This window comes from Haliotis asinina, chromosome 1 (genome assembly GCF_037392515.1).
Source record: "Haliotis asinina isolate JCU_RB_2024 chromosome 1, JCU_Hal_asi_v2, whole genome shotgun sequence".
Classification (NCBI taxonomy): Eukaryota; Metazoa; Mollusca; class Gastropoda; order Lepetellida; family Haliotidae; genus Haliotis; species Haliotis asinina.
In genome coordinates, this window is record NC_090280.1 from 89,929,070 (window position 1) to 90,053,179 (window position 124,110).

Genomic DNA, 124,110 nt, shown 5'->3' on the forward strand with positions numbered 1-124,110 from the left:
CTTTGATGTGTTTGGATTGACCAGGAAGGAAAATATTGACCGGCCTAGTTCCAGCATGAAAGGACTGAACAATCACCCAAAAAACACGTGAGAAAACACAAACGTACAGGCCATAACAACGATTATAGCTAAAATGGATAGAAGAAATCACCGATCCACTGTACCTTGATAACACCCGCAAAATGCTTGACGACGGGTCATTATCAAGCCCGTTGTTAGGTGACGTCATAAGTAGCTCAGCTGTTGAAGTTCAATCACCTACGGCTCGAATGAACTTGGGTTCATTATTGACCATATATCTGGCTCACATTCGTCACATGTGCCTGTGCCATTATGACTATCCTGTCTGTGCCAACTATAACAGTTGTACCATAAATGACAACATACAGCAATGAAAATATCAACTTGAAGTCTAACGTTGTTGATGACTGAAAACAATGGCGGCTGGTAGTATGAGCAAAGGTCAAGGTCGAATGTCGTCACCGTCAATAGTGACGTCATCTGTGTTGTTCTATGACGTGTCTATATTTGCAAAATGTGTGTCAGTGACCCCCGTCGTTTTGTTGTTGGCAGTAAATGCCTCTAAATCGATGCCGCTGTTTTTATTCTTACTGTATTAAAAATTCTATTCATTTTAGCTATAATAACAGTAACGCTATTTTTCAGGGCATTATCATTTGTAGAAGCCCGAGGTCTTTCATTAACTGCCCGACAAAGGAGGGCAGTTGAAAAGACCGAGGGCTTCTACAAATGATAATGCCCTGAAAAATAGCGTTACCCTTTTAGCAGAGCTTGTTATCGTATAACCGAGATTCGTCGAGCTCTCAAACACGTCAGTATTCGACAATTTTGCAAGGCGGTTAGCTTCAAAACGCGGTATATTTGTAACAAGTTCAAATTACACAATTTGTAAAAGTGTTCTGGAAAAATAAACTATTTTAACATGTCTTGTCTTATTTATCTGTCTGGGATCAATTTATAACACCTTAAATAATAAAACAATTGTCAGTGAAAAGGTTTACGTGTTCACTAGTCCATGATGTATTCAAAGTCACCAATGGGGCATGGGCTGAAAGTAGTTCCTATGCAAATTAGCCAAAGTTTAATGAGGTCAAGCCTGCTGTCTTTTCCTTGGTTTCCATTGGCTGGAGATGTGCAGCATCTTGACTGGATGTTGAATTTAGCTGCATTTGGAAAGTGTGAAGTTTGTTCACTTGCTGTCTTTCTCCCAGCTGGGCAAGGTGGTTTGAAAGTCATGGGAAGAGGGTATTGACTTTGGTGGATTTCAGATTAGCTACATTTGAGTTTGCATAGAAGGAATAAACTACAAAAATATATTCACTTGTTGAAAGGTTCATTCAGTATATTTCTTGTTACTGAATTTATGTATTTGGTGGAGGTATATTTTGACTCAGGGTTAGAAATTGTAGGTGTCAATAATTTCACTTACAATTGATTCAGATTAATGTTTGATCCCACACAGACTGTACGTTTCTTTCACTGGTGAGAATTAGCATTTCCATGCTAATTAAGACATACATATTTTAGGTCCTTGGATGGTGTATAGATCTGGTGCCTCACATGTGGTCAGTTTGATGTAAGTTGTCCCATCGATATTAAGACAACCTGATATATCATTGTGTTTGGTAGATGCCAAAAGTGTTCCATAATTGCACTTCAAGGAGTCTCATTATGAAACAGAACCGTTAATTTTGTGTTCTTTTTATATGTTCAGTGGTAGTAGAGCAATTGTTATCTGAACAATGTGCAATGACTTGAATGTGATAAAGAAGTTAATTTGATTGGAATTTATATATGTATATAGACTCAACAAAAATAAAAACTTTACACTCGTTTCAAAGTCAATAATGTGAACATTTTGGAAAATGGGTCTGAAATAACGATTGTATTCAATTTTCTTGTCATTAAAGATGCTATAGCATACAGATCATGTTTGTCATGGAATCAGTTCAACCGGAAATGCGACTACAATGTCCATGATCAAAAACTGTGAGTCACACCTTAATGAAATTATGTCAATATCGGATGTGTTCTCCATGGGCGTTCACAAATGCGATACAACGTCTTCTCGTGGATTGGATGATGCGTCTGAACTCTGCTTGGGGAATACGCCGCCATATTTGTACCCACATGGCACCAAGATGCTGCAAATTTTGTGGAGGGTTCCGTACTTGACCGAGCCGCCTGCCTAACACATCCCACACATGCTCTATGGGGTTGAGGTCGGGAGATCTTGAGGGCCACTCCATGATATTGATGCCAGCGTTCCTGAGGTAATTCGTTCTTAAATTGACCGTATGAGGTCTGGCGTTATTCTGTTGGAAAGTCAGACCTGGGCCATGAGCTGCCATGAATGGCAAAAGCTCTGGAACGAGCACCTGATCCCTGTATGCTGCCGCATTACGTTTCCCTGGATGACAATGAGTCGGGATCGACCATGACCATCGATAGCACCCAAACCATAACGCTACCTCCCCCAAATCGATTCACTCTCTGTACGCAACACTGGGCATTGCGTTCTCCTCGTCTTCTCCAAACTCTATCCCTTCCATAAGCAAAGGTTAATGTGAACCTTAATCCATCACTAAACACAACCCTATTCCAATTTCGCTGGGCCCATCTCAGGTGCCGTCGTGTCCAGAGAAGACGTTGGCGTCGATGGAAACGGGTTACAGTTGGTCAAAGATATGGTCGCCGTGCATGAAGACAAGCAGAGCGCAGGCAATTTCGAATGGTTTGGGGAGTCATTCGACCTCCAAACAATACATTCCCAGTGGATGTGGCAGTGACAAACCGATTACGCAAATGACGTAAGACAATCTGTCGGTCTTCTGCGTGTGACGTCACACGTGGTCGACCGGGACGGGGGCGGTCAGCTGTTGTGCCAGTTTGATGGACACGTGTCTGGAGATTATCGATGGTCTGTCGACTGCATCCCATAACCCTCGCAACATCAGTGACGGACGTTCCCGTATTAGGCATGCCAATGGCACGTTCACGCTGAAAGACGAATAACCATAAAACCGTGCTTTTCTGAGATGACTCTCTACTCTGCTACCGTGAGATCAACTGCACGTGTATCAATAGGTCACGTGACTTGTGGCACGTGGAAACGTGATTTTAGCGGGCAGCGCTCTCCCCCTTGCTACGTACAGTCCGTTTGATTCCATTTGAGACCGATGAATTGCTCACTAACACAAAATCTACTAATTGCAACAAAACCAAATTTTGCACAGCCACATGAAATCGACAGACTAACTCTGATGATGTGTCTCATAATTTGGGACACCCGAATAAAAAAGTTGTTTAACAAACGATAATCATCATTTTTTTGTCATCTTTCGCCATTTTGTGGGAATCGGTGCCGCTGTCGTCAGAGACTACCCTGATGACGACTGGCTTGATGGTGGCATGGTCCAGTCCACTTTTTTCCCAGTAATGTATTTCTATTTCATTCTCAAATTTCTCAACGCACTTTTGCCATGTTTCCTGCGTGACTGGTGAACAATCGTCTGTACATTCCGAAGTTTGAATGTTTCATTTTGCCTGCCAACATCCGATTTCATGATACCCCAAATGAGTTCTATTAGGTTTAAATTGCAATGATACTGTGGCAATCGCAAAACTGAAATACCATGTTCTGTAAGGTACTCTTCAACCTTAAAGACAGGTGTGGTTTTATTTGACTTTATGTCATACAGAATAGGTTTGGTTGCTTTTTCTGGATACGATATTGCTTTGTTTTGCAACTGTTCTATCACGTCCCCCTTCATACTGTTAGATGTTGGGGCCTTTGTATTAGGTACTTGAACGCCATGATATCCATTGTTAAGGTTAAGAATTTACCGTGACAAATTATGTAAGAAATCCCCCGTGAACCAGCAAAACAGAACAAAGACAAGTCATAAACGTTCAGATTATGTATTATTATGCAACGAGAGCAAGGTATACAAAGTCACAAGTCAATAGTCACAATGCTGATTACAAATTCAGTACAAGTAAGACAAAATCTAAGGCAATGGGTCACAAGATATAATATAGCAAACTCACCAAAGTCTCAGTACGAGAGATAATCAACTATGAGGAATGTAAACACAGCGATCGGTGTGACAGCAGATAATGTAGATTCAGGCGTTGACGGTTTTGATGATCAAGCGATGACAGTGATGTATATCCTCCAGTTATGTGAATGTGTGTCACCCTCAACACGACAACCAGCCTTTTTATATATACTAAGTCATTTCCCGAAAGTTCGGACACTTACGAACATCGTCAACGCTGCAGAATGCCCTCAAATAAGTCTCCCAGAAGTAAACACATAGACAACTAGGAGCAGATAAATTCCGAAAAACCAGAATACTAAAAGTGCTGACCATCTACTAAACGAAATGTGACCCATCATAATTATTATTCGAAACACTAGAGGTTGTGACCCAAAAATAATTATCACTTAATCAATAGTGAGTGAGCTTAGTTTTACGCCGCACTTGAAAACGTATATGACACAACCTGGAAATAAGGATTTTTAATAGATTTAAATGTGTGAGTGAGTTTAGCAATATTCCAGCTATATGGCGGCGGTCTGTAAATAATCAAGTCTGGACCAGACAATCCAGTGATCAACAACATGAGCATCGATCTGCGCAATTAGGAACCGATGACATATGTCAACCAAATCAGCGAGTCTGACCACCCGATCCCGTTAGTCGCCTCTTGCGACAAGCATATTCACCTTTTATGGCAAGCATGGGTTGCTTAAGGCCTATTCTACCCCGGGACCTTCACGGGTCCACTTAATTAATAACCAAAATATACAGAAAATACACACTCGTAACACCATGGCAATCAGACTTTTGGGGGGCAGTGCTGGTACCAGTCTATTTTGTACCCATTCTACCAAACCATCCGTGTTCATTTCGATATGATAGTCTCGGTTGTCTTTAGAAGACTAGGGAGCAGCCAGGTAGAAATCCCCGACTCTTGCAACCAGCATTGAGCACTTTTTCAAAAAAGTCAAATACTTTGCAAATGATCGCCTTAGCGTCGCGTGACGATGTCATTGTTTCAGGTACTGCACAATGACGAATGTCTGGTTTACCGAGCAAATCACACCTGTCAATTTTCATGTGGCTGTGTAAAATTTGGATTTGTTGCAATTATTAGATTTTGTATTAGTGAACAATTCATTGGTCACAATTGGAATCAAACGGACTGTAGGCCTGACCAGTAAAATGAATGTGTGACGTAATGCCCCTGACAATGCGTTTAACCATAATCACAACAAGAACTCTTTCAAGAGCCATCTCCGTTACATATTCAACATGTAAGTCGAATCACAGAATCACTGCTTCTTTGTCTTGATGTCTGGTCTTTTCAAAATTGACAACAGTTAAGTTGTTATAAATAACTACTATAGGAAAGCGCTGACACGGATCCATGACAGCCACTTTTCGCAGAGGTACATCAAAACAGAGGTCAAACCTGACGAATCTAGTTTTGAATTTAGAGGGGTGTTCCCTATTACTTAACTCATTCCGTTGAACTTGTCCATTTGAAATAGATTGCCAGTACAGATACTGCAATGTATTTGAAGAAAACTTCGTTGTGGGCAAGAAAGGAAACTGATTAAGATATTTGATACCATGTAACTTAGTTCCTTTACCTGTTTCACCATAGTATGGGCGAAACCATTTAGAAAGCTATATCTGCAGTATTGTGAAAACACTACGCAAGGGTAATGGGTGCATATTTAAAACGCGTTTTACTCATGGTCCATATGTCATGGTAGAATGGAGATAATCCTATTGTGTTAACATTTTGGAAGTGATTATAGTTGGTTGAACGCTGCTAAACGTCACTTAAACCCGAACGCGCTAAATGCCATATAACAGCATTCAACCAACTATAATCACTTCCAAAATGTAAACACAATAGGAATATCTCCTGTCTCATATTCCCTGTCCTATATTGCATTATGCACGAAAACACTACCGTCAGTACCATACAGTCTTACGACAGTTTGTCCAAGAAACCATTTAAATGTCTACGTACAAAAGGAAAATGAGTACAATGTGAGGATAAGAGAATAAATATTTACACCGACTTGTAGATGGAAGACAATTTCGTTTCCGTTACAAATGACATGAAAAGAATCTTGTTGCGCATGGGCATCGTTTGTGCACATGGGTGTTGGCACATACTTTCTTATTACTAATTCAGAAAGCGGCTTTGTGTCAAGCATTTCATATTCTACTTTTAGGACCTGAGACTGGTTTGTATGTGTCTAACTGAGTACGAACAAATACAAAGTCAAACGTTGCCGTCCTTTCTGAACTGTCTCATGCATATTCTAGTGAGACGCACGCACACTTCCCTGCTTCATTGGGACGAACAAACAAGCATTCAGTCAATAATCAATTAAACGAATATGTGTCCCTGCCGTAGATATGATTTTGTGTTATGCCGAATAGGGCATCCCCATTTTTGCCCATGTTTGCTCCTAAGAGTGTGGTTTTATGTTACACAAGATGTGTAAATTGTGTGTAAAATTTATTCCGTTCATTGAAAACTGCATTTACCCTGTTATAACCATGTGTTTCAACCCAGATTAAGATTTAAACATTTTAACAACAGATGTCCATCTATGAAGTCTATTGCAATATTTCTTATATATTATATTGAATTATCTGTTCATCCACAAAGTATTGTTTTGAATGTTGTACTTTTGGCCATGTGGCCTAAAATACTGAATTAAATTTATCCTTCTTCATCCATACGGGTTTAGTACATAAAACAGTGTTTCAACAATGAAAGACTGAGAAGGTCCTACTTTGAACTGATCTTCAGTAAGCCATACTTGTCGTAAGTGACTAACGGCATCGGGTGGTCCGACTCGTTGACTTGGTTGACACATGTCATCGATTCGCAGTTTCGCTGCTCATGCTATTGTTCACTGGGTTGTCTGGTCCAGACTCGATTTTTACACACACAACATTTTTGTACACGCCATATAGCTGGAATATTGCTGACTGCTGCGTAAAACTAAACTCACACACTCACTACAATGGATGCCCTTTTTACTTCAGTCCATAACTATAAGATGATAACACGCCATTCATTCGACTGAATAAAACTCCAAACCAAATAAAATGACAAATTCGTCTGTACCTGGAACAGTACCACAACCAGAGTAAACATGAAAAAAGTCACAATGAAATAGCAAAGTACACAATGGATTACATATCTCTTGAAACAGCTGGTGTCCCCCCCCCCCCCCCACCCCATTGCTTTGTCACGACAACGAACAAAAAACCCAATGAGACAGCTTCGATCATGTGCGAGCACTTATCACTCCTTACCAGTTTCTTGTCTGAACAGGGACAAGTTTCGGTCAGGGATGTGTTTATTCTACCCGTACACGTACTGGGAGAAATGTGGACGGACGTATAATACACCAGACCTCTGTCACAGTAGGTTAGAGGATTTTCCTCTAATTTTTCTTCAAGTCACGTTTCAGGTCACCAATAATGTAGACACTTAGAGTTCAATACTATCATATCCTGTTCATAAAATGATTGCTTAAATATGAAAAAGACCATTTCTTTTGTGATCTGTAATTTTCATTCTTTACTGGGATTGCAATAGGTCGAATCAGCGTAAACAAACGTACATTCAAAGGTCCATTTGGAAAGCGAGGGAGTGGGTGTAGATTTAGTGTCACTTCGACAATATTTAAGCCATATCGTGACACCAACGATAAATACGTAGATAATTAATAAAGTTACAGATAATTTGTCAACAAAGGACATTGTATGCGTGTGGTGTATGCGTTATCCATTGCAATTTGATGTAAATGTGCTTGATAACGATTGTAAATCGCCAAAACGCAATCTGTTGTCCCGTCTCTCAGAAACACGAATCACTTGCAAACCATATTGCTCGGATTTGACCTGTGAAGATCCGTACAGATTGTGTCTTCAGCAATCCATGCCTGCCACACAAGGTGACCATGCTTGTCATAAGACGTCATTAGCGGGAACGGGTGGCCAGACTCACTCACTTGATTAATACACGTTCTCAGTTCCCAGTTGACCAGATCGATGATCATATTGTTGATCACCGGATTGTATGGTCCATACTCGATTATTTACAGACCGCTGCCAGACACCTGGGCCCCGTTTCACAAAACTCTCGTAAGCCTAAGATCTCGTAACTTTTCTCGTAGCACTTGCACCTCCTATGTTACAGTATGCCAGGTACAAGAGCTACGAGAAAAGTTACGAGATCTTAGGCTTGCGAGAGTTTTGTGAAACGGGCCCCTGAAATGTTGCTGAGTGCAGCTTAAGACTAAGCTCACTCACTCATTAATCGGATTTCATTAAATCATCGTGCGGAATATCATGATAAATTGGCTTGTCGAACACTGCAATATCAATACACGTAGAATCACACAAAGCCAAGATTAATCTAGGAAGAAACAGAATGAGCAGTAGGGATGATCCAGATGGGTGCAACGCACCTCCACACACCATGGACTTCTCCAGACAACGAAGTGGAAGACCACAGGTAATGACGCCACAGAGGAAGACTTCTGTATTCGGACGATTGATCTTAGAAACCGGTAGAAATGTTATAGATATCTTCAGAAAAGGTGGGCATTGAGGCGTGCTTTGAAAGAGGTGGGGTTCGGCGATGACTTCAAGTGAATACAAAGGGAATTCTATTGAAATGCTGGAGGAAAAGAAAATGATCTTGCACCCGATGATTTCAAAATGTATTTGGAAATAAAATTATGAGAAAATGTTTGAGAGGAGTGTAGAGTTTTTACTGGAACATAATGGGATAAAAGATCCTGTAGATATGAAAGTCATGTGTTAAGAAAAGATTGTTCAGCCAGCCAGAGTATCTTGAAATCGATCCCTTCATTTATTATCAGCCAGCCAGAGTATCTTGAAATCGATCCCTTCATTTATTATCAGCCAGGGTAAAGAGTCCTGAAGCAGAGATATGTGGGAGCAGAGGCTGGTAAACAGGATGGATCTTGCAACTTTGTTCTGGAGTTTCTGAAGCCTGTACAGTTGAGATGAACTGATGCTGCTACAATCGTCTAGACAAGATAGAATGAGAGTCCGAACAAGACTTGTAGGTGTATGAAAAGGAGTTTGCGAACACTGCCTATATTTTTTCAGATGAAAATAATATCTCTGTATCAGCTGATTGAATGAGAAAACAAGGAAACACCAAATTTTTTTTCAGAAAAGGTGAGAAGGGAATAGTTGACTGTCTTCTAGTTGTATCTGAGATGGTGATTTCATGCTCTCTGAAAGTGGTGGAGATGACCATGGCTTCGGTTTTCTCAACATTCAATTTCAACTTATTTTCTGACATTCAAGATTGCGTACTGACCAGACATGCCTCTAGATTGCTCTTGACTTTCGAATGATGATGGAAAACTGTCAGTGAGTCGCCAGCATTGAAGTATTGAGATGAGTTTTCCAAGGGGCAATGAGAAGAGGATGTGCCACATTACTGACCCCTGATTATCTCCACATGTATGAGTCCGACTTGATGACACCAATGGCCCTATCAGAACTGACTGAGTTCTGCCTGAGAGATGTGATGTTATCCAGTCAATAACAGTATCTTTCAAGCCATATTCCTAGCTTAGTTTTACATCGCAAAAAATAGAGATTGCATGTTGTTCATCGAGTATAGCGTTACATGACAATGACGGATATGGATTTGCAACTTCTTTAATATTTACATTACAGTGTTACAGTGGAGACCACTTTTTGTCAGGTAACACGGATATTATGAGGGAGATAATAAACCATTACTATGAATATATATAAGAAGGCTTCATTTATTATTTAATCTAAACGCTAAATCAGCCTTTCGGAAGTAAATGGATGTTATTGTTCTGATTTCGATCCTTATCAAACATAGGATTTCATTCGCACTTGTGTATATGTTTAGAAAATGCGTTAGAAATCAACCATTTGGCATTATTATTCCTGCTTGGCCAAATTATTTTGAAACTGTACTTTCAAATACATAATTTCATGTATGTTTTGACCTAGAGTCGTATGCTCAGAAGGCGGTGGCTCATGGGCCAATCTAGTGGAATCATTAAATTTATATTTTTTCTCCTGGAGTGTATCATCTGGGTAGCCTTGGTTCGGCAAGCTGGAGATCCGCTTGTTTTCAGAATTGTCTTTGACACTCCATGGTGGGTGGGGAGCTCGGATGAGAAATTAATACTAACTTGCCATGGAATACCAAACCCCAAACTAAAAAAACGAAACGTCCACTTGCCAGTGAGTATGACGAACAGCGACCTGTAAAATAAGTTGATTATCGGCCTTGTTTTTGAATTCTTGAGATGCTTGATCAGGCTCCCCTAAAGCTCAGTCCATTTGCAATATCAAAAGGTGTCCACGGATTAGCAAAAGAAAATAAAGGTGTGAAACGCCTGCGATCAGGATCTCTGTTGCACGAATATAACAGAAAACAGCAAGCAACCAACCTGCTGTCCTTTGAAATGTTTGTTGGAGTTCCTATCAAGGTCTCTGCACATAGAACTCTGAACATCAGTAAAGGTATTGTAAGAGATCGAGACTGTCTACTTAAGGAGTTTGACATAGTATCAGAACTTAAGGGTCAAGGAGTGATATATGTAAAACGATTTTCAAGCAAGAAAAACAATGAGGGTGTTTCAGCTAACACGTATCTGTTTTTGTTTTCCGTACCGAATCAGGGCAGGTTATTGCAATGTTAACGTTGATTTGTACATCTTCAAACCTTGCGGAGTTTTGAATGCCAAAACTATGGTCATGGTGTGAACACTTGCACATCGTCTGTTACATGTGCTGAGAATACACATGTAACAGAGGATTGTGAAAGTAGCTAAAAACAAATGTGCCAACTGCCATGAAAATCACTCAGCCTTTTCAAAGGATTGTCCCATTTGGAAAAAGCAGTCAGTTTTGCAGAAGCCAAAAAGTGAACACAGGCAACTGATCCTGAAACCAAAGCCTCCATCACCAGAAATGTGACCCATCATAATTATTATTCGAAACACTAGAGGTTGTGACCCAAAAATAATTATCACTTAATCAATAGTGAGTGAGCTTAGTTTTATGCCGCACTTGAAAACGTATATGACACAACCTGGAAATAAGGATTTTTAATAGATTTAAATGTGTGAGTGAGTTTAGCAATATTCCAGCTATATGGCGGCGGTCTGTAAATAATCAAGTCTGGACCAGACAATCCAGTGATCAACAACATGAGCATCGATCTGCGCAATTGGGAACCGATGACATATGTCAACCAAATCAGCGAGTCTGACCACCCGATCCCGTTAGTCGCCTCTTGCGACAAGCACATTCACCTTTTATGGCAAGCATGGGTTGCTTAAGGCCTATTCTACCCCGGGACCTTCACGGGTCCACTTAATTAATAACCAAAATATACAGAAAATACACACTCGTAACACCATGGCAATCAGACTTTTGGGGGGCAGTGCTGGTACCAGTCTATTTTGTACCCATTCTACCAAACCATCCGTGTTCATTTCGATATGATAGTCTCGGTTGTCTTTAGAAGACTAGGGAGCAGCCAGGTAGAAATCCCCGACTCTTGCAACCAGCATTGAGCACTTTTTCAAAAAAGTCAAATACTTTGCAAATGATCGCCTTAGCGTCGCGTGACGATGTCATTGTTTCAGGTACTGCACAATGACGAATGTCTGGTTTACCGAGCAAATCACACCTGTCAATTTTCATGTGGCTGTGTAAAATTTGGATTTGTTGCAATTATTAGATTTTGTATTAGTGAACAATTCATTGGTCACAATTGGAATCAAACGGACTGTAGGCCTGACCAGTAAAATGAATGTGTGACGTAATGCCCCTGACAATGCGTTTAACCATAATCACAACAAGAACTCTTTCAAGAGCCATCTCCGTTACATATTCAACATGTAAGTCGAATCACAGAATCACTGCTTCTTTGTCTTGATGTCTGGTCTTTTCAAAATTGACAACAGTTAAGTTGTTATAAATAACTACTAAGGAAAGCGCTGACACGGATCCATGACAGCCACTTTTCGCAGAGGTACATCAAAACAGAGGTCAAACCTGACGAATCTAGTTTTGAATTTAGAGGGGTGTTCCCTATTACTTAACTCATTCCGTTGAACTTGTCCATTTGAAATAGATTGCCAGTACAGATACTGCAATGTATTTGAAGAAAACTTCGTTGTGGGCAAGAAAGGAAACTGATTAAGATATTTGATATCATGTAACTTAGTTCCTTTACCTGTTTCACCATAGTATGGGCGAAACCATTTAGAAAGCTATATCTGCAGTATTGTGAAAACACTACGCAAGGGTAATGGGTGCATATTTAAAACGCGTTTTACTCATGGTCCATATGTCATGGTAGAATGGAGATAATCCTATTGTGTTAACATTTTGGAAGTGATTATAGTTGGTTGAACGCTGCTAAACGTCACTTAAACCCGAACGCGCTAAATGCCATATAACAGCATTCAACCAACTATAATCACTTCCAAAATGTAAACACAATAGGAATATCTCCTGTCTCATATTCCCTGTCCTATATTGCATTATGCACGAAAACACTACCGTCAGTACCATACAGTCTTACGACAGTTTGTCCAAGAAACCATTTAAATGTCTACGTACAAAAGGAAAATGAGTACAATGTGAGGATAAGAGAATAAATATTTACACCGACTTGTAGATGGAAGACAATTTCGTTTCCGTTACAAATGACATGAAAAGAATCTTGTTGCGCATGGGCATCGTTTGTGCACATGGGTGTTGGCACATACTTTCTGATTACTAATTCAGAAAGCGGCTTTGTGTCAAGCATTTCATATTCTACTTTTAGGACCTGAGACTGGTTTGTATGTGTCTAACTGAGTACGAACAAATACAAAGTCAAACGTTGCCGTCCTTTCTGAACTGTCTCATGCATATTCTAGTGAGACGCACGCACACTTCCCTGCTTCATTGGGACGAACAAACAAGCATTCAGTCAATAATCAATTAAACGAATATGTGTCCCTGCCGTAGATATGATTTTGTGTTATGCCGAATAGGGCATCCCCATTTTTGCCCATGTTTGCTCCTAAGAGTGTGGTTTTATGTTACACAAGATGTGTAAATTGTGTGTAAAATTTATTCCGTTCATTGAAAACTGCATTTACCCTGTTATAACCATGTGTTTCAACCCAGATTAAGATTTAAACATTTTAACAACAGATGTCCATCTATGAAGTCTATTGCAATATTTCTTATATATTATATTGAATTATCTGTTCATCCACAAAGTATTGTTTTGAATGTTGTACTTTTGGCCATGTGGCCTAAAATACTGAATTAAATTTATCCTTCTTCATCCATACAGGTTTAGTACATAAAACAGTGTTTCAACAATGAAAGACTGAGAAGGTCCCACTTTGAACTGATCTTCAGTAAGCCATACTTGTCGTAAGTGACTAACGGCATCGGGTGGTCCGACTCGTTGACTTGGTTGACACATGTCATCGATTCGCAGTTTCGCTGCTCATGCTATTGTTCACTGGGTTGTCTGGTCCAGACTCGATTTTTACACACACAACATTTTTGTACACGCCATATAGCTGGAATATTGCTGACTGCTGCGTAAAACTAAACTCACACACTCACTACAATGGATGCCCTTTTTACCTCAGTCCATAACTATAAGATGATAACACGCCATTCATTCGGCTGAATAAAACTCCAAACCAAATAAAATGACAAATTCGTCTGTACCTGGAACAGTACCACAACCAGAGTAAACATGAAAAAAGTCACAATGAAATAGCAAAGTACACAATGGATTACATGTCTCTTGAAACAGCTGGTGTCCCCCCCCCCCCCCCCCCCACCCCATTGCTTTGTCACGACAACGAACAAAAAACCCAATGAGACAGCTTCGATCATGTGCGAGCACTTATCACTCCTTACCAGTTTCTTGTCTGAACAGGGACAAGTTTCGGTCAGGGATGTGTTTATTCTACCCGTACACGTACTGGGAGAAATGTGGACGGACGTATAATACACCAGACCTCTGTCACAGTAGGTTAGAGGATTTTCCTCTAATTTTTCTTCAAGTCACGTTTCAGGTCACCAATAATGTAGACACTTAGAGTTCAATACTATCATATCCTGTTCATAAAATGATTGCTTAAATATGAAAAAGACCATTTCTTTTGTGATCTGTAATTTTCATTCTTTACTGGGATTGCAATAGGTCGAATCAGCGTAAACAAACGTACATTCAAAGGTCCATTTGGAAAGCGAGGGAGTGGGTGTAGATTTAGTGTCACTTCGACAATATTTAAGCCATATCGTGACACCAACGATAAATACGTAGATAATTAATAAAGTTACAGATAATTTGTCAACAAAGGACATTGTATGCGTGTGGTGTATGCGTTATCCATTGCAATTTGATGTAAATGTGCTTGATAACGATTGTAAATCGCCAAAACGCAATCTGTTGTCCCGTCTCTCAGAAACACGAATCACTTGCAAACCATATTGCTCGGATTTGACCTGTGAAGATCCGTACAGATTGTGTCTTCAGCAATCCATGCCTGCCACACAAGGTGACCATGCTTGTCATAAGACGTCATTAGCGGGAACGGGTGGCCAGACTCACTCACTTGGTTAATACACGTTCTCAGTTCCCAGTTGACCAGATCGATGATCATATTGTTGATCACCGGATTGTATGGTCCATACTCGATTATTTACAGACCGCTGCCAGACACCTGAAATGTTGCTGAGTGCAGCTTAAGACTAAGCTCACTCACTCATTAATCGGATTTCATTAAATCATCGTGCGGAATATCATGATAAACTGGCTTGTCGAACACTGCAATATCAATACACGTAGAATCACACAAAGCCAAGATTAATCTAGGAAGAAACAGAATGAGCAGTAGGGATGATCCAGATGGGTGCAACGCACCTCCACACACCATGGACTTCTCCAGACAACGAAGTGGAAGACCACAGGTAATGACGCCACAGAGGAAGACTTCTGTATTCGGACGATTGATCTTAGAAACCGGTAGAAATGTTATAGATATCTTCAGAAAAGGTGGGCATTGAGGCGTGCTTTGAAAGAGGTGGGGTTCGGCGATGACTTCAAGTGAATACAAAGGGAATTCTATTGAAATGCTGGAGGAAAAGAAAATGATCTTGCACCCGATGATTTCAAAATGTATTTGGAAATAAAATTATGAGAAAATGTTTGAGAGGAGTGTAGAGTTTTTACTGGAACATAATGGGATAAAAGATCCTGTAGATATGAAAGTCATGTGTTAAGAAAAGATTGTTCAGCCAGCCAGAGTATCTTGAAATCGATCCCTTCATTTATTATCAGCCAGGGTAAAGAGTCCTGAATCAGAGATATGTGGGAGCAGAGGCTGGTAAACAGGATGAATCTTGCAACTTTGTTCTGGAGTTTCTGAAGCCTGTACAGTTGAGATGAACTGATGCTGCTACAATCGTCTAGACAAGATAGAATGAGAGTCCGAACAAGACTTGTAGGTGTATGAAAAGGAGTTTGCGAACACTGCCTATATTTTTTCAGATGAAAATAATATCTCTGTATCAGCTGATTGAATGAGAAAACAAGGAAACACCAAATTTTTTTCAGAAAAGGTGAGAAGGGAATAGTTGACTGTCTTCTAGTTGTATCTGAGATGGTGATTTCATGCTCTCTGAAAGTGGTGGAGATGACCATGGCTTCGGTTTTCTCAACATTCAATTTCAACTTATTTACTGACATTCAAGATTGCGTACTGACCAGACATGCCTCTAGATTGCTCTTGACTTTCGAATGATGATTGAAAACTGTCAGTGAGTCGCCAGCATTGAAGTATTGAGATGAGTTTTCCAAGGGGCAATGAGAAGAGGATGTGCCACATTACTGACCCCTGATTATCTCCACATGTATGAGTCCGACTTGATGACACCAATGGCCCTATCAGAACTGACTGAGTTCTGCCTGAGAGATGTGATGTTATCCAGTCAATAACAGTATCTTTCAAGCCATATTCCTAGCTTAGTTTTACATCGCAAAAAATAGAGATTGCATGTTGTTCATCGAGTATAGCGTTACATGACAATGACGGATATGGATTTGCAACTTCTTTAATATTTACATTACAGTGTTACAGTGGAGACCACTTTTTGTCAGGTAACACGGATATTATGAGGGAGATAATAAACCATTACTATGAATATATATAAGAAGGCTTCATTTATTATTTAATCTAAACGCTAAATCAGCCTTTCGGAAGTAAATGGATGTTATTGTTCTGATTTCGATCCTTATCAAACATAGGATTTCATTCGCACTTGTGTATATGTTTAGAAAATGCGTTAGAAATCAACCATTTGGCATTATTATTCCTGCTTGGCCAAATTATTTTGAAACTGTACTTTCAAATACATAATTTCATGTATGTTTTGACCTAGAGTCGTATTCTCAGAAGGCGGTGGCTCATGGGCCAATCTAGTGGAATCATTAAATTTTTAATTTTTCTCCTGGAGTGTATCATCTGGGTAGCCTTGGTTCGGCAAGCTGGAGATCCGCTTGTTTTCAGAATTGTCTTTGACATTCCATGGTGGGTGGGGAGCTCGGATGAGAAATTAATACTAACTTGCCATGGAATACCAAACCCCAAACTAAAAAAACGAAACGTCCACTTGCCAGTGAGTATGACGAACAGCGACCTGTAAAATAAGTTGATTATCGGCCTTGTTTTTGAATTCTTGAGATGCTTGATCAGGCTCCCCTAAAGCTCAGTCCATTTGCAATATCAAAAGGTGTCCACGGATTAGCAAAAGAAAATAAAGGTGTGAAACGCCTGCGATCAGGATCTCTGTTGCACGAATATAACAGAAAACAGCAAGCAACCAACCTGCTGTCCTTTGAAATGTTTGTTGGAGTTCCTATCAAGGTCTCTGCACATAGAACTCTGAACATCAGTAAAGGTATTGTAAGAGATCGAGACTGTCTACTTAAGGAGTTTGACATAGTATCAGAACTTAAGGGTCAAGGAGTGATATATGTAAAACGATTTTCAAGCAAGAAAAACAATGAGGGTGTTTCAGCTAACACGTATCTGTTTTTGTTTTCCGTACCGAATCAGGGCAGGTTATTGCAATGTTAACGTTGATTTGTACATCTTCAAACCTTGCGGAGTTTTGAATGCCAAAACTATGGTCATGGTGTGAACACTTGCACATCGTCTGTTACATGTGCTGAGAATACACATGTAACAGAGGATTGTGAAAGTAGCTAAAAACAAATGTGCCAACTGCCATGAAAATCACTCAGCCTTTTCAAAGGATTGTCCCATTTGGAAAAAGCAGTCAGTTTTGCAGAAGCCAAAAAGTGAACACAGGCAACTGATCCTGAAACCCAAGCCTCCATCACCAGAAAACCATCAGAAGCAAACTTGTCACATGCCTGTCAAACAGTCTTCACAAACACAGACACTCCTCCGCTATCAAAATGAGTTCCCAAAGGTTCAGATAGGATCAAACTGTTTAATAAGTTCGGGTCACTGACAGCTATGGCTGTATCTGATAACATCCATCCTCGGGCATGTAGCTTGTCGCCCTCCAAAAAGGTGCGGGGTAGATACCCAATCAACCCACCTGAATAAATCGTACAGTAGAACTGTGGAGGATTACGAACCAGTTATAATGAGTTTCAACTATTAGTCCAAGATTATGCACCTTCAGCTTTCTGTCTGCAGGGAACCTATTTGAAGCAGGCAGACACTTTCATTTTTCGTCAGTGCATATAATTACTTCTCACCTCTGGGTGACAGAACCACTGGAGGATCTTCAATCCCTAGCTGGATTTACATCATCCCTTCAGCTGCTGGCGAGTGTATAAAATGCTAGCCAAAATTAAAACACCAAGAATACAACGATTAAAATCCTGGTAGTTCTAAATTTACATCGAATGTTTTGGGACTTACGTACCCTCTCAGGAGGACAATAATTTTACCCTTTGAGGGTACAGCCACTAACAATTCTAGTTACTAATATAAACTACCAATCATTTAAATACATCTATTTACGGCACATACTAATCATAATTAGTATTACAAAATAATCAAGAAATCAATTTCCTTTAAAAAAACAATGATTAAATGAGGATTAACAGTGTTAAAAAGATCCTTGACAGTTTTGACATTCAAATATTTATCCCTTGTGATGGAGAATTCAACACAGTCAAGCAGGATATGCTGTGACGCTGTCATCACAAGGGATACAAAACGGAGGACCCTCACCTTTTAACAAGTATGCATGAGCATATCTTGTATGGCCAAAACGACATCGTCTTAAAATAACCTCTTCAAATCTGAACTTACAGCCCAAGTAGGTGTAACCAATATACGGTTTTATTTCATGTAATTTATTTATACCTGCTTGGGTGTCCCACTTCTTCTGCATCAGATCACGGATGTAGGTTCTAATGCTAATCAGAATATGGAATAAGAAGTGGTGTCACAGATTTGTTGAGTGCTGCCTTGGCAGCAAGATCGGCCATTGTGTTACCAGAAATGCCTACGTGGCTTCGTAACCAACAGAAGACGATGTCGTATTGGCCAGTAGCACGATCATAATACAATTCAATAACTTCAGTTAAAAGTGGATGTTTACATGATAAATTTTTAATCGCCTGAAGACAAGAAAGAGAATCTGAATAGATTATATATTGTTTACGTTTAGGGTGTCTGTCAATATATTTAAGAGCTGTTAATATGGCGTTAGCTTCAGCCACTGCAACTGCCACTGCGCCACCATCCTTGGGTCCATCTGTAAATAAGGATTTATAATTGCTATATTTATGTTTTAGTTGATTATATTCTTGTTTATATTGTGATTGATTGGTTTCTGATTTTTTAAATGTGGTCAATGTGAGGTCTACTTGGGGCCTGAACAACTGCCAAGGAGGAGAAGAAAGAAGACGGGAAGGAGCTATGTTTTCCAGCTCAATGCCGGCAGCAGAAAGAAAGGGTTTAATTCTATGTCCTACAGGCGGAGCAAGAGAAGACTTTTTGGTGTATAAATCCTCATAAAGTGGATTGAAAACACAGTTATATGCAGGGTTAGATTCATTAGAGTATAATTTAGTAATGTACAGTAAAGCTAACTTTATACGGCGCTGCTCAAGAGATGGTTCACCAGCCTCAACATAGAGGCTGTCAGTAGGGGAGGTTCTAAAAGACCCATGACAAAGTCCTTGATGATGGACAGAATCTAACAGTTTTAAGTTGCTTTAGCAGGCTCCACCAAAGACGATGGAGCTATAATCAAGTTTAGAACGCACGAGTGATCGATAGAGATGGAGAAGGGTAGCTTGATCCCCTCCCCATTTAGAATTCGAAACCACTTTCAACAAGTTAAGTGCTTTCAGGCATTTAGTTTTAAGGGATTTAATATGCAGTAAAAACGTTAAGTGTGAATAAAAGATTAGACCCAAGAACTTAGCTTCCTTAACAACTTTTATTGGCGTGTCATCTAGAGACAGTTCAGGGTCTTTATGGGGTTTGTATATTCGACAAAAATGTATGCAGTTAGTTTTCGATTTAGAAAATTTAAAGCCATTTTCAAGACACCATTTATTAATCTTGTTTAAACACAACTGCAGTTGCCGTTCAGTGGTATGCATATTTTTACAAGAAATATTAAAATCATCCACAAATAACGATCCATCCATTGAATCGTTTAAAACTGTGTATGCATTGTTTATCTTTCTACTAAAAAGTGTGACAGACAAAATACTGCCTTGTGGAACACCTTGATCCTGATTGTAATGATCAGACAGGGTAGAACACACGCGGACTTGAAATTGTCTGTTATTTACGAATTTGGCTGTGAATTCAGGCAAACGACCTCGCAAACTGAAATCATGTAAATCTCTCAGAGTGCCATATTTCCAGGTTGTGTCATATGCCTTCTCCAGATCAAAAAAGACAGACACAGCATGTTGTTTATTGGTTAGCGTGTTTTTCACAAATGATTCTAAACGCACTAAGTGATCGACAGTACTTCTGTTTTTGTTTCAAAGTACCAAACAAGTCGATTATTTATCATGCGTTCCATGGTCTTGCAAACACAGCTATTCAGAGCGTCTCTAAACAGGATTCTGGTAAGTTTTTCTGGAGTTGATAATGTATGTTATCAGCTCCTGTAGCAGTGTCATGAGCTTGATCAAAAGCAGTATGGAGTTCATGAATAGAAAACGTTTCATTATAATCTTCCCCATTATCAGAATTGAAATTAATAGTTTTCTTTTCTTGCTGTTTTTGATATTGCTGAAATTTAGGTATATAATTAGAAGAGGAAGAATGTTCAGTGAGAGTTTCGCCCAGTTTCGCAATATCTGATTTATCAGTAAGTAATTGATCTCCATGTTTAAGATGATGGACAGTAGATTTAGTACCTTTACCTTTGATTTTCTGGACCATATGCATGTTCCATACCTTGGACAGGGGTGTCCGAGAACTTATTTTTGCATCCATAATTTTGCCAAGATTGGCGTTTTTTCTGTTTAAAAGAATTTAAAGTTTTAAATTTCATCGCTGAACCATGGTTTTCGAATATGTGGAACTGCAGAGGACTTTGGTATACAATCATCAGCTATGGATTTCAGCTCATCACAAAAACATTTAATAGCATCAGGAACGTCAATAAAACGTTCAGGTTTAAGTTTTTCCGCTCAGAGTGTTTCATATAAAGCCCAGTTATCCTTTTTAAAATTCCGTCTTGATGATGGAGGAACATCAGATGGAGTTGGAAAATGGTCACTTCCACAGAGGTAACCGTGGACTGACCATTCATATTCATTTAGTGATTTTTTGCGTGACAAGTCAAGAGCAGAATAGGTCCCTCTATCAGGGTGTAAATATGTGTTGGAACCATCATTATAAATACATAAATCATTGTCAGAACAAAAGTCCTCCAACAACTTACCTTTAGTGTTTGTAGTTACACTACCCAAGAGTGGGTTGTGCCCATTTAAATCTCCCATTATAATACAAGGCTTCGGGAGTTGGTCATATAGAGCTTGAAGATCAGTTTTGGCAAACGTCGAAGATGGCGATATATAAAGAGAGCATAGCGTAAACGCTACATGTAAAGTAATTCTCATTGCAACAGCCTGCATATTAGTATTAAGTGAAACAGGGCTTTGAATAACGTTTTGTCTGACTAGAATGGATGATTCGCCAGTGGCCCTATCACCCGGAGGTGAAAAACAATGATATGCATTAAATTGACGAAGGTCAAATGTATCTGTTTGTTTTAAATATGTCTCTTGGAGACATATCGCTGAAGGTGTAAAAGCTTGGACTAATAGCTGTAATTCTTGTAAATTAGTCCTCAATCCTCTGCAGTTCCACTGTACACTATTATTGGAATAAACTATCTTGGGGGGTGGGGGGGGGGGGGGTATTGGGGATCTACCCCGCACTCTTTTGGAGGGCGACAAGCTATGTGCCCTAGAATGGACGTTTTCAGAAACGTCCAAACAATTGAATTATGTTCTGTGACCCTTTAGGAGCTCTGCAACTTTGTTATTTTGAAGCATCAGGCTTTGGCTTCGGTTTACTTTTCACCGTTTGTTGATTGTCAGCTGTCGATTGAGACTTTGAGTGTGACTGAGATGATGATTTGTGATCAGAAGAAGGCTTTGAGATACTATGAAGTGATTCCTCAGTCTGTGATGATATAGCAGGGTACAAAAGTTGTGGAGAATCGCAATTTACCTAAATCAAGGTAGTTTGGCAGTCTGTGGTTGATGTTGTTTTAGAGCTAGACCCCGATGTTTTTGCTACTGTAGCATAGCTTTCTGGAAGATTAGATCTCTTTACCATTTTGTTTTGCCTCAGAAAAAGACATATTATGAGTAAATTTTATTTCATTGATCTCCATATGCTCTTTCCAAATAGGACACTGTTTAGAAAATGAAGAATGGTCGCCTGAGCAATTGGTGCATTGTTTATAATCACTGTCACAATCTTCTGTTGTGTGTGTCTTCTCACCACAGTGAGCACACACAACAGACAATATGCAAGTATTTACACCGTGTCCACAATTCTGGCATTTAAAACTCATGAGCGGGTTGGGGATGTAGGTGTCAACTTGTATGTTACATTAGCCTGCCTTCACTGATTTAGGAGCATTTGGACATGAGAAAGTAAACAGATATTTATTTGTTTGGAATGTTTCATTGTTCTTTCGGGTTGAAAAGCGTTTGACATACAGCACACCTTGGTTTTTCATTTCTGATGCTATGTCAATTTCGGACATATCAGCAAACAATCGATCACGATCTCTGATGATATCTTTACTAGTGTTTAAGGTCTTGTGGGCAGAGACCGTGACCGGAATGCCCACGAAAGATTTCATGTTCATCAAGTTGGATGCTTGCTGCTTTTTCCCGCACTCAACCAGCAGGGCACCCGAACGTAAACGTCTTATGTTCTTCACATCCCCAGCAATACCTTGATACCCTTGGATACAGCAAAGGAGTTCAACTTTAACGGTGTCTTGTCAGGAGTCTCAATCACAACGAAACGCGGCCACTACTCAATCGAAGCAGACGGTCTGTGGTCAGTATCAACAGGGTCAATATCAAGTGGTCGTTTTGGGTTTTTTGGTTGGGGTTTCATAAGCCATAGTTAGTGTAATATGGTTCGTCATCCGAGCTCCCCACCCACCACGGAGTATCACAAGAACAATGCTAAAGCACGCGGGCCTCCAGCTTGCAGCACCAAGGATACCCGCATGATATACTCCAGTAGAAGAATTGTAAAGAATTAATCCACCAGATTGGCCCATGAGCCACCGCCTTCTGGGCATAAGACTCTATGCAAAATTCAGAACTTAAAAATACATTCCAAAAAACCAGAAAAGTCGATGAATAATTCAGACAAGACCGAAATAAAAAGGCCCAATAAAATTTGTGCAATGACATATATAATCCATGCACAGGGCTCGGCATGACCAGCCGATTGGTTGAATCGGGCCCATTCAACCACCCGTCTAGGTGAAGTAAAGGCCGAAGTGGTGTGTTAGGCAAATGGAACACAGTTAAAAGCCCATCTGCCCTCAACAACGAGGATCCTGTCTTCCACCGACACGGGCCGCAACCCACGGTAAACAGGTTGCCCAATTTAGTCGCCTCGTACGACAAGCAATGGGGTGCTATGGACAAATTCTGTCCCGGGCCCACAAGGGAGAAGAGCACTTAGCGTTACCCAGGACCCACCACGAGGAGCTGGGTCTTCATGGGTGCCAGAAGCAAGAGGGAAAAAACCCCAAAACAACTTAATTTTGAATCAAATAATGAAGATTATATTGAAGTCTTTTCATTACATGAATTATATAAAGATCTCGAGCAAGGTCATGACACTGCAGCGAGTGATGATAATATTCATTATCAGCTACTGAAACACTTGCCTAAACCATGTCTGGTCACACTTTTAGGTATATCATATAAACTACTGTCGTCTGGAAAGTTTCCTGCTTCATGGCGTAATGCCATTCTAGTCCCAATACCAAAACCGGGCAGCAGTCATACAGAACCTTCGAATTACAGAGCAATATCTCTAACTAACTGTGTCTGTTAAACCATGGAACGTATGGTGAATAATAGGTTAGTTTGGTATCTTGAAACCAACAACCTGATCACAAATATTCAATGTGGTATTAGACAAAACTCGAAGTACCACAGATCATTTTGTACGTTTGGAATCCTTTATAAAAATGCTATAGGAAATAAACAACATGCTGTATCGAGTGTCTTTGATCTCGAGAAAGGTTATGATACGACCTAGAGGCATGGCATTTTGCTGGATTTACATGACTTTGGGTTGAAAGGCCGTTTGTCTGTCTTTATGTCAGAGTTTTTAAGAGACAGGCAATTTCAAGTCCGAGTGAGATCATCCCTCTCTGATCATTACAATCAGGATCATGGTATTTTGTCTGTCACACTTTTTAGCATCACGATCAATAGTTCATCCAAGGTTTTAAATGATTCAGTTGACGGATCATTATTTGTGGATGATTTTAACATTTCCAGTCGTGGAAAAAATATGCATACTAGAAAATGGCTTTAATTTGTCTAAATCCAAAACGAATTGTATACGTTTTTGTAGAAAATATAAGCTTCATAAGGACCCAGAATTATCTTCAAATGGCACTCAAAGTTGTAAGGGAGGTCAGGTTCTTGGGTTTAATTTTCGATTCTCATTTAACCTTCTTATCTCACATTAAATCCCGTACTGTTACGAGTATGTATTTTCCGTATATTTTGTTATTAATTCAGTAATAATTATTATTGGGTCACAATGTTTAGTGTTTTGAATATTAAATATGATGGGTCACATTTCGTTTTAATGGCTGGTCAACACTTTTGGCATTCTGGTTTTTCCGGAATTTGTCTGCTCCTAGTTTTCGATGTTTACTTCCGGAAGACTTATTCTAGGGCATTCTACTGTGTGACGATGTTCGTTTGTGCCCGAACTTTCGGAAAATGACTTTAGTAAATACGAGGGGATGTCAATACGTTTTGAGCCTTGCATAGAAAAACACGAAATATTGGTATGAACCACATTTAACCACATCTATTTTTCAACATCGTCCCCTTGTGAGTCAAGACACTTGTGCCAGGCGTTGATGCCATCTCTGTAGAAGATGCCATATTGGTCCTCAAATCAAGCCTCAGTAGCAGCAATAAGCTCATTATCATCCTGAAATCTACGACCATGCAAGTGTTTCTTGAGATTTAGGGACAGATGGTAATCACTTGGTGCCAGGTCTGGAGAGTAGGGGGAATGCGGCAAGATTTCGTACCCGCATTCCTGGACAGCAGCGGCTGCAACGCGAGAGGTGTGTACTGGAGCACTGACTTGATGTAGGAGAATACCACGTCTGATCCTTGATTGACTGTCGCACTTGCCTCAACAATTTAGCGTAATATTCCCCATTCAGTGTTCTTCCTTTTGGTAAGTAATCTATGTGGATGACGCCTTTGCTATCAGAGAAGACTGTCGCCATTACCTTCTCCACTGATCTGGAGGCTGTGAACTTGTTGGTCCTGGGAGAAGTGACATGTTTCATTCCATGGATTCTTGTTTGCTCTCAGGATCATAGTGGTGGATCCAGGTTTCATCACAGGTTACTAACCTAAAGTGAAAATCTTCTGGATTCTTGTTGTATCTGGTTAGCATGGAGTTACTTGTGGTGACCCTTGTTTGCTTCATTTCATCTGTAAGCATTCTTGGCACCCATCTTGCGCACACCTTAGACATGACGAGATGTTCATGAAGAACTGTCTCGATGGATCCGTGTGAAATGCCCGTGGTCTCATCTAACTCGTGGAGTGTGATTCGACGATTTTCCAGCACAAGTCTATGCACTCTGTCAATGTTTTCCTGACTAGTGCTTGTTGTTGGGCGATTTGGACGGGGGTCATCTTCAAGACTCTCTCTAACATGCTTAAAAATTCATTGACCCATCGTTTGATGGTAGCAGATGAAGGGGAAGACTTCCCATATATTGCTGAAAGCCTTTCTTCAATGTTCTTCGCCGAGTTTCCTTCAAGAACTAAAAACTAATTACTGCTCTATACTCAATTTTATTCATTTTCACTACCATGAGGGGGGTCTCTTTCTGTCAATGTGAGCTTTTCAATAACTTCTGAGAGTAGGATACCAAAACTTATATATCACATCAGCTACACCCCAAGGTTCAATGTCATACCATAGACACCTGGGTATGAAAAATGCTCAAGGCTCAAAACGTATTGACATCCCCTCGTATATATAAAGGCTGGTTGCCGTACAGAGTGGGACGCTCACACTCATTTACATCACTGCGACGCTTGATAATCGAAACCCGTCAACGCCAGACTTACATTATCTGCTGTCGCATCGATCGCTGTGTTGACATTCTGCCATAGTTGATTCTCTCTCACACAAAGACTTTGGTGAGTTTGCTATCTTGTATTTTGTGACCCATTGACTTAGATTTTGTCTCTCTTGAATTGTATTTGTAATCAGCATTGTTATATGGACTTTTGACTTTATATACCTTGCTTTCGTTGTATAACAATACAGAATTTGAACGTAAACGACTTGTCATTGTTCTGTTTTGCTGGTTCGCAGGGCATTTCTTACATTGTTGTCACGGTAAATTCTTAACCGTAACAAAATTGGGGGCTCGTCCGGATGATTAGGTTATACCTAACATTGGTTATACCTACTTGGGCTGTCAGTCCAGACTTGAAGAGGTCATCATGAGACGGTGTGATATTGGCCATCTATGACGTACCCATGAATACCTATTGTAGGGTGATGATCTGTTTTGTATCCCTTGTGATGAAAGAATCACGATGTAGCATGTCTTGCTTGATGAATATTTTAAATATTTAAGAACTATTAAGGATTTTTAGTAACGTACGTGTTCCTGTAATTTTTGCATTTTTAAAAGAGTTAGATCTGTCAACTGACGACCTGTAAACAAGTAAATATTTATTATTGGTAGTTTAGATTAGTAACTGAGATTGTTAGTGGCTGTACTCTCAAAGGTGGTGGGAGTATTATAAGATCATTGTCCTCCTGAGGGGGTATGTAAAAGGCTCCTGTTTGGGCTATACGATAGTCCGATTGATGCTAGATTGTCAAGAAGACTTACATCTGGCCATTTGTATAATCTGCATAGATGACGTGATCATTTTTGCTGACGGTTATGAGGAACCGTAGTCTGACCACAATACTGCAGCAATTGAGAGAATCCAATCTAAAACTAGCCCCAGAAAAATATACTTACATTGGACATGTTGTATCCAAGAATGGTGTTGAACCAGATCCTTCCAAAATTGAAACCATTAGATACTGGCCATGACCATCCAACCCAGGGGACGTCACAAAGTTTCTAGACTCCGCAGAAGTTTTCTCACAACATTTCACAGATATCCAAACCATTGTCTATTGTAATGCCAAAGCCAGCTGACAAGAAAGGTGAATAAAAATTGATTGGATTTGGGGAGACGTTCAGGAACAAGCATTCATGAAACTTAAGGACAGACTCTCGAGATCTGAAGATAATTCACTTGCATTCAAAGTGCATACGGATGCAAGTCAAAGTGGGGCAGGTGCCGTCTTTTATTAAACACAAGATGGCGTTATAGCTTATTGCCAGTAAAGGATCATCAAAGTCATAACAAAACTCTTCGACCCACAAGCTTTAATTATGGTGATACATAGCTAAGATATGAAAGGATTCATGAGTTGCACCTTTTGCTCAGGGCTTGTAGATCTTGATCTTGATCTTGGACCGGGGTCGTCTGTGTGAAAGCGGCACACACTTGGCTAGTGTTTATGTGTGTGAGCTAGTGTTGTGTTCTGGGCGATGTTTGGATTTAATAAAATCATACGTGTGCGAACTGTGGATGGAGCTATCTAAAGCAAATGACACTGCTATCGAGCGTGCTAAAAGATTCTGTCTGCAAATTGCTCTGTGATCAGTGACGCCCTTGCCGGTTGAAACTCCACCGAGTCACGAATTGATGCAAGGACGCTGTGGAGCAACTTAGGACAGCTGAGTAATTTTAAACCAGACTTTATCTCAAGTGAGTGAGTGAGTGAGAGGTTATTTTTACGCCGCATTGAGCAACATTTCAGCCATATGGCGGCGGTCTGAAAATAATCGAGTTTGGACCAGACAATCCAGTGATCAACAATAAGAGCGTCGATCTGCCCAATTGGGAACCGATGACATGTGTCAACCTAGTCTGCGAACTTGACTACCCGATCCCGTTAGTCGCCTCTTACGACAAGCATAGTCGCCTTTTATGGCAACCATGGGTTCCTGAAAGCCTATTCTACCCAAGGACCTTCACGGGTACTTTCTCTCAAGGAAGATGTACGTAACCAAGTTCATGTTGTGTGAAGTGTCCGACATATGCACTGCATTATATAAACACGACTTATTCAAATACTCTTTCCTGAATGTCAAGACATTCCCAAGTCAATCGAAGTGAAAAACGGTATCGTCAAAACCACAGTGAACTAACTGCGTAGATCGAAGCTCATGATGTTGATCACTGGATTTTCTGGTCCAGACATGATTATAGACAGACTGCTGTCATAGAGCTGGAATATTGTTGAGTGTGGCTTTAAGTGAGTGAGTGAGTTAATATTTAACGTCACATCGGCAATATCTCAGCCATATCGTGACGAGAACATTCAACAATGAAAAAGAGCATAAATACATGATAAAAACCTGTCAACGAAGGACAGTAAAACAACTAGAATATCACAATTTCAATCAAAACTAGCACGGAAAGTTAAAATTAATATCACTATTTAGACAATACAATATAAAACAGACTATAGAAGGTAGAGTGTGGCTTTAAACAAGTAACTAACCAACCGAATCTGTATGAGCAACCATATTAATTAAACCCTCATCCTCTAGAGGTAATTACTGAAAAGTACAAAAGACGGACTGGTTATGTGTCTGTAAATAATTTGTAAACAAATATATTTAACGACAAGAAAAAAATGAAAAACACCTCCACTATGATATATTTGGTAACTGGGACAACATTAGTGTGTGTTAGGTTATCCCTAGTTAGTCTGTTCATTGGTCTGGCGTTGGAGACTGATATAGAGCTTGTATTGTATTGGTATTGCATGTTGTAATGATCTTTGTGTTGACTTAGGTCCTTTATCATTTGAAATGGTTAGTGTTTAGATTCAAATTGTGATAACTTGCTAAAGTCTTACTATCCTTAGAGACAGAAACCAAACCAAATGTTTCTCGTTGCGGTATGACCTTAAAATTACCGATGTGACGATACAATTTAACTCACTGTGTCCATTAAAATTAATGATGATTCACTTGTATGGTAGAACAATGGCCATGCACTGCAAGTTTAACTTTATAGACGATATAGGGGTATGCTCATAAACAACAATTTCTACGATCATGTCTGTAATTCAGACAGGCTCTGGGAGCACAGTAAACCTGGGGTTGATACGTGAAATCAATTACTGTTGACTGCTGGAATATTGCTAACAACTGTCCAAAACCATGCTCATCAATGCATTTTCTACAACTAAAAGAGTGTGAGCAACATATACTATTATGCTTGATATAGAGTACTACATTACTGTTAAAAAGCCAAAGAACACCTCAGTCGTTGAACAACGTCTTTCTGTCATTGTCACGTAGTTCATGTATCTGTGTATAGTAATACATTCTCATGCCATCACATACAATAGTCAGTTAAGTCGTTTTCAAACGGTGCATCAGGAAACGTTCAACGCCTAACGTGATAAAGGCTAACGCAATGCCCGATAAGCACATCAGCCAGGCACTCCTCAAGTTGCTCAGGTCAACCTTCGTTATTGCAGGTACCTGTTCCTTTCTTCTTGTGCCATACCATTTGGTCCCCCATGCATCCAGCAAGCCGTTGTCGTACAGACGAATGAGTCTGAAAACAAAACACGTAGATTAATTATGCCATAGCTGATGATTTGACTTCAGTGTTTCTTCCACTTTTATTTATGTTTGAGTGAGTACGTGTGTGAGTTGATATTGTTCGTCACATCGGCAGAATCTCAGCCATATCGTGACAGAAGCAATGAATTATTATTTCACAGATAAATAAAATTAGAAATGAAAAAGCTTAAGAAAAGTATACCTCCGAGAGTTTCACAGATATTAAGTTAAAACTAGCATGTGATCACAAAAACAATATTATTAAGGACGATACACCGTCTACAGATTGCCAGCAACTGAAGGTAGATTGCCATTAACGTATCATTACATATTATTAAGGGCAACGATGCAATATGAAAACAGGAGACAGTGGGGACTTAAAGTACCTTTGCATGGACCCTAACACGATTTACATCATCCCTTCAGCTGTTAGCAATTTAGACAAATCTAGTAATACATTAAAACTGATTATTTGCGTGCCATCGGTTTCTTACCTTTATGTCTCCGTAAATCATTTAACCATGAACAAACACGTAGTAACAACGCATATTCCACTGGGTAATATTAATTTCACTCGGCTTATTATTCAAATATGAAACATGTTAGTACTTACGCGTCTGAAAATAACTCTGCAAGTGGTGAATTGAGAGGAAAAGGCAGGCTGAGATAGTTCAGACCAGTGTTGCATTTTATTCTTCGCAGATTGTTGACAGTTTTTTCCATACTATCAATGGTGATTGAAGTCGTAATGAATGCGAAATAGCCAGACTGTACCAGCATCTTGTACTGAAGAGCCTCGTCCAGAGAGTCTTGGATGTTTGATCGGGTGTCCAACACCTTTGTCCAGATTTTCTTACTCACACTATCGTTATTGTCCTGAATAGCGTTCAGAAATAAAATTTGTTAATGACCAGTTATGGCCTTGGGGACGCTGGGAGTAGTTAACTTAGTAATACTCGAAACGAGTTGCTTTTCCATCACGTAAAAAAATATGCTAAAAGCCATTAAAAACGCAATCAGATTTTCAGAACATCTGTATTTACGTCAATGTAAATAAATGTAACCGAACATGTCAGTTATGCTTAAGTGACCATTTGTAGATCATTGTATATGAAAATGTCCACTCAACAACCACAAAAAAGTGACGTCACGCTGTCATGAAAGTAAGGAACTATGAGTCAATAGCGCGTGTGGCCACCTTGTGCTGCAACACATGCTCGCAATCCCCGAGGCATGGAACGACACAAATTTCTAATGAACACCTGCGGGATAGTTTACCAGTGATGTTGGAGGGCCTGTGACAATTCTGCAACCGTTCCTCGTGATATATGTTGATTTCGGACCCTCCTTCCATCCCACAGGTATTCAATCGAGTTCATGTCGGGGGACATTGCAGGTCAGTTCATCACTTGAACGTTCTCACGATTTAGGAAGTCCACTGTTACCAGGCTACAAATGTAGAGGACGAGCGTTGTCATGTTGGAAACGATAACGTGGACGACCGCCATTGTGGTCCACCAGGGTGAGCAGAGCAGGACGAAGCATGTTGTCCACATACCGACGAGCAGTAAGATTATGGTCTACAAACACCATTGGGGATCGGAAGTTGACGTTGATGGTATCTCAAACCATGACATTACCACTTCCAAACCGATCGCACTCTAGGTCACAGTTTGACGCTACACGTTCGCTCCGTCGTCGACAAAACTGTGAGACGTCCATCTGCAAAAGGGCAGGTTGAACCTGGACTCATCTGAGAAAATGACATCTCGCCATGGTCTATTGCCAAGATAAGTCCTGTTTGCTGTCTAACGTTGCCTGGCTAGTCTGTGGCGATGCAACAGGATCGGACCACGGCACCGGATGTTGAATGCAGCAAGGCGCCTCCGGACTGTGTGTGCGCTGATATGGCGTTGCCTGCCCGAACTGTCCTCCTTGCCGTATCTGAAGCTGCTTGGACCCGGTTGCGCAAGTGTGACAGACGAATATTGGGGTTTTGTCGAGGTGTGGTTACAGGTGGTGCACCAGGTCGTGGACGATCAGCAACTGTCCCGGTGGCATGAAAACGACGTCGCAGTCGACCTACGGTTGATGGATGGACATAAAAATGTCTGTCAATGACAACATCTGAAACGCCTTGGCAGACCATCCCAGAGGCCTGATTCCCTTGATCATGTGTTTAAGAATCAATAAACGCAATTTTTTGGTACTCTTTTGTCCACTGCATATGAAAGACGTAACGGTTTGGTTAGTCACAAACGGAACACCATTTTTTTTACAAAAATACTTGTGGTTAATTAATACCAAGCGCTTAAAAGTTGCTAAAAAGCCGTCTGCTTCTCTCTCACCCGCAAGTGAAACCATAGACAGGTTACGTAACTGTCTCCAGAGCCCTGCAGTAACGTCATAGAAGGAACGCTTTTCAGTTATTTGTATAGAAAATGTGTAGGAAGCTCGTCATTTTGCTGATTTCTCACCAAAGACATTCTGAATTGTTGTGTTGCCGTCAATTGCTCCTTGAGGTCGGGTGATGGTGTCACTATGCACATATTTGTAGTTTGTGCTTAAATTAATTGGTTGTTTGTATGTGCAAAGCGAGCGTTGTGGAAGCCTGTGGTATAAACTAAATCGGATGGTTCGCCCCCTACCACGCTTCCAGGATAGAAAAAGGAGTTCAAGTTTCATCGAGTTTATAAAATCAAGACTGCTTACTACACATTGCTGACCAGAAGGATTTTGCATGGATATAACGCTTTCTTCCTCGGAAACGAGGTTGTGGTCTAAGTGACATTATCTAGCCTCTTGTAAGAATGTCGCGTTTTGATTGGTCCACGTGACTCTGATAAAATACTATGTACATCCATCACGATCCGCCAGCGGGAGTATACGACTTTTATACTCCCGCTGCGCAAGTCATATCCTCCCGCTACGCCTCGGTGACGACGCGAGAAGTGAGAAAAGCGTGCATCGACAAGGCTTTAGTAATGTGCGGTGCACTGAGGTCAAACGATCAGCTGGTGTCAACATGGCAGCTAGTCGATTCGATGCGTGTTGTTTTGTTTTGATTTAGTGAAAACATTCAGCTAGATAAATGCGTTATCACATCGTGTCGAGGGAAATACGGGGTTTTATCAGTCCCGAGTAAGGCATACAACCTTACGAGGGACTGATAAAACCCCGTATTTCCCTCGACACAATGTGATAACTTATAATGTTATCGTAAGTAATATTATATTGATCCCCGCCTCGCCTCCAAGAGTGAAATTGTTATGTTATAAGCAATGTCATGTAAAATCCTAATGTCAGTCAATAAAATGCATATTTTGCTACCAGGGAAAAGCAATTTTGATTTTGTAAGTCGGTGAAAACAAACTTAAATAGCATTCATCCTCAGACAGGGCGCCGCCATTTTTGAAAATCGTGAAGTCACGGGCTAAAGTCCGTTAGGCTTATTGAGATTATGGTTTGTTTTCACCAAGTTAGAAAATCGAAACTACATTTTACTAGTAGTTAAATATGTATTTGAATCGTGGCCAAAAGGATTTTGCATGACACAACTTGTAACATAACGACTTCTTCCACGGAAGCAAGGCGCGGGTCGAAGTGACATTGTTGCAAGCAATATTATATTATTGACCTCCACCTCGCTTCCAAGAGTGAAATTGTTATGTTATAAGCCATGCCATGCAAAATCCTATTTTCAACAAATAAAATACATATTTTACTACCAGTAGAAAGTAATTTTGAGTTTTTAAGTCGGTGAAAACAAAGTCACGGACTAAAGTCCATTTGAATTAATGAGATTATGGTTTGCGTTCATCAAGTTAGAAAATCAAAACTACTTTCTACTAGTAGTTAAATATGTATTTGAATCATGACCAAAAGGAGTTTGCATGACAACCTGTAACATAACATAAGCGAGGTCAAGTTCGAAGTGAAAATACTGCGCGATAAAGTTATTCACTTGCTAAATTTACTTGGTTTGTAACGTTCACTCTACAGTATGTAGACACTTGTCAATATACGTCTTTATATTTGGTCTCATAATCCTATTTACTTTATAATAATACTTGTATGCATTTTGAAAAGTAATAAAAAGGAATTATCTGCGAATGTATAACAGGAATGTAATATCTAGACATTTTACAGTTTGTTTATATGAATCATAATTCGCACGCACGCCCTAGTGTATGTCGTCCGTATCATTACACTTGACGACGAAACAATGATTCTGTTGAAAACTTAATAAAAACAAAATGCAAACATTAATATTAAAACAAATTAAGGTTATGGGAGAAATGTCAGGCTATTACTTTGTTCGAGGAATGTATCCCTCAATAGCCACAAAACGAGTGATATATAATTCATCTGCAGATTTCCCCAGTGATGTGTCTTTTAACAGTCTAATATACGAAAGCGTGATGTATCGTTTCAGGTTTTCACATTGCCCCATAGTCTCATTGGTCAGCCAATTTAGTACACCTGGTAACTAACTGCATAATGTGCGTGAGTCTTTTAAAAAAGTAATTTAGTTAGCCAATAATGAGCAATCAATCAATGTATTGGCGGTTAACCCGTTGAAAGAAGGGTGTTGTTTTGACACAGACACAGTCAAGACAGAGTGTATTCTGCATAAATTATTCAGTGTACATATATAAACACTACCTTTTGACAAATCCCCATTTAAATCCGTGTAAAAGAAACTAATCAATCAGTGTGTTATCGGTTAATCCTTTGATCGATCCAGACACAAGAAATGCCAAATGGGGACCTTTGTCGGGTAATCTAAGTGGCGTTACCACTAATTATACCTGTTATAAAATCATTAACTTAGCATCAAGTGAATGATGACAAATAACGTGTAGGTTTATACCACCTGACATGGATTACAACCTAGCGACACCAAGTGATTTTCAGAGAATCACCTATGAAAACAAGGGTTGTAACGTGGAAACTAGGCAAAGCAGGAGACTAAACTAAATGATAGTTGATTGTGAAAACTTATAGCTTTGATTTTTCACAACAACTGTCGCGATTTCAGGTTTGTACAAACCTGTAAACGAAATAGTATATCCCCTGCATTGTAGATGTATTCTGCATAGACCCTCATGTCTATGCCTACTATTACGTCACAGAGACGCGCGGCTCTCATTGGTTGAAATTTCGTTTGCGGCTGAGAATTGTGCACTGTTATCAAAAAGGTCGATTTAAGGTAATTAAAGATCGAAATGAGCAGTTTCAACGACGAGGTTTCATGTATAACGATATCAATGAGTGATTTATGCATCTGCACCTTCTAGAGTATATGTGATCTTTAAGCGTGGCATTTTTGTGAAGTGCTGAAGTTTCGAACCAACTTGTGCCTTATATGGACCAGGGTCACGGAATTCACGGGTACTAGTTGACATGTTTGCACGAGGTGTCCCCATTTTGCATTTTGTTCATGAAAACTCATTAAACAACAATGACTTTGGATTCGAACACTAAATGGGACCTAATAAGGCCTCCATCTTTTCCATATTGCAGTTTGCACCCCCCACCCCCAAGAAAAAAAAGATGAAAAAGAGCGATTACGTTTTCAATGGCTTTTAGCATTGTAAAAACGCATATTTGTATATACAGGGAACCTCACCCAAATATCTGCTGATATGAAATATGAGTTGATAAAGTAACAAATATCCGAGGTTTGCCGAGGATATTTTTACCTTTATCAAAGAGTTTTGATATAACTGATATCGGTAGACACGAGGGTCACATTTTATTTACATCTTCCAAAACCATATCTTCTTCTTTAATAGTTTTCAATGAAAAATCTCTGAAACAGTGGCTTTAGATTTGCAGTGCAACGATGTCATAGCGTTTTCGGGGCATTGTGCAAGGTCAACTGGCAACGCGATACAGTTTTGGATGATGATTTTTTTAATAGTTAACGAGCTTCCGCCGACATTATGATGCATCCATGTCTCACTTCCACAGAGAACATTACACAGGTTACATAGCAATTGTTAGTTACTGACCTTGTACATATCTTCGTAAGATGATCCTTTACGAATGATAATTTTAAAGTCCTCATTTTCTGCAAGCTCTTCCATTGTATCGAAGGGGATCTTTTCCTTTGCCACTGATATAATTGCCAACAGATTTCCCGTGTAAACCGCGATAATGGTGATGCAAAACAACCACCAGCTTGCGTAGAATATGCGGGCGGGTATGCTTTGTGGACAATGATGGGAAGCTGTGAATGCAATATAACCGATTGTTAAATTTAATATGAGAAAGAGACATTTACAGATTATATAAACAATACTGCCTCTTATAAATGTTTGAAGGGTTTGTGGCTTCTGTTGTGTGTATTCGACGCAGCAAGCGATGTCTGATACAATTCATTATTTCGACTGTATTTTTGTTCAGGTGAACAAATGACTTTCCACTTTATGTGCTTATGATGGGGAACCAGTGGGATAGGACTGGTTTGATAGTGATGAATAAGCTACATGATTTAGTATTTCACAACCTATTCGTTTTTGACGTTTTTACATTACATACACTAATCAAATGATCAAATGATAAAATGATAATACCAGCAGAAAAAATACATTTTATGCACTGATTCAGGAAGATGTAATTTTTAGCAGTACCAATCAAGTGCCTTTGTACCAAATTACGGATTATGTATGGGGCACGAAAGCATTGTATGGGGCACTAATGATAGTGTATATTCGTTGATCCAACGTTGAACGTCGACATTATCCTCAGATCTAATGTTAAGAATGAAGCAATTGAATCTACTGTATTTTCGTAATTTTCATCAGTTTGGTTTCACTGTAAAACTGTGAAAATCCTCACCGGTTTTGAAACAATAACCTTGTTTTCATGGTTATATGTCTGTATTTCTGTCGTTAAATCTTAACTCACTCACTCAAATCTGAGTGACAGTTATTACCTTGGTGTAGCGGCACACGAAGCGCTGTCATGACACTATCTGATGCTAATGGAAGCTCCTTCACCTGAACTCCACCACAGTATCGCTCCAACAATGTGTACAGTCCTATACAACATGCCATCGTCAGCAGCCCACATACATGCACTTCCCATTTAAAGACTGACACCAACAACGTCCAATGGTTGTCATTGGTAGACAGTTTCTTGTGGACTACTTCACATTCACCTTGGTACAGTATATTAGAAAATGTAAAGGTCTGGCTTCTCTTGAGGGTGATTGCGTAAGGTATGCCACAAAGGTCGACCTCCTGAAACATACAAAGTAGAAGTGACCGAATGTGTAATGTTCCAGTACGTCTGCAAACGTTTGAACTCGATATATCCTTTACTTACATTTCGTGCAACAATGCCAAGAAGGCCATTCCATGTTTCTGACAGTTCACCCCAAATCTTTTCAGCTGGTTCAATGAGTTCGTACCTGAAGAGGAATCGAAGCATCTTGGTCAGCAATAATAAATGGTAACTTTTATGTTGGAAACATTTCATAACATTTGAACTGTACGGATCGATATATTAATATGCTTAGAGATAAAAATTCAGAGTATGTACAACAGCCCAACTGATAAGCGTAGTTGTATGCTGGAAACGTTCCATAGCAGCTGAACGGAACGGTCAATATACGCATACAGATAGTCCTTTAGAGTACTTTCAGTTGCCCAAATTTCTTAGTTATTATGGTAAAGGTAAAGTTGTACTAGCTGTAGCAGTTACGAAAATATAACTGGAAATAGTGCAAAGAGTTTTTCATAACACATACGTAAAATTTAGATATCCACTAAGGCTGTCGAATAAATCCCTGCAGACTTGAGTGTGTACAATGGACCCATTTGATGGAGAAGTTGTTTTCCTGCAAAATTCTTCCCACTGCAGAATAGAATTTTATGTCATGGGAATAATTATCTTCTTGTACTAAGTGATATAAATTATCAAAACATGTGCACTTTTGTTAACAGTTGCAGCCTTGGTGGTTCTTTTCTAAGTCGTACACCTGGAACAAGTAAGGTTTCTCTGTAATGTTTACAAACTTGTAAAACATAGTAAGAAAGGAAAAAAAACACAAACAAAAAGACAACAACAATGACAACCGGCAGTTGTATGAAGATTTGTACCCGATTTTCGTTAGGCGACTCCGGACTCTTCTTGCAGAGACCCATTGAAATAGTAACTAACGGTTTGTCTGAGCAGTGCTTGTAGAGAATGATTGTCGTAGAGAGAGTCTTGATAATGGGCTATTCTTAACGTCATTTTCTGACTAAACAACTGAATAGATGACATGCACTTCCCAGTAAAATCCTTTAAATGACATACTGTAATCTCTGTCCAGCTGATGATATTCTTCCAACCAAAGTGATACAAACTAAACATTCTAGCCAATAGGGTCGAATACGGACATATGAAACGTGCCCAAAAGCGCTTGAAAACGTCTATGGGCTTACTTCAGGTTATGTTTCATAGGGTGTGTTAGGGAGAAACTGTCCGTCATGTGCATTTTGGTTTATCCCAACAATACCATGGCGGGGGACATCAGAAACAGGATTCACACATTGTGTCTATGTGGGGAATCGAACTCCGGCGTGACGAGCGAATGCTTTAATCACTAGGTTACTCCACCGCCTCTTCCGCCATGGACGTGTGAAGTAATTTCTTATATGAACATTTTACTCTTCCATTATTAAATGAACTTTATCATCATTCCTATCAACATATACAGGTTGAACCAGAAGATAGATAGGGGTGATGAACTGTGTTGCAAGTGTATACAAACACTGATATACACTATCAAAAATGCGTTTAAATGTCAGTGGCTGCAGTTATTCACCTCCAAGATGCCAATTCTCAGTTTTCTTCCATTCAACATATATGCCGTATTGGGAAAGAGAGGGCCAACGAAGGTGGCAGCGTACATCTCCCCGTTGTTTGTCATGATGCCAACTTGAGACCATTCCCTACTGCCACGCTTCCACAGGAGGGTACTGATTATCGTGGAGGAGATGCGATTTGCCTGAAACCGAATGAAAAATAACGAATGAAATTATATGCTGAGAAAGGCTTCTCCAAGCATTTGGTTTACGTTTAATATCAGTGTAACTCTTCTCTAATTACCTTAACTGCCACTGCTATGTTGTCGAGATCAGCATGTACCTCTGCTAATAATGGCGAGTCTACTGTGAGGAACAGCCACTTGGAAAAGTGACGTAGTAGCGTTCTTAGACCGTATTCCTTGTCTTTTCTGGAGGACTGAGGCAGAAAGAGAACAAATCATGAATGCATACTAGCCCCCCAAACAGGCTCATAGGAATATGTTACATTACTCTCAGTAATGTACATATTCTAGTACATTTCGGATACACAAAGTAGTTGTCCGACTTCAATTTCGTAAAAGCCATAGTTGGCTGATATGGTTAGATCGTTGACTTTGTGTGCTAGCGATTAGGTGCCTCATTCTGAAGGTCATTCCGGACCTTCGTCAAGTGGAAGACCCGGGTTCGATTTCACACATGGGTACAATGTGTGAAGCCCGTTTCCGATGTCTCCCGCAGTGATATTGCTGGAATATTACTAAAGGCTGCGTAAACGTAAGCTCACTTACTCGAAAATTGAATAAGTAAATTGGTAAACTTACAATTTCTGTGACGTGTGTCAAGCAGTTGATGATACCATCACAGAAGACGATAAAGTTGAGCAATTTGTGATATTGTCTTAATCTGTTCTTCTGGAGAGTCTTCTCCATTAAGCCGACAAGACTCTGTTCAAAGGTATGCATTTGGAAGAACATGACAGTCACACCATGCTGTGTGGTCCAGTCCTCAATAGTGTCATGCATGCCTCGCTCTGTTAGAAAAGGAAAACGACATGTAAAGCAGGACTGGAATTAGCGTGTTCGTTGAATAATCTGTTTAACACCACACAAGCAATATTCGAGCTATATAGCGGCTGTTTGTAAATAATCGAGTATGGACCGAACAAACAAGTGATCAACGACGTGAACATCCATCTTCACGATATATTGGGATACGATGACGTATCAATCAAGTCGGTGAGTCGACCAAATTCGCCTCTTAGGACAAGCATAGATTACTCAAGACCAATTCTAACTCTGGATCTTCACGAGTCTGTTAACGTGTACAATGGGCACATTGTCTTTGTGGATGGGGGGAAAATGGTATAATCTCAGGATTCACTCACCTGCACTCGAATCACCGACAAATATCAAGGATGATCCTGGATTGAGAGACATCGTGTTTAATAGATGATGTAGCTCATTTTGTCCAACTGACATTGTTGCAGGCGCTGTTTTTAACAATTCAGATACAAACATCATTCAGATTAGTACTCTGAAAGTGGAAGGGGAGGAACGTGACGGGGTACAGTTGTATGGTCCCAACCCAACTGCTTGACACTGTTCCCTAAGACTCAATGCCCAGAAGTGACATGCTTGTTGATGCAAGTAAACCTGACATAAACCTGTGTTACAGACTACCTGCATTTCTGAACATTTAAACATATAAACATTTCGTTATAAGATAGAGAGCATGCTAAATAATTTCGACGGCGTGAGCTTGTAACCTAAATGGACGATGGGCACCGTTCTGAAGCTGCATGTATACTCCCCAAGGAGTTGGGACTGATAATACCATGTCACGTTGAGACTGACATCCAGTGATCGAAGGAAACAAATAACAGCGCCTCGAGCAAGCACTAGTTTCTTGAATATGCGCTCTCTCTAACTAACTAACTAACTAACTAACTAACTAACTAACTAACTAACTAACTAACTTTACCTAATCATAAACCATTTTAATGTATTAATGTCTGACATATACTATGAAAATAAAAATGTTACACATTGACTGTACCTTCTTGTACTGATGAAATCATAGTGAGTGAGTGAGAACACGCCAAAATAAATACAGCATAAAATTAGCCTAAGATCACCAGCAGCTCAAATTGGGCCACAACAGAAGGGACCATGGGGGAATACTAGTATACTCACTGCCAAAAGAAACGCGAATAGCATGAAATGATGGTCTTGACAATGAGTGAAATTATGGCATTTTTCTACTAACTTTACTTTCACAAGAAAGGAAGCACTTAATGTGTTTATTCTCTACATGATACGACACTCGTATAAATCAATATGGAAATCACATAACGCATGATTTTAGGTATTGTCCTTTAAAGAGAAACAAACGGTAGTGTCATTAGCGGGTGAAACCTCCATTGGCATCAGCAACAGCTGCACGTCTCATCCTCATCCTTTTAATGAGACGTCGAATGAACCTCCTGGGAATGTTGCTTGACGAGTCAATACCACTCCAATGCTGCCGTTGCAAGTTAACAGGACGTACTCGCTGTTAGTTAATTTGTTTTTCCATCTCATCTCAGAGGTGTTGATGGGGTGAGTGAATGAGTGAGTTTAGTTTTACGCCGCACTCAGCAATATTCCAGCTATATGGCGGCGGTCTGTAAATAATCGAGTCTGGACCAGACAATCCAGTGATCAACAACATGAGCATCGATCTGCGCATTTGGGAACCGATGACATGTGTCAACCAAGTCAGCGAGCCTGACCACCCGATCCCGTTAGTCGCCTCTTACGACAAGCTTAGTCGCCTTTTATGGCAAGCATGGGTTGCTGAAGGCCTATTCTACCCCGGAACCTTCACGGGTCGGTGTTGATGGGATTCAAATCAGGGCTTAAAGGTGGCCAATACATGGTTTGGGTGCTGTTGTTCTGGAGGAATGTCTGTGTCAGTCTTGCTGTGTGCGCTCCCGCGTTATCATGATGAAAAACAAGATGACGTCTTCGAGGAAATATGGACGAATTACGAATTACAACACTTCGTCGGTGTAGCAATGCGCAGTAACACCCCTACCACGCCCTTGCCAATTGTTCTGAAAGATTACATGCTGAACATGACTTCCCCAGCTTATGGCACCCTAAAACATGATCTCTCTCCAAAACACATGGCTCGAAGGAACTTGACGACGCCATACTCTCACTCTCCTGTCTGCGGTATCGATACAAAAGCGACTTTCATCTGAGAAGCGATCTGTCTGCAGGAGGCCTATTTAAAACAAACGGTTACTTTTGACCTTGGTCATTACAAGGCATATCGTTGCTTTTCACCTCCAGGTTATAAGCCCACGGGAGGGTCTTCCATTCTAGTCAAACAGAACATTATCCATAGCCCTGTTTGACTTACTTCTAATCTTCCGACTGTTGCAGTGCGACTATCTTTGCACGTTGCGTTTACATTATGCTGTGTCTGTATCTCTCTGTTTCACAAAACCAATCTTCAAGCTCTGTATGACCATCTCCGGAATGGGAGATTTGAATGGACACAAACCACTCAAACTACAAACGCTAACGGTAAATTACTGGCGGACTTTTGTTCTGATAATAATTTATGTATTTGTAACGATGCTTCTAACACACATTTACACCTGGTACGTAGGAACCAAGCTCTCGACTTGTCAGTCACAAATTCAGAACTACTAAATGAATTTGAATGGTCAGTCCACGATGACCTCTGTGGAAGTGACCATTTTCCTATTATACTAAAACCTTTAACTCCATCTAATGTTCCCCCATCATCAAGGCGGAATATAATAAAAAGGCTAACTGGGCTTTATATGAAACACAGTGTGCTGAAAAACTTAAACCTGAACGTTTTATTGACGTTAAATGCTTTTCTGATGAACTGAATTCCATAGCTGATGAGTGTATACCAAAGTCCTCTGCAGTTTTACATATCCGGAAACCATGGTTCAGCGATGAATGCAAACATGCTAGGAAGGCAAGGTTTAAAGCAGAACCTAATTTCCGTCGCCATCCTATGGTGCATACTTTTAATAAAAGTTAAGATTTTAAATGCTAAAGTGCGGCGTACCTTTAAACAGGACAGACGCCAATCTTGGCAAAATTGTCTGTCTAAAATAAATTCCCGAACACCCATTGAACAGTAAATGTACTAAATCTAATGTTCATCATCTCACACATGGAGATCAATTACTTTGGGATAAATCAGATATCGCGAATAAACTGGCTGAAACTAAACACTCTACCTCTTCTCATTATGTACCTAAATTCCAACTATTAATTTCAATTCAGATAATGGGGAAGATTATAATGAAACATTTTCTATTCATGAACTCCATACTGCTCTTGGTCAAGCTCACGACACTGCTATAGGAGTTGAGAACATACATTTTCAACTCCCGAAGCACTAATCAGAATCCTGTTTAGAGGCGCAATTATATATGTTTGATGATATTTGGACTTCAGGGAAATTTCCTTCGTCAGGGCATGACGCCATAGTAGTGCCAATACCTAAACCTGGACGTGATCGTATAGATCCATCCAATTATCGTCCGATTTCATTAACTAGCTGTGTGTGCAAGACAATGGAACGCATGATCAATAATCGACTTGTTTGGTACTTGCAAACAAATAACCTTATGACAGATATACAATGTGGTTTCCGCAAAAACAGAAGTACTGTCGATCTCCTTGTGGAATCATTTGTTAAAAACGCTCTAATCAATAAACAACATTTTCTTTGACATTGAAAAGGCATATGGCTCTATGTGGAAAAATGGCATTTTCTGAGATTCTTCATTGCTTCGGATTGCGAAGCCGTTTGCCTCAATTTATAGCCAACTTTTTAACTGACACACAATTTCAGGTCCGGGTGGGTTCTACCCAGTCTGATCATTACAATCAGGATTAGGATGTTCCACAAGACAGTATTTTGTCCGTCACCTTATTTAGTATTGTTAAGAGTGTGTATTTTCTGTATGTTTTTGTTATTAATTAAGTAATTATTATTATTGGATCACAACATTTAGTGTTTTGAATGTTAAATATGATGGGTCACATTTCGTTTTAATAGCTGGTCAAAACTTCTAGCATTTTGGTTTTTCCGGAATTTATCTGCTCCTAGTTTTCGATGTGCTTACTTCCGGGAGACTTATTCTGGGGCATTCTGCAGTGCTGACGATAGTCGTGTGTGCCCAAACTTTCGGGAAATGACTTAGAATATATAAAAATGCTGGTTGCCGTGTGGAGGGCGACACACACTCATTCACATTTGCTGGAGTTACATCACTGCTGCCACGCTCGATCATCAAAACCCGTCAACGCCTGCCCTGCATTATCTGCTGTCACACCGATCGCTGTGTTGACATTCTACATAGTTGATTACCTCTCGTATTGAGACTTTGGTGAGTTTGATAGATTATATTTTGTGACCCATTGACTTAGATTTTGTCTCACTTGTATTGCTTTTGTAATCAACATTGTGAAATTGACTTGGGGCTTTGTATACCTTGCGCTCATTGCATAATAATAATGAAGAATTTGAACGTTCTGTTTTGTTGGTTCACACGGGAATTTCTTAATCGTTTGTCATGGTAAATTATCAACCGTAACAGTATTAAGATCAACAGTGTATCCAAGGTTTTAAATGATTCAATTGATGGATCACTTTTTGTGGATGATTTTAATGTTTCTTGTCGCGGTAAGAATATGCATGCCACTGAACGTTAACTGCAGCTCTATAAAATAAATAAATGCTGTCTAGAAAACGGCTTTTAAATTTTCTAAAAAAACCCAAAAAATAACTGCATACATTTCTGCCCTAAATATAAACTACTTAAGCGCCCAGAGCTGTTTTTAAATGGTACTCCCATCAACGTTGTCAAGGACGCAAAGTTCCTAGGTCTGATTTTCGACTCACGCTTAACGTGTCTTCCGCATATCAAATCCCTAAAAACTAAATGACTGAAAGCACTTAATTTATTGAAAGTCGTGTCTATTTCAAAGTGGGGAAGTTTACCCGTCTACACCTATATAGATCACTTGTCCGTTCGAAGCTTGATTATGGCTCAATTGTATGTGGTGGAGCCTGCAAAAGCAACCTAAAACTATTAGATTCTGTCCATCATCAAGTTCTAAGACTTTGTCTTAGCTCCTGTCGAACTTCACCTGTTGACAGCCTGTGCGTCGAGGCTGATGAACCATCTCTTGAGCAACGCCGTATAAAATTAGCTTTTCAATATATAACACAACTATATTCCAGTGAGTCAAACCCTGCATGTAACTGTGTTTTCAACCCTCTCTATGATGATTTATGCAATAAGAAATCTTCTCTTGTTCCGTCTCTTGGTTTAAGAATAAAACCACTTATTTGTGCTGTCGGCATTGAGCTGAATCAAATAGTTCCTTCCAGTCTTCTTCTTCTCCTCCTCGGCAGTTGGTTAGGCAGGTTGGTGGACCTGACATTGACCACATTTAATAAATCAGAAACTAATAATCTACAATATAACAAGATTTCAGTCAACTGCGTACTAATAGGCATTAATCCTTATTTACAGGATGGTGGCGCTGTAGCTTGTGCCACTGTCATTGGATCCAGAACAATATCTACCCGATTGCCCGATAACAGCTCTATATTTAACGCAGAAACAAACGCCACATTAACATTAAATATATCCAAAGACATCCTAAACATGAACAATATATATTCTATTCAGATTCTCTTTCTTCCGTTCAGACTCTAAAAATATTTCTTGCAAACATCCATTTTTAATTGAAATCACTGAATTGTATAATGATCATGCTACTGGTCAATATGACATCGTCTTTTGTTAGTTACCACACAGGGATTTCTGGTAACACGATGGCCGATCCTGCTGCCAAGGCAGCACTCAACAAATCTGTGACACCACTTTTTATTCCATACTCTGTTTACAAAGCTAGCAATAGAACTTACCTCCGTGATCTGATGCAGAAGTGGGACACCCAAGGAGGTATCAATCAATTACATGCCATAAACCCTATATTGGTTACACCTACTTGGGCTGTCAGTCCAGATTTGAAGAGGTTATTTTATGACGATGTCGTTTTGGCCATACAAGATATGCTCATGCATACCTGTTAAAGGGTGAGGGTCCTCCGTTTTGTATCCCTTGTGATGAGAGCGTCACGGTCAAGCATATCCTGCTTGACTGTTTTGAATTCTCCATCATAATGGATAAGTATGTTACTGTAAGAAACAGTAAAGGATCTTTTTAAGACAGTTAGTGCTCATTTAATTATTGGATTTTTAAAGGAAATTGATTTCATTGTTGAATTTGGAGTAATATGTTCCGTAGATAGATGTATGTTAATGATTGTAGTTTGAGATTAGTAACTAGAATTGTTAGTGGCTGTACCCTCAAATGGGGTTAAAGGATTGCAAAATTATTGTCCCCCTGAGAGGGTACATAAGCCATTCGATGTAAATTTAAGTCTACCGAGTTTTTAATGGTAGTATTCTTGTTATTTTAATTTTGACTAGGATTTCGCACACTCGCCTGCGGCTGAAGGGATGGTGTAAATCCAGCTAAGGTCCATGCAAAGGTAGTGTAAATCCCCATGGTTCCTAGTATGGTGATCTACCTTCCGTTGTTATCAACCTATAGCTATTTTTTATATTGTTATAGGTCTACGCTCAGTTGTTGGGGATCTGTAGCCCGTGTATTATTTTGTATTGTATTCTTTAAGTACGATGTTTTAGTTTTATATTTATATCTGCGATATTCTGGTATTTTAACTGTCCATCGTCGACATGCGTTTATAAGTGTACACATATTCGATTTCAGTTTTAAATATTCTCGCAATTATATGGCTGCAATATTGCCGATGTGATGTTAAATATTAACCCACTCACTCCAAAGCTGGGCATTGCAAGCTCATTTTCATAAGCATGTTTAGTTTGCTAGGGTTGAGTGAAGATCTCTGTTTAGATTTGATTCTGTTTTGGGTGCTGAAGGAGATCTCACATTTGACACTTATCAGACAGAGACGCAATGCTATTTCACAGATCTTATTGTGTTGGGGAGGAGATCACAATGTAGGGTAGTGGTTCTTCTACACACGTCTCTGCAAGTAAGACTCTTATAGGTGCCTTGCAACATTCTCTAGAACATAGGCCATTCTTTTTTTAACCAGTTTGTCTTTGTCCAGTAATGGGGGAACATCCGTTACTCTAAGTACATCAGTAAGTACATCAATGACCTCTGTAATTCTGCTTTCCCCATTGCAATTACCCAGTGCAACTATTGCTTGATAAGCCAGTTCCACGTTAAAGGAGGATGGCTCCAAGACTTCACCAAAGGTGTATCGAAGATCAGTTGTTTCGGTCATTCTTCCTTCAATGTTCTCACATAGATTATTCACATGTCTCAGATGTCATCACAGACTTCAGTTCAGATTCCTTTTTCCCACTCACAGCAGGAACACTCCCTTCCATCAGCGGTTTTACCTTACTCAACACCAGATGTTCTCTCTGTAGCTGACAACTCAACACTTTAGACTGATCATGCACATCATACATGTATGCTGTAACCAAGCTGTAACCAAACTGTAACCAATCGCAAGGATTTGGCAGCAGCATTTGATTCTCCTAACTGAGACAGAGCCACAACAACTGATGGATAGGAATAGTACCCAGCTTTCACAGCTGCACCCATACTCAGCCATCGCACTGCGTGTGGTTCTTTGATTTTTAGGTCTGGGCCATCAAGAACAGCTTGCGGTTCTAACATCTGAGCTAATGACAAATCAATAAAGGGTATTAAATCTGGATTTAAAAGTTTGTAGGAGTGTCATATCCCTTATTGAATCCACACAAGCAAGACTCAATCGTTGATCTGGACAATGACTGTGTACTACGAATGGAGAAAATTTGTTTTTTATCTGAACACCTACGCCTGTTTTCTTCACCATCATCTCAGCTGCCGCATCAGTTTCAAGACTTACTAGTTCGCCCATGTCAAGATTCAGTTCTCTCTGTGACTTTTCAACTTCTCTTGTAATAGTTTGAGCTTTTCCATCATCCACTTGAACATTTTTCAGGTATTTTGTTCTAGGTGTACCATCACCAGCAACACGAATGCCAATTATCAGCTGTTTATGCTCTGTAATATCCTGTGACTCATCTATCATAAAAATAGCAAAGTCATTTGACGTCTTCACTTCTGTCAAACGTTCTACTGAGTGAATAGTTGCAAATGTGTTTTGTATGTCACTTTGTGTGTCCCAGGACAAATTCTGATAACCTGTAATCAAGACCATTTACCTTTTGGAGATTTTCTCCTATGCCATTTCTTCTTTTGCAGCAAAGAACACAGTACGGATAATTATTCTTACAGTCACTTCGTAATCCTCGTCGTCATTACTGCCCGGTTCATGTAGTTCACAAGACCAAGTACTTGTCCGTAGTTGATGTTCGTAGTGTTCGTTCTGCTTCTTAATTACCAAAGTTTGTACATCACACGATCCAGTAGTAGCCATAAGATTATGTTTCTTTGCGTTTTAGCACTGTGAACAAAATTTCGATCACAATGCGATCGCAATTTGTTTGCGATCACCTGTTTCAGATACCACGATTTCGAGCCATGGGTAGGATGTTCGCAAATTCCTTTGCATTGTTATTTGTAATTTGGAACCACCTGTATGACTGCGACAAGACGAATGAGTGATACCAGTAAGCAGTTCGTTCATTATCTGTTCAGCAGTTTGAGTGACTGTTTACGTGTCGGGGCACAGTCTTGTTTGTGAAAGCAACTTGTATTTTGTTTCTGTGAAAGCCATGTTGACACACTCATACGCAATTGTGACCTATCAAATCTAACAGAGATGGTTCGCTGCCGTATGCGGTTTCCTTAGAACCCGTAATTCCCCATACACGAGAAGGGAAACCCCAATCTGTCTCTGTCGCGTAAATTAAAAGATTGGACACTGCTTAAAATCAGATTGTTATGTTTTAGATACATACGTCTGTAAATGATTCTTAGATCGTACGCCATTGCTGTGGTGCGTATCTGCTACGTTTCGTAAACTATTTTCTACCGTATTGTGCACGGTCTACCGTACGGTGCTCTGACGTTCGTTAGCTTTTAAACGTGGCATGTTTTCTGTCGCATGAAAACAGGAACGCAGGCGTTAAGCAGTATCCAGTCCTGACGTGGCATCGTAAGAGCAAGTACATCACGCTAAAATGCAACTCTAACCTCACGACCTGTCTCTGCACGAACAAAAGAAAAGCCACTAAGTTCACATTTTAGTGATGTGTGTCGTCACTTTGTGGTAAAGAATAGTTTTTCGTCGTGAAAAATTTTCAATTACATATTAGAAAAGTATTCAACACTGTGGACTTACGTCACAGTGGAATGAATTTGATGAATTTCGCAGTTCTTTTGGCGGTGAGTATATATGTACAATGCACCAAAAGAATGTAGCATAGCATTAGTGCCAGTATAAAGGATGAGTTACTACTAACCTGTCAAGTCCTCAAAAGGGGTACAGGAGGAACCGACGACAAGCACCAAATGACCAGTTACATAAATGCACATATGCACAACGTCCATGGCTCTATGCGTTTATATTCCATTCAACAGTGATCCCGAGAACAACTTCAAATTATCGGCTTTATACAGGAAATGAAGGGGCTGGAGATGTAGTTGTGCTTTATTACTTGAATAACTGGGTAAATATACATTCGTAAATAGTGGAACGGAGATAAGGCTTGCAAACATAGCACATTGATTGGGTTTAATACTTCATCGAGGTGTTTTGCCTAACCTGTAAAAAACGTAGCCGATTCAGATGTTAAAGGTTTGTATGATTTTCTAACTACGTCAGTCAATTCAATAGCGACGCTGAATGAAATTAGGCTAATGGGGGAACTGTTTTCAGCAGAATCGATTACAAATATTGACATACCTCTTAAGAGCGTTGACAGAAGGAATTGAGGTACATTCTTCATACAAACGTGTTGTAATGCCCATCCTTTGCGTACAAGTTAGATATCCGATAAAAATAATAAAAAAGAGAAAATCTAGGAACCTTAAATGCTTTGACCTTTAGGAATGATCAAGAGAAAAATACAGGATTCGACCTATTTCTATAATCTTTCTAACCGTATCTTTCTAACCATATTCTTGCCAACGTCAATGATCGATATTCTTTAGATATTCTTTATTTCCTCTATTGAGTGAGTGAGTGAGTTAAGATTTCAAGTCACTTTGGCAATGTTCAAGCTATATTGTGACAACAGCTAGTTCTAAATTCAGGATACGTACATAAAAATGTTTCTTAGTTTCAGTACAGATGTGGGCCAACGGCGCCTGGTACAACACCGGTTGGTCCATCACATGCACGTATTACGTACTTTACTAGAGCATGTCTCACTTACAAGGCATGGTGAATATAATCAGTTATGTTTTTATCAACAGATGTTTAGTTAAGTGACATGAGCATATTAAATTCTATCACGTACGAGTAATCGTGATGTTCTTTGGTCATATATCATTAAGATAGATTATCAAAAACTCTACAGATCAGTAAAAAGTGAGATTCTGCCTCAGTAAAAAGACGTTACAAATTCTTACATTCCTTTATACACTAAAATAACTATTCTCGCCAATAGCTAAATGCATGTAAATGCGTTACAGAGATGTTCAAGAGGTAGGGTAGTTCACTTTACAATAACATATCTGAACTGCAAGGCATAATAAAAGAGATAGGCTAACTTTCTAACATATGTTTGTTTAGAAGACGTAAGTATATCAAATCTGGTCACAATAGGATATTTGTTGTATTTCCTTTCAATGTGTCATTACCGTAGATTATCAAAACAGTACAGATCAGTATAAATGATACTCTATTACAATGAAATCACATTTACAGAGGCTTTACAAAATCTTTCTTTCCTTTGTACATTGAGATATCGGTCTTTTGTCCCTGAATTCATACATATGTATGATAAGAGTGTATATGAGGTAAGAAATAGTTTACTTTGCCATGGCATATCTGAGCAGCGAGGCATGGTAAGTAAAACAGGCTAATTTTCTAAAAAATGTTTGCTTAGAAGACATAAGTATATTAAATTTTGATACAGAAGGATATGCATAATATTTTGTGACAATATGTCGTAGACGTAGCTTGTCAAAAACTGTACAGATCAAAAGGAAATGATATTTTGTCTCAATGTAGCCACAATTACAAATTTTACAAAGTCTTTCATTCCTTGGTACATTACGATATCTACATTCCTCAATGGCTAGAGGATGTGAACTACAGTGAAATTTAGCAAATGCAATTTTTTTCAAAGTCTTTCATTCCTTGGTACATTACGATATCTACATTCCTCAATGGCTAGAGGATGTGACCTACAGTGAAATTTAGCAAATGCTAGTTGAAACGTATTGACCGTAATTGCTGAAAGCTAATATTCTGCTTCAAAAAGCTGTTTGTACAACATATACGAGGTAGATTTAGGACTACTCATCAGACATGTACGCCATTCTTGTTCATATGAACATTTCAGCCGGAAATTAAACTCTGAAAGAACAGATCTAAAACCATATTCATACAAGAGGGATCCTACTGCTGAAGTTCCGTTACACTTTCCATTAACTGACAATTGCAGCAATATATCATAGCCTTTGAGGGAAATCGGTAATCGGGCAAATAAGTAACTTTTACCAATACTGTGTACAATTTTTATAGATGGTTACATGAAGTGGGTATCTACCACGTTCTCCTCGCACAACATGGTTGGAAGTTGCAGACTTAAACACCCAAAACGCATTTACACGCAAGAACGAGGCTTAATTTGTGACAATGAACTCGTAAATTGGACACGTTTAGCTTGTATTAATACATTATCAACATGCTTTGATCAGGACAGAATTTTTTAGAAGACAACTCCTACATATTTATAGTGTGTAAGACACTACAAATTACAACCTTTATAATACCCTTCTTCATGTTTAGAGAGTAATCCACCTCTCTTGAAGAAGACGACCTTGTTTTTTTCCATATTAACAGACATGTTGTAATAGTCACAATATTTTTCAAGAAAATTAATACGTTTCTGAAGACCAAATATTGTATCCGAGGTAAGTGTCACATCATCCGCAAATAGCAGAAGGAAAACCTGAATTATATCTGGGCGGAGTTGGGTACCTGGTTCACAGCTTTGACTCGATTTCGAGAGCTAAATCATTAATAAAGGGGGTGAATAAAAGCGGGCTCATGACACATCCCTGTTTTAAGCCCAAACCACATTATCAATTTTAGCTTAGACAGATACCTTATCACAAATCGATTGTATACTACGGAACATTTTGGATGAAATACCAGAATGATTCAAAACCATCCATAGCATGGATCTACAAATAGAATCGAAAGCCTTTGAGAAATCCACAAATAAAGTGCAGATCCTTCCTCTTTTCTTGGACAATGAGGAAAGATTGTAGAGTAAAATATTGTCCTATGTGGAACAGCCATGGCGAAACCCGGCCTGTGATTCAACAATTCGTCCATATGCATCCGTCGAAAACTGAAGTCTTGCATTCAGTATTGAGATATACACCTTACTGAAAACACTTGATTTAGTAATGCCTCTATATTTACCTGTGGTGTTAATATCCCCTTCTTATGAATTGGTACAATATGTTCTACTGACCAGGAAGGTAGGAAAATAATGTGTTTCAAACATAGCATTAACCAAGACTGTAATGAATGGAACCAGTACCAAAATATGTTATCACTAGCATCAGAGAACATATTCTTAAAATACTGAAACCACTAATCCATTTTTATTAGGCCTACGTTTATACTTTTGCCCTGTTAATTTCTTAACATTCAGCCAAAACAGTTCTTAGAACTGCTATACAGTATTTCATCCTGATAATACTTTTCTTAACTCACAGTATTAACATATTTAATTTAATATAATAATAATATTTAATAATAATAATATTTAATAATACTTGTCTTATCTGACAGCATCAACATCTTTATTTCTAGCTGCAATATATGGATCTAGTGACTGTTGACATTTATCGAGTCGAAACACCTTCAAGAGTTTTGTCTTTCAGAACGTAAAGAATGTCGTTCCTTAGCAAACCGTGGCCATTTAGTGTCTGGTTGTGTGTTATTACGCTTCATCGATTCTGCAACAGTAGATAGCATGTCTGTAAATAAAGACACAGAGCCATCAACATATAATACTAGTGTATAAAACCCTGTCATAGAAGGACAGTAAAAGTACTCGATTGTCACAAAATGATTTAAAGCTAGTTAGCTTATATCTTTGAAATTAGAAAAGTGTTTTTTGGACAATACGATATAGTGAAATTATTAAAAGATCCTTGTTCGTGCTTTGAAATAGTTATCCCTGCGATATGCTCTAGTGACTGGTGATACAATGTTATATAATATATTTATATGCAGATAAGGGACAGGGTAAAAGACAACAGAAAAGAATTTTTTCCAGTTGTCAGCAGTTGTACATACATTGATCATTCATCCAAGCCATACCTTAACAAAGGATACACATTATTCTGTTGAATCTCCCCCGAGAGAGAAACACACAGTTAATTCATTATCAAAGGCTCGAAAACGAACTTACATCTATTATGTCAAAAACTGACTCGATAAAAATTACCAATCTGGATTTCACGATCTGTTGTAAGGATCAGCAGAAACCGAGGGTATTGTCTGTAGAACAACCGTCTGTTCTTGTCCAGATGGACGTAGGGTGTTCTGCTTCCAATGGTCATTTAACATCACCTCCATATTCATCGCAGTGCCGATGATGACTGGTTAGAATTATATCAACCACCGAATGTATCTTCTTAGCTCTTATCATTGAAAAAATAATCATCAGATGAACTGAATGCTATGGCTAGCGCTATCACTTCCTAGGTCCAAAGCAAATCCACACAATTTAAGAGACACGGTTCGATGGCGATTGCAAACAGACTAGAAGATAAGGAGGAAGATATGAAACTATCCAACATCCAACTATACATCTACGGAAACGTGCTAGTGCCACAGCCTGAATTTTTTATCTCCCAATTAGGACTTAAGATTTCCTAATTAGGACATAACATCTCCTAATTAGGACTTAGTATCTCCTAACTAGGACTAGGTAGAGTTTAGAATTTTATGCGGATCGGAGCAGGACTGTTGCCTTCGTTGTCTCAACATGATTGGAGCAGCGTTTATCACTGGCATTGGTTTTCGTTTCGTCATCACTGTATTGTAGGGTAAGTGTTCTAATCACAGACATTAGCACCACGTGTAGCTTTCATAGAATAAATATGTTGTATTCCATCATGAATTTGATCTAAGTAGTTATGTAATTTACCGTCAATGATAAGAAAAGTTCGAACGTTTGACTGTGAGCAGATAAGTAAATTAGAAATAAATTGAAACAAACATTCAGAGAGAAATAAGACACGAAAATATGTAAAATCACTGGAGGCTTTGAAGAGAGTAACTATTGAAGTGTAATGAAATATTTCTCCTCGCAGACGCACAGATATGGAAGACATACTAGCCTGCTAGAGGGAAAGGAATGTTCCTGAAGCATCACTTCAAACATTTAAAGATGAAAAGGTATTACCAGATGAGTGGTCACATCATGAACGAGACTGCTTTCGTTCAGGCCCCCGCCAGTGAGACCAGTCCTTTTGTCCGTCTGTCCCCCAAATTCGTATCTGTGTGGCGAACCTTTGTACATTTTGTCCGCAACCTTGCTGAACTTTCCACATGCCCATATCGAAAGTTCAATTTAATCGAGGAATATTTTTAAAGTTATAGCCCTTTACATAGAGGGCTTTACTTAAAATATTCACGTCTGAGGCCGCGAAGCAACCTATGATCTCAGAGGGATACACCGTGATTTGTTTTCAAATTGGATGCTCTCAGATGTAATTTCCAGCTGTCTGAAAATAAAATTACTCCACTTATGTAATGTCCAATTTTGTATAAAATAGTATTTTTCCCCTGCTACTTTTGACCAAATTTGTTCATGTTTCTAAACCAAATGTACCTTTATTCAAAATTATTGCATCAGTGCATAATGTTCAGAACTAAGCTTTATAAATGTGCACAACTCTATTGTTCAGTTTACGTACAGTATGTACGATTGCTGCATTATCAAATTCAGATGACAGTTTAGACACTGCAAGCCTAACTTACATCATATACACGATATCTTCACGCCTGTTCAATATTTTGCAATCCCTTTTCCAATTAAGTCTTTTGTTCGTTAATTATCATTAGGTATTTCGCAATATGCTTTCAGTTTATAGGTACCCGGTATTTCATGTCATTGCCTTGGATTCATTGATTATCCAATGTTTGTTGCAATCATATGTCAGTAGATGTGCCATTCTGGTACATCATCTGTCATTTGGGTTGCCCGCATTAATTCTGCGTACGGTCCTGTTTTTGCAAAATCAACCCCTCCCACATTTTTTACCAATTTCCGATATACATCGGTTACAGTGTATTGCGATTGGATAACAGCTCTTAATTTTCTAATTTCACAGATAGGGTTAACGTCAACATTTTTCATTGGTCAGTTATAGTCCACTCATACTTGATATTTGTATCCCTTGTCACAAGAGCATTCAAATAAGATCATATATATTTATACTGTGATCATGGCCCTGGCATAGGACGCATACTCTGAAAATGTTTATCTTGGCACTTTTGATTGGTCAACCATACGTCTTTGATACTTGATATGGCCGTTGTCTCACCAGATCATATAGAGAAGGTAATAATTTTCAAGTTGATCAAAGACCATCTCATCTTAAATGAAGATAATTTAAAGATCTGATTCTTCGTAAATTACCCTGACATATTCACAGCTTACACAGAGAGCGATTGCACACTCAATATGACACGCAACGGGGGTTGTTGTGCTCTCAGAATACTCTTGATGTGATATTTTATTCTCTAAGATTAATGATCTGATAAAACATTCTTTACTGAGAGGAATAGTGACGCCATTCCTGCTAGTAACACAGTATGTTTGATAACACAGGTTGATGCAGACACCGTGAGGGATATCGGTGATGAAACACTTTCCAAATACGTGACCAAGCCTGGTGATAGATTTGCCTTGAGAAATTTCTGTAATGACAAATTAAAAACAACAAGGTCAGACACAACTAAGCGAAGGGTAAAATTGCCAAACTTGATGCTAGTACTGAAGACAGGGAAGAGAAAAGTGTCTCCCTCAATCACACAACAGCTCACCGCAAGGCTACAATTTTACAATCAGTGCACGTTTGTAGGAATGTGAAGGATCCCCGTCTGAGGCACGACTTTGCACAGGAGGAAGTGCAGGCAGTGGCTCGTATTTTGCATATCTGGTGGAAGCAAGAGGGTTATTGACCAGTGAGTATCTCCAATACATTTATGAAGCAGTGCCTCTTCTCCAACAGCCCAATTGCATCTGAAGACATTATGGAGGATTTCTACCATTATATATCCCTACCACACAAAGAGGTCTTCCAGAAAGCAAGACTGGACTTTTGAAGTGTTGACATGGATGATATACTGGAATCACGATTGCCGAAACAAAGTGACAGGTGAACACTTTTTTTGCAACCATTCTAGAGCTTGCCCAAAATATATTGTGCAGACTCCAATGTATGTTTGTTCATGCTGGAAGGATATCCTGCAAGGCATCACTATGACACTCACAAAACTTGAAGAAGTGTATGTGTATGCCAACAAACAAAAAGGTTGTCCGTTGCTTGGATTGCTCTAACACAGAGAGTGTGCAAGAAAATGATGTTTACAGGTACCTCAAAAGGTATGTGAAAGAACTTGATGCGGGTAAACTTGGAGGTTTCTTGAGGTTCTGCACAGGCTCAGATTTAATGTCTTCGAGGCAGATTACTATTGAACTGGTTTCCTTGAAGAACTTTGAGCGACGGCCAATAGCGCATATGTGCGGATATCTTCTTCGGCTTGGAAACGACTACAACAGTTTCATGGAGTTCCGTCAGTAATGTACTAGACAGAAGGTATGGATCATGGATATTGCCTAACTTTAAACCTTAAGAGTTCATTCCAAGAAGTGGAAGTGTCCTACTGGGGTTTAGGTCTGAACCACATTCTCCTATTGTTCCAAAGAAAAAAAACGTTTGATTTATTCTGGTTTGTCAGGATACAACTAAACAGTTTTACTCTGGATCATAGAGTTCCATATTATTTGATTGGGTTAAGTTAAATAGATCTTCTAGAAAGGCGCACACACCTGATCAAGTGTTTAAGACTGATCTTCATTTATTCACCTACGCTTATAAAGATGTGTTCAGTTTTCAACTTTAGCTTAAGTTCCTTATATATTTGATATGTTTATCAAAAAAGCAAGTTTGCTGAGGTGGGCGCACACACCGGACAGTTTGATCTTCATCTATTCAATTAAACTTACAAATGTGTTCTGTTTTGTTACGAGTGTGTATTTTCTGTATATTTTTGTTATTAATTAAGGGTCACATGCAACGTAAAACACAACTTTACAGTTTCTGATACCTTTCGGTATGCACTTACCGAATCAAATCATCAAAAATGGCAATTCAACCTGAAAAGTTGAAAAAAGCCCACGAAATCGGAGTTCAAACGATTAACTAACTTTCCTCCAGCGCTGGGTAAAAAAGTGTTTTCAATGACTGTACTGCCCTGCGCCCGTAACGCATGCGCAGTGAATAGTCTTGAAACAGTAAGCATGCCCGGAGTATGAGGTCGTGAGCAGTAGTCTAACCTTGGATGTGTACACAGACAAGTAAATAATCTACTCGTTACATAAAGAAAACTTGTTGATTGTAGTAAGCAGCCCCTGTCACAGAGAAAGCTCCTCGTCTGGTTTATTGACACCTATATGTCTGCCTACCTGTCTGCTAAAGACAATATGCAATGCACAGCTTCAATCATTGACCACATGCAATGTGAACTTAACACCTATCAGGCTATACACCATAAACAAAATAAATTGATTTATGACTCGAGCACCCGAGTCCTGTCTCTATCACATCATGTAATTAGGCAGACTTACTTCCGAGAGACTTATTCCAGGGCTGTATGAACCCGAATTTTTGGGAAATGACAGAGTATATATAAAAAGGCTGGTTGCTGTGTTCAGGGACACACATTCATATAACTGGAGGATATACATAACTGCCAACTCTTCATCATCAAAATCCGTCAATGCCTGAATCTACATCATCTGTTGTCAGACCGATCGCTGTGTTTACATTCTGCATAGTTGATTATCTCTCATACTGAGACTTTGGTGAGTTTGCTATATTATATCTTGTGATCCATTGCCTTAGATTTTGTTTCATTTGTATTGAATTTGTAATCAGCATTGTGAAATTGACTTGTGTCGTTGTATAACTTGCTCTCTCATTGCTAATAATAACATTTGAACTTTATAGACTTGTCTTTATTCTGCTTTGCTGGGGGGATTTCTTACATCGTTTGTCACGGTAAATTTTTAACTGTAACAAAATTGGGGGCTCGTCCAGGATAGAATTCATTTGCCATTTGAGACCATTTGTGAAATTTGCTTCAAATTAATGCAGTATTGCAACAAATTAATTGGGGAATCAGCAAAATGGTGTTTCAACTTGACAACTTTGTATTGTTCCCTGACTCTGAGACAATTAGTCAGTTGAGGAAATCAAATTTCTTGCAAATTTCTTCAGATCTCAAACTTGATGCCAAACCTGCAATGAGGAAATTTCAGATTTTGAAAATTGTGTTGAATCATATTACATTGATGAGGGAGTTTTTGAAGATGATGTTTTGGAAATGGTGCTCAATTAGAAATAAAGAAACTTGAAATTCAGTTACAAATTCAAAAAGAAGAAAATAGAGATCAAGAAGAACTGAAAAAAAAGATGGAAATAGAAATAGAAAGAGACAGAAATAGAGAGGAATTAGAAATGAAGAAATTGACAAAGAAATTGCTCTAAAAAAACTTGAAAACCCTTCTCAGACCTCAGATTGTTCCACATTTGACATTACAAGGCATGCTATCCTTGTACCCCCTTTTATTGAGGAAGACGTAGACAAATATTTTCTACATTTTGAGAAGGTTGCAGAAAGTCTGAAGTGGGCTAGGAAGTCATGGACTATGCTATTGCAGACTGTTTTGAAGGGCAAAGCTCAGGATGCTTATTCAGCCTTGTCAGTACAGCAAAGCTCAGATTATGATCTTGTCAAGAGTACACGTTTGAAAGCGTATGAGTTAGTACCTGAGGCTTATCGTCAGAAATTCAGAAATGCTCACAAAAAGGACAGTAAGACTTTTGTAGAGTTAGGGAAAAGGAAACATTGTTTGACAGGTGGTGTGGGTCTAAGGAAGTCACAGATTTTGATGGTTTGAGACAGTTAGTGTAGATGGAAGATTTCAAGCAGAGTTTTCATATTGACCTTAAGACTTATTTGGATGAACAAAAGGTTGACGACTTACATAAGGAGCAATGTTGGCAGATGTTTATTGTTATTCTCACAAGAGTTCTTTTAAGTCAAAGTTTTCTGGCCAAAAGGGCTTTTTTCAAGTTAAGACTTCAGGACATGCAGGTTATGGTGGTGTTAGAACAGGTGCAAATTCTAGTGGCAAGCTGTCACATTATTTTCAGTCTAAGCCTTGGACTACAAGTGGTTCTGATCCTGTTCGTGCATATTGTAAGAAGCCAGGTCATTTTATTTCTGCATGTTACAAACTCCAGTTTGCTTCCCCAAATGCTTTTGTGTCCATCGCACCTAAGCCTTTCTTTCCAGGTGGTTCTGAGGAGAGTTTTGTTTGTGAGAGTAAGTCACCAGATTCTGTAGTTCTGAAGGCGCTTTTGCCCTTTGTTTATAAGGGTTTTGTTAGAGTCCGGAGAGTTCAGTTAGGACAGAAAAGTTGTAGGATGAATTTCCGGGTATTTTCCTTTCTGTGCAGTGACTCGTTCAATGTCGAAAGGCATTTCTTCCAAGGCTTCTTTGCAGAATGATACCATTTATGATTTGTCAGGTACATTCATGGATCATTCTTTGTGTGAGGTAGAGAGAGAGGACTTATCTTCAAAGAGGAGTAGCTCTTTAGGACTTCTTGATAAGTCAGATAGTTTGTCAGGTGGTGATCACATTCTTTCCAGAGAGCAGCTTATTAGTGCACAGGGTGAGGATGTAGAAGGGCAGAAGTTGGCTAGTAAGGCTGTTTCTTTTGAGGAGGTTAGCAAGGTTCCAGTTTGTTATTACTACAAGTAGGGTTTTCTGATGAGAAAAGATAGGTCGTCGGATGTTCCTGCGGAGGATGACTGGAAATTGTACCATCAAATTGTGGTACCGAAATTACTTCGAAAACATGTACTTTCATTGGCACATGAAAATCCCATGACATGTCATTTGGGTGTAAACAAAACTTGTGAGAAAATTTTAGCACATTTCTTTTGGCCCTGTGTGAGACAAGATGTAGCTGAATTTTGTAAGACCTGTCATGCATTCCAAATTGATGGAAAACCAAATCAGAAAATTCCTTCGGCTCCCTTAAAACCTATACCGGCTGTTGAGGAACCTTTCAGTAGAGTTATTATTGATTGTGTTGGTCAATTACCTAAGACTAAGTCTGGTAATCAGTATTTACTCACAATCATGTTGCTTCTACCAGATTTCCTGAAGCAATTCCGCTTCGTAGGATTGTTGCTCCAGTAACTGTCACGGCTTTGATCAAGTTTTTCACCTTAGTGGGTTTGCCAGATGTTACTCAGCCTGATCAGGGCTCACATTTTATGTCTAAGGTGGTGAAAACAACTAGCAACGCTATGCTGGGTGTGAGGCTGTTTATTTCGGCTTGGGGCCTTGTGAGTATAGTAAGCGACACCCTGTAACAATGAATACAATAATGAGTGAGTGAGTGAGTTAATATTTAACGTCACATCGGCTGTATTTCAGCCATATCGTGACGGGAACAAAACACTAAAATGGAATACATGTGTACTGTAAAAACCTACCAACAAAGGAGAGTAAAACAACTAGAATATCACAGAAAAGAATGTAAAGTTAGTAACAATATACCTAAAACAATTTATCTATAGAGGACAATACAATATAAAAATGGGCTATAGATTGCTAACAACTGAAGGTAGATCACCATACTAGGGACCATGGGGACTTACAGTACTTTTGCTACCTGCATGGACCCTAGCTGAATTTACATCATCCCCTCAGCCGTCATAAAAGGACACTTATTCTACGATTAAAAACCTGGAAATTTAGAATTTACATTGAATGTTTGTGGACTTACGTACCCTCACAGGAAGACAATAGTTTTACAGTACTTCAACCCCCTTTGAGGATACAGCAACTAACAATTCTAGTTACTACTCTAAACTACCAATTATTAAAATACATATATTTACAGAATCACAGTGCTGAAAATTCTACCATGAAATCAATTTCTTTCAAAAAACCAATGATTAAATGAGAACTAACAGTTGTAAAAAGATCCTTGATAGTTTTGACATTGAAATACTTATCCCTTGTGATGGAATTCAACACAGTCAAGCAGAATATGCTTGACCGTAACTCTCTCATCACAAGGGATACAAACAGAGATCCTCACCGTTTAACAGGTACTTATGGGTATATCTTGCATGGCCAATACGACATCGGCGCATGATAACCTCTTCAAATCTGGATTGACAACCCAAGTGGATATAACCAATATACGGTTTTATTTCATGTAGTTTATTGATACCTACTTGGGTGTCCCACTTCTGCATCACGGATGTAAGTTCTAATACTAGCTTTGTAATCAGAGTATGGAATAAGAAGTGGTGTCACAGATTTGTTGAGTGCTGCCTTGGCAGCAAGATCGGCCATCATGTTACCAGAAATACCTATTTAAGAGCCGTTAATATGGCGTCAGCTTCCGCTAGAGCTGCTATCCGGTAGTCTAGATGATATTGTTCTGGATCCAATGACCGTGGCACAAGATAGTGCGCCACCGTTCTTGGACGTTTCCAGCCCAATGCCGGCAGAACAAATAAATGGTTTAATTCTGTACCCTAGAGGCGGAACAAGAGAAGACTTTTTGTGATACAACTCCCGATAAAGCGGATTGAACACACAGTTATATGCAGGATTAGATTCATTAGAATATAATTAGTAATGTATTGTAAAGACCATTTTATACGACGTTGTGTAAGAGATGGTTCATCGGCCTCAACGTAGAGAATTTCAATGGGTGAAGTTCTGAAAGACCCAAGACGAAGACTTTAGCCTTGATGGTGGACAGAATCAAGAAGTTTAAGGTTGCTTTTGCAGGCTCCACCATATACGATTGAGCCATAGTCGAGTTTCAAACGGACCAGTGATCGATATAGGTGTAAAAAGGTAGTTTGATCCCCTTCCCACTTTGAGTTGGAAACAACTTTCAACAAATCTAGTGCCTTCAGACATTTAGCTTTAAGGGATTTAATGTGCGGTAAGAAGGTTAAATGGGAATCGAAAATTAAACCCAAGAACTTGGCCTGCTTGACAACTTTGATGGGAGAGTCATTTAATGATAGTTCAGTCCTTATGCGGCTTATAGTTTCTACAAAAGTGTATACAATTTGTTTTGGACTTAGAACATTTAAAGCCGTTTTCAAGACACCATTTGTTTAGTTTATTTAAACACAACTGTAGTTGCCGTTCAATAGTATGCATATTTTACCGCAACAAGAAATATTAAAGCCATCCACAAAAAGTGATCCGTCAATGGAATCGTTTAAAACCTTGGATAAACTGTTGATCCTAATACTAAATAATGTGACAGACAAAATGCTGCCTTGTGGAACACCCTGATCCTGATTATAATGATCAGACAGGGTTGAACCTACTCGGACTTGAAATTGCCTGTCTTTCAAAAACTCTGATATAAAAAGATGCAGACGGCTTCGCAAGCCAAAGTCATGTAGATCCTTCAAAATTCTATGCTTCCAAGTCGTATCATAAGCTTTTTCGAGATCAAAGAAAATCAATACTGCATGTTGTCTATTGAACACAGCATTTTTTACGAATTATTCTAAACGTACCAAATCATCAATGGTACTTCGATTTTTTCTGAAACCACATTGAATATTTGTGATCAGGTTATTGGTTCAAGATACCAAGTTAGTCTATTATTCACCGTACGTTCCATGGTTTTACAGACACAGCTAGTTATAGATATCGGTCTATAATTCGATGGATCTGCCAGGTTTTGGGATTGGGACTGGGACTACAATGGCATTACGCCAAGAAGGAGGAAATTCCCTCGACGTCCATATTTGATCAAATATATCTAAAAGTGCCATCCAGCATGGTTCAGGTAAGTGTTTCAGAAGCTGGTAATGGATATTATCATCACCAGTTGCAGTGTCATGAGCTTGCTCAAGAGCAGTATGTAGCTCATGTAATGAAAACACTTCATTGTAGTCTTCACCGTTATGTGATTCGAAATTAAGCTTTGTCTTTTCCTGTTGTTTCTGATATCTCTGAAACTGAGGAAGATAATTTGTCGATGATGAATTCTTGGAAAGAGTTTCGCCGATTTTATTTGCAATTTTAGACTTATCAGTAATTAAATTATCACCATCTTTGAGATGGTGCACGGCAGATTTGGAACCTTTGCCTTTAATTCTTTGAACTATATTCCATACATTGGACATTGGTGTGCGTGAAGTAAGTTTGTAGACATAATTTCTCCAAGATTGTCGTTTGGTTTGCATGAAGGTACGACGCGTCTTTGCATTACGTATCTTATATTTATTTAAATTGTGGACAGTTGGATGACGGCGAAAATAGTTTTCTGACTTTTTCCTCGCTTTTCTGGCCTGTCTACAGTCTGCATTGAACCATGGTTTTCGTACATGTGGAGTCGTAGAGGACTTTGGTATACACTCATCAGCTATTCTATTAGAAATGTCAGCAAAAGTTTTAATGGTATCAGTTATATCACAGAAATATTCAGGTCGCAGTTTTGATTCACACGTAGTTTGATATAAAGACCAGTTAGCCTTTGAAAAGTTCCATCTTGTAAACGATGGAGAATCAGATGGAGTAATATCTGAGAGGATAGTTGGGAAGTGGTCACTTCCACAAAGGTCATTATGAACAGTCCAATGAAATTCATTGAGGAGGTTAGAATCTGCAAGAGACAAATCTAGAGAGGAATAAGTGCCAGTTGCAGGATGCAGATATGTGTTTGAATCATCATTAAATATGCACAGATAATTATTTGAAATGAAATCTTCAAGTATTTTGCCTTTAGTATTAGTGTTAGTACTGCCCCAGGGTGGGCTGTGACCGTTTAGGTCACCCATAATAGCACATGGCTTCGGGAGTTGGTCATGGAGTGATTGGAGATCAGTCTGCTGAAGCGTTAAAGAAGGTGGAATATACAGAGAGCATAATGTAAATGCTACTCCCAGAGTCAGTCGCACTGCAACAGCTTGGAGATTAGTTTTAAGTGGAATAGGACTGTGAATAACATCCCGTCGTATAAGGATAGTAGAACCTCCAGTAGCCCTATCACCTGGAGGGGCAAAATAGTGATACGCTTCAAACTGACGTAAATTGAAATTATCTGTCTGTTTTAGATATGTTTCTTGCAGACAGAATGCCAATGGTGTTACATCCTGGACCAATAGCTGTAATTCATTATAATTGGTTCTGAGACCTCTACAATTCCACTGCACGATATTACTAAAACGACCTATCTTTTAGGTGGTTTGATAGGGGATCTGTCCCTCACTTTCTTCGAGGGCGACAAGCTATGTGCCCTGAGATTGATGTTTTCAGATACATCCATATCCTCGAGTGAACCATGTTTGTTAACTATCTGTATTTGATTTTCTGAACCCTTAGAGGTTCTGCCACCTTGTTTCACGTTCTCCGTCCGTGGTTTGGCTGTATTTTTTGCTACTGTCTTTGAACTTGTTTCTGAACGAGTCTTCTGAGTGGACTGTGACAATTGCACTTCACCCTGAACTTTGGCTAACATCTGACTGTTTACACATGACTCTGAAGTCTGAGTAGACTGTTCTTCTGGTATAAGAAGTTGAGGGGTATCGGGGTATTTGTAACCCATGTCAAATCTGTTTGACATTCAGTGAAACAACGGGATACTGGTAAATTTACTTTTGGCAAGCTTTCGGGGGGTGCATAGGAATCATTTCGTACTGTAGATTCAACAAGCGTTTTAGCATCAGCGAAGCTAATGTTTTGAGTAAATTTGATTTTGTTTATTTCTATTTTTTTCCAAATTGTACAGTCTGTAGAAAAGGATGAATGATTACCTGAACAGTTTGTGCATTTGTAACGGTCCTTTCACAATACTCAATTACATGTGAAGTCTCGCTACAGTGAGCACACGTTATTGGCTGTGTGCAGGTGTTGACACTGTGACCATATTTTTGGCATCTGAAACATCGCAAGGGATTTGGGATGTAAACATTGACTGAAATATTACAATAACCACCCTTGAGAGATTTAGGAAGAGCTGGCGAAGAGAATGAAAAGAGGTAAGTGTTTGTTGGAATGATGTCCTTATTTCTGCGGGTGGTAAATCTCTTTACATATGTGACACCCTGATCTTTCATTTCGGAAGCGATGTCCAGTTCTGACATTTCCACCAACAAACGATCTCTATCCCTTATAATACCTTTGCTGGTGTTCAGTGTTCTGTGCGCTTTAACTGAAACGTTGATACCAGCTAAACTTTCGGTATTCAACAGGTTGGTGACTTGTTGCTTCCTACTGCATTCGATCAACAAAGATCCTGAACGCAAGCGTTTTATGTTCTTCACTTCGCCTGCGATGCCATATATACCCTTGGATATTACAAAAGGGTTGAGCGTCAGTGGTGTCTCATCTACAGTGTCGAGAACTGGGAACCGTGGCCAGTTGTCTGTTACTTTGGACGGTGTTTATTCATTATCGTTGTCGAGCTGACGTTTGTTTGTTTTGGTGGGCGTTTGGTAGTCCATATTGAGTTTGTTCTGATTCATCATCCAGGCTCCCCACCCACCACGGAGTGTAACAAGGACAATGCTAATTGCAAGTGGGTTTCCAACTTGCAGCACCAAGGATACATGAATGATATACACGAGCAGAATAATCAAAAAGTAATTATTCCACAAGATCGGCCCATGAGCCACCGCCTTCTGGGCGCACAACTCTAGGCAAATTATGAAAGTTTATCCGTTCGTTCAAAAATCAAAGGTAACATTTAACTAAGACTTTTGACAATTTTTCTTTTACGCGTTATCAAATATGTGCAAAACAAAGTTTTCACACAGGGCTTGGCGTGACCAGCCGATTGATTGAATCTGGCCCAATCAACCACCCGTCTAGGTGAAGTCAGGGCCAAAGTGGTGTGTTAGGCAATAGGAACACGGTTCCAGGCCCCTATTGCCCTCAACCACCAGGATCCCTTCCTCCACCGACACAGGGCTGCAACCCACGGCAAACGGGTTGGTGGACCAAATATACCACCGGGTCCACAACGGGGGTGTTGGCGAGCTCTTGACGTTACCCAGCACCCACCGCGAGGAGATGGCTCACCACGGGTGCCGAATACAATAATGTAAATAATACATCACACATAATTCATACAAGGAACATATATGCACGGGTAAATATATAGGGATAAATACCAAGAATAATGCAGTAACTCAAAGTATGAATAACGTTACTTCTTACACACAAAGAACATTAGAAATATATACACAGTATATTAAATATTACATCATTACGCATATCGTAATGATAATACATACAATGCCGTGCATTTAGGGTAGATAATAATACATCATTACGCATATCGTAATGATAATACATACAATGCCGTGCATTTAGGGTAGATAATAATACATCATTACGCATATCGTAATGATAATACATACAATGCCGTGCATTTAGGGTAGATAATAATACATCATTACGCATATCGTAATGATAATACATACAATGCCGTGCATTTAGGGTAGATAATAATACATCATTACGCATTAGTCGTAATAATGACATATACATGATTCTCCATTCATTGCGTGATGATACTATATACATGTACTAACACAGATATAACATATACATGTGCACATACCCTGTGGGTGGTACAAGGGTGTTCACCAATCGGGCACAGCATCGGTATTATCGACGGGGGACTTATCTGTAATGAATAATATCAAATAATAAATCGTATACAATATAATGTGGAGTAGAGTTAGGGCCGCATTCAATAACACGAAACTACTTCCACACATGGATAATTACACTTTTGTTTATCATAATTAAAACATAGCAACATATCAAGACACATTATCTCATCTCACACATTCAGCAAAAGGATAGTAAAGATAAGAATGTATTAATGATACTTGCTTATGTTTGTAGCTTATGATTGGAAAGGTAACATAATTACATACAGCATACTTATATGTCCATGCTATTTAAATGACAGACATAAATTTATTATACTGCAAGGATTAAATGCAGTATTGGTTCAATTAAATGAATACTAACCTTAATGTCACACTGTGTCTGTCCAAGCTCTGTTTACGTGGCAAAGAGTCAGTGCAGAATGAGTGAAATTGTGCATGGAGTTAGTGTAACCAGTTAGCTGAGAAGCGTCATGACTTTGGCAATTAGCCTATATGGCCAAGCTGTAAAGGTTAACCCTGAAAGTGCCAAATAAAAACATGACTTAAAGAAGAGAATACTAGAAAGAATAAAATAATATATTCACACTAAAATCCACATGCTACACAAATATGTGATCACAGCATAATCACGGTTATCAATCACGGTCCAATTACGGTTGTGTGACAACTACCCCCCTTCTAACATAACTTTCATTATTGTGTGTATTGCTACTGTGTGTATTAATTGCAGTTGCAATATCCCTGCGACTATAGTAAGACCAGTCTCTAGTTCATCAAGTGGAAAATGTACATGTGCATTTGTAATCTTCTATAGTATGATATCAAGAGGAAGAGTACTGCGTCTATTTCTGATATTATTTTAGCGTCAATGATCGACCAGTATTTTCACTAAAGTAATACGAATGCATAATTGTGTCACACTTCATTGTGAACTTAATATTTATCATGGTGATCTCGAAATTGATCCCTATACCGGCCTTACCATTTACGCTTGTGCCAAAGTTTCCTTTTTCTTTTTCTTGTAAATAAGATACTTACATAAAAACAGCATGCCGTTTTCTACAACATATTAAATTCACAATATTTCCTTTTTATGAAGTTCAAAAATCGGAAAACTGAAACGTATATTAAAAGAACATTACTTCATAGATACGTTCAAACAAATGTAAAACCATCGTAAGCTTTGACATTGTTATTCTAGAACTCTGTCCCTGTTGTGACATCATAATATATATGTAAATGACGTCACACTGTAACTGTTAGAATCTCCCGGAAAATTGAAACATGTTTTAATTTATAATTTTGACAAAGGGAGAGACAAAGTGTGTGGGGGTGTGAGTGGAAATAACATATTGCCTATTTCGGTACCATGTATGTGATGAATCACAATGTGCGAGTTATAAAGATCACACACTTCATAAGAGGGTGTTTTCTTTACAGTATAACACGATGTTTCTGGGCTACATATTGTCACTTCTTCGGGTGATGAAAGATAGGAGCACAAAACATATTATTACATACCAGAATTTACAAGAAGCCAGAGAGTATAAATAACAAATCCCACTCACTCCACTGACTTGCGACTTGCGACATTGACTGGTCAATCTTGGCTAACAATGTACACGAATGGCCCAGACGAAATAATAGACGCAATGAACATCAGGTGATTAACCCAAGAGATTAATACAGGTCAACGTTAATACCTCTCCATGGCCTGGAACATCACAAAAACATCATTGTTTGCTTCAACTGTGTCTACTTTATCCCTATTATCATCGTTTCACCGGCCTTCTGTGATTAATTGTATATATACCCTCAAAGAAAGAAACGCATAATGAAAATTGCAATTTCATGTTGGAATGAGTAAAACCGTGATTCATTTTACAAAAGGTTTTGCTCAGTTTATGAGTCCCATGGTGTTTATGTCTTGAAACACCACAACAAAGCGCACCATCCGTAAAATACCCATAATTAACAGCATGGTTTTCAATTTCGGCGTGTGGTGTCACAGAAAACACAAATTTACATGTAATGCATGTGCAAGTTGGGGATCAGATAGTCTCATTGATGGGTATGAAAGAGTTATTGCTGTCTATCGTTTATTCACTGTATTTGGAATGCTGTTGACGAACGTAAAATGCCGCGTCTGAGTGAAGTCAGCCGTCATATTGCCATTGGTCTCCCTGCAGCTGGTCAAACTCAACGTACAGTTGTTCGACGCATGAATGTTCACCAAAGCACCATTTCACGGCTGTGGGAGAGATATCCTCGTAGTGGGCGACCACTGCGGCGCAGGATCGCTACATCCAGGTAAATCACCTGCGTTACTGAACAGCTACTACAACCAGTACTCCTCGACAAATACCCGGATTGAGGAGGCTTTCCAGACCGTCAGGAACAGATTGAGAGAGGCTGTTTTAAGTGCCAGAAGACCTTATTTGGCCCTGTGCATCGAACTGGTTGGTTGGCTCAGGTTGGGCAACACAAGATTCCGAGGCTAATTCCTTCGATGCCGAGGCGATGTCGTGCAGTTCTGGATGCCCGAGGTCTTCACACTAGGTATTGACTTCAGCGCCAGCACATGTCTCCATGTGACGCTCAAACAGACTTTCCTTCAGTTGGTGCCTGAGACGGATAAGTCTGCATTCCCAGAGTGCAATTTCACTATATTTCATTGACTCATAAACCCTACAAGATGTTTCAAAATAAACATTAAATACATGCACTTCTCTGGCTTTCTCTCTGGAGGTATGAAAAAAGCCACAAAACAAACTGGATATATATTTTTTAGTTTGCCGCTTTCCTCTATCAAGAGTGTACACAACTCGTACACTGTCTCGTCGCATGGCAGACCTTTGGATCTGGTTTCTTCCGAACAAAGTGCAATAGGTTCTTGTGCTACATCACACAAGTAATTGTGTGTACGGTACACTCCAGGGCAGTTGTACATCACGAAAGGTCCACGAAATGTCAACCAGATAGTGAAGTCGATGTTCTTGTTGATCTTACATGATGGGAGTTCCAAAGTTTGACAACTTGATCAATAATAATGATAATAAAAAGAACATTAGTTTTAACTTGTTTAGAGTCACAAGAATTGTGTCATTATAATGAGTCTGGTAAGACAATTTGCCATTTCCAGTAACTCGGTTATTACTGCCTAATTAATCTTCTCAACTCCTTTTCCGATTGATGGTTTGTTAACCACGCTTTTGCTCACGCACAAGGTTTAGTTGTTTCTCGTGATTATAAATTGCAGCTTCTGTTATGTCAGATTTCACAAGTCGCCGGATTATTTGCACGGAATATATACTCTTTTTTGCAAACCGATGACTTTGCAATTCTCAACTTTCAAAATGTTTGGACCAGGAAACTTCGGAATATCACCATTTGCAGATAGACATCTTACCTGAATTATATCTGTAAAACAGAACTAAATCAAAGATTTATCCAGAAAATCTCTGCTGAAAGAGCCAACGTCTTTCAGCATGGAAAACATATCCATCCAGTTTTGTGCGTTCATTCGCCGCAGAATTCCCCACCATTGTTCAATGCGTTGATTGTGATTGCTGGAACCAATCAGGAAATAATTGTGTCATCTTTGTGGTTTTGCCTCATGAACCTTTGCATGTCTCTCACATACGTATTTTCAGTTCCTTTATCTGCTCGAATACGCGAGGGACACCCATTCCGGTTTTGCGGTTCTATGAGCTTCCAACCACACGAAGTAGCGTGAAAATCCGTCTACTGCTCCATTGATTGGAGGTTTGAGTTCATCATAAGTGTCCATGTGCCAAAGGTAATCCATAGTTCACGTACTCTCTCCTTTGTAACCGATGACGCCGCCTTTCAGCAACACCCGAGGGATCCAAAATGTGTAGCAACATAACGCACTGTGTCCTGTGTGACAACAAGGCCTTCTTATCTACATTTTAAATGCATAGGTTTGTACCCCAGAGGTTTGCCAGAGTTTTCCAGTTCACCCACTAGAAACAATGCTACATCAAGAATGTCGCTAAAGTGTTTACGATGAAACAAGGTCATGCGTTTCATTACCCGCATCAGAGTTCGTAAGCTGATGATAATGTGATGTTGATGTGCCAAGCATTGTAGATCCCCTTGTACGGCGGCCCAAGATGGAAATATAAACCAACCAGCTCCTTCATCCTTTCCATGCAATAAAGAATGAAACCCACACATGTAACAAGTAAAGTCCTAATTTGGAGATAGTAACTCCTAATTAGGGTTTACCATCACCTAATAGGGAGATATTAAGTCCTAATTAGGAGTTTAAAAAATTCAGGCTGTTGCACTAGCACGTTTCCGTATACATCCAACTGTGCATAATCTGAAAATTGGTAAGGAAGATAAATGTCAGGCATCGAGAACCTACGTCTCCAAACTCAATTCCCTATATCAAAAGTGTTGAATTTGGACCAAATGATCAAGGTACACAAACGAGTGTTTAACACCTTTAGGAAGGAAATCAGTTTCTGGCAGATGCGTCAGATATTGCAACGACACTTGGTGAACCATTAGCTAAACATTCGTCTTCATCGATATACCTTCCCGAATTTCAGAAATATCAGAAGCTCGAGGAATAGGAAACATTAATTTCAACGGCGAATACAATACAATACAATACAACGAAACATATATTTTCACTACATGAGCTTACAGACTGCCATAGAACAATGTGAGCGATACAAGAACGGGCTGATAACAGTGAATATAGACATAGACACAGACAAGTTAATGTTCAATTATATATTGAACAAACAATAAACAAGATTACAATGAATGACAGTACATGTTTCCAATACAATACAACTGAGATACGAAAGGTAGAATATTGGGTCGCATATCTAAAAATATTAACTTAGCAAAGTATTGATTTTCCCTGGAAAAACACTGATGCACTCACTGAAGATTGTTCACAGCTCTTGAATTCAGTGTAGACGGGTGGTAGGTCTCTAGAGTGGTGAAGCGTTAGCAAACAGATGGCCGTAAATTGAAATTAGTAGTCCCGTCATGCATCTCAATAACCATCCCTTATGTACCTATCATGCACTTTCGGATATTTGTTGTAGAATCTACGTCAAATCACAATCATTTAGAAATTACCCGCAACCCACCTTCTTCCTAGGAGGCAACAACGAAGAGGAGGTAACGCTAACTCCTTAGCTCACTCTTTTTACGGCTGAAATTACGTAGCCTAAGTTTAAGATATGATATGAAATCCACACTCTTTTACTTTACGTTTTTGTGACCCATAATATAATAACCAAATGTTAACTAGTGAGATATAACCAACAAAGAGACATCCTCGCGACACCATAGCTAAGCCTGGCAAGGATCAATCAGAGGTTTCTAATTTGCGACCTATATCATTAACTAACGGTGTTTGGAAAACTATGGAATGAATGGTGAATAATTTTTAGTGCCTTATTTGGAAATCATATATCTTAGTATAGTTTCAGTTTTCTTTGATCTAGAGAAAGCATTTCGGAGGATGATTTACATGATTTTGTGGGTTTTTTTTCAGAGGTCGTTTCCCTCATTTTATCTCACAATTTTTACCAGACAATCATGTCAAGTTCGTGTGGGTTCAGTCCTGTCTGATGAGCCCTGATACAACCAGGTTTAGAGTGTTCCAAAAGAAAGTGTTGTAGAATGAATAGTCTTTCACAGATTTTGTGGATGATGGTAATATTTCTAGTCGTGCTAAATTACTCATGCAATTGAGAGGCATTTACAACTCTGGCTCAATAAAAATCAAAAGTGGTCAATTGAAAACAGGTATAAATTGTCAAAACAACATCAACAAATAATAATAATTGAATACATTTCTGCAGAAACTATTAACGCGTGAGTGAATTTCACGCCGCTTTCAGCAATATCACGGCGGGAATGCCAGAAATAGAACATCTGCTGGACGGTCGTTAACGTTTTAACCACAAGGCTACCCCACCGTCCACCGAAACTCAAAAGATTATAAAAAGATCCAGAACTATTTTAAATTGCAACCCCCTCAAAGTTGACATGGAGGCCAAGTTCTTGGAGCTGATGATCGCTAGGGTCTAAGGGAATGGTATACATATCTATCTGGAACCCACGCAGAAAGCAATGGAACTGGTGATCTTTAAGTCGTTGGTGACCTTTCTTTAGTTCTGGGTGACCAATTGCTCCATGATTGTACTGTCCACTTTAATAAAACCTTACTATATGTGATACTCTGCCAGTCTCACTATCCATCTCCGACATGTATTTATCCTTAGTTCATATTTATCTTGTCACACAATGTCTGAAGCAGTGTCGATGTGACGATAAAGTCACTCAACTAATCTTCCAAAAGAATGGCTTCTTCTCGCTACCTACATGATTTTAGGATGACGTGAACAGACAGGAAAACAGGCCTTTGGTTAGCAGGACTGTAAACGTCTTACAGTTTTGTCAATGAATGTGCAGCGCATCACATTGCTGTACAAATATGTCGAATCCAATATTGATATCTTGCTGTTTTGTAAAGGACTTAAGCACTTAAGGTTCCTAGGTTCCTTTTGCTTTTTATATTTTTATCGGATATCTAACTTGAATGCAAAGGATGAAAATTTCACCATGGTAGTATGAAGAAAGCAGCTCGATTCTTTCTGTCCACGCCCAAGGGTTGTGTCAATATTTGTAATCGATTCTGCTGAAAACAGTTCCCCCATTAGACTAGTACATTTAGAGTTGCTATTGAATTGACTGACGTAATTAGAAAATCATACAAACCATTAACAACTTAATTTGCCTTGTGTTTATTTTACTTTATTTAATTTTTGATTTGAAGATTAGGCAACCGCCACAATGAAGTAATATACTCAATCAATGTGCAATGTTTGCTTGTTGCATATCCGCTCCACTATTTACCAATGCATATTTACCCTGCTATTCAAGTATTAAAGCAAAACAACAGCCTTATTTCTGTCATTTCCTGTGGTGAGCCGATAATTGGAAGTTGGTCTCAGGATTACCGTTGAATCGAACATACACGTGTAGAGCAATGGACGTTGTAAATATGTGCATATATGTCACTGGTAATTTGTTGCTTATCGTTGGTTCATCATGTTCTTTCGAGGACTTGACAGGTTAGTAGAAACTCATTTTTTGATATTGGCACATATGTTAAATGTCACTTCGGCAATATTTCAGGCATATAGTGACGAGAAAGGTTTTCAACACATAATAAATACATGTTACAAAACGGGGTGAACAGTAGTTGTGCAGTCTATCGACGACATGATTGTCCGTTCTAAATTTATTGATTCTAATATCTGAATTATTTCCTTTAGCTTCAGTACGGTTTCCACCGTTCTCTGGGATGCTTGATAACCAAGTGAGTTTAGTTTTACGCCCAACTTTGCAGTAATGCAGCTATATTGCGACGGCCTGTAAAGTTTCTAGTCTGAACCAGACAATCCAGTATGCAACGGGATGATCATTGAACTGCGCAATAGGGAACCGATGACTTGTGTCAACCAAGTCCGCGAGTCAGACCACCCGATCCTGTTATTCACCTTTTACGACAAGCACAATCGACTTTTGTGGCAAGTATGCGTACATGAAGACCTCTTCTACCCGGATCTTCATGTCAAATTGACAAAATCATTTAGCATGTCCTCTATCTTATGACGAAATGTTCAATGATCAATGTAGCAAATGAATGTTCACGGTCTCAAAGTTCAGGACCTTTGAGTCGATAACCCAGGTTTAGGTCAGGCTCACTTACATCAGCAAGCATGTCTTTCTTGGCAGTTAATAAGTCTTAGGTAACAATGTTCAACAGCTAAGACCACAGACATGTGCCTTGTTCCGTTGCCCCTCTTTCCCTTTCAATGTACTTTCAATGGATGGGTTTTTTTATCTCAATTGTTATTTAACAGCGCCTTCCAGAATGTCAGCTGGACAAAATGAACTACATCATCTATTAAACGAGATGCCTCTCGATCCGGGATCATCCTTGATTTTTGTTGGTGATTCTTATGTAGGTAAGTGAATCTTGAGATTATATCATTTTGCTCCATCATCAGAGGCAATGTGCCTGTTGTACATCTGAATACAAACTTGAAGATCTTGGGTTAGAATTGGACTTCCGCAGGAGACGTCTGGCTTGATCAAGCTCGCTGACGTCGTTGACACGTGTCATCTATCCCAGTTGCGAAGATCGATGTTCACTTTGTTGATCACTGGATCCAGACTCAACTATTTACAAACTGCCGCTATGCTATAGTTCAAATATTGTTTGTGTGGTGTTAAATAGATCATGCAGCCAACATGTTAATAGCATTCCTGCTATTAGCTCTCGTTTTCCTTTCCTAACAGGGCGAGACATACATGACACTATTGAGGACTGGACCACAAAGCATGGTGTGACTGTCATGTTCTTCCAAATGCATACCTTTGAACAAAATCTTGCCGATTTAATGGAGAAGACTATCCAGAAGAACAGAATGAACATTTATCGCAAATTGCTCAACTTTATCGTCTTCTGTGATGGTATCAACAACTGCTTGACGCACATCACAGAAATTGTAAGTTTCCCAATTTACATATTCAACTTTCGATTACGGAGTGAGTGAGTGCGTGAGTGAATGAGCTTTCTTTCACACAACTTCGAGCAATATTCCAGCATAATCACGGCGGGGGACACCAGAAATGGGGTTCACACATTGTACACATGTGGGAATCGAACCTAGGTCTTCGACATCATGAGCGTTCCAACAGCGAGGCTACCACAGCGAACATAGTTTACAGAATAATTCAGACATCTGCATTTGCACAAAATGGATGACAGACAACTGGTAAGCAAGATCACCTACTTTGTGTAGCCAAAATGGACTAGATTCTGTACCTTACTAAGAAAGTGTATCCCCAAATGTAATATAATTTATGTTTGGTCTTCGAATGAGTCAGTTTTTGTTGCTAGAATACGTTCGTGATTTGGTCTCTTTCTGCCTCAGTCCTCCAGAAAAGACAAGGAATACGGTCTAGGAACGCTGCTACGTCATTTTTCCAAGTGGCTGTTCATCACAGTAGACCCCCCATTATTATCAGAGGTACATGCTGATTTGGACAACATAGCAATGGCAGTTAAGGTACGAATTAGACAAGAACCAAGCTGGTATGAAACGTAAACCAAATGCTTAGAGATGTCTATTTTCAATGATATTGAATAAAGCGTTATTTTTCATTCGGTTTCAGGCAAATCGTACCTCCTCCGCGATAATCAGTACGCTCTTGTGGAAGCGTGATACTAGGGAATGGTCTCAAGTCGGCATCATGACAAACAACGGGCAGGTGTACGCCACCTTCGTTGACCCTCTCTTTCCCAATACGGCATATATGTTGAATGGAAGAAAACTAAGAATTGGCATATTGGAGGTGAATAACTGCAACCACTGATGTTTAAACGTTCCTTGATAATACATATCAATATTTGTATACAGCGGCAACACAATTAAGAACCCCTATATATGTTTAGGTCCAACCTGTATTTGTTGAGAGAAATGATGATAAGTTCATTTAACAAATGCAAGCGTACTTTTCGGAAAATGTCTTCCAAGCATGCTGTTTACATACTCTACATAGACATGCCCAGAAACAAGTCCATGAACGTTCACAAGCGCACTTTGTGCACGTGTCATATATGGTCTTGTGGGTTAGAATGTTTGTTTTTATATCCCAATGGAAGGTAGCACATTACCGGATAACCAGAGTTTGGAGCATAAATTATGCCTTAAAGCTTTTTATGGGGAAATGAATGCCAGCTATTCAGACGGTAGCTGTTAAGTAAAAAAAATAAAAAAATAAAAACAGAAACAAAACAAAATACAGCGATACCAATGACGTAAAGAATCTTCCATAGTGGAGACTCACTCTACGTCGTTTTCTACTGAGCGATCGTCACCAGAATGCATGTTTGACTGGATCTTTACCATGACAACGATCAAATCGTCAGACGAAGAATGTATAGGTCTTATGAAAGCCGATTCCTTCTTCATGTAACTGATGTACGCTTAAGAGTGTGAAGGCAGAGACATAAAGAATTTGCGGAAAAACAACATTCCCTCAGTTGTGGTCATATGAGGAGGTTCTGTCATGGTCCATGTAAACCTGATTAGGGGGATAATATTTGCTGATTTTACGGGTGATCAGTATATCCTGGAGATACTAGGTTCAGGTGTCATTAATAATCCTCCTTCCACAAGACCTGTATTTATGGATGACAACGCTGTGATACATTGTTCTTGAGCAGTGACAAGTTTCCTTCTGAATAATGCAGTGACTCGCCTTCGGTTGCCCCTTGAGAACATTTGAAACGTTCTCGGACGACGGATACATTAACTACTTTGAACCACATACCCAGGTGACAAATTAACGGGGGTAGTCTGGTGGTTAAAGCGTATGCTCGTCACCCCAAAGACCGGGGTTCGATTCCCCATACGTTCCCTGAGCCTCTCTCTAGCGCTATACTTGTAACAGGTGTCAGTTTTAGCCAAGACGGATTATTTGTGTATTTCGCCACACCAGTTACTAACCGTTGATGGAAATTGATGTGTTGTATTTGCATAAGAAAAGTGTAATCAAAGCTCTGAACAAACGTTGCCATGCAAAATGTTTTAAGCATGAACACAAACACTTTTTATTAGAAGATAATTATTCTCCTGACATGATCTTATTTTCTGCAGTGGTCAGAGTTTTGCAAGAAAACAACGTCACCATTAAATGATTCCATTGTGTACACCCAAGTCTGCAAGGAATTATTCGACAGCCTCAGTGGATATCTCAATTTTACGTATGTGTTGTGAATAACCATTGCCACTATTTTCAGTTATAGTTTTCCTGTCGGTACTGATAATACCAGTTGTACAATATTACCAAATTATAACAACTATGTAATTCAAATAAGCTATTAAAAATACCCTAAAGGACTATATGTATAGATATTCAACTATATATGTAATGTTTCAAACCATATAATAAATGTGCCATATAGTTTTTTACCATGATGGGTCGATTCCTCTTCAGGTACGAACTGACTGAACCAGCTGAAAAGATTTGGGGCGAATTGTCAGAAACATGGAATGGCCTTCTTGGCATTGTTGCACGAAATGTAAGTGAAGAACAGATTGAGTGCTAACGTTTGCAGTTTGCTGGAACATTACACATTCTGCCATTTCTACCATGTGTGTTTCAGGAGGTCGACCTGTGTGGCATACCTTACGGAATCACCCTCAAGAGAAGCCAGACCTTTACATTCTCTAATATACTGTACCAAGGTGAATGTGAAGTAGTCCATAAGAAACTGTCTACCTATGACAACCATTGGACGTTGTTGGTATCAGTCTTTCAATGGGAAGTGTATGTATGTGGGCTGCTGACAATGGCATGTTGTATAGTACTGTACACAGTGTTGGAGCGATACTGTGGTGGAGTTCATTCGAAGGAGATTGCATCAACATCAAACAGTGTCATGACAGCGCTTCGTGTGCCGCTACACCAAGGTACATAGCTGATTTGAGTCTTTGAGTTAAACGTGTAGTCATATAGCGATGAAAACAAGGTAAGTACTTTGAATGTCTGTCCCAAAGGACAGTACATCAGAAGGACAGAAGTATAGTATTATAATGAAAACAACCTGATCGAAGATAAGAAGAAAGTAAATTCACTGGATTCATGCTTACTCTTCAGATGTAGACGTTCAACGTTAGAACAACGAAAACGCCCGAAATCACTATCGGGAAATAATTCTAGCTTTCGTACCTCATACATAGTCTGTAATGTGGAACTTGATTGTGATGACATTATCCTGAATCAATGCATATAATATATTGATGTACTATATAAAACTATATATGGACACGTCAATAGCAGTTTAAAATGTGAATATCTATGCTCAAGCAGTGCTAATATCAATTCTATTCTCATCATAAAATGCATGCAATGGAAACTCAATTGTTCACCTAAAACACACAAAGGGTGCAAGTTGAAACAGAATATTGAATCAGTCATCGTTTGTATCACTGCTTCATCGAGTACACAGAAGAGAAGCCACAAAACCGTTTTAACCGTTAAAAGCATTTGGGCTAAAAACTATTGTGACTACATTTCTCCTTTTTGAAATAACTGATATAATATATCCATAAATTTGTTAATAACTTGAAACTAACACGTACGTCAATGTATTGCCAAAGACAATATATATTCTCTACCAGGACACAAAATACTATTCCTTCATATAACGGTAGATAATTTAAAGAAATATGAAAAGTACAACGTTTTTTAAAACGTTTTGAGCATTAAATTTAACAATCGGTTACATTGCATTCACAGCATCCCATCATTGTCCACAAACCATTCCTGGCCGCATATTCTACGCAAGCTGGTGGTTGTTTTGCATTCCCATTGTCGCAGTTTACACGGGAAATCTGTTGGCAATTATATCAGTGGCAAAGGAAAAGATCCCCTTCAATACAATGGAAGAGCTTGCAGAAAATGAGGACTTCAAAATTATCATTCCTAAAGGATCATCTTACGAAGATATGTACAAGGTCAGTCGTGCTTGTATAATTGTTGTAGATCACATGCAACCGAAAAATCAAACATAATTAAAACACAGTTGTCACTTATTCATGATATATAAAATGCATTGCTAATTAAGAAAACAAACTCGTAAACAAGATTATATGAGTATAATCGCAAATCAAAAGTGCAATATTATGTACTTTGGTTTACCTCCGAGACAAAGCACCCGTGATACCGAACCCAGTCAGAGCCGATTGGTGTACACTCACGTGTAACGCAGCAATTTCATAGGCCACTGATTCATTTGCCGTTACGCTTAGCCGGCTCTTTTTGGAGTATAAGCCCGATAGGTGTTAATTGCATGTGGTCTGTGATGGAAGCTGTGCATTGCATATTGTCATTATCAGACAGGCATGCAGACATGTAAGTGTCAAAAACCAGACATTGAGTTTCCTTTGTGACAGAGTCTGCTTATCACATTCAATATCTTTTTCTAAGTAACGAGCAGATTATTTACTTGCCTGTGTACACAATCAAGATCAGACTACTGCTCACGCTACGGGAAGGAATACTGTTTCAAACTCCGCGAACCTAATACTGCGCATGCGTTATGCGGGGAGCGTAGCATAGCCGTTGAAACCACCTTTTCCCCCAGAGCTGGTGGAAAATTACTGAATCGTTTGAACTCCGATTTCGCGGGCTTTTTTTCATCGCGGTTTTTTTCAACTTTATTGTCGGAATTGGTATTTTATAATCGGATGATTTGTTTTCGTAAGTGCACACCGAAAGGTATCAGAATCTGCAAAGTTGTGTTTCACGTTGCATATGATCTTTAAGTAACATGTGTAATAGCACTGTGTAAAGGCGAGAATCCTCCATTTTGCATCCCTTGTGATGAAAGAATCACAGTCAAGCACGTCTTGCTTGACTATTCCATCAGGAGGGGCAGTTATTTCAAATCATGTACTAAGAACGATCCTTTTCGCCACATTAGTTCTCATTAATAATTGTAATTATTGCATTTTAAACGAATTAGATTTGTTGGCTGATTTGTAAATATATCAATATTTTATGATTGGAGGTTTGAATTAGTAACTTAGATTGTTTGAGACTGTATCCTCGAGGGGGGATTAAAGTATTATAAAATCATTGTCCTCCTGAGAGGGTAAGTCCCAGGACATTCCAAAATATATTTGAACGTTCCACTTTTATAATCGTAGAAAGTGTGTCGCAATTGCTAACGAGTGAGGGCATGATGTACATCCAGCTAGGGTCCATGCAGGAAGCAAATGTACTGTAAGTCCCCATGGTCCCTAGTGTGGTGATCTACCTTCAGTTGTTGGCAATATATAACTTGCTTTTACCATGTATTGTCCTCTATGGTTCAACTGTTTTAGATCTAGTTGCTAGTTTTACATTAGAATCTGTGATAATCTAGTTGTTTTACTGTCCTTCGCTGACAGGTTTTTACAAAGTACCATTAATTGTTATGTATGACATTAATTGTCCTTGTCACGGTAAGGTTGAAATATGTGTCGATATATTTTAACTCACTGACTCACTCACATCATCCCAGGGGCATGTTTCCGACAGCTGCGGTGAAGTAGGTTTAACTTCATAGAGTCCTTTCATAAAGGTGATGTTCCCCGAAAGTTCTGTTGCAAGGCATTACAGTTTCACTCATTACTCACATATTAAATGTGAATATGAGCAGAACATAACTCCAGATTCACAGTCAAGTCACCATGGGCAGCAATGCAGGCTTCAGTGCTGCGGGTCTTAATGCTGATCAAAGAAGTTCGAAAGTCGTGGTCCATCCTGTCCCGATATCGGACTACCTCTTCTTTCATTTCAACAGTATTTGTCAGATTTATTCATTGACTTTTCAAATCCCAAACATTTTCTACTGCATATAGGTCAGGGCTATAGCTTGCTCATTCTAATATTGTCATATATTAGTACGGTGAATGCTTTGAGCAATGTTTTGGGTCATCGTCCTGCTGGAAAATCCAAACATTTCCATAGAACAAGAGAGCCGATGGAGGTAAATGCACCTTGAGAATGTATGCGTACTGCTCACTGTTCATATTCCTCTCAAATACACACATGGGCGTTGCCTCAAACACAGATATGCCAGCCCACACGTAAAATATCGGACTGTACCTTGGGTGATACAAAGGTTGTTTTCTGTTTGTTTGGTCCAGAATGGCATCGTATTAGGAAACAGACACACACAATTTTAATCTCAGAAAATCATATTATCCCAGTTAAAATGTCTATGCTGTAAGCACCAGATCAACCTTCGCTCCTTCTGTTCAAGTTTCATGATCGGTGATGGAATTCCTCGACTTCTTTGCCAACCCAGCTCAGTTCTAATTGTCTCCTTACAGACAGTCACAGGTCCCCTATCAGTCATATCCAGTCTTACGTTCTCTAGACTTCTTCGTTTCTTTTTAAAAACATGAGTACCAAGCAGCCCTGTTTCACCGAGGCCATGTTCTGGGCCGACCAGTGCCTCCCTTGGAGCTCAATGCCATAGCCATTTGCAATATTTTTAAAACACGATATGCAGTGGACATTGGGATGCCTGTTCTACTGGAAATCAATTTAGCCGATCTGATGGCCTTGTTATAATACTCAACATCCTCTTCTCTAAATCATCCATTCTGATGATCGCTGGAAATGTCGTCTGCTAACAAGTAAGCAATGGGGATTACTCTTCTCAAACAAATGAAAATTAATGGAGTTGTCTCTCTTGAATGAAACCAAGAAACTTGATAGCTGGTCAAGGTTGTTTATATTACAAATCCAATTAAACATATTCCTAAAATTCTCAATAATTTCTGACCCGTGAAGTTCTACCCGGGGTAGAATAGGCCTTCAGCAACTCATACTTGCCATAAACGGCGACTATGCTTGTCGTAAGAGGCGACTAACGGGATCGGGTGATCAGGCTCGCTGACTTGGTTGACACATGTCAGTCTAGTAACCTGATTACACAACCTAGAGTGACTAGTTTCCATATGAGAGATCCAAGCGATAGCAGTTTTGATGTCACTAAGGATTTTGCTACTTTGACACCTGATTTATCTCTGAGAAAACTGTAATGCTATTAAGAGCGCATATAACACCAACTAATTGATATGCAGACATCCTTCCTGATGGATCCACTGTCTCGCTGTTCCCACACCATCTAACATAGCACCCCAGCCTGAATGGCTGGCATCAGTAGTGATAATCTTAGGGACAGCTCCACAGCATCCCGACAACTCTATGTAAAACAAAAACTGTAAGGAGTTTCAAAGGAGTTTCCACACCATAACAAGTCTTGTTCAGGAACTTCAGACAAGTATATTGTTTTCAAAATCCCAACTAACTCTGTGAAGTGCCTCAGATTTTTCTATTTTCATCTGTCTATAAAGAGAGGTCCGTACATAACACCAGGGTAACTGACTGCGGAGAGGGCCTTTTTCGGGTAAATATCTCACAGCCATGTCAACAAAACTGAAAATGAAACTTGAGAAAACAATTTCCTGTGTAGGTTTGAAAACAGATTTGCGTGGGTGAGCTACAAAACCTAGTCTATCCATAGCGGCAACAATTTAGATTCTTTATTAACACGTTCCTCACCAGTACAATAGCTTTCTGCACACAAGATGGAATCATCGATACAGGAACTCAGAAAACCATGACTCTTTATCACGAAAACACAGGTTCTAGGAGTTTCGTAAATTTGTTAGGACAAGAGCACAGCCCAGTGGCAAAGCATCTGTATTTATTAAGCCTTCCTTCTGTCTTTACCCTCTATAGCACCACAATAATAAGCATCTTTCAGGTCAACTGATGCCACGTAACAGTTCTATCGCAGAAGCTTGATAGCTTTAAACAAGGAATCCATTTTTAAAATGATGGTATGTGACATATTTATTATTCTTGTTTTCAAAATCAGTGTCATTCTGAATGTGTTGTCTTTCTTAGGTGTCAGAAACACATTAGAAATGTATTCTTCAGATTCATGTTCAGTCAACTCGATAACATTTTTACTTAATATTCTTTGTTTTATTTCCTTGGTTACAATTTCCCTTTCGCACTCACTACAATGTAAAGGAACCCTGTAAAATTCAGTACTTGCACCTTTCACTATGTCTAAACTGGTTAAGAGATGAACTTTTTCAAGTTTTCTTTGTAATAAATGTTTACCAAATAACTGAGAATATTTGTGTAGTCACTGACCTGTAAGGTGGTAGTGGAGTCCTGTCCATTCTTTTCTCTTTGGAGAATTTTGTTGAACCTGTTGTTGCGAAGGGTTGTTGTCGTCCTGATTCTGCCAATTTTGGTTACGACTGTCCTGTTGCTGTCGATTGGCTAAAATGGTTTCTTCTGGTGAAAGTTTTTGTGATGAGCATCATCATGCCACTAATCGTACTCATGTCTTTGACATCCTTCAGCAATTAACTTAAATCATCGCAAGTCAAAAACTCATTTACTGGCACATGATGCCGTACTCTCTACCAACAACGTGACGCAAATTTTCGCGTAGCTTGAATGAAAGGTCACAGGTGACATGACACAACAAGGCCAAAGTGTGAGTTGGCAGTTGAGTCATTAACCTCCAATCTGTTGTATTGCCTTTAGCACGTGCTTTCAGTGCTGCGTCAGCATATTTTGATCCACACATACTGGCCTTGATGATACATTTCTGAATGTTACCTATGTTTTCTTTTGTCATTATTGTTCATCTTCTTCCAGATTTAGATATTCACTTTAGACACAGTCAGTTTCGGAGTTTTGATTCTTCAAAGGCATTTAGAAGTTGGCATAGTAATACATGACAATTTTATGGATAACAACTTTATATAAACCCAAGAAGTTGCTATCCATAAAATTGTCATGTATTCGCAGTTTTGGGTCGGTGGTATTTCTTATTGAGACTTTATCTCATTTTATCTTATCTGTTGTCAGTGTATGAGACAAGTGTTTCCCAAAAATTCTCGACAGTTCATCAGACACGGAGTCCGAGGTAACATCTTCAACGTCTTAACTTTGAATTACGTCCTCCAAAAATGAATCACATGTGTCTTCATCACCCGTAAATAACGACCTGGAAAGGGTCATTCCTTAATAATTCCGTTACAAAACAACTGAGTCAGTTTTCTGCAACTTATTGCAAACCAGTATCGGTAGCCATCTGTGCGCGTTTTCCCGGATTCGGCAGGCTTCGTTCGTGTGTGCCATTGATCTTCTACATATTGTCGCTCATTTGTCCCAGGAAACCCACAATAGCTTTCTTTTCAGAGGATTTTGAAACCGGTGAGTCATCCTTCAACAAGAAATCCTCATTCGTGGTAACACCACCCCTCCGTCACAACGGGGTAGAACAGGCCTTCAGCAACACATGCTTCCAGAAAAAGCGACTCGGCTCGCTGATTTAGTTGACACATATCATCGGTTCACATTTGCGCAGATCGATGCTCATGCTGTTGATGATTGGATTGTCTGGTACAGACTCGATTATTTACAGACCGCCGCCATATAGATGGAATGTTTTCACTAACTCAATTACTCCTCCGCCCCAAGGTCAAGGGTGACGCCATTTCCTCACGTAACCTGTTCAGGTTACATAAACCCACGGCAATAGAATCAGCAATGAAGGAAAATATAACAAACCTTCACAAGCATATCTCTTTGGGACCGTCTACCAAAGACGTTTCTCAAAAGCGCATGTAGCGTGTGCTCTCGATTTTCAAAGGCTAAAACCGACGGTCAATTTGACCAACGTCCAACGCTCTCATGTAGATTGATTGAGGCTATCGCGTATGCGCTTATCTCACGTAGATGGGCTTATCTCACGTACGAGGGAATGTCAATAAGTTTTGAGCCTTGCATAGAAAAACACGAAATATTGGTATGAACCACATTTAATTTTCAACATAGTCCCTTTGTGAGTCAAGACACTTGTTCCATCTTTTCTGCCAGGCGCTGATGCCATCTCTGTCCTTAAACCAAGCCTCAGTAGCAGCAATAAGCTCATTATCATCCTGAAATCTACGACCACGCAAGTGTTTCTTGAGATTTGGGAACAGATGGTAATCACTTGGTGCCAGGTCTGGAGAGTAGGGGGGATGCGGCAAGATTTCGTATTCCTGGACAGCAGCGGCTGCAACGCAAGGGGTGTGTACTGGAGCATTGTCTTGATGTAGATGAATACCACGTCTGATCTTGCCCCGACGCTTCTCCTTTATTGACTGTCGCACTTGCCTCAACAAGTTAGCGTAATATTCCCCATTCATTGTTCTTCCTTTTGGTAAGTAATCTATGTGGATGACGCCTTTGCTATCCCAGAAGACTGTCGCCATTACCTTCTGCACAGATCTGGAGGCTTTGAACTTTTTGGTCCTGGGAGAAGTGACATGTTTCCATTCCATGGATTCTTGTTTGCTCTCAGGATCACAGTGGTGGATCCAGGTTTCATCTCAGGTTACAAGCCTAAAGTGAAACTCTTCTGGATTCTTCTTGTATCTGGTTAGCATGGAGTTGCTTATGGTGACCCTTGTTTGCTTCATTTCATCTGTAAGCATTCTTGGCACCCATCTTGCGCACACCTTAGACATGACGAGATGTTCATGAGGAATTGTCTCGATGGATCCGTGTGAAATGCCTGTGGTCTCATCTAACTCGTGGAGTGTGATTCGACGATTTTCCAGCACAAGTCTATGCACTCTGTCAATGTTTTCCTGACTAGTGCTTGTTGCTGGGCGACCTTGACGGGGGTCATCTTCAAGACTCTCCCTACCATGCTTTAATTCATTTGCCCATCGTTTGATGATATCAGATGAAGGGGAAGACTCCCCAAAACTGCTGAAAGCCTTTCTTCAAAGTTCTTCGCCGAGTTTCCTTCAAGAACTAAAAGCTTAATTACTGCTCTATTCTCAATGTTATTCATTTTCACTACCATGAGGAGGTCTCTTTCTCTCAATGTGAGCTGTTCAATAATTTCTGAGAGTAGGATACCAAAACGTATATATCACATCAGCTACAACCCACGGTTCAGTGTTGTACCATAGGCTGTGACACCTGGGTATGACAAATGCTCAAGGCTCAAAACTTATTGACATCCTCTCGTAGATACGAACGACGTTCTCTGTGTGATGTTGAAAAGAAATGCCCTGGTGGAAGTAAGACGTGTCATTATTTTATCTTTGGGGGCTCATGAACTCTCCAAATATATACAAATACGCATACGAAATAAATTACTGTTTTCTTAAGATTGTGTGAAAACAAATGTCGGTAATTACTAAGCTAATTACTCTATCAGCTGGCGGGGAGGTGGGTGGCCTAGTAATTATAGCGATCGCTCTTCACGCAATATATAGCCTGTTTTATATTGTATTGTCTTCTGCAATTCTGTAAGCTTTTCTAGAGTTCCGTTCTAGTTTTAAGTTCATACTATGATATTCTAGTTGGTTTTACTGTCATTTACTTTTTAAAAAATCATGTTTATTTATTCTAAAATTATTGCTTGCTTTTAGGAACGAGATGGTTGACATATTGCCGATGTGACTTTAAATCGTAACTCACTCACTCACGTGTGAGAAGCCCATTCCCTGTGTACCCTGAAGTGATACTGCTGGAATATAGCTAACGGCGGCATACAAGAGTGTGAGTGAGCTAGTTCAGATTTAAAGTCACATGGGCAATATTTCAGCCATATCGTGACTAAAACTAGTTCTAAAATATGAATAAGTATATATTAGATTTAAATCCCCATTGACAGTAAAAGTACTAGATTATCACATACTGATATAAAACTAGCTAGCATGTCTCTTTAAAAGTAGAAAAATATTTTGTGGACAACACAAAGTAAAAAATGGTTATAAATCGCCAACAGCTGAAAGCAGATCACCATTTTAGGGACCATGGCGTACAAAATAAACCATAACAAACAAACAAAACAAAACACCAAAAACAACAAAACATCCGCTGGTTTATAACAAATGTGCTTCTGAACGTGTTTCAGAACAATAACGATAGTGTAAGCAAGAGAATCTGGACAAATGTGTTGGAGAGCCGATCTGCAAACATCCAAGACTCTCTTGACGAAGGACTTCAGTATGAGATGCTTGTACAGTCTGGCCATTACGCATTAATAACGACTTCAATCACTATTGATAGTATGGAAAAAACAGCCAACAACTTGCGAAGGATAAAATGTAACACTGGTCTGAACTACCTCGGCCTGCCCTTTCCTCTCAATTCACCACTTGCAGAGTTATTTTCAGACACGTAAGTGAAAAAGCACCTGTTTTATATCTGAATGTTAAACGAGAAGAAATTATTATTTCCAAATGGTATATATGTTGTTGCTACCTGTTCCCACGTGTCCTCGAGTTTGTGATTTTGCTTCTGTCTACATTCATTAAATGATTTGTGGAGACATACACGGATTTGTCTGATGACACTGGAGTTAAATGAAGTTACATTCAACATAGACGGGAGAGAAAAACTGAAAAGGAACACGGAAGCAGTTAACGCCAAATCGTTAGCAATGGCGTAGTCATCATATTTGTTTTGTTTCAGACTCATTCGTCTGTATGATAACGGCTTACTGGAAGCATGGGGGAAGAAGTGGTATGGCCCAAAAAGAAAGGAACAGGTACCTGCAATAAGGAAGGTTGACCTGAGCAACTTGCGGAGTGTTTGGCTGATGTGTTCATCGGGCATTGCATTAGCCTTTATCACGTTAGGCGTTGAACGTTTCCTGATGTACCGTATGACAAAAACTTGACTCAATATTATATGTCAAGGCATACAAATGTATACATAAGTGCATACTCCTACAGGAACTAAGTAATAACACAAAGAGTTAAGTGTAATGATATAAAGGAACAGGATGTTATTTAACGTTTTGAGGGTGTAGTGGTTAAAGGGACTGCGCACTACACCGAAGACCCAAGTTCGATGCTTTACATTGGTTCTAGTGTGAAGGTCATTTCTGGTCCCCCCTGCCGCGACATTGCTGGAACGTTGTTGTTAAAACCCATAAACTATACTCTCTCACTCTTTGACTTCTTGACAGTAATTTAGTTCTCTGGGCCAAGTAAAATGACGCATTTTGATAACGACTTTTTCATTATGGTGAGTGCAGTAATGAGCATGGTTCTACGCGGTTATTGCCAATATTCCAGCAGTCCACAGACATGTATGTCATGCATTGCACCAATCTCAGATGTTTATGTGATGACAAAGCACTTTGCACACTTGGGTATCCCAAAACTGTTTGAAAGATAGACGTGATCGTAGAACGTGTTTTATATGAAAAGAACCATTCTTAGTCAATGTGAAACTGACAGGTCAATTAATAACAAGCCTAAATTAAGCAGGGCCACTGTTATATAATGCAGGTTAATATCTTCAAATGTACTTGAGTGAGTGAGTGTGTGAGTTTGGTTTTACGCCACTCTCAGCAATGTTCCAGCTATATGAGGGCGGTCTGTAAATAATCGAGTCTGGACAACAGAGTTCATTGATCAACAACATGAACCGATGGCATGTGTCAGCCAAGTCAGCGAGGCTGACCACCCGATCCGGCTAGTCGCCTCTTACGACAAGCACAGTCGCCTTTTATGGCAAGCATGGGTTGCTGAAGGACAGTTCTACCCCGAGAACTTCACGGGTCTTCAAATGTACTGGACACTAGAACGAAGGAAACCTTTGCATATAGTAATGTTGTCATGTTACCAAATATTCCATACCCAAACTGTTATTTTCATTTGTTAAATATATCGTTATATTCTTTAAATATATATATTTTATACATTTTACAGGTACATCAAAAGAGAGTTTTTTTACATTTTTCAGTACTGTATAAATCTCTAAACAGGTAATGGTTTGATTTACGTAGTCGCTCATATAGACTGGTTGGTTGATAAGGTGTTTATCGCCACTCTCAGCCATATTTCAACGATATGACAGCTCTCTGAACAGTTCGTGTCTGGAGTAGACAATCCAGTGATCAGCGTGAGCATAGATCTACGCACCTGGAAAACAATGACGTGTCAACCACTTTGGCGAGTCTGACCACCCGATCCCGTTAGTCGACACTTAGGACAAGTGTTGCTATTTATCTGTACATGAATGTAAATAAACAAGAAATCTCTTTTCCAGGTCCATATCCAAATCAAGAGTCAACTGCGACTCAGTTCGGTCATCAGATAGATGCCCTATTTGCACACTTACTCTTTCAGAAAAATATCAGATATCATCACTTTTTCACAGAGATATGTAACCACAGGTATATGTTTCAGATGATTAAGAGTTAATTCCAAAATGGCGAAAACGTTTTATATTAACCATCCCAAGTTCAGTCACACATCATTGTGTCAGTAAAATAACTCTGTAGGATTGAAATCTATGATGTTGGACAGAATGAGAACGTTTTGACGATTATTCTGAACACGTACGCTTGCATTAAACTATGTTGCCAAGGCATATGAGACTTGGTTGTAAATATCTAGGATGCTGTACACTGGCTGTACCCTGTACCTCTCTGTCAGTTTCATCCCTTACCCCTCACGCTTCGCAAAGAGATGGGCAAATCATGCAGCATTTGTGGCATGACAGCTGTTCACCTGAAGAAACCCAGGAACTCATGTTGCACTTCAAAATAGTGATCTGCATTGATTTTGTTTTCACTTGTCTTCTTAATTTCACGTTCAGGCCTGTAAATCACAGGAAGGGATTGGCACCTTGATGAATATGAATGATATAAGATCAACGATATACCTGAAGCTTACCTTAACCGTTATTATTTTGTCAACCTAGCCGACAGATCCACAAAGGTAGTTTTGTAGCTTTGTAAATTAGCCATACAGTCGATAGGAGTGAGTGAGTGAGTTTAGATTTACGTCGCACTTAGCAATATTCCAGCTATATGGCGACGGTCTGTAAATAATCGAGTCTGGACCAGACAATCCAGTGATCAACAACATGAGCATCGATCTGGGGAACCGATGAAATGGGGAACCGATGACATGTGTCAACCAAGTCAGCTAGTCTGACCACCCGATCCCGTTAGTCGCCTCTTACCAGTCGATAGGACGTCCTCATTAATATTTTGCATGCTCCTATCTTTTTCTAGAAGAAATTACATGTTTAGTTTGTTTAGCAGTTATTAACCTTTGACTGACATGAAGACTATAACATTAACTGTTTGTAAAATATAATGTGTATGCAAATCTTTTGATGTGGTCCTTGTGAAACTGGAAGATGATATAGACACGTTCCGGATTTACCGATTGATTGGCTTCTTGATCTTTTAGAGCTTTTTAATTGTCCAATTATGCTCGAGGTTTGATAAACAAAGAGTTATCGAACTCATGCCCCCTCATGAAACGCAAATCAATGGAAGACAAATGATAATACATATTAACCTGATTTTGGCTTCGCTTTTCCATAATAATTATTTGCTTTAACAGATTTCAGTATTTGAATATATGCTCTGCACTTAAAGCTCATGGAGTCACTATGGATTCTGGCGCTACCTATTTGTCCGGGTGTGCACTTTACTGTTATTTAGGTGTATTCCTTCTGATATCTGGTGTCCCAAAATAGTGGACTAAATTTCTAAAAAATAATCCCAGGGTAGCCCTAGGGTATCGATAGCAGGTAGACCAAATATTGCTTGCTTGCAAATCATGCGAGTGTTGTCAAATTCAAAACAGCATGTCCAAACATGCAATGCTTAAGATAATCTCTAAAGGAGAAAATTTACCGAAGAATGACAGACAAATTGACCGTGGGGGCGTTAAAGGACGGGATAATTATGTCATGGAGGTAGATATCGGTGAGAGAAATACGCAAAAGCATTTCTGCTTGAAAGGATTGTACAGTTTCGATTAGTTATGTAGGAAGATGGAGTCCACATTGAACATAGACTGAAATAAATGAATTTCCCCTTGATTCCACATTTTTTGACGTGCTGTTTTGAAGTCGACAATGCTTGCATAATTTGCAACCAATCTCTTACATATTTTGTGGAATCGTTGATGATACCTTAGGGTTACTCTGTGAAACATTGTAATAAATTTAGTTAATCTATCGATGAGAAAATACATGTAAAAAAACCGGTCCACTTTTTGGGGGACACCCGATATACATAAGAAAGCTACTAGCTATAACGTCGAACGACGAATAAATGAGTTCACCCTCACACACAGAGAGATGCATACGCACGCGCGCGCACACACACACACACATACATACATACATACATATATATATATATACATATTTGTGCGTGTGCGTGTGCGTGCGTGTGTATGTATATATATTGCACCATAGATTCTGAACAGCAGGAATAAGTAAATGTTCTTTTAAATAAATCATTCAAATAAATGTCACAGATGAGTTCTGTTTAAATCGATGTATATCACAAATAGTAATATTGCGCGTTTTATCAACACATTTGGAACGGTATCTGGTTCTACTGAGGTACAAAGTCAGCAGAATATACAAGGCTTCAGCAGCGTCATTCTTCCATGCGAAACGAAGATATCCCACAGTGAAGTATCAAACACACTCGATAGCACGCCATAAACGTACAATGCTTTCTTGTTACTTGTATATCAGTTCATTCTGCCTGTAAGCCTTGTGTTCGGTTCATTTATATTCGTATCCCGCCTCCACCCCCGCCAAAACCATTGTAATTAAAGAAGATGATACGATATAAAACAGAGACTATAGATCGCAAATCGATGGAAGGGAGATAACTTCGAAAAGATTTGCCTAACATTTCATTAATAAATTGTGACGGAACAAATGTAGTCACTGTGAACATTAGAAACGGGAATTGCGCCGAGGCGACTTACTAAGACAATACCTGCGGGAAGTACAGCAAGATTCGAATCGTTCGATTCACACAGGTTGGCTGAAGTGTACGATTTGATACCCATGCTTCAAGCAGTTCAAAATTAACATTGAGGTAAGATAAATACGTTGTTCATTGGTCCCTCGGGGCTGATGACTTGAGGTACCCTCGATGTTTGTCTGTGTTCCTCTTCAGGCACTGGGAACATAAACAAACATCGAGGGTACATCAACCCATGTCCAGCCCGTGGTCAATGAAGAACTTGAGTTGTGCATCATTACACTGGTCGAGCTTTATTAAATGTGTTGATCATTGAGTTCTTGACATGCAGCTATTATACTCCAGGCAGGATTCTTTCCTGCTTATGAGGGGGAAATATTTGATGCGTATTATCGCGATTAATATAAGACATTAATGTGACACATGAAAATTATATTCTTCGATGTACATTTCCTGGTTCATCAATTAACCACTTCTTGATTCGTTAATATGAATGTGAATACTGTTAAATATATTCATCATGATTTGGTTGGAGTGTTTATGATGGGTTTGTCTTCTTGTTAAGGTACTAATGGCTGTTATGGTTTCATGTCAATGTTTTTGAAACAGCGGGTTCTAGTACAATACTTGAAAGCTACATCAGCTGATAAACAAGATGCCCCTCAGTTCGGGATCATCGATTTCGGTTGGTCTTTCATCAGTGGTAAAGCAAATCTTCCAGTTGGCATTAATATTGAAAGACAGAATTTCAAAGAATCATTGAATCTATCATTGGTTATGTGAAAATGTCGCTTTGTGTTTATGTAAGTCAAACGTAACTAGAAAATGTGACATAGTCATTTTCATATCATCGCATCAGCGCAGATTGATGTTCATGCTGTTGATCCTTGGGTCCTCTGCTCCAGATGCAACTATTTACAGACCGCCGCCGTTAAGCTGTAATACTGCTGAGTGCGGCGTAAAACTCTCCCACTCACCCAGTGAGAGAACGACATCGAGCAGGATAATGCCGTTTGCAAGTAACGAACTGACGTTGAGCTGGAACTCCACTAACCTTATTCATGGCTGAGCAGGCAGTCCCTCTCATGGCTGTCTAGTCTCGACAAACCCTACTTCATATAATTTGCATATAGACGTTAATTCCTTTAATTTGCATTCACTATCGGTTCTCTGTTGCAAACTCCTCAAGAAAATACAAGGAAAACCGACAGAGGATGATGACATGTACCCCCATTTTTCGAAATGGCTCTTTCTGACAGAGACGACATAAGGGATTGCTATTCAACATCATGGTTTTATTGTTTAGGCAAGTTTTTTCACATCCGTTTCAGGAGTGAGTGATGATAACTTTACGCTACCAGGATACACCACAGGCTCCAGTTTCAGGAAAGCAACATACATATAAACTGAACAAAAATAAAAACTTTACACTCTTTTCAAAGTCAATGATTTGAGCATTTTGGAAAATGGGTTTGAAATATCGATTGTATTCAATTCTCTTGTCATTAAAGTTGCTATAGCATACAGATCATGTTTGTCATGGAATCGGTTCCGCCGGAAATGCGAATGAAATCATGTCAATATAGGGTGTGTCCTCCGTAGACGTTCACAACTGTGATACAACGCCTCCTCATGGATTGGATGATGCGTCTGAATACAGCTTGGGGAATGCGCCGCCATATTTGTACCAACATGGCACCAAGATGCTGCAAGTTCTGTGGAGGGTTCTCACTTGACGGAGCCGCCTGCCTTACACATCCCACACATGCTCTATGGGGTTGAGGTCGAGAGACCTCGAGGGCCACTCCATGATATTGATGCCAGCGTTCCTGGGGAAATTCGTTCTTAAATTGGCCATATGACGTCTGGCGTTATCCTTTAGGAATATCAGACCTGTGCCATGAGCTGCCATTAATGGCAAAAGCTCTGGAATGAGCACCTGATCCCTGTATGCTGCCGCATTAAGGTTTTCCTGGATGAGAATTAGTCGGGATCGAGCATGACCGTTGACAGCATCCCAACGCTACCGCCCCCAAATCGATCCACTTCCTGTACGCAACACTGGGCATTGCGTTCTCTTCGTCTCCAAACTCTAACCCTTCCATCAGCACAGGTTAATGTGAACCTTGATTCATCACGAAACACAACCCTATTCCAATCTCGCTGGGCCCATCGCAGGTGTTGTCGTGCCCAGAGAAGACGTTGTTGTCGATGGAAACAGGTTAGACTTGGTTCACGATATGGTCGCCGTGCATGAAGACGGGCAGAGCACAGGCGATTTCGAATTATTTGGACATCCAAACAATACATTCCCAGTAGATGTGGCAGTGACAAACCGATTACGCAAATGACGTAAGACAATCTGTCGGTCATCTGCGTGTGACGTCACACGTGGTCGACCGGGGTCGGTCAGCTGTTGTGCCAGTTTGATGGACACGTATCTGGAGATTATGGATGGTCTGTCGACTGCATCCCATAACCCTCGCAACATCAATGACGGACGTTCCCGTATTCAGCATGCCGATGACACGTTCACGCTGAATGTTTGACAGTCGTGGCATGGCAAATTAACGAATAATTAACCATAAAATCGTGTTTTTGCTGAGATGACTCTCTACTCTGCTACCGTGACATCAATTGCACGTGTACCAATAGGTCACGTGACTTGTGGCACGTTGAAACATGATTTTAGCGTGGAGTGCTCTCCCCTTGCTACGTGGGCTCGAACAGCAGAATGTGTGACGTAATGCCTTTGACAATGCATTTAACCATAATCACAACAAGAACTCTTTCAAGAAAAGTTTCAAAACACTATTTGAAAAATAATGAGTGTCAAATTTTTGTTTTTGCTGTGTTTTATATGGTACCGCTGTTGTAATAATCAGTCCTCTGTTGCGGAAGTGCAATGGTAGAAAATGTTCAGGCGCCGGCAACGGCACAAATCACGGGGAGATATATTCAAACATATTCCTCCTCCTTCACCCGAAAGAGCATACGTATATGCTCTTGATACACTCGGGTGAGCTTTACCGAGTTACCTTGTACAGGTAACTTATTTACTGCAACTTTAATAAAACATTGTAACAAAGTCATGAAGTGAGCAATACAAAAATACATAGATCACAATGGAGGAGTGGAAATTATTGTGTAATGTGGCATTTGCACGAAAACATGAGTTTACGCTGTTTCACTACATTATCTGAATTTTATTGCTATCACATAAGTGCTGTAAACAAAAGGGCATGATACTACTGATGCTACTGACGCACTCACATACAGTGGAAGCTGTCTACACCGGCACACATTGGGACTGAACAAATAATCCGCTTTAAACAGTGTGCCGGATTGTAGAGCTGATGATAAATGTACAATCCACGAACGGGACTGAGATTTTACACCAATGTTGATAACTTGCCGGATTGGACAGATGCCGAGTTTCACAGCTTTCCCTGTATAATAATTTACAAGTTGAACGGTGCTGTGAACATATTCTATCTTGCCAGCTTCAAAATATCATTAAAAGATAAAACATGATCCAATAAAACATGAAAACTCAAGGCTGGTTGGTTGGTAGTTTAACGACGCACTCAACAATATTCCAGCTATATGACCGCGGTCTGTCTGCCTCCATCTACGCAGCTGGAATACGATGACATCCAACCAAGTCAGCGTCCCTGATCACTCCATCCCGTTAGTCGCTTATTACAACAAGTATGAGTTGCTGGAAATCAGTTATATATCCCGAATCTTCACGGGTCGATCACTAGAAGGACCCCCGTGTGATGTTGGTTGCCAATGAGGTATTACCCAAGTAATCCAGAACACGGATCGTTAACTCACTAACAACTGGCATCTGATGACAACGAGACATAACGAAAATGGAGCTGGAGAGACAACCAAGAGTTGGAGTTTTCTTTTTTTTTGTCCTTTTCCAGGCATCGATTGCACTGAAAAGAGTTTGTGTGACAAATACATTTTAGGTCCCCTCATTTTATGGTTTGTAGTTGAGTTGATTTGTTGCTTGTTCACCAACCTATTGCAAAGATCCACTCTGAAAAATATTTGTCGAACTGAAGCGAGGAAGGTACGTTGCCAGCCTTTGCTCGCTTTGCTCGCATGTGAAGAAGACTAGTCATTTTCTCTAAGCAACGCAGCCCATTTGCGCAACAGTTTGCCTGTGGTCTAACCTCATGGAATGGTCTTTAAAGAAAGAGAAGCAGTTACGTGGTGATTAACAAGGAGGTGTTGAAGTGGAACTCCTACGTACAAGATAACAGTGAAATTATTAAATATCTACGCACACGTAGTGAAGTGCAATCACCATACTACACATACACAAAGTTAGGTATACAAACAAGTTAAGAACTAGACAATTTTGAACATTCGATAGTTACGAATTATCTGACCTAGAAGGAAATGACAACATTACAGCCTCAATATATCTACAAAACACGATCTGACGATTCCATACTAACTTTAGTGCATTTACGAAGACACACAAACACCTTCTCTAAACACATCCTGAGAGGGTACCATGCTGTTCAAAGGTTATGTTTCCAGTTGTTGCTAGCCACTATGGCAAACTATGGCTGAAAGTTACAAGTCCACAAAATAATTCACCAGTCCGCACTTTGAATGTAAAAACTAAGAAAAATAGGTGAGAATAAGACGTATTTCATCATTAAGCTGTAAATATAATGAGCATTTTATCAGGCCATTATAAAGTATGATTTAAAAGTGTGTTGTATCTTGACAGGTCGGAGAGAGTGCCACTTTACAAAATGACTCCATGAAAATTCAGTACTCAGTCAGGCAAGTAATTGTGGAGACTTATTGGACCGACTGGAGTTTTTGCTAGTCATCGGCTAGCGGTCTAGGGGCATTTTGACACCTATCAAGTGAATTTATTTCTACCACGTTTATAGTCCTGTTCACCTTAAAAGTGTATTTATTTCTACCACGAGACGTGATGTTGTATCATATCAGATTGTCTTCAGGCTTATGATAGTTTAACATTTACATGCTAGTGTAATTTGTCAGTTTGTTTTTCTGTCCTTCGTTGACAGTCTTATGTACTAACTTTAGATAACATGAACGTATAAGTGGTTTTAGTCACGATGTGGCTGAAATAATGCTAGTGTGACTGAATATTAACTCACTGACCCTATAACCAACAGGTGATGGGTTCTGATTCTTTATTAGTTCTTGTTCGTGGTACAATGGTGGTACAGAAGGGTTCATATGCAGCTGACAATGATAAGTGTCACATGCTTACGTGTAACATGTCACGTGACTGATGCATTTCTCAAGGATCTCTAAATATTCTTAGCATTAAAAGTTCAAACTCGCCAGTGTAAATATAGTCACTTACATCAGGCAACTGTTCAAAACCGAATTTTGTAAAATATTCCACATTGTTTAGAGGTACTGTTTTCACATGAATTGATGTCTTGTAAAACAAAATAGTTATTTTGAAAAGGTTTTTGTCATCGGTTGAGTAAAAGATAAAAATCAGTAAAAAAACCTGGTGAATCATTAACAAACCCATACACCAAAACAGAGCAGTTCACACGCGCTATATTTGCATATGCTTTTCAGCGATTAGTTGCATAAGCATTGCAGTTGGTTCCCCTAAGTTCGTGGAGAAATCAATCTTCAATGTTGCCATATATTCATCCATGATATATAGTGAGTGCTTTAAGTGTGTCCAATATGTTTATGGGAAGGACACTATTCTGAGCCAAAAAATAAGGCCTCACACAATGCTCCTTTATTTTTGTCCATGATTCTTCACAAGCTATGTCATATATATATAAATGAACACTTGCGCTTTCCTGTGATCCCCTGTTGTATATAATGTTACAGTTTCGTGACTTGCGGAGAAGAGAACTCTGCTGCACGCTGCATGTAATTGCTTTAAAAATACAGTTTTGGTCTGGTACCATTTTTAAAAATACAGAGATCCTTCTTGGACCATCATCACACTTTTCTCTGATCTAACGAAGACTTGGAGCTGATGTAATGGGTTGGTTGGCAGGATGCTAGAAAGCTGACAGAAATTCCGTGTACACAATCGAGCTAAAGGAATATGATTTGAGCCTCAGTATCAAGTGGAATGGTATCAGTTCCAAGATTTGGTAGTTTTTGTCCGTCGAGAGTCATCACAGATATTCCCCTGCAAAAGTAGGAAAATACACATCACTGCCACCCACATTACAGTAGGACTGTGTTTCCTATGCCCTACGCTGTGTTTCTATGCTCTTTTTTTGTTCAAATCAGTTGATGTGATTCTACAGGTTTGGTTTGATGCCTGAAAGAGTCACATAATTGGAAGCTAGTTTTCTACTGAGTGTGTTTCAAAGTCTGCCCTAGGAACATTAGTGAGTTAGTTACGTTTCTTTGGATTGACAGGTTGTTTGACTGATGTTTATCGCCGCACTCAGCAGTATTCCAGCTGTTCAGCTGTGGTCTGAAACTAGTCGAGTTTGGACCAGACAATCCAGGGATCAAAACAATGAACATGAATTACCAGTTGTCCGACTTCCATTTTGTGAAAGTGGCAGTGGTTGAGCAGGTTAAGCGTCTGACGGTGTGATGACGATCAAGTGCCTGACTCTGAGGGTTTGGATGCGAATCCTGAATGGGACTCAACCAAGCAGGGGCTAGCCTGGTTTTAAAGGGTTCGCTTGTCACTACAGAACCCGGATTTCATTCTACAGATGGAGATGGTGGGAACCACATTTCTGGGGTCGCCCGCCGTGATATTGCTAGAATATTGCCAAAGCCGGCGTAAAACAAAATTCACTCACTCACTCACTCTTACCTTTCCATGTCTGTTCTGAAGTAAATACGCTGATTGTGAACAGTGAAGTGCAAACAAAACAACTGATTATATTCAGCTATAATGCGTTTTGGTCCCAGTGGATGTTGTTTCTGACTCATGAACCCATCCCTGTTATTATAATCCTCCTCATACGCTGCTTTCTGCCAATACAAAGTTTCATCTGAAAAGCAAACGCCTAGTGTTACAGTTTTGTACTGCCTTCAACAATGTCATACAGTGAGTAATAAACACATGCCAGGCGCATAACAAGTCATTTTCCGCGAACATTCGATAAGTAGCAAAGCTAGATACTCAGATGATATGGGTTTTGCCTCACTTTCATATAAAAACTCACGTTGAAGCCCGTATATTTTTATAACAGTAGCTCCTCCAATATATTCTTTGATAGTCGGATCGGTGGAATGGACTCCGGTTGAAAAAGAGATGTCTTCAGTGTGTATGTATGGAGTTGTTGACGCAAGTCAATGTGTAAGTGTACAAATCATCAGCATTTGGTTTGGCAAAGAAAGGCGGCATCTTTTTATTCATAACCTTATGACTGCACACCCAAGTTCAACACCGGCACTTCAGACCCGAATTTAAATATTACTTGGCAACCGTGTATGAAATATATACCAACGGCAAAACATACCTGTGTATAACGTAAAACTGCATGAAATTATAGATATTTGTAAAGTGGACATACACGATACTGAATATTTTAACTTCTGACCCCGCATCTTTTCAAAGATGTATGTAATATGGCTGAAATACTGCCGATGTGATATAAAAGCTCACTCACTCACTCAAGGGTGTATCACGCCGCTTAGTCTCAAATGATACAGATTTCAATATCATACTGTCAACAGTTAAACCTAAGTATGGAAAACTCCACACATCGTGTCACAAGTAGGTCACCTTATATCTGGTACGGGAAGTAAACTTGTCCTCGTCTCGCATATCGCGAGTTTAGAGCCGGTAATCAGTTTAGTGCCGAAAATAGTGCCTCGCGAAACTTACAGGCTTTGTCAGACAATCAGCTGGTCTAACCACCGCTAGTCGCCCCTTACGACAAGCATGGGCTACCAACGATCAGTTCTAACCCGGATCTTCATTGTTTGGAGTACTGCGCACAAAGAACACCTATTCTTTTTCGCAAGTGTCATTAACCTCGTGACTTATTTCTTCCATTGATACAGGCTCGAAATTTGACGCAAAGAGTCGGGTCCAGACAGATTTTTTTTGTTCTTCAGTTAAACTGAAACCCTGACTGCTGAATTTAATGACCTGAACCAAACCATGCTGACAGTACTTTTTACTAAGCTGCAAAAGTTGCTGAAAATCACAATCGACTCACTGGATGGTGCAGATACAAGAAGAGTCCATGCAAGGATCACAAATACTGTAATAGCTAAGAGCAGAAACCTTCAACGGCTAGAGAAGGCAGTACATCAGTTCTCACCGCCGCTAAATACCTCGAATATTGCTGGCGTTGAACAACAGCTCTTTCAGACTACCTATAAATGTTCCCCAGTCAACAAATCTGAGAAACTGCAACCTTCAAGACCTTTTCAAAGGTTTCCTGATTTCTTGTTGCTTTTGTAGTGTGCGTCTTATCTACTGAATTTATTTTGTTCAATGTTCACATAAATAAGTCTAGTCCATGCCTCAAGAACATCTTGCTTGTAAGAAATATAGTTTCGATTATGTGCACCTTGTATGAAGAGTGAGTGAGTGAGTTTAGTTTTACACCTATATGGCGGCGGACTGTACATAATCGAGTATGGACCAGACTACCCAATGATTAGCAGCATGAGCATCGATCTGCACAATTGGTAACCGATGTCAACCAAGTCAGCGAGTCTGACCACCCGATCTCGTTAGTCGCCTCTTACGACAAGCATAGTCACCTTTTATGGCAAGCATGGGCTGCTGAAAGCCTATTCTACACCGGCCATTCACGGGTCTCTTGTATGAAGACAAACGTGACCAGAACAGTAAAAGAGTTTTAATGCTTGACCATTGTACACGACGTTTCAGCTCACTCCTCAACGATATATTTTCTTACTGGCGACAAGTAACTCTTTTACACCTCCTAAGGTACTCGGACACATATTCAGATATCGAGCGTGATGACATGCTATCTAAGTAGAATCACATTTACAATATTTTTCCGTCCAAGTTCAAAATTATAAAGAGATATTAACATACATAAGTTAATAGAGTTTATCGCATTTCCTTATCTTGTAGTTCAAAATCATGGTAACATTTGAGTTTATGTATTTTTCATACAACAGACCAAGTGTTTTTCAACTATCTGAAATATTTAGAAGGAGAGACAAGACATCTGTGAAAATGGTATCACGTGTATATACATTTTAAAACGGATTTCTTATAGCGGTTATTTCTTTTAGTTGTTATAGATGACCAAGATCTTCAATGGATAAACCTTCGTTAAATTTTTACACACAACGTTTCGGGGTCGTTCCACACATCAAGTATGTGTGTATGACGACACGGAATTATTCCTAGACGGAAATGAACAAAGCTTAAAGACTGCTATTAATGAAATTAATATATTTTACAAAATGTCGGGACTTAAAATAAATATTGATAAGACCAAAATAATTTGGATTGGATCAAAGAGAAATAGTATGGACATATTATGTAAAGACATTAAGATAGAATGGCAAAATGGTGTGTATGAAGTCTTGGGATCTTAACAGTCTGTGGGTAATCAATACAAGAAAAAGATTAGAAGAAATAAATAGACTGCTGTCGCAATGGAGGAAAACACACTTGACACTGATTGGTAAAATAACTGTCATAAAAACTTTGGCGTTGTCAAAACGTGTCCATATATTCAGTACTTTGCCTAAACCTCCTAAAGACTTCATTACTTTATTGGAGAATATCTTTTTTTTTAAATTCATATCGAATGACAAACCTGATAAAATCAAAAGGACCAATTTGAAAAGAGTACACAAATATGGTGGTTTAAGGATGGTTGACACTGTAACCTTTTGTGAAGCTTTGAAACTAGCTAACCTGAGATCTTACTGTAGAAAAACAACAGTTGAAAATCCCTGTAATATTCCTTTCGACGTCATTTTTAAATCTGGTGCAAATGGTGACCAAGTAACACATATCGATAACCCTTATTGGAGGGATGCTCTGAAAGCGTGGGACAAGTATGTTAAAAAGAGTCATGTGAATTCTGGTAATATTTACGAAATCTTAGCCCAACCACTATGGTTTAACCATAATTTCAAAAACCCAACACACTACAATAAACACTGGGCAAGTAACGGCATTCTTTCCGTTAAGGACCTATGTGACAATACCGGTTTTGTGTCATTTGACAGGCTGAAGGAAATGTATAACATTAAAGACACATACCTGGACTACTTGCATGTCTTCAACATACTTCCTGATTCTTGGAAATATACTATTAGACACTCCAGAAATATCCCAGTTTTTGATCTACTCAAAACTGAGTGTCACTGGAATTTATTGAAATCAAGCAAAGGAGCTAGAATTTTTTATGACACCTTGATTTCGGATTTAGATTTACCTAAAATCTTACTTTTGATTGGAATCGAATTTTTATCACTTATAGAAATGGTTTGTAAGATGTTAAACTACTTGATTTTCAATACAAGTTTTCAATACAAGCTTTTATCTACACTAAAAATGAACTATTTAAAATGAAACATGCTGACAATACTGTTTGCTGTAATGAGCTGAATGAGAATAATTGTAATGTTTATTGGGAATGTAGAGTAACACAAACATACTGGAATGAACTTGAAGCCTGGATGAACGATCATATTGAGAATACACTTAAAATAACAAAATATCGCGTTTGGTTTGGGTCATTATGCACAGACAGACTACTAAATCATATTATTCTTTCGGCCAAAAAATATATTCATTCAAATTGGATTAATCAATACCCTCCACAACTTCAAAATTTCATGCATATTTTAAGAGAAATTGTCAATGTAGAAAAGTTCATCGCGATGAAACACGATAGTCTCCGAAGTCATTACAGAAAGTGGAGATCTATATTCCCAATTTAACAACGAAACTTGTTTCTATATTTGGTCAATTTCTTATGTGAAAATGTAAATTTTCAAAACCTACTAAACTGTAAAATGTGAACTGATGTCTCAATGATGTACCCTTGGGAACAATACAAATATCATTTTAAAAAAAGTATGTGTGTATGTTTGAGACTGTTTTGAGCAACCTTCTCGTGGGGAGTGCTGGACAACTCTAATAGCTCTCTCTCTATTCCCTACGGGACAATACTGCCGAAAAGTCGAAGAAACTCCAGATTGTACGTGCAATGTCTAGGTCCTCGAAAATGTAACTGTCTCAAAATTTCTGGGAAAATGTTTTTCTGCACATTCAAATTATATCCTACAAAGTCGGAGATGTGTTGTCTTAGAATTTTAAAATGGTTATTAACTACTTGAATCTACGTTCTGTTATTCTCCTTGTAAACATATTCGTTAATCGGCAAGGAAATACAAGCAAATAAATGAGTCTGTTAGCATCAACGTTTGACCTAACTACTTCACAATTGGAGCCGTAACTGACAAAACTGTATAAGTCATGTTATATTAGCAAAGTTTCTACGAAATCCTAATGCTGCCACTTTTGTAGCACAAAATATTTTTTTTTCAAAGACAGTTCTCGTTACTTCAATTATTTACTCGTTGCTTCGAGTATTTTTTCGTTATTTCAATAATTTTCTCGTAACTTCGAGTATTTTCTCGTTATTTCAAATATTTTTTCATTGCTTCGATTAATGTTTGGTTACTTCGAGAATTTTCAGTCAAAAACTTGAAATTTCGAATATTTACTCGTTGCTTCAAGTTTCAGTCAAAAACTTGAAATTTCGAATATTTACTCGTTGCTTCAAGTTTCTTTCAAAAACTTGAAATTTCGAGTATTTTCTCGTTGCTTCAAGTTTCTTTCAAAAACTTGAAATTTCGAATATTTACTCGTTGCTTCAAGTTTCAGTCAAAAACTTGAAATTTCGAATATTTTCTCGTTGCTTCGATTTTATTGTTCATAATTTCTAAGTTTGATGAAGCTCTTATGTATATTTTAGGAGATCTGCCCCGATCAAGATGACATCCTCATAGTCACACACATCCTACAAGCTACACCCTACACCACCCGAGTTTCAGTGGTCATAAAACAAACTTTTCAATAGGGTGGATGCGCACCCTTGCAACCGCGGTATCTTCCCATAAAGCAGACCTCACAAAAGACAGACCGCTTAAAATAACACACTTTAGGGATGTTTGCATAAGGCTTAATTAAGACTGATAATAATAACATGTGCCCAGATATGGAAACTATACTTTGTTTTAATTCATGTAATGAATTATGATTTTTATATTAAGACTTTTTATATTAAAAGTACTTGAGAACATTCTCAGCTTCTCAAGCAACTCAGTTCTCGACTACTTTTCACTCTAATTACAAGTAAACTAAGAAAGATGGAAATGTGTTGTTACTATACTCTGTAGTGACTGATAGAAGAACAAACAGAATTTTCATTCTTTTCTCAAAAATACAAAAGGTGAAACATAGAACATACCTGTATATGTGAATATAATTAATATATTTCCATGATATCATTTGAAAAGACACACTGTGTAATATATTTGGATAATTTGAGAGTGAGTGGTTGATAATCACATTTCATGAGAAAAATACATGTACAGGTAGAGGGATTCACACAGAAATATTTTGTTGAAAATGATATTCGTTGTTGTTCGACAAGTGGTGGGCATATTAGTAAAACATGGAATTCGTCACATATGGCTTGTTTACAAAGATTACAAAGTCGGCTTTCTTTCAAACCATTCAGACAGCGCCCTGTTTCCATTGGTAACCTATGATTTGTTGTCCTAAATTTTCTCAGTGAAATTCTACTTTGTAAGGTTAAGGTTCTGGAATAAGTTCAATTTCATACATTGTGAAATGAAATCCTTTTGATGATTGAGTATTGCTTGAATTCCAAGATTGAACAGACTGTATACTATGTACTGACTCCAAGTGAACTCGTTAATGGAATAGGGGTGGAGAGCATGGCTGAGCTAACTAGTGTACTCACTGAATTTATCTTACAGGAGGTCTGTCATTTTGGAGTGAACCGCAAATAAGACTTAACTGTGAAATGATACCATATATTCGATAACTTTGAGGATTTGACTGAAGTCAATTTGCTCAAAAAGCATACCATTTTGGTATGAATATCAGTACGAATTGATTTGCTTCCAGTCTCCACATACAACATGTGGCGAAGCAGTTTTCTTGAAAATATTAAATGAACAATTTCAATAACACTTAAAGTTTCATATGGCCAGAGGTCGTATAACCATTTCTAAACCTAATGTTGTCTTTTTTATCAGGACACATACCACAATTTTCAACAACACAGCTTAATTAAGCCTTGTGCAACCAACCGTAAAATGTGTTGTTTTAAGTGGTCTGTCTTTTGGGGGGTCGATACCGTCCCAAGCATATTTCCTAAACTATTCATGATAACTTCATCAGACTAGGAACACGTATCAAGCATGATAGATAGGTTTGCCATTTGGGGTTTAAACCCACATATGAACCTTTTGCGGTTTCCTCCCAAATGTGACTTAGGCTGTGGATATGAGGGTGTCATGTTGTTCGGAGAAGATTTCCTTAAACTATACATGCTAGCTTCATGTATTTTGGCACACGTACCAAGCATGATCCATAGATGTGCCATTTGATGGTTATACTCAGATATGAATTTTATTTTTTTGCTGTATCCATGGACACGTGACTTAGGCTGTGACTATGATGATGTCATCTTGCTCGGAGCAGATCTCCTAAAATATACATGCTACCTCCATTAAACTTAGAAATTAAGAAAAAGGAATCGAAGCAACGAGAAAATATTCGAAATTTCAAGTTTTTTAAGGAAACTTGAAGCAACGAGAAAATACTCGAAATTTCAAATTTTTGACTGAAACTTGAAGCAACGAGAAAATACTCGAAATTTCAAGTTTTTGACTGAAACTTGAAGCAACGAGAAAATACTCGAAATTTTGTTTTTGACTGAAACTTGAAGCAACGAGTAAATATTCGAAATTTCAAGTTTTTGAAAGAAACTTGAAGCAACGAGAAAATATTCGAAATTTCAAGTGTTTGAAAGAAACTTGAAGTAACGAGAAAATATTCGAAATTTCAAGTTTTTGAAAGAAACTTGAAGTAACGAGAAAATTCTCGAAGTAACGAGAAATTAATCGAAGCAACGAAAAAAAATTGAAATAACGAGAAAATACTCGAAATTTCAAGTTTCTGAAAGAAACTTGAAGAAACGAGAAAATTCTCGAAGTAACGAGAAATTAATCGAAGCAACGAAAAAATATTTGAAATAACGAGAAAATACTCGAAGTTACGAGAAAATCATTGAAAGAACGAGAAAATACTCGAGGCAACGAGTAAATAATTGAAGCAACGAGAATTGTCTTTGAAAAAAAATATCTTATGCTACAAAAGTGGCAGCATTAGGCTTTCGTAAGTTTCTAATTTTCCAACAAGATTTTTTGATGGAAAGGATATTTGTTACACTTCACTTTAATGTTACGCATATCCCAGCTATATGTCGGCAGTATGTAAATAATCAGTGTGGAATAGACAATCCAGGGATCAACAGCATGAACGTCGATCTGTACATCTAGGACATATGTACATATGCCAAGCAAGTCATCAAGACTGACCACCCGACAGTCGCCTCTTACAACAAACATGGGTTACTGAAAGCCAGTATTCTAGCCCGCATTTTCACAGGTCTATTATAATAGAAATATTATCTCCATTGTGTAAAATTACAATCGGAGATGTCATGTTATTGGGTCTGTATATACCTGCCATTTGATGAATTCATATCCCTAAGAATAAACCATTCATTTATTCAACAACTGTACAGCAAACAAAACATACACCTAGAAAAAGAAGCACTCTACATACCATCCTCATTGTAGTAAAATAATTCAACTAGCTCTGAGAGGAAATGTCGCAGGCCGCTTCCATCGTAGTTTATAACACTAACACCATCGTAGTCTGTGAAATATATGTGCCTAAAAAGGTACAACAAACCATTTGAAATATAAACGCAAGGCACGTATTCTTAGTGGTGTAGTTGTTATATGAGGATGCCGTGTGTTGGCTCCCAGTTTCAGTACTCGTCTACTTCAGTTGTAACCCTGCTACTTGAAAAAACTATCCGCCATTGCTGATGACGTCATAAATCCAATATGGCGGATATTTCTTCAAGTACCAGGGTTACAACATACTTCCACAAAAACGAACTGAACGGGTTATTGCGTAATGGCGCATTCAACTGTTACAATATTACAGCTATCTGGTGACCTTCCGTAAACATCGAGTGTGGACCATTCAATGCAATAATGAACAACATGATAACCGATCTATGCCATTGGGAAACGATAACATGTGTCAATTAATTCAGCAAGTCTAGCCACTTGATACGTCAGTAGAACAAGCATGGGTTCCTGAATCCCAGTTCTAACCGGGATCTTTACGGGGTTGCCTGGAATGTAACCAAGCATACGAGTAGTGGACACGCACCAATCGTTTTAGCTTGGTCAGAAGTATATAGATCACCCTTGTCTTTATTGAATGTACCTACGACAACAAACTTGAGACACTGGAAATGTCAATTACAATTCACCAAAAGCCCGCATCATGGAATAGCATGAAGTATTACATCTTTGAATATATTCCAGAACAAAACAAACTGGCAATGTGTAATTGTGTGTTTCAGTCATATGATAACCATTCGAGATCGAGATGTGACAATTGTGCAGTTGGGGTTTCTCATAAAGAAATGTATCTTACCTGTGAATTCTGTCAATACTGATGGCTGCAATCCCTTGTCCTTTGAACAGAAGACTTGTATTCTGTCCGGTCAAGGTACAGCGTCTCAACCTGGAACTTGATGTCCAAATGATCAAACCTGTGCCACTGTCGACTTTGAAAGACCGGATTCCTTTGAATGTATAAATGATGTTATATGGTAGTGTAGATTACAGTTTCGGTACCGTTTAACTTGGTGTCCTTGGTGAACCAGTCAAAGTACATAACATTGTATCATGTGTTTTACAATATACTGTTTAAAACGTACGGGAACTTCATGTTTGATTAACGATTGAAAACAAGTGGGAAATTTGTCGTAGTCAATCAATGGTGGTATGATAATAATTAATGTATTGAGAGTGCATCACCACTTGCCCTACTTCGTTATGATGTAGATGTTTGTAGGTAATTGCTCTTGAAAGATGATTAGTGTATGACATTGGATTTGCATGTGTACGAATTTTCATTTTCAAACAATAACATAAAGAAAACATCAAGAAACACACACTAACAACTGTGTGATGCTACATAATTGTCAAAGGTAATGGTTTCCCTGATTTGTCGACCTTAAAACCTGTCAAAATCAAGAAAGTCAAGAAAGTTGGGAAGTTGTCACTGCGTTACCCTTTCAGAAATTCTAGATCCGCAGATGACTGTATGGTCTGTAGCCAAATATGCATGTGTATGACATGTGTATGACATACATACAGGTTCCACACGATTCTTTTGGGTATGGTTATCTCAATAAAATTGTTCTTATAAATTTGGTATAAGTCAACGTATAACTATATAAACATGTTGGTATGGTTAACAACATAACATGTGTCTTCTGCCATGAAAGAGACGGTGTTGGCAAGGAATATGAAAGTTCTCAGAGAATGTCTCACAGAGATGTTGGCATTTCTGTCACAGAAAACTATCAGGTTCTACTTATGTTGTTGTTACTGTTGTATTTAACATAGGCCAATATTTAAGCTTTACGACTTAAATTAACGCACGTGGATCAAACACAGAGGTGTCTGACCTACCAAAAAAATTTAATGACATGGTTTCTACAAATAAATAGCATCATAACCTCTTATCTTTGCAGGGACCACCTCGAGCAACTCTCCATCTAATATGTCAGCAGAATGAATACAGTCAAGACTATCCCCAATCCAGTAGACGGTTTTCGGTGACTGGGCATTGTCTACTTCCAAATACAAATCTACTTTTGGCGGTGTAAGTTTTACTTCATACATCAGCTTGCCGTTCTTGTCGTACCAGTGCAATCTTCCTAAAGCGAAAATCACATAGGCAGGTGGTTCTCGGGTCACTGAAAAAAAAGAGTGTGATAAATTACGTTTGTGCTTGTGAAGATACGTTTGGCATCGGCTGAGCCATTCACATAATCTCCTCAGCTATTTCAGCCTCAGCTATTTCGGCCTCAGCCTTTTCAGCCTCAGCTATTTCCGTTTTAATGCTAGACTGGATATGGTTGCTCTTTGACACTGTTTTTGTTTGTTGTTAAACGCCGCATTCAGCAAAGTTCCAGCTATAAGGCGGTGATAAATAATTCAATCTGGGGCAGACAATCCACAAGCCAACCTGATCAGCATCGATTTATACAAATGGAATACGATGACAGGTGTTAGCCAATCACCGAACCTGCGATGACAGGTGTTAGCCAATCACCGAACCTGACCTCCCGAGGCAGTTAGTCACTTCTAAAGACAAGAATGACATGAAGAACATTTCTGAACCCGATATTTAAGTGCCTATTTGGCACGAGCATACTTCATTGTAGAGTACATGTAGAGTAGTGGGCAGTGTTAAAAGTGCACATTATGTTTGGTTCAGTACACCCTGAGCACTTGTGAAGAGCAACGTCCTTGGGATGAATGCTGGATAACGAAAATATTTCTTCCCACATGTTAACGTGAAGCAGAACAGGTCGGTCCGGCACTCGTGAAGAGCAAACACCCCATGGTGAGAACTGGGCAACATTATTTTTATAGTTTTTAATGCACTGTTTCATTTGCTAAATGATCTGTTTAAACGTCAAACTGCATGCTACAACCTACACGCTGTTTCCCACAACCTACACGCTGTTTCAGTGAATTCACGTAAAAGTAAGATAACTTCCTTCAAATGTGGGGGTGATGGGCTATGATGGTGGGTAAAGCGTTCACTCGTTAGACCGAAATCCTGGGTTCGATTCCGTACATGGGTACAATGTTTGAACCCCATTTCCAGTGTCAGGTCCGGGTATTTTTGGAATATTGCTAAAAGCAGTAAAAACTGCGATGACATTGCCGATGGAGTAAATATATCAAATGCATGCAGAAAATGTGAAGTAAGGAAGCATACACAATTAGTTCCTTCGGCTATCACAGCAGAGCAGTATTCTGTTTCAGAAGCAAAAACACTTTGAGAAAAACTGTTAACACAACACCTGTAGGTGAGTGAATCTAGTTTTATGTCACTTTTAGCAATATTCCAGCAATATCACAGAGGGAACACCAGATATGGATTTCACACATTCTACCTAGGTGGGGAATGAAACCCGCGTTTTTGACGTGATGAACGAACACTTTATCTACTAGACTATCCAACCGCCCACAGCACCTGTGCAATGTAAAAGTGATCTGTCACTGACAACTGGAGACACACCGAAACAAGTTCCTATCACACACCACACCGAAACAAGTTTCCATCACAGAAAGCAGAGTTCTAACTCAAAACTCCAAAACTGCATCCACATCAATACCAGGAACAGCGATATCGCCTTAAAGACAAAATAAAACTGAAAGACCCCAAGGCACTCACTTCCTGTACAAAACTACAATAAGCATGCGGTGCTCCTTGAAGTGGGTACGGGCGTATACACCCATGTGAGCACTGATGGTCACGCAACCATAGAACGAGAAGAGAGAGAGAGTACATTTACCGATTACTCCTCCTTAACTGAACCTCGAAAAGTCATTGATCCAGTGGAGGTTTAAGTGCCAATTTCAGTGAAGTTAAACTCCCAGCACGTACGTAAATCAATATAACCTCCAGCTTCCAAAAACATATTTGAAAGAAAATGATCAAATGATTTTAGGCCGAGACTTACGTATAATTTCTGTGCAGAAGCTGTTAATGGGAGAACAACTGGTGGCTCGATATTTTGTAGAAGAAGAAGAAGAAGAAGGGCTTATTTGTATAAAGGCCATACGACCCATAGAACAAGATGGTACAATAGTGATCTTGGTTACCAGTTTCATGAAACAACGCTAACGGGAGCAGAATAAACATGTTCTAAGTACTTGACAAAGTTATTTATGATATTAATGTTTGATGATGTACATATGCTATGGAGGGAATAATAGTATCCATGGACCGTTTTTGGAATGTAACGCCGACGCATATCCTCATAGCGTTTACAAATATAAACAAAATGAATTTCATCCTCGATACTTTTACAGCGTTTGCATAACACAATGTCGTCATTGCAAGAGGCAAGTGTTAGACAAGGAACACTTCTGAGCCTTGTTTTATTGCACACAAACCCTCAGGCAGTGGCAGTATCTTTAACCCTTCATGCTGCCATTACTTAATGTTCAGGAACACAATCTGTACTTGTTAAACAATGATAGGAATACCTATCCACATACAAGTAAATGCTCTGCCATAGATTTAATTAAAACAATCCGGAACTTTGAGCGAAGGATATTAACCCACTCACTCACTCACTTGAGTGAGGCAACCATGAATTTTATGTGTATGAAAGGCAAACCGTTTGCGGAGGGTGAGTGAGGGAGTGTGTGAGTTTAGTTTTACGCCGCACTCAGCAATATTCCAGCTATGTGGCGGCAGTCTGTAAATAATCGAGTCTGGACCAGACAATCAAGTGCTCAACAGAATGAACGTCGATCTGCGCAAATGGGAACCTTAACATGTGTCAACCAAATCAGCGAGCCTTACCACCCGATCCCGTTAGTCGCCTCATACGACAAGCATAGTCGCCACTTTTGGCAGGCATGGGTTGCTGAAGGCCTATTCTACTCCGGACCTTCACGGGTCCGTTTGCGGAGGGATTAATTGATGCCGGTGTGGAATTTATCCCCCAAACCTCGACAAAATCCACGTGCACATACTGCCTGGTATACTGGTGATCGCAGAAAGGACACTCAATAGACACCCGATTACAGTGGCTATAGATACTACTAGCTATAGCTCTATAAAAGTATAAATGAAACGAAAGCGTTGGAGACGGTTTGTTTCCAAATACATGGACGTTCGATGAGGTATGGGATATGATCAGAATAAGGAAACTTAAAGAATCCACAGAGAGTATTAACAACACCAAATTCAGTAATAGTTCATTAATATCTAGAAAATACAAAGAAAGTAAGTAGTTAGAAGTAAAATGTTTTTAATTCTGATAATACCGAAGATTATACTGAATAATCGGTATTTAGGAAACTGTTATGTCTTCCGTTTTCCCATGTCTATCTGAAAACCAGAAAATACAAACCCATCTAACTGTCGTCCAATTTCGTCCAGTATTTGTGTCTGCACAAATGTAGAGCGACTGGCAAAAGCGGCCTTGGAATCAAATATTCAGAAAACGGATATCCAAGACGGTTTTTGACTTCAGAAAAGCGCTATAGGTCATCTTGTGATATTAGAATCATTTGTCTGAAAAATGCAGTATCTATATATCTTTACGCCTTATCATATTACTCGATGTTTAAAAAAGAAGAACCATAAAGTTTTATCACCGATTCCACAGTTTGTATGTAATTGATCAGGGTAGCATTTTAACAGTTATTCTCTCAGTATTAAAATTTAAAAAGCCTTGCAAAGACTGGGAATCGATGGATCATATTTGTCAACATCTTTTACATTTCATAACTTGATGCAAACATGAACACAATTGGGAGAGAGCCACAGCTTTGTATTATTAGTGAGTGGGTTTAGTTTTACGCCGCTCTCAGCAATATTCCAGCTATATGGCGGCTAGCGGGCAAATAGTCGAGTGTGGACCAGACACTTCCGTGATCAAAAGCATGAGCATCGATCTGCGCATTTGGGAACCAATAACATGTGTGAACCAAGTCAGCGAGCCTGACCACCCGACCCCGTTAGTCGCCTCTTACGACAAGCCTAATCACCTTTCATTGCAAGCATGGGTTGCTGAAGACCTATTCTACCCTGGACCTTCACGGGTCCTTTTTATTATTTAAGCATGCATGCAGTCACAGGAAAACGGATTTAAAGAAGACAAACCATGTTGTGTGAACGGGAAATCAGTCAGTTTTACTCTCAGATAATACTCCAGTCAAAGTAGTGAGGAAGCCAAAGTTTGCGGAACAACCGTTGACGAAAACTGACTTTTATTCGCAATAATAAAAATCTTCAAGTTCAAAGTATAACAATTAAAAAATATTCTTGAAATACTAAAGATAATTTTAAATACCAATACAGTCTGCTCAATCTCAACGAAACTTAAATCATTCTTGTTTGCAGTATGTCACAGGCCTGTATCAAATTGTTTAGTGTTTAGGTGAATTTAGAACGTCTTTTGTTGAAGGGCTATTCGTGGAAGATGACATATGACCTTGTCCTGTGATAGCAACCGATAATACCGGCAACGTAGTAACTTGGTAACACCAATGCTGCCTTTAATGTTTCATTTAGTCCTCCTCATCGGGACCAAACTCAACTGCTCTGTTTGGAGATGAGAATAGGTTTTATGGAGCAAATACAAATGTAAATTTGTATGCCTTTGCAGACCTTTCACTGTCGGAGGTGCCACCAGTGAGCAGAGCCTTATGCCAGTTTGGAATTTACCATATTTGAAAGGTCGGACACAAGTGTTTTCTTTCAACAAAAAACTTTTTAAAACTAGAAGCTTCAGCTACAGCTCTTATTCGTGAGGATGCCTTATCACTATGAACTAATGGAAGTTCCATTGTTTGCTTTGTACGCTAAGGCAATCAATCCTTGGAACTTGTTCAACGTCCATGGGGCCAGATTCTGTCATATTTGCACATGGCCGAGATTAGAGATTGTGAAATATAAATCTGAATCTCTGTGTGGTTAACACTGACATCTGTTTTGCTGACTGTCCAATAATGTTGGTTTTGTAGGGAACTACAAGCCATATTCCGCAGGCATATCAATTGTTGGGTGAGTGTCAAGCCACAACTTTCTAACGCTGACTTAAAAACCGGTTATGTGGAAATACGTCAAAACCAGAAAACCTTTGACAGGGTATCATTCCCTAACTCGTCTGCATCAACAAGATGAAGTTTTGTAGTATTGGACTCTCATTATACTCATTCAATATTATTGAATGGGAGGGAGGATCCCCTTCAGTGTAGACCTTTGTCCAGACCTTTGACTTCCATCAATATTTCAGCCCTGCAGTGTAGACCTTTGCCCAGACCTTTGACTTTCATCAATATTTCAGCCCTATTGTGACGGGAACAAACTGTCTGTTAACGATGAATACATTTAACACATAAAAATCCTCTTGTTGATAGGCGTCATCAAAGTTAAAGTACTAGAATATCAACGACATAAAGTTAAATACATTTCATTATGGAGAGTCATGTATTATAAATAGAGGGCTACAGATCACTAGCAGGTGAAGGTATACATCCCCATACTAGGGTCCATTGGGGACTTTGTGTTCTTTTTCTAACACCCGCGAAGATCCTGGCTTGAAATGATTCTTAACAACTAGTGCTTGTCGTACAACAATTTTCAAGCTGTTGATCACTGGATTGCCTGGTCCAAACTGGATCATTTAAACTGGAATATTGCTGTGTGTGGTGTTATACAACAACCAGATGAAATCAAGAACTTTTGCTTGGACCTGAGCTAAGGTTGCGTCAAAATGTCAGATTTTGGCGAGGTTTTAGCAAATCAGTCTTGCATTAAAATACAAACGAAAGAAAAAAATATCTACGTCTAAATATTGAACGAAAGAGTGAGTGAGAATGGTTTTACGTCTCTTTTAGCGATATTCCAGCAATATTCCAGCAATATCACGGAGCTGGACAAAAGAAATATGCTTCAAACATTGTGTCCACGTGGGGTCTTCAAGCTAAGGAGCTAACGCTCCATCCACTAGGCTACCCCGCCGCCCCGATACTTGAATGAAATGTGCGCAATTGTTAAATTTAATTCCCATTCTTACACATTTACACACATCAGTCACAGAGCACTGTCAAACGAGCATCACAGTCATCTTGCACTGCAAACGAAACACCGCAGTCATTGAGCACTGCTAAACGTTACACAGCTTCCGATTTGTCATGGAGTAGAAATCTATCATTAGATATGCTTGAGACGAAATTAATATCTATATTCGACATCATGATAATGCGATATCGACTGCATGAAGTTCGGTTCATACAGTTTCGTTGAAATATCAAATTATACTTAAAAATGAAATTAAATTTAACAATTGAAATCAATTCTAGACTTCCTGCTTGACTGTGTCGAATTCTCCATCTCAAGGGATAAATATTTCAATGTCAAAACTGTTAAGGATCTTTTTACAAATGTTAATTCTCATTTAATTATTGCTTTTTTGAAAGAAATTGATTTTATGGTTTTGAATAATATGTTCAGTAAATAGATGTATTTTTATTATTGGTAGTTTAGATTTGTAACTAGAATTGTTGGTGGCTGAACTCTCAAAGGGGGTTGAAGTATTATAACATTATTGTCCCCCTGAGAGGGTACGTTAGTCCAAAAACATTCACAGTAAATTTAAACTTTCCACTGTTCTTAATCTTGGCATATTTGTATTTTCAATTTTTGGCTAGATATGTCTAAATTGCTAACAGCTGAGGGGATGATGTAAATCCAACTAGGGTCCATGCAGGTAGCAAAGGTACTGTAAGTCCCCATGGTCCCTAGTATGGAGATCTACCTTCAGTTGTTGGCAATCTATAGCCTATTTTTATATTGCATTGTCCGAATAGTGCTATTAGTTTTCACTTTCCACGCTAGTTTTAATCCCATTTGTGATATTCTAGTTGTTTTACTGTCCTTCGCTGACAGTTTTTTTTTATAATGTACATATGATCTTTTTCATTGTTGAATGTTCTCGTCACGATATGGCTTAGATATTGCCGATGTGACGTGAAATATTAACTCACTCACTCACTCAAGTCTAGACTATCGCAATAACCTTCCAATAGCTGATATTAGGAAATTTCAATCCGTAATGGTCCGAGTTAGAAGACTAACGGGATCTGGTGGTCAGGCTCTGACTTAGTTGACACATATCATCGTATCCCAATCCCATAGATCGATGCTCATGCTGTTTATCAATGAATTGTTTGGCCCAGACCCGATTATATTACGGAATGCCGCCATATTGAAAGAATGTTCCTACTGCGGCGTAAAGTTAAAGTCACTCACTCATGTACCCATTCACTCAGAAAAGAAACGCAATTTTTATCTTACCTGATGTTTGGGGTGTAACTGGTGCTTTAAGGGTTCCGTCTTCGTTAGTGTCAGAGATCGTGGTCGCGGCATTTTCACATTGACAATCTGCCGGTTTTGTGTGGTAAAAACCAGTGCAGGTGTCTTCCACCCCGCAAACCATCGCACATACCAAACTATTCTTGTCATAGTAATATGAAGCTATTGTTAGTTTGTTATTTTCGGACAGGTTGTGGGAACCTGCTTTGTGAATAAGTGCAACGGCAAGACAATTCAAATAAAGCCAACGGCGCGCGGTGCTGTGCATCATTCCACAATGTTGACCTCCTTCAGAATGACTCAAAAGTATATATCTAAGCCAAAAATCAATAAGTGCACAACGCAAGGATTGGTGCAGGACAACCGCAACCACTTCGCGGAATCATGGTTTTCTATGAGTGAGATTAAGTGACATCGGCAGTATTCCACCCATATCGTGACTGAACCAAGTTACAGATCTATAATAATTAAAGGAAAAGAAAAAAAAATATAGAAACCTGTCAGCGAACAACAGTAAAACATCTAGTTTTACTCATATTTTAACTGTAAATGAAAAATACAATATATACATTCAGGCCATAGATTGTCAACTACTGAAGGTAGATGGCCATACTAGGATCCACGAGTTTTTGCAAAGATGTTATATATAAATATGACTAATTTTCTGTTAAAAGTGATTGGAAATAATGTTTTGCTTATCTGCTCATCCATCAGACTACCTGTTGAACCGTCCATACTTTATCTAAACATGTAAACAATACCAATAATAATACTACTAATCTTTAGGGGAAACGGGTCAAGTTTAGTTATAACTTGACAACATGTACAAACCCCTCAAAATGTAATGAAATCAACCATCAACACTGCAACCTCCAGTACTGCTCACAGGCCCTCGTGTCACTGCGAGGATTAAAAACGTTTACATATATTTTTTTAAAAATCTTTAATCCTACTAGTGACACGAGGGTCGGTGGTACTGCTATCAAAATCAGCTCCAAATTCATGCTGAAAAGTAGTGGGGGAAGGTTGCTGCAACAATTTCACGCCTTCCAAAGACCATTACGTTGGCGAAGGGGTACCTTCAGTTGAAACATTTTCTTTGTTGATAATCTCTATAAACACTGCTTTCACCAAATTTCTTCCTTGGAGAGAATGTCCAAAGTATTGCTATTCAGTCCCGAGGACCCTTCTCACAGCAGGAGTTTTTATCTTTCATTTGCTTTCAGTGCCAATTTCCACTGCTTATTTTCGTCTGCTGTGATTCAAAGACGACTTTGAACTGTCATAACGCTTAACTCATTAAGACATTGTATACAAGTCCTTCAGTGCCTTAATAAGTATAGTTATCTCCCTTTGGTGAAGGGCTGGTGGAAGTTAAGTTCCAAAGAGTTAGGTCCCTTTACCTGCAAATCAAGCCTGAAGTAGGTCATGCTGTCAGTTTTAATATTAAGTAAGATAGTTTTATTTCAACTTAATTTTGTGTCAGAAAGCATTATGTTTGGAATAAGTCCAATCCAAACAAAAACACCTCAGTCATAACATCTACCTTTTCCCACTGGTAATTCCGTCATCTCTACTCATAATTATTCCTTGTTCTATAAATGTTTGACATGAGTAGCTAAAGAAAGTGCTCGCTGATGAGTCGGTATATTATCTCATAGCGATGACTGTTGCCACACCTGTCGAGAAGAGCTAAACGTCCACCAATAACAGAATCATCGTTTCAACCTCGAGAGTTGTCGCTGGTATCTTGACATCTAAGTATAATCTTTAAAAAAGTAGGGGAACCTGAACTTTCAGTTTGGATAGGAACTATAGAGTCAACAAACGTTTCAAAGACACACATCTTATGAATGAATTACCCTTTCTCTATATCACCACACTTAAACACAATGCATGGGATGCACATTCACAACGGAGTGCTACAGTAAGCTTCGCCACCATATAATATCATTCATGCATTTAAAGGAATCACTGGAGACCAATCTTCACGGTTAGAGTGGCTTTAGAAAGTGCTGCTTGAAGAGTCAGTGTGGCAGAGCAATTGCTTTGACGTTATGTCTGTAAAGGAAGGCCAGCAAGCGTCAGATGCCAGAATGTTCGTACGTCATGATGGCCCTCTTTAAACCCTCCCACAGGAGTCAGTATTATATGTCATGGGTGAGGTATTCATACTTAAGAGCGGCATGGTATCTCAGTCAACTACATAACTACAGTGGAAGCTGTCTAAACCGGCACTCATTAGGACTGAAGAAATAATCCGCTTATAACAATGTGCCGGATTGTGGAGCTGATGATGAATGCACAAGCCACGAACGGACTGAGATTATACGCCAATGTTGACAACTTGCCGCATTGAATAGGTGCCGGTTTTCACAGCTTTGGCAGTATATAGTGGCCATTAAACCAGCGTAAGTCTGGACTAGTACAAGCAGCCACATAAACAAACGCACGCAGGGTTAGGGTATATGAGCGAAATATCCTTAAGTAGGACGTTTAACCCCATTTCACCTCATGTCTTGTCATTGAAAGGCTTGTCTACCAATAAAACATCAACCCTTTTCCATTTGGTAAATATTTCGGCCTTCACAAAATAACGCGTTATGTGATTGTTTCCTTTTTTGTCCACCCGTGAATATCCGAGGTAGTATAGGTCCTCAACAACTCATGCTTGCTGCCAAAGGCGACTATGCTTGTCGCATGAAGCGACTAACAGGATCATCGGACACGTCATCGGTTCCCATTTGTGCAGGTCGATTCTCCTGCTGTTGGCCACAGGATTGTCTGTTCCAGACTATTATTTAGAGACCGCCATCATATAGCTGGAATAATACTGAGTGTGGCATAAAACTAAACTCACTCACCGACTAATTTCTCTTAGTACTTTCAACCTTCACAAGTATTAATGTTGTGTATGGATACCTAAAGAGCAAAATGATCTTAAGTGCAGAGTAATTTCAGGTAGAATGAATATTGGGTAAGTAATGATTTTACACTTTGACTGTTCTTTCATAAATGCTATCTGAATAAAGCAGTTATTACATTTATTATCCAAAACTGTGTTCCACAAGAGATATCGCTTGTGTGAGATCAGACGATATATCCCATTATAGCTAAAATGGGTAGAATTATCATTATAACGCCCGTAGGGTATCAGAAATGAGGGGACCACTGTAACTTGATATTGCGTGCAAAATGCTTGACAACGGGCCATTATCAATCCCATGGTTAGGTGACGCCATAAGTTGCTCAGCTGTTGAAGTTCCGTCACCTACGGCTTGTTTGAACTTGGGTTCATTGCTGACGATATATCCTCCTCACATTTGTCACATGTACATGTGCCATTATGCACTTTCTTGCCTGTGCCAACCATAGCAATTAAACCATGAATTACCACACACAGCAATGAAAATATCGACTCCGAATCTAACGTTGTTAAGCACTGAAAACAATGGCAGCTGGTAGTATGGGCAAAGGTCAAGGTCGAATGTCATCACTCTCAATAGTGACGTCATCTGTTATTCTATGACGTGCTTATATTTGTAAAACGTGTGTCAGTGATATCCGTCGTTTGCTGTTCTTAGTAAATGCTTCTAAACAGATGCTGTTGTTTTTATTCTTATTTTACTTAAAATTCACTATATATTTAGCTATAATAACGGTAACGCTATTTTTCAGGGCATTATCATTTCCAGGAGCCCTCGGGCAGTTGATGAAAGCCCTCGGTCTTTTCAACTGCCCTCCTTCGTCGGCAGTGAATAAACGACCTCGAGCTTCTGCAAATGCTAATGTCCTGAAAATTAACGTTAACCTTGTATGAGATATAGCTTTGACAGTAGATTTTGCACAATGCGCTGACAATGCTATGACGTCATGAACTTGATGACGTAACAATGCTTTGACATCTTTGCACTGCAAATATAATGCCAGTGCTGTGTTCACAGATGTACATTTTTCATTGCAAACTAATGAAGAATGATTTTGGATGATAAATAGAATCTCACCCGCGTGTCTACTGATATCAATTATATCAACACCCTTTGATAAATGTAAAAACGTCCTAGGAAAGCCGCGGATCACAAAGTTCAGTTGAACATACCAACATGTTTGGTTTACCAATTGCTAATCCTGATGATAGCACTGTAAGACACTGTTTTTAGATGAGCATCGTACTTATTTCCAAATGGGTTGTGTATCTTGTGCTATTGAACCACATTACCAGGACAGCAAAACACAGTGAAATTCTTTACACCATTTAGGGAACCACTAGAACAGGTGATGCCTCTCGGCAGCAAAGTGTTGTTGAACCTGTCGGCTGTTTGCTTGCTTAACTTAGCCGCACTCAGCAATATTCCAGCTATAAGCCGGCGTCTATAAACAGTCGAGTCTAGACAGGACAATCCAGTGATCAACCTCATGAACATCGCTCTACGCAACTGACATACGATGACCACCCGATCCCATTGGTCGCCTCTTACGACAAGCATGGGTTACTGGAGACCATTTCTATCCTGGAACGTCACGGGTCAGAGACAGAGAGGAGACGAAATATCTACATCACTATGATTAACATTCATCCTAAGTTGAACACAAGCTGTGAAAGATTGGAATAAACAACCAGTGTTTTAGATACAGCTGTAAATCCACTAGCTAATCCACTTAAAATCTAGAACAGTGAAAATATAGTAATTAATAATCCATTCTGTTATAGTATATTTTCCTGATTCTGAATATATGCCGTGATCTTTGATAAAGACAAATGCAAACGTTTAACGATAAAAACAGCACATTGAGAGTTTTTTGAAGACTGGTATCAGTCAAGATATTGATTTGGCATTAATCATGGCTGTATGAGAAGAGATTTTCAGTTTTTATGTCCTACCAAGAAACGGATGCTTATCAGCGAAAATTAACCTAAATGGTAAAGTGACGTTTTTCTATATGAGGTACATGAACTCTCACCCGAGCTTTCCTCCTGAGTGAGTGAGTGAGTGAGTGAGTGAGTGAGTGAGTGAGTGGGTGAGTAAGTGGGTTTGGTTATACGCCACCTTTTGCAACATTTCAGCATTGTACCCATGTGGGGAATCGAACCCGGGTCATCGACCTGACGAGCGAATTATTTAACCACGAGGCTTTCCCACCGCCCCCGTCCTGTCGATATGGACGGGTATGAAATAATGGTAACGACATACCACACGTGTCAAAAGAAAAGATTCAACCATCTGTAAATGCTTGATTTCCAAACTGACTATGTTAACTAAATATTTGAGTGAGTGTGATTTTAAGCTCTTATTCCAGCATTACCATGGCGGGCAATATCAGAAATTGGTTTCACACATTTTACCCGTGTGCGAAATCAAACCCGGGTTTTCGGCGTGATGAGCGCAATATATTCACATCAGTAACCGTCACTGCTTTCCTGTGACATAAGCCTGAGAATACCGTATTTCGCGTAAAATGTATTGTCATGACATTGCATATGAATTTAGCTTCATATCGGCAATATGTCAGCTTCATTGTGACGAGAAGAATTTATGTATCAATATATATAAATAATAAAACTGCCGTCAGTGGAGAGTAAAATCCCCAAAGTATCCAGATGTAAAATTTTTAATTTAAAACTGGAATGCTATCATGAAAAGATATTATGAACAAGAGCAATAGTAATTGAGTGAGTGTGATTTTACGCTGTTTTTAGCAATATTCCAGCAGTATCACGGCTGGGAGGGGGCGTTGGAAATGGGCTTCACAGTAAGTACCCCTGTGGGAATCTTCAGCGTGACGAGCGAACGCTTTAACCACTCGGCCACCCCAAAGAGACCAATACTCATACAATGCGTAACCATGCTAAGTGACTGAAGGTTACCCTGCTACCTGTATTGACCCTAGCCGGATTTACATCATTCAGAAGAGGAAAACCCATGGCATTATAATATTAGTGTGATTATATATCAGTATTCGAATATTTATAGTGGTATGTTACATGATACAAAGTATGTCAGCATCAAATACCACCTATGCAAATACCTCTCTTCTCTCTCTCACTCTCTGTATCTCTTTGTGTGTGTGAGAGAGAGTGAGAGAGAGAGAAAGAGAGAGATAAAACATTATATTGACTGAATATCGAACTATGTGTGCTAGACAGGTCGAGATCGATTCACCGTTGGTAACAGCCGTTGATTGATACCTGTTACTTTCTCAAAAGAAGGCGTTTAGAAGAAAGACCAACAATATGCATGATGACACGTTGTTTCACTTTCAGCGAGCTACATTAGATTTCAAAATATTCACACATTGGAATATTTTGTCCAACAAACGTTCAGTAAACAAAACCGTAATCGTTTTGTTGTCAGGCACGTCATAAACGTTACGACTTGCAGAAAACAAGGTTAATCGTTCGTACTATTTTGAACATTAAACCAGTTAGGGCCAAACTCTTCACTATGGGGGTCGATGTGGTAGCCCAATGGTTAAGGCGTCCGCTCGCCACGCTGAAGACAAGGGTTCGAATTCTCATATGGATACAATGTATGAAGCACATTTCGGGTGTCTCCCGCCGTGAGATTGCTGGGAAGTTGCTCGAAGCGGCATAAAACCATACTCACCCACTTCACCAAGGACTACAGAGTGTATACGTCCTCGATACAAGGTACGGAGGTCCGTCTCGCGGTGGCAGGTAGTGCGGTAACCCAGTTAAATGCACCGTTACAGCCTGTGCACATTCTTGTAAGTCATATAGCTACTTGTATACATTTACAGTTATTGACGCCAGTCCATTACACTAGATGGTAATGACGCTATGACAAATATCGAACGATGACGGTGCACATGTTCTCGCTGAAGACAGGTCAATATGAATGTGATATTTATTGTAATGTAAGGATGCTGTATACATGTTAAGCAAGAGCGACAGGTATGTAGCATGTTCTCAGTATAGACATAAGAGTATTTATACTCATTCCAGTTACCTGATCACATTGAAATTGGATTGGAATATAGGACAGGTTTTCTAAATCACATTATTCAACGGACAGGTGAGTCTGAACATGGAATTAATTAGTTGCAGGCAATATCGTATATCTTAAGACAGTCTTATATCCAGTTTTACTGGTTCGAATGATGCAAGTTGACTTTCATTTGTCACTGTCCTCCTGCGAGTAAGCATAAGTCCCAAAGCATTCAAAGTATGCTTTATCTTAACACGTGTCCAGTCGTAGCATATGTGCTGTTTTTTTTATATTTATGGCTAGAATTTACGAACTGCTAACAACTAAAGGGCCAGTGTAAACTCAACTGGGGTCCATGCAGGAAGTAAACGTACTGTAGTGAGAGAGTTTAGTTTTACGCCTCTCACAGGAATATTTCAGCTCGAGTCTGGGCCAGACACTCCCGTGATCAGCAACATGAACATCGATCTGGGCAAATGAGAACCGATGACATGTGTCAACCAAGCCCGGATGCCTGAGTACCCGACCCCGTTAGTCGCCTCTTGCCACAAGTATAGTTGCCTTTTATGGCAAGCATGGGTTGCTGATTCTACCTTCAAGGGTCTAAATGTACTGTACGTCCCCATGGTCCCTGTTATGGTCATTTACCGTCAGTTGTTGGCAGTCTATCGTCCGATATTATATAGTATTGTATTTCGATTTCCTAATAGTTTTACATTTATATCTGTGATATTCTATCTGGTTTTACTGCCAATCCTTGAGAGATATTTCATAATGTATTTATTTGACCCGTGAAAATATGGGGTAGAATAGGTG

General features: G+C 39.2%; 2 protein-coding genes across 2 annotated transcripts; one reads left to right on the forward strand and one right to left on the reverse strand.

Moving 5' to 3' along the window:
- Positions 1-29,414: 29,414 nt before the first annotated feature.
- LOC137276979 (probable glutamate receptor) lies at positions 29,415-39,408 on the reverse strand. Its single transcript, XM_067808637.1, has 9 exons — positions 39,256-39,408; positions 38,736-38,870; positions 38,452-38,634; positions 37,390-37,496; positions 36,966-37,050; positions 36,574-36,880; positions 35,648-35,865; positions 30,244-30,506; positions 29,415-29,622 (listed from the first exon to the last, which is right to left on the reverse strand). Exons 1-9 carry the CDS (start codon positions 39,406-39,408, stop codon positions 29,415-29,417), a joined length of 1,659 nt encoding a protein of 552 aa, XP_067664738.1.
- A 4,181-nt stretch (positions 39,409-43,589) lies between these two features.
- LOC137284088 (probable glutamate receptor) lies at positions 43,590-89,022 on the forward strand. Its single transcript, XM_067815770.1, has 12 exons — positions 43,590-43,859; positions 62,685-62,842; positions 74,606-74,710; positions 75,045-75,253; positions 75,683-75,817; positions 75,924-76,103; positions 77,411-77,517; positions 77,751-77,835; positions 77,920-78,226; positions 79,056-79,273; positions 87,265-87,530; positions 87,825-89,022. Exons 3-12 carry the CDS (start codon positions 74,617-74,619, stop codon positions 88,030-88,032), a joined length of 1,809 nt encoding a protein of 602 aa, XP_067671871.1. The 5' UTR covers positions 43,590-43,859; positions 62,685-62,842; positions 74,606-74,616; the 3' UTR covers positions 88,033-89,022.
- Positions 89,023-124,110: the final 35,088 nt, after the last annotated feature.

Bases quoted from the DNA above. Each gene is read 5' to 3' on its own strand.
- LOC137276979 (XM_067808637.1), bottom strand. From the start codon at position 39,408: ATGTTCTTCCAAATGCATACCTTTGAACAGAGTCTTGTCGGCTTAATG. The intron at 37,051-37,389 runs GTATGTGTTATG...ATTCCTCTTCAG, and splicing joins AGTGGATATCTAAATTTTAC to GTACGAACTCATTGAACCAG. The intron at 35,866-36,573 runs GTAATAACTGTC...TTGCATTCACAG, and splicing joins TCGTGTGCCGCTACACCAAG to CTTCCCATCATTGTCCACAA.
- LOC137284088 (XM_067815770.1), top strand. From the start codon at position 74,617: ATGTCAGCTGGACAAAATGAACTACATCATCTATTAAACGAGATGCCT. The intron at 79,274-87,264 runs GTCAGTCGTGCT...AACGTGTTTCAG, and splicing joins CTTACGAAGATATGTACAAG to AACAATAACGATAGTGTAAG. The intron at 87,531-87,824 runs GTAAGTGAAAAA...GTTTTGTTTCAG, and splicing joins GCAGAGTTATTTTCAGACAC to ACTCATTCGTCTGTATGATA.